The sequence below is a fragment of the Calonectris borealis genome, chromosome 4 (genome assembly GCF_964195595.1).
Source record: "Calonectris borealis chromosome 4, bCalBor7.hap1.2, whole genome shotgun sequence".
Taxonomy (NCBI): Eukaryota; Metazoa; Chordata; class Aves; order Procellariiformes; family Procellariidae; genus Calonectris; species Calonectris borealis.
Window position 1 is genome coordinate 36,580,340 of NC_134315.1, and position 140,368 is coordinate 36,720,707.

Sequence of the window (140,368 nt, forward strand, 5' to 3'; positions counted from 1 at the left end):
TGAACCAATGCATTGAATGATTTCTTTCTCATTTAAGAGCAGTAAGAATAACAAGGGTGAGAATCACATGGTAATGCTTTATTCCGACACTGGAAAATCAGATATTGGAGTAATATGTTCAGATAGGTGCATATAAAAGCATGAACTGAGCAAGGGGTAATGAAATAGCATGGTTAGTGATTAACATATTTAACCAAATGATTTAGTATTTTACCCCACCAATAAGAATAGATTATCTGTAATTCCTGGAGAAAACTGGGAGAGGGGAAATCAATCCTCTGATTACTAAAGTTAAGTCTGGTAATTGTAAATTTGACTCTTACAGAAATGAACACTACTTGCAGGCAGAAAGTACAATTTTTATAAATTCTAATATATAACAGTTATATGGATAACAATTTCTGTAGTAGAAACCATATACTGTATAGGTAGTGGTTAGATGAACTCTTATCTAAAGAATTGTAATAGTAATAATCTTGGGAAATATTAGTTTAAAAAATTGTTTGTAACAGAGTTTTATTTAAATAATATTGGCACAGTTTTGTGGTTGTAGAATTTTGCAGTGATTTTATTATCAACTCGTTAATGTCTTCTCTTAGCAGCTGGTAGCTCTTAGCAGCTGCGATTCAGTGATCAAAAGGGTAAGCACGTATAGTTGATGAAACTTCAGACATTTCCGTTGTATTTGATCAACATTTTTTAAAAAATCTGTCTGTAATTTACTGTCTGTCTTTGTTATTTTCTTGACCGCCATTGCAAATATCTGGAACTCATGTTCTCTGGTTAAGCAATCTCTCTTGGTTTAGCTGATCTTTTGAAATCTCCTAACTTAACATTGTTTGCTATAGTATTTTTCAGTGTGCCTTATTATATATGGTATCACAGTACATAAGGACTTCTAATCAAGGACCAGCATCCCATTACTCTATAAGGCATACAGAGACAGATCTAAATTAGTCTCCTTTCCCAAGAATTTATAATCTAAAATGAAAAAGTAACAGAAATACAAGGAATCAATGTGTCCTGGTTTCGGCACAATGATTTATGTCCTGGTTTTGACACAATGTTTATTGGTATTAGTGCAAAGCAGCCTACAGCCTTTGGGGAAGGGCTACATCTTAGCAGAGACTGGGATCCCATCCTGGTATGTCTGTGGAAACAGCTGAGTGGAGATAGTCCCTCTCCAAAAGTGACAAAGGAAGGTAAGAGAAAGCTAAACTCACAAAGGTGAAGTGATCTGTCAAAAATCAATGGCAGAGCCAGGTGTAGAAACCACATGTTAATGCCCTATTATAGGGGATAATCTGCTATACCATATGGCACCTGGCCTAAAGAAGCCTTGGAGTATGTAAGACTGCTTGAAAAAATAGTTTAGTTCTGTCCTTGAAACGTCACTGAAAAGTTAAAATGACAGGGAAATGGTTAGAATTCATAAAAATAAGCAAGTCCAATTCTGATTCTTTTAGGTATATGAGTAAATTTGTTTGGCATGTGAAGCCATGAGAATGGCTGTAAGTTTAATAGTGCACCCATTTCGTGAAACCCCCTCCCCAAGCAGATCTTAACTTGCAGCAAATGGGAACAAAAATATGCTCTGTTTTCCTGATCTTTTTACTTTGTGGATCATTGGACTGTTCTGAGAAGATGGGACCTTTTCCCATGAGTGGTTTTCAGCAACAGGATTTGATAACCATCAGTCAAGGGCCTGATAGTGTCTCTCCCAGTGTATAGGCAGATTCCATTCCCCTTTCAAAGCCTGATTTTTTTTCAAGGTCCTCAAGTTTTCCAGGTTATCTCAGTGACTCCTGCTCCATGATCAGAACCAAGAATGCTAGAGCAGCCTACCTTTGGAATTAAAATTGCCAGATAACTGACTATCAATAATAGAAATCTCTCCAATATATTTTAATAAAATGCATTGACAATTTAATGTAATTTCAAGGTGCAATTGCATGAAAGGCATATGGAAAAGAACTATTATATTTTTTCCTTCACGTTCTTAAGTGTGTTCTGAGTTGCTTTGTAGTTTACCTTTGAGTCATTTGTCAGCCCCTCAGTTATCAGGCAGTATCATTCAGGTTTCTCGTGTGTTTGCTTGTTCTCTTTCCAGCTGTTTCTGTCAAATACTGCAGGGTTTTCTTCCAATTTAAAAAGTATTTGTTTTCTTCCCACGTTTCTGTGAAGACTGAGCCTTTTTGTATGCCTTCTTTCCTAATTATTCCTGTACCACTCTGCTTAACCTTTGTGAGTTTTTAATGTTACAGCGTTTCTGACTTGCTCTCGGATCAGTAAAGGATGAGCTTAGTAGCAGAAATCTTAAATGTGCTGGTGGATAATTAAGGATTGAGAGGGAGAGAGAAAGATAAGCATCCAATCTTTAAAAATTAACCAAACCTTTAGAACTTTTGAAATTCAGTTAGCAGGTACAGGTAACTAGTATTAATGATTCTTAATTAAGTGAGTTTAACTGTGCTCCCAATTATAATTGTTAGTAGTTCTTTCTTTGGCTATTTATACTAGGAAGATTTGTAGCTTTTTTTGTTGTATATAGCATTGAAGGATGTTGGAATTCATTAAGTATGAAACCAGCTGACAGTACAGTGCGCATACTACTGTTGTAAACAGTAGAATTTGCATTATTTTTATGTGTATTACATGGAGAAGGGGAGGTAAAGCTATTTGAAATGAAAATTGGAGATTGTGCCCCTTGGGAAAGGGCAAAATAAAGTATCAGCCAAACATGCAAATGCAAGCCTGCAAAGCTGATTATTCTGTTTTTCATGTGTTGTACATAAGTTTTCCTTCGTTTTGAGAGCACATAGTATTGCTGCTGCTAAATATCTTCTTTCCTATAAACAGGTAGGTCTCTAATGGGACTACAATTACGCAAAGCAATGCTAAGATTCTTCAGAAATGGCAAAATGTGCTAAGAGTTAATGAGACAAACAGCATGGTATAAGGCAGGCTTGATAGCAGGGATGGAGGAGAGAAGTTTGTAGCATTTGACTTGCTTTGAAGCCTCTGAATGTCGAGTCATTTAGGTATCGAGGTATCGTAGTCTTAACATTAACAGAAGCTGAAAGAACTTACTTTTCCAAAAGGCAGCTGTGACTCTTGATGAGTCTTACTGGTTTGTATTTAAGCAGTGCCATTTAACTGTTACTTGATCGTTCTGTCACTAAAATCTGATACGAAGACTGAAAGGCCACAAGTAGTTCCTTGAGCAGCAGAACTGAAGAAACCTTATGTCTGTTCAGATCAACAGTGAATAAATCTGCTCTAGCTTTTGCTTCTCAACTATGGTCCTTAATCTGAACTAAAATCTTCTGATCATTCCCCATTTTATTGCTCTTTGGTTCACGTCAGTGTGGTTTCACAGAATAGGCTGGATACCCGCCAACAAAGTTAAACTGGAAGGTGCGCTCAAGGAAGGTGCCTGACATGCTTCCTCTGCTGAGAGGCACCTGGTCTGCAGGGCCAGAGTAGAGCTGATGTGAAGTCAAGCCCCTCTGTGGATGTCAGGCTTCAACACCTATTCTTTTGCTGTAGAAAATCACTCCTACTTGCTCATGTTGACAAACCCTTTGAAATTGAATCACACAAAGGCTGTTCTGTGAGTTCAGACTGTATTCATCATTAGAGAATCCATGCAGAGCTTGACATGAATGCTTTCATAATGGGAAAAGCTTGGGTTGAAGTCTGCACCTTTTGAGACAACAGAAATCTTTTCGTTATTTTTGTTGATTGCCTAGTGTCTAACAGGGAGGCAGGGGGGAATTTTTGTGGCTGGGATCATAAGGTATGTGCATTTGTCCACACACAGCTCCTAACTCTTCCTTCCTGTATGAATTCACTTATATCTAATAACGCTAGGGTATATTACCCATTTGGCTTTGATAAGGTCTGTATTCTCCGTGGGAACTCCTCATGGAATTGTAAGCTTTCAATGTTATTGAGACCTCTGCATCTCTGTCAAACTTAACCAAAATTGGCTGAAAGTTTTAAGTACTTACTAGGGGTACTGAAAGTTTCCCTGTGTGATCCCATCAAACTTTTATCTCAGAAAATAATAAGGATTAAAATACTTCAGTTAATTTTTAAGTTATAGGTATTCTTTTTGTCTTTATAAGCATGTTACAAAAAGATCAAAACTAAATCCTGCTGCTTCAGCATACTTACTAAGAATATATTAAGGAGTCTTATATCACCCCACGCATTGGTCTGACTCTGTTAGCTAGATGTAACATTACCTAACTGTAGTTCAGGGAAGCATATTTTTATATTTAAGACAAAACCAATGGAAGGAAACAGAAGAGGATTTTTCTTTCATGAATGAACACTATTCCCACTGATTCTATTGGGAGTGGTATTGACTCATGAAAAAAATACCTATGGGAAGGAATTGTATTTAGGTGGAGATTTATGTATGTTTAGTCTCAGATTGGTACCTATTACATACCTAGTAAAAAGGAGCAGGAATGCATTGCTTGTCATACTGTATAAACATGGAAAATTTGATAATACTTGAAGTATTCAAGTGGCCAGTAATTTGCAAAGTCCTGGAAATGAGTGATGAAACTAAAACTCGCCGATGTTTCTAATGTCTTTGGTAGTTATTGAAGGCTAATGAACCCAAATTTAACCCTCAAATGATGTATTTTTAAACAGGAACATAGTTCTAATGGTACTTGTGGTTCATGTCTTGAGAAAGATGGAGAAATAGTTGGATAATACCTGTTCCGTTTGGATCTTCTGGGAAATAAAATTGTGAGGTAAAATTTTAAAGAATGTCTAAAAGATTGACAGTAAGGTGAATTCTGGGTACCAATGCTAAATATTGTATTTACTAAAAGATAGATACTTTATCATGGTGAAATGATTGGTACTTCCTCATCAGGCTTCTTTTCTGTCACTAGTTTCTACATTTCCAAAGAAGGATCTAGAAAGCTGGTGCATTGCTAATACTACATAGTTCCCCATTCCACTAGGGAGAAAATTGGGCAGGTTGTGTATACCGGAGTACGGAGCTAGGGGCCCAATGAACACCATCTTCTGGGGTTCCAGATGCTGAAATCTCTTCCAGAGCACCTGTGCCTGAGCAGAACTGCCTTGCTACCCATCCCAAAGTGAAGTAATATGTAAATGAATGCCACAGGCATCCAACTGCTGTATAGGCTCTGACTACCTGACAGGGGCTCATTTGTGCACCTGTAACATCTAAGTTTACCTGACAAGGGAACTTTCAGGACTGAGATGATGTGTAATGTGTTTTAGGCACTCTGTCTTGGAGGTGGAGGTTTTTGTAATTATGTCTGTGGACACTAATCTACTGCATGTCTACTTCAGTGCCATGCTCTCGTACAGTAATCTTAAATCATTTCCAGCTACAGAATCAGTTAATTTGAACAAACACAGTTCCTGTAAAACAACAGCAAAGGAGGAAGCCAAAAGCAGGGAACAAAAATAACCACCACTGAAGTCTAGAAATTTACAATTTTATATTATTAAAAACAGTAGTAGATGCCTGGAGAAAAGGGTAAGAAATGTGAATTGCAGTCAGCAGTTAATGGGACTTTTCTTTTTTTTCTTTATATTTAAGCAATAAAAATAATGAAAAAAAAAATCGCAAACACCACAAGCACGACTGGAATTATTAATAAAATTTTCTCTTGTGGTAGAGCTTTAAGGAGATGCAGAATATAAAAGCAGCAGTTTGTCCTCCTCCTTCCTTTTGCAGCTGTAAAAATAACCAATAAAATGTACAGAATGTTGTCAGCTTGAACAGCTTTCTTGGTATCCTCTTATAGTTGCAATTACATTTTAGGAAAATGTTCTGATATTGAAGCGTCTGAGAGGTATTTTGAGATGACAGCAAGTACCTATTTAGAACTCAGTGCAGAATTTTGACTTAGGTTTGTTTTTCAGTACATAGCTAATCAAAAGAATACATATCTAGTAAAAATCATGCTACAACAGGAGAAATTTTAAGCTTCAAGTTTTTTTCTCTAGAGAGAAAGACTTGCTTCAAAGTTAATACCAATTTAAATAACAAGTATTTGAACTTTTTCTACTGGTGCTGTATGCAATAACAAAGATTGCTGTAGGGAACCTTCAGTTTAGAAATATGTAGTCTTTGCTTTTCTCTCTCATCGGATGTTTAGTTAATTTTCTCAGTTTCATGAAGAAACAGAGGGAAAGGAGGAGATAATACCAATTTCTCTTCATCTTACATTTATAGCGTTCTCAGAAAAATGACATTAGGAAAAGAGTCCAAGGTCTAGAAATAAGTTCCTGTGTCATCAGATTTATTCCCCTGCCTTCAGACAGCCACATTTTTCACATACACTTGTCAAGTTCAGGTTCTTAAGTTTGACCACAGCATTCCTGATAAGTGCCTCAGACCTTAATGGCTGTCATGAAAGGAAACTACCTTATGATTTTCAACTTATATTTAAGATAAATGAAATGGTTAATAGTAGTTCTTGTGCCAACATTGTTCCTTTGCTTCCTCCAGTTATGTCCAATCCCTTGATGTGTTTATAGAGAATGATCAGCCATAGACTCCTGTGATGGATTCTCCTGTACCTGATGCTCTTTGAACTCTTGCTTATGGGAACTGTGATTTTTCAAGACAAGATCTTAGCAGTGCCTTGAACAACAATGTTAGTATTGTATTTACTAGGGGAAGTAGGCTTATATGTCTGATATGTCGTAAGTTAGATATCCACCTAAGTTAGTAATACTGTAGGCAGTTAGAACATCTTCAAGTTTTTATTCCTAATTACAACTTGGCAAACACAGCAAAAATCATAAATCCAACTTCCATGTCTGTTCTGCCTTTCCACTGCTCAGAAGTCACCTGTTTTCTACTAAAATATCACTCATAACCAAAATTTCTCGACAGCTGTAGCAGAGTAACTGCCCATTCCCTTCCTGCCTCTGAAAGAATCTTTGCAAACACAGATCTCCTCAGCTTCTCCTGGTCAGTTAAACCAACTCATGCTCTTTGCAGCCCAGACGTGTCTCCTAGTATTTTGCGTCTCCCCAAATGATCCAGTAAACAGAGCTTTTGAATGTACAAATTTTCCTGATCATGCACTTACTGCTGCTGACTACTCATGTGACCTATCTGTTGCGTTCCACTAGAAGTTTATGGTCATGTGCAAATTATTCAGACATCTCAATTGTTTAATGACCTGGTCAGTACATTTGCAGATGATATGCGTAAGTAATGTGTGTACGATGATGCTGCACTTAACATGAGGATGTCTTCACCATCCTGTAAGCAAAATTTAAAAGTTAAAATTACAGAAACTATGATGGCAGTTGTCTGCCTGTGATTTGGTCTTTGATTGTCTATCTGGAAACACTTTAATTAGAACTGGAGTATTCAGCTCCTTATAGGGTGAGGCAATGTGATCTGGAGCAAACAGTATTTATGCTTATGTTTAACATTAAGCATAGAAATAGGTCTGTGGGGCCTACATAAAGCATATGTAAGCATATGCTCAGCATATGCCTTGCTGGGTTGAATCTTAGTACAGGCTCCGTGCCATTTTGTTGTCTTCTTGTTGCGTGTTAATGAAATTGAAACATGGTGGAACCTTCTTCAGTACCTTCTCAATTTTTTATTATAAGAACCATCTACCTATGCTCCATCAAACTTTTTTTTCATATGAACAATACATTTGCATATACGCTTTCTTTCTGCTTAGGGCCTCAGCAGGAGAGACCTCTGCTCCCAAGGAAGCTTCGGGACAGTTGTTTCTTCCTGTGAGTCACTGTTACCACAACCTAAACATTTTGAGGTCTGTAAGCTCTCATTGCATTCTCATGGCCATAGTCGTTCTGCTACAGCTAAACATCTGAAATAATTTGTTTTAAAAATTGAGAGAAGTAAAATAGTCAGCTTCACTATTTTCCAGAACTAAAGCTTCATACTTTTTTTTCCCCTCCTTCACTGAACGTATGAGTTGGCATATAAAGTATATTGGCCTGTTGCAGAGATGAGAACAGGAAAGCTCTGCAGAGTTAAAAGAATTTACTACCACATGCAAATTAGGATATAGAATCCTGCCTGGTAACAAATATGTGTTTGTAGATCACCTGCCATGTTTAAACAGACTGAATAAACAATCCTTGGAGTAAAATCACTGGCTGATTTGGCTCCTTAATTTTGCAGATATTTTCTAAAGTAGATTACTGTCTCTAGCTCAAACTGTGAAACTGGCAAACAACGTTAATGCAAATCTGACACTCCTTCTCACGCAAATCTGGAAAGCTCCTGTCCTTTCCAAATATCTGGGCACTGCTGTCTACACAAGACAATCAAAATCTATCATTTTCCAGCCAGATCACACACACATCTATCCTGTTGTTGATCCATCTGCACTCTGTATTGTAAGCCAGTTGCTCCTCTCACCAAAGGTCCTTGGGGTAGAACTCATTACAAAGGATGGTAACTATAAAGAGCACATACTAGAATTAGCTTTAAAATTAATATAAATACTATATCAGAAAATTACATTTTAAATCTGCTTTTTATAATGTTTTTTGTGAAATGACAAGGAGTAAATAATAGGTAACTTAGAATCTGTTTAAAAAAGTCATTAGTCCATTAACACGGTCTGGGTGATTTCTGTCATCTTATAAAAGTTGTCTTGAATACCTTGGGGGAAAATATTTAGTTGGTTCAGGTCAATCAAACTTACAATTCACCCTACAGTACTCAGCACCAAGAATGCCTGTAATATAACTGTAGGACCTGCTGTTGGTGGGGAGGGGGGGGTTGTAAAAATAAGTATTTTCTCTTTGAGCCTCTCTCATACTCTGACTATATTAAGTAGAATAGGTCAAAAATATTTTCAGACAAAATCTGTGTGGAAACTGCCAGCTTGTTTTGAAACAGCAATAAAGTTTGTATGCTCTGATTCAAAACATACCAGACAAGGTGACTTACCACCGTGTTCTTTAAGGGCCTTTCAAAACCTGTGTAAGCAAGCAGGCAACTAGCATTTTGGAGTTTGGCCCCTGGTTAGCTACGCAGCTGGCAAGCCTGGGATTTCAAAGGGGTCTAGACTCCGTGGATACAGAGCATGTTATCCATGAGCTTGAATGCCTTTGATCTGATACGCCTATGTGGCATTTAGGAATTTGCAATGTATTAAGTTATTAATGAAGCTGCAACGATAATTTTTGGTGTTTCTATATGTGCTTAAAAAAAAAAAAATCTCCTTTCCTTTACCTCCCAGTTCTTTCCAGAATTTTACACGGAAAGGATATTCTAACTTCTGAGGGTCTCTATCCTTAGGTAGTTACGGATTATGGGTATTAACAATGATTAACTAAATTCTTTGAATGAGGTGCAATCGGGTAATAGCATGTTACTACTCACGTAGGCTTTAGGCTTTAGTTCACAAACCTCTTGTTCACATTTATTTAGTTGATGTTTGGTTGGATGTTAGAGCTCCTACCTTATAGCTGTAGGTGCTCTAACATCTGATCAATAATGGAATTAAACCTCTAATAGTAAAGACGTGTCTTGTATTCATGAATAAACTGCGGGCAGGGAAACCTTTCTTGACTTCTCACTAACCCTTTTTATAGCTCCATATAAATGTGGAACAGAAGGGGTGACAGAATGGCTCCCTGCAGCACCCCACACTTCAGAACTTATCAGGAACAGAAGCAGAGATCACAACTAGCTATCAGGGTCTCTTTGAGAAAATAGAGCAGGTGTCAGTGAGATTCCCACAAGTCTTTTCAGTAACCTCTCTCAGTGCAAAGTATTGCTGAGCTGAAGTAATCTTTGTGTGTTATCAAGAAATGTAGGGAGTTATCAAGACATAACACAGCAATATATATTACGCATTTAGTGAAGCTGTAGCAATGGTAACTGCAGCTGTATTCAACCTGACAGACCCATTTTTGTGTATTAGCGCAGTCATTCATTTCCTACTGCGCTGCCTCTGCCAGATGAAGCCAACTATAGAAGAATGCCATGAAGGTTAATCTTGGATCTCTCTCTGCAAAAGTCAGGCATGCTACTGTGGTTAAACTTAGTGTTTTTTACCTCGGCATCTAAGATCAGGTGTGAGCTTAGTAGAAAACCTGCCTGATCTAGGTGACTGAACAGCAGTCTCTGATTTTGCAAACTCATGCGTTCCAGTAGCGCTTTGTGTCTGCACAATAATTACGGGCATTCCTTCCGTTGCAGCATTAAGAGCTATCTAAAAGCTGAGTGTCTTAGATCGTTCATTGGGCATCCTTTTTGGCAGTGAAGAGTGACTGATGCTTCCAGTGGACATTCGTCTCGCCTCTGTCAGGGGTCTATATTAAGAGCTACTTACAAACCCATTCACAAAGAACAACTTACAGGAGGCAATGAAGTAGGAACAGAAGTACAAAGCAAAAAAAGCCCTTTGCTCCCCCTGTCCCCCTCCGCCCTTTCTTGGAGAAAGCATCTTAAAGACTGCTTGAAACAATGCTCAGTAAATGCTTTCAGGCATATGGCTACTAAGTTCATTGCATTTGTTTGGATCCTACTGCCAGTATCATTAAATATCTGAATGCTACTTCAGCTCCTTAGAAGCAGAGAATTCCAAATAATTTTAGTATTAAATGCAAGGCCTACTGTTTGCATGAGTGTGATTTATATTGCCTTATTTACATGCATACTTTTCAGGTACGCAAAACTAATTTCTTCTTCAGCAAAATGAGGTTAATGTGGAAATGTTAGTGATTGTTGTATGCAATCCCTCGCTGAGTGTCAGCAATGCAGCCTAAGCTGTTCAGATAGAAAAACTTTTAGGAGGACAAAGCTGTAGTGCTAAAATTGAGTGTTGTCTGTTAAAACTTGAGTAAGAGTTAAGCACGCTTTATGTAAATATATCGAAGCCACCTGCTAGAAATCATTTTGGCTCTGCAGCGTTCCAAGAGTTCTGTACTTGCTGGGTCTGAAAATAAATATCATGTTGCATTTCATAGCTTGCGTGCGGTACCATCAGTGATTCAGTTCCAAGATAAAAAAAGGCTTGAAAATGGTGTCTCCTCTAGTGGCCTGAAAACACTGCAGGAATTTGAGGCTTTAAGAATATTCTGTAGCTGTTATAGAAATCCAAAATTTCAGTCGAAGACAATTTATCAAAAAATGAATAAAATAGAATTTGCCCTAATTTTTAAAAGATCTTTTAGAAATTCTCAGACGTAGTTTGCTGATAGCTGTACCATAAGAAGAATGTAATAAAACTTTTTTAACTGCCACATATCTGTTTCCATAGTTTTCAAGAAGTTTAACGTGCGTCTTTTTTGTCACAAAACTAACTGAATAATAGCAGCAGAGTTCAGATACTTTCTGAAAAACAGTAAATATTTCAAGCAGTGGAGAATCTGGTCTCATTATGAATACAAGAGAATACAGCAATGTACATGTTACCTCAGAAGTACAGTTAATTCAGGGTTCCTGTTGAGTTGAGCTGGAATTCTGTTTCAATATTTTACTTGTATTAATTAGTATTTTGAGTCTCCCATTATAAAAAGGGTGGTCCCTCATGCATACCTTCGAACTTACTCCAACATGGTCGGCCAGTTTATATTTTTAATTTATTTTTTGAAGCTGTATTACATGAAAAATTCTGATTTTCCCTTTGTTTTATTCTGAGCTTGATGTGGGAACAGTGCAGAGGGAGAATGACTTTTTTTAGCCCTCAGTATTTTGGCCTCCAGTGTGTCTGCCCACTCAGTAAAGTAAATTATTGTGGGCAGCATATATGTAACGATACAGCTGAGATTGCCAGTATGCAGAAGCCATTGGAAACCTTTTCTGCATTTATCTTTTTATCTCTAAAAGAGCCTGAATAGAAGAGATATTAGAGCTCTGATCCTAAAATAAACCTGTGACATAAGCTGGCAGGAGATGGAAAGTATTGTCTAGTTTGTCCTGTGACATACCATCAGTAGGTTAAAGTTACCTGTTAATGTAGGATGTCGTGCTTTTTCTGCAGTTGTAGTTTGGCTTTGTGGGGGTTTACTATTTGTTTGTTTGTAAGTACTGTGTAGAGTTGGGATATCTAAATAAAGAGATTCAACCTTTGCGTGCATTTTACATTATTTTGGTGCAAATTATTACCTTTAAAAAGCCCATTCATGTATAGTGACTTGATTCCCTACCTATTGACTCCATTGGGAGTTTTGAAATGGATTCCTGTGAATGCCAAGGCACATACCCTGATTCTGTGCATAGCAATACAGTGAGCAACAATTAAGAGTGTCAGTGTTTTCTGTAGAGACACATTAAATCACTGGATGAAAACAGCCACATCTCCTGCTTAAAACCATTGAAAAAGACCTGGTAACTTTTGCTGCTTAAAAAATATTCAGAGAGACCTACTCTTTATATCGTTCAATTTGCACAAAGAAGTGAATGAAGCTTATAAGCAGCCTTTAAAAATATTTCCTCATTCCTGTAGGGGAGTAGTTTATAGTTTCAACACCAAAAGTCAATCACTAGTTTTTTATCCCAGAGCAAATGTTTACGACAGAGATACTAAACACTTGAAAATAGAGTAGCTTATAATGGAAGCAACAGCTCATCTTTAACTTTGGAAGGACAAGCAGTACCAATTTAATTAAAGCTGTGTTAAAATAGGACTGTCATTTGTATCACAGTGATTCTCCACCCCTCTGAGAAGTCCTGCTGCCATTTTGTACCATACATTTTTGTCTTGTGCAAATTAATAGATCATTTTATTTTCCGCAGGACATCTGAAGACTTTTATAGCAAATCCTCCAGTGTCAAAATGAACACAGGTATGCTGCTTCTGTGAGATTTTTCTTTACTCTTATGTGTTGTTTAGTAAGCAGATAAGGTCCCAAATTTATTTAAATTTTCATGAACACGTTGTACTTTAGTTGGTGCTGAACTCAAATTAAGCAACATATTCAATAGTGTGTCAGCTTATGTGCATTTGTATTCCATATATAAAATTTACATACATGTTTTTCTATGTATGGATATATATGGATATGTGAAATATACATGCATGTTTAGCTTTCTGTGCTGAAGTTATAAGTGTCAGTTTTGTATGTGAATGTTTTAGGTAAAAATATGTAGTATGAGGACATAGCAGCTGTGGAAAAGGGGTGTTAAAGCATCACGTTTTCCTAAGAAAATGCACATGCTTTAAAAATGCTTTGTTTTCATTCTCTACTGTCATTAAATTAAGCAGCATATAACTCCTACCCTGTATTATTAGCTACGCTTGCATAATCAGATGAGGATAACTATTTTGTGCTTATAGGGATTTGTATTTTCTCTCGAGTTGCTGTGATAGATGTATCGACCAAATGAAGTACTCTATAGGAAGTTATCTTCATGACCTGTGACAACGTACTAATATTTGCTCCTGAATCATTGAAGTCAGTAGATAGTGCTGCTGGTTTTTCTGGAAGTGGGAATAGGCGTCTCGAAAGCAGTCTGGTGAAATCCTGGCCTCACTCGTGTTAGGTGTAAATTTTCAGTTGAAGTCAACTCTTTATACTCCATAGGTGAACTGTCTGGTTTGCAGATTGACTGTGGCACAAGGATAGTCATGTCCGTCCTTTACAAACCAGTTGGTTTTATAATTGACCATAGTGCTGCACCATGACAACTGACATGACAACTTGAAATAAGCAAAATGTGTTACGTGGGACCTGAGGACCTGAGCTACCTTTGAAGCCAGTTTGGGTGTTTCAGCAGCACACTCTAAGTCGAAGGGATTAACTTTTCCATGGTATAGGCTGCCATTATCTAGACCACTGTATTAATCAGGCTTTCTGGCTTCCCGTTGTCTCAGACAATGACTGGAACTCAGTAGGACCAGGTTCTTGGACAGATTTTTTAATACAAAGTTAAAATATATTGGCTTACTTGAAACCACTACCTTTGTAAATATAATAAGCAGGAGGAATGAAATTTCTCAGTTGAGTTTGTGGTTTTTTTCCCAAAGTTTTGGTTGTTCTTAATTATTTTACAGACGCTAACCAGGGTGGTATGTTTTTCATTTATGGAAATACTATTTGAAATTTGTCCTATCCTGTTGCATTTTTAGTGAAGACGTCTTTCCTAAACATGTCAGTCTATATAATTAAGGTAGTACTGAGATACTGCTTGCTTCATAGAACTGTAATTTCAGAAGTAACTCAGCTAATATCATACATTTGACTGTGATTACATTGTGCATTGCAATCATGGGAGTTAAAATCATATGATAGATGTCATTTTATAGCTTCTACTTTGAAAAATGTGGATAGTGTCAGAGCGGTAAATTGCCAGTTTGTGCTCCTGCAGCTCTGAAGTATGACTTTGTTCTATGTTGTACTAAGTTTTTTCACGTAAGCTAGAAATTCTCAAGAGAAATAGATGTAAGATTTAAGTAATCTATGTGACTGAGTGACTTCCATTGGAGATCGGGAGTCTTCTGATCACACAGGAGCCTTGAAAACCAATTTAAAAGACCTGAACACACTGAAATCCTTTTCAATTACCTAAGGATATCATAATTGTAAGCTGAACTTTAATCTACTCTTTCACTGTGTAGTGAAAACATTTTTCATCTTGTGTATGCTTGAAATTAATGTGCATGTTACCAGCTGCACTAAAAGGAGGTATTGACAAAAAATGTGGTATTTCCTATCAGTTCTATTAATGTAGGTTGTTTCCTGACTGTAAAAAAAAATAAAATCCAGTGAGTAGGATGTAAAAGTGAACATCTTGCACCTATCTGTTGATAAAGCATCACTTTACTAAGGAAGAGAGTGACTGAGATGGAAGCTGTTCTATATGGGGTTCTGGTCTAGTTGTTTCTTTTTTCTTTTTTTTTTTTTTTTTACACTATGTTGTCTTTGAACATAAAATGAATGCTGCAGGCTTTTTTTTTTTTAATAGTTCACTGCTTTATAACAGGAATTTGTGCATTGGAGGTTATCAGATACTATTGATTTGCCACTAGTTTGTTTTAAAAATAGGCATTTCATTAATTACTCCTACAGATAAATGAGCACTCTAATTTGATGCCAGTAACTGCTGAAATGGTAAAGCTAGCGTATATGCAGCTTTAAAAAGAAAAAGTAAATCTGCTGCTTAGAGTGGGCTCCTCTAATCCAGTGTTCCCTGTGGCTGCAGACTTGGCAGTCTGTCTCAGCGAACCCTGCGGAAGATATTTTTGTCTACAGAGAAAATGTTTTGAAGAGCTTTGGTTTTCAGTACTCTACCATATATGGGAGGGATTTTTTAGCATTTGATGTTAATTCTGTACCACATGTTAGGAAGGAATATTCAACAGCATAAGGCAATGAAACATGTTTGCAAAAGCAAAGAAGTAGACCTAAGATACAGGGGAGGTTTTCAGAAGGTACTTTGGCTCATAGTTCCTTTTGGTGTTCAAATGCTGTCATAATTTAAAAATAGTAGTCTAATGGAATGTGTGCCTTTTTAAACCCAGACTAGGCAATCATTCACAGAATAATATTTTAAACTATATATAGGGGGTTTCATCAACAAGTCTTCAAGTACTTTGCAGATTTGATGAGCATCATTAACTTGGTGAGACATTTTGAGAAACTAAGTCACAGAAAAACTGAGCTACCCATGAAGCTCGCATCAGATGAAAACAAGGATAAATGTGCTTATTGTTCATACTGTATATATGCATGCATAGCTGATGTTGGGGAAGAGGTAATTGCGTTGAGGAATAATGAATGGATACAAGTTAATATGCTAAAACAGATTCCTAGTGTCCATCCGTAAATATTTTGGCTGAGTTTCACACAGATAATTCTTAATAGATGCATCTAATTTTAAAATTATTAAACAAGTTAGCTGTTTGCAGTAAATGAAGCACATAAAGAACAGCCAAGAGTGGAAAAAGTATGCAGTTCTGGAAGACTGCAAATATTTTGTGTTTGTTAAAATTATTAATGAAAGTCATCACATGCACTAATCTCTTACATTTTGTCTGGGAGACAAGAATAGAAATTCTTGGGTCCCTGCAGAGTTCCTGAATAGATTGTGAAGGCACTTTTAGATCACTAAAGCAAATTAGGTGGGCTTAAGTGTTTCAGGCATTCTACAAAAAATTTACTTTTTTAATCATTATTTGTTGTAATTTAGCAGCATCAAAGAACCAAATAATAGTAAGTTCACCTGTGTAGTCAGCGTTAGGTTATGTGATAAAAGCTCGTCTGCACACCCACAAAGGAGGCTGGAGAAACAGTGTCAGGAGGAAAAGCTCAAATAATAGCCTGCCCTGCCAGGCTACTCCCAGGTCCGTCCCAGGAGCCATCAAAGGCCCATCTCCACAAGCCTAGAGGAGCACAAGGGCAGGCAGGAACCCAAATTAAGGACTCCCAAGGAATGAAGGGAGGCACAAGGGCCTCGCTTGTCCAGGCCCTCCCAGGACTGTCTCAGGAGAGCCTCAGCCCTGGGGTCCAGGCATGGAATGAATGCCAGGCTCAATGTCTGAGCCCAGTTGCTGGAAGAAGGATCCACCCTGTACCTGTGTGCATGTATATTCTCATTAGTGGACCTTTGTCCTCCTCAGCCAGAGGGGAGGGGGTTGAGGCCATTGTGCCGTCTGTGTTAGTGTGAGCGCTCTGAATGTCTGTGATCTGTGTGGCCAGCCATATATGTATGTGGTATATACGTGTGCTCTTGTGTATGGGTCTGCTGGGAACACATCTCCAGACTCACTACTGGTTGGACCTGGGGACATGGAGAGGTAGCAGCTTCGTCTGTCTTGGACTGTTGGATCCAGTGCTATACATTTGCCTCAGAAGGTCAGAATGCAAATAGGGAGTAAGAATTCCTGGTCTAAAGACTTCTAAACTTGAATTCACTGTGAAGACAAGGGGGAAAATAAAACCATTCACAAGTACGGTGGATAGAATAATGATCAGCAAACATTATGTTTGGGTGCCATTTTTCTTTTCTTTGAGCTTTAAGAGCTTATTAAAAATTTCCTGCTCCTGGCTGCTCTCTCTCACCTCTTCACAAGAGGTCTTTCATCTTTGCCAGCTTGTTTTATGCCACTGCTTTTACTGGCTCTGAAACAGTCTTTTCAAAAAAAACCACCCCATGTTCCACCCCAAGCCACCACCTTGCCTGTCTTTTCCAGTCAGTGGGTGGCTCTTTCTTTTTCTCTCTTTAAAGGTAAGTCTGCAACATTGATCCTAGCATTCAGGAGTTCATCCCTATATGGCCCTTGCTCTGCAAGATACTGTCAGAAACGTGTCTCACCAGATAATCCTTACCTCCCCTTTCTCCTTTGTTTTCTGCAGCACCTGCCAAGGATGCTTATTTTTCCTTTCCTGATTTGATGGGAGTATGTAGGGCTTGCAAAAGAATATCTAGGCACCAACCATGCTAAGTCCTGATTTGAGCTGGCCTTGCATTTTAGGCAGCTGTTTTGATTGTGAATTATTGCCCAACTTCATATTCTATTATTGCCTGCAGACCTTAACTGATTCAGGTCTCCTTTGCTTATGTTAAAACAATACTTAGGAAGACAGGACTCCCACTCCTGAAGAATTTGTCATGTTAAAGGCATAGAGAATTGTGCGTGTGTGTATACATACTTGCACACATTTCATTTTTTTATGTATGCATACATTTTGTATAGATTGTTTCACGTATCCTCGTTTGTTCTTGAATAACAGCTGTGCAGTATTAATTGCTTATAGTTCACAAGTCAAATGAGCAGATGATCATTAATTCAGCCTCCCGTACTGTTTTTGAATTCTCTATTCTCTAGACTTTGAGCATTTTTGGTGTTATTTTGACTTCAAGAATCTGGATGAATATAGTTAGGAATTGCTGGAAATTTGCTGGAAACTTGATGGAGCTATGAAAAAGGAATACAGGCTGGAATAAGTCTCTTGAAGTTCAACTGTGTAAGGCCGTGCAGATAAGGGAAGCAGTTTGAAAACCGTGTCTTTTGAGGCATGGTGCAGATTCTTCTGATCCTCATTCAGATATGATGCCCTTGACTTAGTGGGAGCCTGGCCTGAACAAAGATGGGAAGGTGGAGTCCATCATGCATAAATATGTGCTTGCCCACACACATTCGTATTTTATTAGAAATTTTGCACAACTCCATATGGTATATTTGTGCGGTTATGTCTTAATTGAGTGCTAATTGACTCTCATTATTTTGTACAGATACTGAGAATGTTACTGCAGGTACAGACTTGCGTATGGGCTTCTATGTATAGGGGTAAATGTTTTATGCATATATGTATATAGTCCATTACAACATCTATTTTAGCTATCTTGTATGAAGCCATGTCAAACACTTTGCTAGATAATGAGTCCACTAAGTATAAAACTGTGACTTGGTTCAGTTACATTAAAAATTAGTTTAAAGCAGAATTTCTTGAAGTTACAACGATGAAATATTTGTAGTCAGTTTTCTTGTTGTCTTCCTTTTCTCCCACTTCAGTTTCTCTATCCTGAAATTCAGGAAGGTAGCTTTTGAAAAAATGCAAATAAAGCATCACTTTGAGTAAAAGATGTGACCGTATAACAAAATTGTTCGCCTGTTAGCTTGTATTAATCAAATAAAGTACGCTGTCAAAGTCTGCGAATATTCAGATAAGAACAGAACCTCAATATCAGCACATCATCAAATCTCCTTGGAATTACTTCGGGTGTATGTTGGAGAGGATGGGGAATACAGGAATGGAAAATGTGATTTTAGTTACCATTGCCATTCTATACTTATGTAAGCAAACTAAAACAAATGTGCAGATTTGATAGCCATTGTCTTTGTTTCACATGTACACCACCAATAATTAATTGTGGGTAACGTATTGCTTTCGACTGTTGCTGACTGAAATCATTTGGCCTTTTGCCTTGAGACTTGGAATTGGCAATGAGTCTTTGGAACCGCTTACACCTGGGGCAGTGGCTCTGATGTTTGCCAACGTTAACAACTACTTAATGCATGACCTGTGGCCAGAGGGCTCTGCTATTTCGGGGGAATATTGGAATGAGCAAAGAAATACCAGGAGCTCACTTCTCTTGCAGAGGTGGGTTAAAGATGTGGCTCAAATTACTGCTATCATAGGAAATACTTTCTACTAATAGGTTGCAGGTCTTCTTTAAGCATAATTTTATAAAACTCCCTGTCATAGGACACAGATATAAAACTGTTAGGGCCTCTATTGTAGTTCTGGTTCTTGATTTCAGTGGGGCCCTGTATGAAATTTCAGTAATATCAAATATGAAAATTAAAATAATTATTATATTGAAGAGCAGAAAAATATCCCAGTTAAATAAAATCAGGAAGAATATTTATTAACTTGCTTTTACAACTATGACAGAGTTGCTAAAAAGCTAAGTTGTGGGAAAGCTACCTTCTAATAAAAACAAAGTATTTATAAAACAGAATGATGGCTCCAAGTGAGAGAGGAGCACAGAGTAGGGAAAGGAAGGAGTTATGCAAGATCCAGAAGAGAGGTTTTTTCCATTCCTGGTTGTTTGGAGTGATTTTAGATTTCTAGTCATTCCCTCGGGGTGTTATTGGGTTCCAGACATACTTTTTTTATCTTCCATTAGATAAAAGAGTGCAGAGGGAGAACAAGGGTGTTCCACCAAAACAACAAAAAATTATGCCATCCTTAGTAATTTTGTTTCTTGAGCTTAAAGGATCCAAAAGACTGAACAAAAGCACTTTGTCAGCTGATCAAACATAAGCTTAGTTTATGAATGGTGTCTTTCTAATGCATACAATGAGATTATTTTACAGTGCAGATTATTGATTAATATTACTCTGGAATGCTTAATCTGTCATCTTGATTACTTGTTTGTTTTTACTAATTAGCTATAATTAAGCTGACTTTCAGGTAACAGAATGTATATATTTTCCTAGTGGATTAAGTATTAAATATTGCTTTCTTTACTTATTTTCTGTGGGGTTTATTGTTGTTTAAAGCTTGTGAAATTTTATGTATTCTGCTAATCTGCGAAACAGTTTACACAGTTCCCTAACTGCATGCTTATTTTCATGTATGTTTGGCATATCTCACACTGTAATATGTTGCATGTGCTTGCTCCCTTTGTCTGGGGCTGCTGTCTGTATTGTTTTGTGCTTCCAGATAGCGGTGGGTGTGCTCGCAAACGTGCTGCAATGTCTGTCACATTAACAGCTGTGAAGAGAGTTCAGAGTTCTCCAAACCTATTGGCCTCAGGTATAACCGCTAACCAGTGAGATACTACTCCTGAATGGCTTTTCTATAGTGTTATGCATTCCTGCAATATTACTCTGCAAGGAGGAGAAGGGTAACCGTATTTTCTATTCCACTGACATGTCTGTTACTTACTTCTACAGTGCTCTTTAAAAAGTAGTCTTAATTTCTCTCTGCCTATGCTTAGTAGCCATTAATGAAAAAAAATTAGGAAGACTTAGGAAAAATCAGTTATTCATAAATTAATTTTGCCTTTGATACATATTTTGGGTCTCATGTCCCCTGTTTTTTTTCAAGATAACATAGCATGAAAAGTAGGTTTTGTTTATTACGAACTTTGTTTATTGCAACTTGCTTTAAAAACTCTTCTCAAAGGAAAAAGATCTGAATGCTGTTGTAAAATGATTGTCAGAAGCCAGATTAGCTTTTAAAAAATCATTTATCAAGCATGTTTTCGTAAAAATGTTTAAAACAATAAAAACATGCAGAATATTCAGTAGACAGGCAGATCTGCTTCTTAGCAATACTCATGTTTGGGTTTGCAAAATTAAATCTTAATGGGTATCAGCTGCCCAGATTCACTGGAGAATTAAGTAGTTATTGGTATAAATCAGTAAAGAATCTTGAGTGGTGTGGACTAATTTACACCAGTCTGAACATGCAGTGTTCACACCAAACAAGTGTAATACAGGAAGCTGAATAAAGAATGAGCCAGAAAATAATTGCAAGATCAAGTCTTGTGTAGATATTTTCAAATATAAGACTAATCCCCAGGAGTAAGAACTGTTAGAATTTATGAAGCAAATTAAAAATTTGGCTGCTACTCTTTGTAAGGATAGTGGAAGGGTTATTGGGATTACTGTGTGTATGGAAATTTAAGAAAACATTGGGTTCTTATTTCTTAGCAACCCCTCTAACAATTTTTTATCATTTAAGCATGCAATACAAGCCTTTTAAAGTCTTGCTTTGTTGCACTTAAAATTAGTGATAAGGACTGCTCTTAGTACTGTGATTATAGTATATTATAAATATTTTAAATTTGTTTAGAGATGTCGTAATTTTAGTTTCTTTAGGAGAAAAAACACTAATATATCTACAAGTAATCCAAAAAACCAGCAGAATTTCAAATCTGTTCTGTGCTGGCAGTATGTATGTATCAGTTTCTGTGTTTGCTTTGAAGTGATGAAGAAAGCATCACACATTCTGGTGTGAAGGGGGAGGAGAGAAAATCCGGACAGAATCTGTAGACATCTTTCTTGCTTGTGAATTAAACCTTTCCAGCTCATCTTAAAGGAATGATATTTCTTTTGATATCTAGGTTTTAGGTGGTAGTATATCACAGTATTTACTGGGAAAAAAACCCAGCATATGTTTGTTTATTATTGGCTGCCTAAAATAGTAGTGATTAAATAACAGTAACTCTCAGCACACTATAATCTTCTGTAGAACTTGTGCAATAAACATTGCATGGTTACCTGTGGTCTGATGTTCTGAGGTGTGCTCAGGTAATAGGAGGGAATTAGGTAACTGAACAAAAAGACTCCTACATGTTTTTCAGATTGTGTCATCATGTTTTTATTTGTAACACAAATTAATATTGGATGCTTCTTTTTCAGGGTCTGATTCTCAGTCTCCAGATTCAGGTAAATAAAACACTGTGTTATTTATGCATCAGTATAATACCATGTAAGTGGTGAGTTATGACAGTCTTCCATTTATTTGATTTCATTACTCCATACATCCACGTTCTTTAAGGAAAGCACCACTGAAATTGTAATAATAATTGCAAGTGGTTAAGACCTCAAATTCAGGTCTCATTTGAAAGCAGTATTTCCTATAACACAGTATATGTTGTCAGAAAATGAATTGTGTGGGAGAATACAGACTGCTAATTTGCCACCTTTATCGTCAGTGGCACTTGCTGTTTCATTTTTAGTCCCTTACTCAGGATTGCAAGTTCTACCCACCCCACTTAGCAGCCTGCTCACATAATGTGTTACTTTTGCCAGCCTCTTACGATATTTTGTCTTCAAATCTGTAACTTGTTGAGGCAGGATAGTATCTCCCTCTATGTTTGGACAATGCCTTGAGGACTTTTCAGGTCTGAGGATAGAAACAAAACATGGTTGGTTGATTGGAAAATTGAGATGTCATTCAGATTTGGAAATAAGATGCATTATTGGGACAACTAATCGGGTATTGTGGATGAAATTTAGTGAAACTGCCATGACCAACTAACTTTACATGAGCTGGGATGTTTTTCAAAATCCGACACAGCTGTGAAGTTCAAGAACCTAATCTGTGAAAGTACTTCAGCCTGCTTCGTACAGGGGCTGAAGCACCAACATCTCAAAAGGACTCCCAAGGTTAAAATCCGTAGTCTGTGTGAATGTTGTGGGGAGATATCAAACTGCCACCAGCAGTATTAATGCTTCAGTTTTCTAAATTTTTAAGATAAATATTTTGTAAAGTGGCAGCTTTGCCCTGTTCTTACAACTTCCATGGTGATAACAGCAGCAATGTCAGTTGTGTAGTAGCTAAACTTTTCCACAGTTTGTTTAATAGCGGGGTTGCTATGATGATAGCAATATAGAGATCTACAAATCACAAAAAAACCTGTTTGATTGTTTTTTCCTCACAAAAGCTTGGAGATCTTACAATGATGGAAGTAGAGAGACACTGAATGGAGATGCTAGCAGTTCATCTCTTGCAGCAAAAGGTTTTAGGAGCGTGCGGCCGAATCTACAGGATAAAAAATCACCAACTCAGGTAAAACTGAACACACCAAGTTTCATGCTTTGGCATTTGTGTGAGGGTTTGGGGGATAGCATATATAGATGGGATACCTCTATGGAACATTGTCCTGATGTCTTCCAGATAGTGCGAATCACCTGTTCATATGGGTCATTACAAACTGTTTTACTGCGTAGATAAAGTATACTCCACACAGGCTGCATGCCTCCAGGTTAATTACCAGAAATTGCTTTCAATGAACGAGACAGCCAGCTAAATAAAAGTAGGTCATACACAAATAAAAGCTTTCTAGGAGTGTTCCCAGACTTCAAAGAGTATTTATTAATATTTTACACTTGGAGAAATGCATCAGTCATCAAAATAATATCAAAGGATAAAGGTTTATTAATTATAAGGTAGACAATGTCTCTGCCTGTTTTGCAGAACAATATAATTAGGACACACTAAAAAAAAAAACACTTAACTTGGAAACATATTTATCTGTCCAAAAAAGATCAATGTACCAATGTCAATCCTGTCTCTGTTACTATTTTAATTTAAAGGTTTAAGAGGCTCTGTGTTTTATATATGTGTGTTACCTGTGAATAATAGCTTATTACCTATGATCATGGAGTACATTTTGAAAATTACTTACATATCTGAACAATTTCACAGTAATCATTCTTATTCAGGGTAATAATTGGTTTTTTGAAAGAAAATGGACTATTGTGGGTTCCCTTCTGATCCCAGTTTACTCTGTGCAAATGGAACATCTGGCTTTCTAAACACAAGCTGTACAGCCCTGCAAAGCAAAAGGTGGTGGGAACCTGACCAATTCAATTGTCCATTGAATTGAGCAATGTTGGGATGAAGCCCCTTAAGTTGCTAGTTCCTTTATTTAAAGATAAAAGTCAAACTGAGTTATATCTCCTGCTAACCATTTACTTTCTTTCTGTTTCTTCTTCAATGTTATTTTGCTGTGTGTGGATGCTTTTGGCAAATAAGGCACCTCTGCCACCCCCTAGAAAAGAAAGTTTCCGGAAAGCAAGAGTAACTAATCACAAGAATGAAATTAATCTCCAGGCAGTAACAACCGGTCCAGCTAAACACCTTCCCACAGATACTGCCTATTACACTAACGAGAAGTCTGCCCAGGAGACAATGTCTTCTCAAATATCTAACACAAGTGTGTCCTATGCGCAAAAAATCATTAAACCATTGACCTCAATCTCCAGTGCAGGCAAAAGCACAGCAGCTGGTATTAGTACTACTCTCCATCAAGGCCAAAGGCAGCAGTCTCAAAAACGTAGGGTATCTACCCTGAAATTAACCCGGACACGTGACTCAGTGAGTAGCATTCATTGTAATACACAGCAACAGCTCAAGCCTGTTGAAGTGCCAGTATTTCCACAAAGGCCTGTCTCACCTGCCTGTAACCCCGTGCCCGAGATACACACAGCATCTCTTTCCATTCAGATAGCTCCCATCCCTGACAATAAAGCAGAGCCTGAAATCCAAGAACATCCACCTAATATTTCTCCAGACACTTCAAAGATGTCTTCAAAGGATTTGGGACAAAAGTCTACAGTTCTTCCTTCTTCACAGGCTGCAGAATGCCATGTGGTATATTTAATTTTTCCATCTTTTATTTTAGATCATTCATGAATCACTTAATAACCTTCTGTTTAGTTATACTTACATTATCGAAGTTAGACCTTGTGTTTTCTGGGTAAAACTACCTGTCACATGGATAAAAACAGAACTGAACAAACCCTGAAGTTTTTGGAGGGATATTGCAACCAAAAACAAACAAACAAAAAACAAACAAACAAAAAAAAACCCACAAAAAACCAAAACAAACAGCTGAGCTGGAAGGTAAACTTCTTTCTTCTTCTGTGAGCACTTTATGGAGTGCAAATGCACAATAGGAAATTAGTGCATTGTAGGTGATGCATCTGCTTAAGTGGCTCTTCCTAGAGGGGGTTGCTTTAAAGCATTATGCTGCCATAGGTGCTGGAAGGATCAATTATGGATAGAAAAGGGTTGGGTTGGGGGGGTTCTACAAATGCAGTTCTGCCAGTTTGCTAGGGCCACCAAAAATATATTTTCTCAGTCGGTGCTTTCTGCAAGGCTAGTCACTGCAGTCTCCTATGTGTCCTGTGCAATAGCGGTTTTTAAAGAAAATGGGTTGATAAAATCCTTTGTCAACCACTTCTACATGAAGCATCACAAGGCACTGAATTTTTAAGTCCTTCTGTTTCCCCTATACCCTATGCCTACTGAGATGAAAATTCTTTGTTAACTATACTGACCTCGTCTAGGAGAAATGGGAGTATCAAGCAGGATATATAGGACCAGAGGAGTCTGAGCAGGGTTTATCACCATTCAGAAAGTTACTGAGTCAAATAAAATAAGTCTGGGAGCAATAAAGCAGCAGCGAATACATACTAGGCAAAAGGAGAGCTCTGAATAAACTTTGTCATTTCCACTCTGCTTTACCTAGTTATGTTAAGATTTTTCTATTTAAAAAGTTAATTATTCTAGTTTATATACCAATATACCAGCTTACCTGAGTTTGAAAGCCCTTCGGTTGGAGGTAGGGGTTGCTATGGGTCTATCTGCCTCAAAGCTTTGTCTGAGCAAGGATCCCATCATGGCGTATCTGTATTCGTCTAGTTCTGCTGAAATCAAGGGGGCCACTCTGAAGTAAATACGGCATGGTCTTGCAAACTTAAAGTCCGTGGACAGTCTTATTGTCAATAGTAGTAACACATCTGCTCTCTTAGACTGTGGTTCTTTCAGAGGATTACATTCAGCCAGGTCTTTACTCTGGAAGCCACAAGTATCTGAATTAGCTACAGGATAGTTTTACAAGTTGTAATATGTCAATTGCCCCCTTCTGCTCCCAAGTAAAAATTTTGATCAGAACAAAGCTCTGTGAAATTATATGGCAACAATTTGCAATGCTCCTTTTGAATTCACTCCATTAACAAATGGGAGCACAGAAGAATTAATCAGATTTGTCCTTCTCAAGATTAGAGACAAAACTATCCTCTTAAACCCTTCTGTTAGGCTACATAAAATTTAGAACATTTTGAGAAAAACAAGTTGGTTTACCCTTGAGAAGAACCAGTTTGCTACTTAGAGATTTTTGTCAAGTAGAACGAGTCAGTTCAAGGAGGAGTCACAGTAAAGAAGTCATATCAGAAACAATAATGAAAGCTGAGCAAGAGCTTTTTCTGGTAGATAAGGGTAGGTATGAAGATTATAGGAGGCAGGCTTGCAAGCCTTTTAAATACAGGCATCAAGGGATACGGTCAGACAGTAGAACAGGTGTAGGTGTGGCTTATTGGTCTATGTTTTCTTTTCACTTAAAAGTAGTTGTTCAGCCTGTTAGCAATATGATGCATTATATATGCTCAGATAAATCAAAGTGTCTCTCAAACAGAAAGTAGTTTTATGGCTAACAAGAATTAGGGGAAATACCTTTTTTATGATCCAGAATAATACTCAAACTCTAATCAGAATGACTAAAAATAATTTATCTCTGCTACTTTTTTTTTTTTTAAATTTTAAAAGTCAAAACACATTTTGCAATTTCTTTTTATTTTAGAATCTGTTCTAGTTTCACTATGAGCTGACAAAAGTCAGAAAAGTAGCTGTGACTTGTTTGGCAATTCTACACTTATTTTTCTGCCTTCTCCTTGGTTTCAGTGTGTGGGAAGAATGATCAGAAATTTGGCAACTGGGTTTCTTTGAATAAAATGATAAAAATTTCAGTTGATCACAGGGATCATTAAGGAATGTAGCCAGCTTTTCAAACTGCATCCATTTATTGATCTCTTGCCTGCAAAATTCAGCTGACATCCTCCCTGATGTTCAATTTTGAAATAAATTCTAAACATTAGTATGAAGAGGTGTATCTGGCATCACAATCGAGTCATGGAGCCAATGGGTTTTGCTAGAGCTGTATTAAAATACGTACCTAAAACTAGAGTACAAATCAGCATGTGAGGTGGTATAAAATTCTGCATCAGGTGAGGTCCCAAAGCCAAGATGCCATGGGCTACAGTTAGAAATGAAGGCTACAGCTGTATGTCTAAAAAGATTTCTTTTTTGCCTCAGATGTCTGGTTGAAATCTCGGAACTGTTCTAACTAAGGCCAAAAATTACAATCCCCGTTAGCTCTGTATCTCGTGGTGTTTTCAAAGTTCACAATTTCTCTCACATAGACAAATTAACTGTCAGTATACTATGCTTGATAGTACTTTCATTTTTAAAAATGTTTTAGATTTGCAAGCTCTAGAGGACTTTGTACACCAGTTAAAATACTTTTGTATATGCAGATCATCGGTTGTTATGTTAAGCTATATCCTCTAGGCATGCTCTCAGACTGTAGATTAGGCCCACCAGCAATGTTCAGAGCCGCCACAAAAACTCTCAAAACCCAAATGCATTTAGAAAGGAGTTGTAAAAACAAACAACTCTCCCTCTGCATCTGGGTTTATGTATGTGGAGGAGAATGAGGTAAGATTGGCTAATCATCACTTCTTAAGAGGTGGTGAATGAGAAGTACTGTGCATGCGTGGGTATCTATGTGTGTAGGGAACATGTACAACTATATTATGTCACAAAGCATGGAAAAATACAGCGAAGAGTGCGCTTCTATGGTCCGAGTTCATGCACAACAATTTTGCAGTATTTTTTGATGTATCTTGTTATGTTTGTGCTGCTATTTGCACTTCATTTCAGAGCTTATCTGCTGAAACGTTAGGAGCAAGCAGAAGTGTGGTATGACTCACTGAGTAACATTTTGTAAACACTCCTACTCAGAGAAAGGTTAAACCCCTTAAAAGTATATATGAAAAGAGAAGCATTCAAGTTACTCAATATTAGTTTTTTTACATTATTACAATCTTGAGAGATGCTGCTGCTCTGTACCATACTGCAGATAAGGGAGAAATAACCTAATCTGTTTCAACAGAGAAATTAGTATTTGTTAGTATGAGACCGATGGAGGTAAATTCTGTTGTCCAAATTTCTTATAAGAAAAAGATCGAAACTGATGAAGAATTCTGAGCTGCATCTTCTGAAATAAACACCTGGTATTTTTATGTTCATTGCATTCCTCGGTTCATAAGTGTCCTCTTGTTCTACATACTGCTCTCTAAAACTGAGGATGCAAAACATTTGTCCTGTTTGTTTGATTTCCACAGATGAGTGAACACTTGGTTTAGTCCAGGTGTCCTGGAGGAATAAAAACTACTATACTAGATATTTATGAGACACTTTCTTTTGCCAGCCTTATAGCTGTAGACAAGTGAATCAAGGAAAATAAGCCTGGAATTCAAAAAATTGTTTCTGAATTGGTTTATCTAATACATTACTGTTTGTTAGATATTGACAATACATTAAGTGATGTAAAGGGAGAGAAGACAGGTTTCAATGTTTTGGGGACAGATGGCAAGCAAAGAAAATCAAGCACATAATTTTCATTTTAAGTTCTGTATCGTGAGTGTGATTTTGCAAAAGGGCTTGAACTCCATCTCCTTATACTGAGTTTAAAATAAGAGGACTGGGTAGTAAAAATGGGCATAGGAATATAACTTGCAGCATCAGTTTGGAGATTTTGACATCAGCTTTTAACAATTAAAAATAGAGGTATTTTTACCCATTTGTGCAAGAGTATGGGGATAATTTGATTGTTGACTACTAAAATCCGCTATGTATTAACGAAATGAGTTTATTCACTTATCTCTGAGTCTCCTTACCTGTGTCTTGACTGTTGAAGCAAGGCCAGCACTCTGGTGTCATTAGTAATCTCACACCACTCCTCACAGATTTGCATTAAAATGATAGACGACTGGTTTTGAAACCCATACTAGGGTCACATGTGTACTTCATGTGAATTGGGTTGCAACTGCATTCTTCAGACCTGACATTTTCCTGTTTGACGAAAGGTGAAAATTTCTAAGGACCAGCAGAAAGCTGCGCTTGAGACCCTCAGTTCACTTCAAGACCCTGATGATATTTATCTCTCTCAAGCGTTGCTCTACAACTCAAGATAATTATGTAGTCTAACTAGTTTTTCATCATTCTAATTGATTAAGTACTTGTTTGGCATTTAATCTGCCTGATTTCTGCTAGCATTTCTTGTGCTATAACAGTAACAATCATAATCTGAAGCACACTGAATGGAACTGGTATTAAAAGTTTTCTGGAATGCATTCAGCCTTGTCCTTCTCATATTTTTCACAATGATGAAAAATATGGATTAGTAGTAGCCAAACATATCTGTTTAGAGTTTACCAACACTCCCATGTTTTTTAAATGGTGTAATCAGTTTTCGAAAATAATGCTGTTTTAAATCACCATTTCAGCCACTCTGTCCCAGAGTGATGGTTGTACCTATGACAGAATTCTAGAACCGAGCAGAATATTCAAGTTTTACTCCACAAAGCTGAGAAACTTCCTTGTGGGAATCACTACCTAGAATTGCTGCATTCCTTCTACCCATGTTGTAAGAGTGGTAATTTTATGTTCTTTTTAAGAATTTGGCTTAATGAAATCAGCTATTATTTGCCAAACACAATTAATTTGATTCTTTAAGAACTCAATTTCACTAGCACTCTGGATGCACCCTGAATATCTGTTCTTGTGTTGTCCATCCCTTCTTTTCTCAAGCATGCAGGCAATCTTCTAATTTCGAAGCCAGAAGGCTTACTAGGTTTCTCAAGTCTCCAAGTTTTCCTGTTATTTTAACACTTTAGAGATCAATTTACTCAGTCATCAATTTGGCTCAGTCATATGTAACTTTTCTTATGGGGATGCTGAGAGGATATCTGGTCTCAAGAACTTCAGAGCTTCGTATTGGCTCTGCCTCATAATTGCATTATGATCTCCTGGTTCATGTCTGTTGCTGGAGATCTTGAATTATGACATGGATGATGAAATTCATAATGAATGATGGTTCTGTATTCCCTTTATGTATCTGTGAGGTGAAATTACTGTTTCTTGTATGTGTACGTATATGCACACATCTTAAACCCCTGATATACTATGCTGTATAACCAGCTGTTTCACATCTGCATATGATTGCTTTTAATGAAATTATTTTAATAGTATTCCATTGTTCTTTTGAAGTTTCCATTGGCAAATTAGTTATCTCTAAAAGTCATATCTTCTTTTACAGTCATACACTCAATTATTGATTTTCTGATTAAGAAGTAATCTGTTCAGATTTACTCTATGGAAAAAATTATTTTTTTTCATTTGTAGATTTGAAACATTGTTGTGAATAAGATTTAGATTTTAAGCTGTTTGACTAAGTTTCTTCACTGTTTTAACTGCAGATTTTAACAGGAGCTTCTGGCTATTTTTTTGTACTCCAGAGGTCCAGTAATGCCAAACAGTTCTTTTGAACCATTTGGAACAAGTGATGGATATCTGTTCACATGCTTAAGATTCTTTTCTGAAATGCTTATTCATAGGGATGGTCCCATTGACCTCAGTAAGGTTATTTGTGTAAATTCTAGTTGATCTCAGCAAGAATTATGGAATTGGAGCCCCAGTGACCTCTCATAAGTAGCACAATCTGGGTTGTGTTCCAAGTCTTCCATAAGGGCTTTAGAAGATATTTTCAGATTTTGGATTAAAATGCCAAAATGGCATTTTAATCTGATGGCTTGAAACATTTTTTGAATGATTGAAGACATTTGCCTATTCTAAGCATAGGAAATAACCATAATATTATTGGCAACAATGTGATATCTATGACTAAATGTTGCTTTTTAAAGTAGTAATTACTGCATATGGTATCTTACTGTCCTCTATTTTACATAAATTTAAAATCCCAAATACTTTCCCTGCAGCTATTGCAGTTCCTCAGCCCTATCAAAAGTGAAACCATTAGTGCTGAAGTAGGCATTTTGACGTACTTCAAGAATTGGTTGAAGGCTTGTGGCTAATAGGCAGTATAGAAGGATTTGTGCAGCTGTTTAACAAAGATTGGATGCCAACATGCTTTTCATGTATCTTTAATTCAAAAAGAAGTTGCAGAAAAAGCCAGTTTTAGGCTTTAAACCCAGTGTCCTGTGTCTGATTTGAAATAACAGAACATAAAGCTCTCATACATTGTGTGGCAGTTTTCAGAAGCACTCTCATGAGGACATTCTGTTATACTTTTAAGAAATTATGCCGAAGCCAAACAACTAGCGTGTTTTGTTTCAGTACAAAGTCATCTCTGTCCTGTTCTTGTGCTCCCAGTCTTTGTTGGTCCTCAGATTTATACCAGTTACCCTAACAATCCTTGAGTCCTCTAATGTTAAAAAGACTCCTATGCATACACCTTATGCAGTAGGCTGACAGGGTGCTTCCAGGGTGCTTGGAAATTCTAAGATCATCCAACCAGTTTTATTAGAGAGGCAGTGGAGAAGATGTACTCAGTCACAAGAGGCAAAAAAGTCCACAACCTATTGCTTGCAGATCATATAAACATTCAGTATTAGTGTTTCCATTTAGCTTGCAGTCCTGCCCATCTGTGTATTACAGTTAATTTCAAAATTATACCTGTCCTTTGACAAAAAAGAGGGCAACATTTATAGGGATCAAACTTGCAGATCCTTTTTTTCTTTTACAAACAAAGTGTACATGATGTTCTCTAGCCTCATATTTATGTAAAGCATAAAATAGTCTGAACCTTCTTGATGCACAACTGAGATCATTAATGTATGCAGTACATTATGAATATTCATCCCCAGCACACTATGGTTTCTGGCATTGCTTCCACTAGTATTTGATGCATTCATTTCTTTCATGTTTTCCTACTTTAATATAGAGCGTGGTTGATTTATTTCCTAATCCATGTGAATGTGAACTTCCTCGGGCTGCTGAAAAACTTACGCTTTTGTAATTCTCCTACACACAGCAACAGGCAAAGGGAAAAGGTTTTTATTCATTTGGTAATTTGTTTCTTTTCTTATTTTTTTTCCTCAAATCTCAGCTTGGAAACCAGAAAGTAACTGCCCCTGTGATGGAGGTAAATGCTTCACAGACACACAGACAAACAGCAACAGAAGCTTCTCCACTGCCTCTTCCTCCTCCTGTGGTACCAGTTAACAGAGCCTCTTTCTCACCAGGCAGTGGCACCCATCTAGTACCACGTTCTTTGCCAACGCTTGATGATTTTTTGCCTTCACGCTTTTATAAAACCCCAGCCCTTTCACAATTTTCATATAAATGCCCATACTTAGCTTCTGAAAGTATTATCCACAGGAACGAAACAGCCTCTGTAAGCACAGATTCTGCCATGAGTGAGTGCTCCTCCTGCACAGTGAGTGAGTCCTCCACAGCCATCCTAGATGAGCTGCAGACTTGTAGCTATGATACTACTGACTGCTCTGAAACACCTTCCCCAACCTTGAGCCAGATGTCTGCTGTGTCAGATGGCACCACCTTAACCAACACTGCTGCCACTTCTCATGTAATTATGCTTCCTTTTTTCCTCCTCCATTTTGTTCAAACAGGTTGTCAAAGGGGAAAAGAATTCAAAATTGTCTGCTAATCCCGTTACACAGACAAGTGTTCCATTAGTAGTTTTCTGTGTTCGCAGTCTGGCAGTATGTTTTGCAACAGTTGTTTAAAAAAATCATTGGCATAGCAGATTTGGTAATAGGAGAATGATGCTAAGTTGTTGCACAGTTGTATGGTCAGCTAAGGTGTATCAAACACTGCTTAAAATAAATGAAAATAAATTCAATAAATATCTGTTCCAAATGCATTAAAAGCAAGCAGTCTGTAGAGTTTGAAGAGATGTGTTTAAAATATTGTTAGCAACGTACAGGTTTGTGGAGTTTGTAGCATCTGGGCTACCACCATTTTTGGTTTATACTGAGGTACAGATTTCAATAATATAATTTGTAAATTCATAGTAAATGTTGGCAATATTTAACACAGTTTTTTCCCCAGCCGTGACCACTGACTGCACAAAACTGTTTTTCTCTCCTCTAACTAACCTTTTCCTCTCCTAAGCACAGTTTCTTACAGGAGTGAACTTCATAAATAATCTTGTAGTACCCAAGTGTCCTGTTACTTTTCTCTTGGTTAAGTCAAGAAAAAAAACAGCATGCAATTAGGCATTTTATATGTACATTCACTTTTCTGTACCTTAGTACACTCATATATGAGTAGAAAGAAGGTATGGAATTTGGGTTAAATCCAGATCACTTCTGATTTCTTTTGAGATTATCTGCACGATTAAAAAGAGTCAGAAACAAAGCCTTCATTTAAATTGAGCAATTCGTTGCTGAATTACAAAACAGAGATGTTCTGAGACCAAAGTTTCACTGGGTCACAACAGTGTTCAAACTTTGTACAAATGCTTCAGCATGCTATCATTTTCAAGTATGAAAAGAACGAACAGTGTACGTATTTCTAAAGTTTCATGTATATTTTGTAAAAAGTATTTTGAGCCCAAACTTGCACATAGTCACCTGGAAAGTCAACGATCTGTTGTCAGTGCTCAGGAGGCTGTTAAAAAAATACTCATAACAGGCACGTAAAAGCTGTCATTCCTAACTCTTGTAACACAGCTCTGAAACCTTTTTTTTTAATAAAGAATCAGTACTGTGAATCTGCATACATCCCAATAGTTGTAACCAAAGATACCATAATCAATATAGACTGGTATGTGTAAATAAAGCACAATCACTACATGACTATTTACTAGCTATGGGAAGCATGGAACATTTGTATTTTCTTCTAACCTGCTTCTAAAATAATCAGCTAACTGTATTTGTTTTCTTTGAGCACCATTTTTGTAAGCTAAAGTCAACATTCCTTCCTTCTTTCCTTTTTTGGGTAGTCTCCCTGTAGAGGCATATGTTATGGTCAGGTCTGACCACCGCTTTCTCTCTTAGACATGGCAGGGATGAGCATAACAGTTGTTCACCATTAATGGACAAAGAGAAAGGATGAGTTTCCCACCAAAGGGCAAAAATCCCCAAACAGTCCTAAGAGCCCCACAGAAATTAAACTGCTGGTAAGACCCACCTCTGCAGTGTAGAAAAGTCTGCGTCTCCCATCCTCTGTAGAGGAGGGCCAGATGACTATAAATGTATCCATGAAATGAGAAAATGATGGGGAAGCTGGTGGCACACACACGTGTGCTGCTAGTGGCTCTGCTCCTGTAATGATCTTCATTCTCAAAGGAGACCCCTGTTGGTTTTGAGAATGAAAACCGCCGAGAAGACAATAAAAGTAAGATTGTGCCATCCAGCACTGTGCCTGCATAATGTGGAACCTCATTTTCAAAGACATTATGTCCACATTGGGGACGTTTGTTTATTCTTGAGGTTCTTAATGAGAGCTTAGGCAAAAAGGTTTTACAGCGGATCTTCTGAGAAGAAGAAACAGCATCAGGAAGAGCTGAATAAGCAAAATTGTAAAATATTTCAGGCAAAAGGCAGAGCTAAACATAAAACTGTGGTTAATTGGCCATACTTTTAGTCAGATTACAGCCCCTTTGAAAACCTGAAGTATGAGAATTGTAATTCTTATTTGGGCTTATGCTTAGAATTGGAGTTAAAATCGGGGAACAGCTGGTTTTGGAAACTATTTTTTCTGATTCTATTCCAATTATGAACATTTCCCTTATAAAGTAATTTTCATGGGTTCTTTTTGTTTATGTAGTTTAAAATTGTGGAGTCTAATGGAAACTTGGAAAGGGAAGTACACATTAGATTTTGCCTTTTCCCAAGTTCCGGGACTGTCTCGAGCTTCAAGAATTGATCCTGAATATTTCAGCCTAGTTCAATGTCTTGAGGCCAGGGGTGTGCCGTGCAGCATTGTTGCACAAAACTGCTCAGACATCCGTAATAGGACCTCTTTCCCTTTGCTGCCTGCCTCAGCAGAGAGGAAGTTAGAAAGCAGCTCCAATCCCAAATTGATTGCTCTGCTCTGATTCAGAAGTCCAGAGACCTGCTCTTTCTGATGCTCAGGCAAGTTAAAGGAAGTTTAAACCTGGTACCTAGGAGGAATCTTTACAAGAGTTTGATTACCTAGCAGCAGTAGCAGGTGGCTCTGCTAGCAGTGGAGCACAAGTAGAGTATACTGGAGAAAAAATAAATGGAGGAGCCTAGGGAAATGAACAGAATGGGAGAGATGAGGATTATCTTCCCAGTAAGCTGGGAAATAGGTGCATTTTGGTGAAATAGTTATTTTCTGTATCATTTTCCCACAAAGGAGATTACCTAGGAAAGTAAAAGGTCTAATTCATGAATAGGCATCTTAAAGATTTCACTTCCTTCTAAAATCTGGGAACAAACTCTGTCGCCTGGAACTAAATCACATTCTCAGACTGAAATGTCAATAGCTCCCAAATGACTCCAAGGGCAGGAAAAGGCCCTTGGAACTTGAAACTTCGCAAAACTATCTTTTATAGCTAACTCTCTCACCAGTGCAAGATGCATCAGGTAAACACAAGCAATAGCCACCTTCACGGAAACTTTCCTCAAAGAAAAAGTCATTAGGAACTAAGAAATTGTAGCTGAGCTGATACCCTCTCTAAAACCTTTAGAAGCAAACCCAAAAATGTCATGTATGGACATGCCACATATACATTTATGACTGATGTCCGTCAGCTACTTGTGTGGATCCTGTTTTCACAATATTGTGTACTATTTAGTGTAAGAGCCTTACTGTCTAACCCAGCTATTTGGTAAAGCCCATCACAGGAATATCTTAATTTTTTATTACAGAAATTCATAGGAGTAGCTTTCCAGTCTACAAAGAACTCACGCTAGTTCTGCTCCTCTCTTCAGAGAAACAAAAGCCATAGTAAATGAGTAAGAAGGTGTAAGGTTCTGGACATAGTTGCACCCTGCCTTCCCTAGAAACAAGCTTTCCCAAAAAGACAATATGCAGGAAAAGAGAATGGATGAACCCCTGTGGTAGGGTAGAGATGGCTGGCCTCATCTAGGAACCTCATCTGGAAACATGGCTTCATACCTCTTGAAATGCTATCTTTGAGCTCGTGTAGCTTTTATATTCTTAAAGCTCCAAGTTCTTTTGGAGGGGAGAATGGTGTGAGAAAAGCAACTTAGTTTACATTTTGGTTCTTGACTTTATTAAGAGAGAAAACATTTAAACATAAAAGTTTTAATGGAGACATCACCACAACACAAACTTTTCAGTTCAGTTCTGAAAACAGGCATCCTTAAAATGAGAAAACTCCTGAATGCATCTAGAAGTTCACATGATGTCTGCATAGGAGCCAGAATTTGTTTTGCTCTCTTAGCTATTGGAGGCTCAGACGTTAAAAATTTCAAATCAAATCAGTAATCTCCAAAATACAAATGTATATAAGAGGTCATGAACCATTTCATTTTTAAATGTAAAAATAATATGCCTCTTAACAAATTTTTTATTTATGCTTTGCTGCTTCAAATAGTCTCATATACAGCATGTTTTAGTTCTTTTTTGTTATATAAAATTGAGCAAAGTTTGTAGCACTTCTGATTTTGTTCAGATTTAAAGAGTTCTGCATTAAAAGAGATGTTACAGAGAGCTTCCCTCCCTTTTCTACTGAAATACTCACTACCCTCTCATTTCATTCAATGCTTTCTCAATATCTCTGTTTTGATCCTTGCGATACTCCCCATAAAAGTGCTACAGCCAGATGTGGGGATTCAAAACCTGGGGGCAGGGAAGCAGATTGTTTCAGAAGTACCTCTTGTGACTAAAGCCTAAATGGCTTGTGATGCTGCTGTACTGCCAGTTTACTTAGCTTTCCCATTTTATTTATTTGATTTTGTTCTGTTGTTTTATGGTGATGGTTTTTTTTATTGGCGCTATTTATTTTTATTGTGATAGATTACATATTGGCATTCCATAGTCACTATAGCTGGCTTCCATCTTTTAAAGAAGCTTTGGCTCACCCTCTTTAGCTAGTCTTAGTGAGACTTTTCCCTTTGGTCTGCACAGAAGTTCCCATTAATACCAATAGGGCGTGAGCATGTGCATTAAGGGAATATGTCTCTTGGAGTGAGTGATCTGTGGCAGGCAGCCTTTTTCACACAATGAGAGGAACTTTTAATGCCATGTTCATTTTATATTGCTGTCAGACCTCTGCAGACCTTGTTTGTGCCATCTTCATTGCCTTGACCATGGTCTTTCTGTCACCTTCCAATGACTTCAGCATGCTTCACAGACAGCACATACAAGGAGAGAAGGGGGGAGGTGCAAGGTGTATCAGGAACACATTCTGCTCCCCTTGTGATGAGTTTTGTATTTCAGTGAATGCAGATGCCATTATGGCTAGGTACCTGACAACTGGTAATTGTTGTGTGGATGACAGTCTTGCATCACTCTCTGTTTGGGATGGCAGTCGGAGGGCTTTGTGTGTAGTTTAATGGGATATTGTTTTGTTTCTCTCAGGCTCAGATCACAGTGAATGGGAACTCTGGCACTGCTGCCAGCCCAGTGAGTCACTTTCAAAGGCCTTTTTCCCCTTCTTCAGCTTACCCTCCACCAGCTTCGCTCAATTCCAACATTGTTATCATGCAGCATGGCAGGATGATGGGTAAGCCTCACACAGAATGTTTGCTTTATATATTACGCAACTTACTCCAATTCATGTGGCAAAGATTGCAAACAATTGCAGAGTGCTTCACATCCATAATGAAGGTATTGTCTATTCATCTACCTTGGGAAGTAAATGCAAAAAAATAATAGCAGTTGTTGTTAGATACAGTAATGAGTCTGAACTGGAGTTACTATTAAGTTCTATTACTTATGTGTGTGAGAGTGACCTCTTGCCACCTGTCTACTAGCTTTACCGAGGAAAGAGCATATATCAAAATAACTCAGCCTGCGCAGCCCCTTCAAGTTTTGCCTTCTTTAAGAAACCAAGGGCCAACTTTGTACATCGGTTCGCCCCACAACTTTTGTAATCTTCAGTAGAAGTACTGCCAACAAAGGATGGGGCACTGCGCTTTTAAACACCTAAAGCCATGTCAATCTGTAATTTGTTTATGTATTTTTTGTAGGGTATTGTTAATTTTTATTTCAAAAATACATGATCAGCCTTAGAAAGAAGCTTTGCCAGTATAATCCAGTTTTGCCAGAACAATCATTTGCTTGCTGCTTTTTCTACCAGTGTTTTGCATATTCAGATAAGACTATATATGCAAAATAATTTGAAGTGATCTTGGAGTTGTGCATGTGGGGAAATTAGGTGACAGTTCTCGCTCTGAGACCTACGGCTTAGACAAATGCTGCTATCCCTATCATAGTGATACGTACAAAAAACTGTATATATGGGTTTCTCCACATCCCAGAATTCCAGATTCTTTGTTTGCTTCCAGTTTGCTAATCTAAAGGCCTATCAATTCTGTTTTGGATATACCTGAAATAAGTGTTTTCCCATTACTTTTACTCTTGTATGATGCTAAAGTTCTGTATTCCACAATAACAGCCTGATTTAATTCTTCTTGCTCATGTAAAAATCCCACTAATGGCCTCAGTTTGAGGGTTATGAAGAATGAAGGATCAAATCCAAAATGTTTTCTAAATTTAACATCATGCATTTTGGGAAAAAGGCCCAAATATTCAGACGTTTGCCATGCAGAGTTGCCCCTCGCCATATATGTGTAGCGCTGGATTATTTACAGGATTTCAAACTTGAGTAAACAGCTGAAGCAGCCATGCCAAATCCAGCTCTCTGCAGTAGGAGTGTGCAGAAATATTCAAATTAAAATTAGAGCTTTCAGTCACCAGAGCTCCTTTTGCTGATTTATATTACAATTCAAATATTTTGCTTCAGAAGAATCAACGGATGTTAATGTCACACGAAAGGCAATTGTAATCTTCACCAGTAGTGTTAGAATATTTATTTTTACTCCCTACATTCATTTATCCTGCTGTGGAAATGTCTCACAAGCACTGTACCTGTTCTTACAAAAAAAGATGCTTTGTTATAGCAGCCCACTAATTCACTGAAACATGCTGCCTGATGGAGTAAGGCTCTTTTTCCTGCATGCAAGAGAGAAATACATCATCTGCAGCAGTACAAATTTTCATGTGACATATCCCAGCAGTGAGGTGGTTTTTGTTAAATAAATTACTCTGAATTTTAGAGGGAAATGGTAATAGTGACATATTGATTTCATTAATTATAAAGGAAGATTTGGGGGAGAGGGGCAGAAGTATTGCAAGTCACCATAAACCTGTAACAGCCTGCACAGTTCACCTAAAGTATTGTAGGTGGATCCTCAGATTGCTCTACAGATGCCAAGTTACTGAGGTCCATTTTTATGGATTATATATAGAGGCACTTAAACATGCCAACGTAACTTTAAGGGGCAAAAATTATACATCAGAATTTGTTTTTTAAAAATATTCATGCATCAAAACGTAATGTTTCTAAACACATGTCACATAAAGTCTTTGTGGAGAGATGCTTGGAATCTTCTGTGCTTACAGAACAGCACTTTTCTATATTTTGCTAGATTTGGTGGGGAGGAGTAGTTTAGAAATTATATCACTAGCTTCAAAGAATGGATAAGAATGGTGCAAGAGTTTGATTTATAGGAAGAAGGCTGCTGCCATTATTTCTCAATAGATTTTGCTGGGTTTGTGGGGTTTTTTCTTTTTTTTTTTTGTAAGCAAAATGCTGCGAAAAAGTACCTCTAATCTAAGAAGATCTGAGTTGAATAGCCCATCTAGTTCTTAAATAAGTTTATAATTCTGTTAATGTAACATTAAGTAGGTAAAGCCTCAGCTAAGAGGATTTTCTTTAAGTGTTGTATATGTATGTGGTTAAGATTGTTGTCAATCTTTGTACAGCATACTGAAATGGGGAAGCGTGTTATAACTGCCAAGTATGATTATTGTGTCGTTATACAATATTCTGTCATGTTATCTTTACAGAGTCCACAGAGACATACTCACAGCATGTTCAGACTGTTGGCAGCAGCACCACCACCAGTACAATACCAATCTGTAGATCCTCAGAAGAAGAAAAAAAAATTACAGTCATTAAAGCTCCACATTATGCAGGGATTGGCCCGGTAGATGAATCTGGAATCCCTACAGCAATTAGAACGGTAGGAAATTCTGGGGAATCTGTGTATGAACTCATACAATGAATTGATTGTTGGTAATGGGTTTTTCACATTCTTCTAGTCTTATATAATGTGGAATACAGCGTGTGTAATCAGCGAGCTCATGAATATAATATTGTGTGTTGACGGAAAAGGAGAATGCTGATGGGAGCATAATTGGGCAACCTCATGTTTCTAGTTTTAATTAGAAGTAGCCAAAATCTTGTGTCTCTTTCTTGCTTCTCTTGTAGTTCTTCCCTTTTTGAGATATGCAGTAATTGTGTTTGTCTTGTCATTTCTAAAATAAAGTTTATACGTACTATATATATGCAAGTATACATATATGCATGTGTGTGTGTATATATATATAAAAATCTCACCCTTCTGCATTTTTGGGGGACGGTGGTTCTCCTGTCATCAGGGTAGCGTAGAAATGAGTAGTTTTGTTCTGATAATGATCTAAGTGACCGGTATTTTTGTGGAAGTGCAATATATAACCATTGTGCCCTTGAGTGACACGTAAACGAACAGCGTGGAAACCCTTTCATTGTGACTAGCCCAGTTTTGATCATTTGCCACTCGTCGCTGCTTGAGTGATCCCAGGATGTCGAACTGAAGAGTTTTGTTTTCGCTATGCTGAAGCATTCTTTCCACTCTGCTGTCAGGGCAGCCTCTTCTGGCTGGTCCAGAGAGCACAGTGGCAGCTGCACTAGGTCTGTAAAGGAAGCACTTACTGGCCTTCCCAGCCAGAGAAGAAGTGCTGTGCTAGCCGGAGAAAGAGTAAGAAGAGCGGGAGCCAGGATGAAAGCGGCAGAGCCCTTGCAGGTGAAGTCTTTGTGAGGTGCAAGGATGTAGCAGCTGTTGGATGTATGCGCTCTGCCAGTACTGACATATGGGGCTGTGTTGTAATTGCCAAGAACTGCTTCAATGGATTGAAAAATTAGGGGGAAAATCAGGAACTGATGGAGAAAAGCAATAGGAAAAATTCAGAATAAGTGGTAAGATGGGGACGATTTTGATAAGAATGGGGGGAAACTCTGGCATTTCTTGCTTTCTTTTTGACATAAAAAGTGATACAATCAGAATCTTTTAAAAATGAAGAATTTCTTTGCAATAATGCTCTAGCTTCCTACCCCCTTTTTAAGTAAATATGTCCCTATGCTTTATATAGGATAAAGTAATTATTTTTGTTCCTTTTTTAATAGCAGATTGATCTAATAGGGTGCATATCAATTATATAAGATTATAACAGAAATCCCCCTCGAGTGTGCTTAACAGAGTTGGCAATCTGCCAACCTGTATTTAACTTTCGTATTATATGGTCTGAGTCTCTCAGATTTTCTCCTAAAAACATAATGTAATTTGAATTAGGACATTTTTCAGCTGGATTTGCTCTGGTTTTTGGTATGTTTCAATTTCAAAATATCTTACAGCTTGTGAACTTAGTATTATAGAAATCATTCTCACAATGAGATGCGAGTTAAAAGATCATGCTAGCATGTGAGTGTGAGTGTGTGTCTCGTATGCCACTTTGTGTCCGTATTCTGCTTCCTTAGGACTTAGCTGGAAGTGAGATTGTTTTCAAGATACTGATCTGAGATTACATTTTAAATGTGCGCGAGTATATTTGAGCCCCATGTACCCCAGTCATGTAAGAACAAAGATGATATAGTTGTCAGCAAAAAACTCAAATATGCTGCCCCTTGACACCTCTCAGAAGTGCAGTACTATGCAGAAACATGCAAAAGTGCTGTAACTGCATTTCTCATGAACAGTAGAAAGTAGGCTATAACACTCGCTCTGTCCCCAAGGTCAGGGAGCAATCCAAATAGGAATCTTCTCCCAGAAAGTTCAGCCTCACTCCATCTGGAGGGAGAAAGAAGTTTTCAAATTAGTTGAGTTTATCATTGCATGCAAAGTTTAAAAGTTTCTTATTCTTTCATCTTTATGAAAATGGCAACAGTCTATCAAAAAAGCAGTGAATGCAGATTCATGGGTGATAGGTAACATACACCCTGTGTTCCGAAACACTATGCTACTCAGAGGTAGGCTTGTAAATAAGAACTTGGTAGTATCTGTATGCCAGATTTGGAGTACTTTTCAGGAGTAGAGAGATTTTTCAAGCTGTGGTTATCTCCTCCAAGTCTGTCTTTACTCTCAGAACATGGTTTGTGACAGCCGTTTAGCCAGGGAAAGCAGAGTGATGTTCTCTTCTCTTTCTATTCCTGCAAACCCTCTCTGTCCAAAGCCGCTGAGAGGGGCAGGATTCCTCTAAAGCTTTCCCTTCTCTCAGAACCTCCATCCCATGTTAGCATGTTCCCTCCATACCACTTTAGTTCCTGCCAGCTCTGGGAAATGCAGGTCTGAAGCCTGAAAATTCAGATCTTTGTTAAGTTCTGCCACCATGCCAAGCCCTGCCCCAAAGATGGTGAAATTCCAAGGCATTAAAAATGAAGTCTTTGGAAAAGAGAGGGTAAAATGCTGTTCACTCAGAAAAGCATTCAGTCAAATGGCACTACCAGAGTTTACCACCAATAGGGTCCTAGGAAAGGAGAAAACAGATTTATGGAAAGAAGTATGACTGCACTGTTTTAGACTATCCAAAATGATCGCTTCATGACTGACTATCAAAATTAATCTGTAGACTGAAAAGGCCTCTATTTACTGAGAAGGAAAAAAAAATCAAGTCCCACCAGATTTCTTTTCCGTACTTAGTGATGTAATATTTCAGCTAGGAAAAAAAAACTGCAAAAGGTCCACTGAAAGTCATAAATGCCTCCTTTAATTGCATACTTTCTGATGGATTATTAAAATATTGCAGTGATTATGGACTCTCCTAAGTACCAACTGCAGGTACTTCTTATGTCCTCTTCACGCTAGCTGGCTGATCATTCACATATGATGATACTGTGTTCCAACGTTTAATTGCAACAACTATAATATATGCAAAGCAGGATGGCATCTGAATGGCTTGGTGCATTGTGAATACTGCTAATTCTTCAAACAAATGTTGGTGTGTGGGATTACTGAATATAAATTGAGAAAATGTATTTTTAAATGAATTTATTCTGTTCCTTAACTAGTCCTGTCTGGCTAAAGCCAAATTACTGGCTGAGGCTTTAAACCTCAGGGTGGGGGTTGAGGGGGAGATGATGGGAGAAAAACGTTCAAATGTCCAGAAAGATGTTGGGAGACCTTCTTCTCTAGTCACGTGGGAGCTTCTCCATACCTGATCTCTTAAGTGGAAACCTCTTGTGGATTTGTGGAGGACCTGACTGATGAGGAAGATCTGGCAAAGAGATATCTATGCACCTTTGTCCCTTGACACACAGTAGGGTCATAGCAGTAATATTTATGCACTGTTTCCAGTCTATTCACCTGTCACTGATTTGAGCTCTGTTGGAAAACTCTTCTTGGCCCAATACAAATAGAAAGGCAGTTGTGGTATCATGGGACCATTGCAGGTTTGTACTGCTGTGGGAAATGAGGAGTACCATGGAGGTTATATGCATCAACATGAATTCCTTCAGACCTTCTGGACTTTCTTGTAAACTTTTGAACATATACGATCTTGGAGCACCAAACAGCATACTTGTTTCAAATCCGGCTAAATTATTCTTACCAGAGTTCCACTAGTATAGAAGTGTAATACCTTTAGGGAAACAATGTTAAAATGGTCCAAATCTGCATCTGAATATCTTCTCTTTGGCAGAAGTCAGGATTGTTGGTAGGTAGGGGAAGGGACCTGATCTTGATACAAAACTGTATCTCCTTCATTTCTATCTTGCAAGCAGGTCTGGGTAAAAAGCATAACCTGCCATTTAAATTTCTTTCTTCCCCAGCAGATCCCTGAGTTCTTCAGTTGACTGTCAGCTCTTCTTTTAAACAATTTTTTTAAAAATGTCATTTAGTAGCAATCCTATGAGAACTCATATTGATTCCTCAAAATATAGGAGCATTTTCTGCCTAGTCCCTTATAGTAAGAGCTCACCATTGTTAATAAAACAGATTAATTATGTACAGTAACTGTAACAAGTATTTAGGGTAAAATTGTGATTCACTAAAGATGGCATGGGGCCAGGTGAACACACTCAGATCTGTTGGTTATTTTGTAGAGAATTTGTGGATTTTCACTTTCTATGGTAAAGAGGAGTGGGCAGAGTGATTGCAGATTCAGTATTAGCTAGTGCAAGATCATGCACATCAAGAGGAGTCTTTTGAATTATCCCTGTGCACCATGGGGTTTGAAGATAATTTTGTACATCTGCATTAAAACTTTTGCTTTTCTGACTACTGTGGAACAAGTAAAATTTTAAGACCTAAGAAGAATAATATTGAAAACATGTTTGCCTTTGTGTTATCTCCTTTTCTGAAATATTATCATCTTATCGCAAAGAAAATTGCAGCAAAAGAGAAAATGCAGAAGGGTAAGAGGTAAAAATAATTAGAAGCACAAACAAATGTTGATATGAGGAGAGTTTGGGAACTTTGGGATTGCTTCATTTACAAAAGTAAGGATAAGTATAATTTAATGAGTGGTTATTGAAAGGTATATTGTATTCACTTTTCTCAAAATAGAAAAATAAGTTAAAATTAAGTTGCCTGGAAAGGGAGTTTAAAACTGACAAAAGGAAATACTGTTTGTTTACAATCCAAACATTAACTCTTAAATATAGTGTTCTTTTCACGGTAGTATTCCAATTCTTTTCACGGTAGTATTCCAAAGTTTTTCTGCATTATTTAACAATTACATTTTGAAGATAATTTAAGTTGGAAATTGCCAGGAGTTCAAAAAGAAGCTTGTAATTGCTGAGGTGTTTGTATTTTCATGTAAAGTATCTAGCATTCATCGTTGTCAAATATAGGGCACTAAGAAGAGAAACTCTTGCTCTGGCACTAATTCCTATGTTCCTAACCATTGTACCCTCCAAGATCAGAGTCCAAAACTGACTCAGTCTTCAGTGTCTTCCAGAACTTGTTACAGGAATTCCTAGATGAAAAGCATAAATACACCATTTGAAATAGATGGTATGAAAATTATTATATTAAATAGGGGACAAAACATAATAGACCTTGTGTCCAGAATAACATTAAGTGTCTGATCAGATCTGTACACCCAGGTATTTTTATTTTTTTGTTAATTGTTAAAATCTGTATTTTATTTAGACAGTTGACAGGCCGAAGGATTGGTACAAGACAATGTTCAAGCAAATCCATATGGTTCATAAGCCTGGTAAGTATGCTTTTGTCTTGGCTGGGTGGTTCTCAGTAGTATTAAAAAATGCACTTTTCTGCATTTTGATTGTCTACTATGTGAAAATACAAGTGTTCACCAAGTGTCAGATAATGAATCAAATCAGATGGGTAAATTTGAAGATAGATTTTACTGCAGAGAGAGCTATTTTCCTCTGCTAAAGTCTGAGAATTTCTAATGGGTTTATTTTATTACTAAAACTAAATAAAAATTAAAGTGATTAGGATAGGTACACACCTAGTATGATTCGCTGTCACCAGGGAGCTCAGTGAAGTGATCCTCATCTCCAGTTTGAGGGATAAGGAATTGGCCACTGTAAACCTCCTACCATACCAGCTTTCTTTTGGAGAGCTCACGTGTTAGAACAACATGGGCTAATAAACAGGGTGTTTTGAGGATACGTTTTCTGTCTGAATTGCATTTTTTTCATAGAATGTCTTATTTGGTTTTGCTGAAATGGAGCTTTGATGACATTACTAGCTTTAGAGTTAAGGTCCTTTATCATGATTGTTACCAAGGATCTCAAGAAACTGTATAAACGGCAATTATGCTCATTACACCTCCGGAAGGAAGGAGACTTTATTCGTCTGAGGTAGAGCTTGCATTCAGTATGGTCACACAGAATGTTAGTGGGAGAATAAAAAATGTAAGTAGGAAAAGTTCGGCTTGCAAGATCTGTTTTGAACAGTAGTCACATAGTAGGTATTTGAGGTTGCTTTTTGTGAGAGGAACAACAGCTTAATAGTCTCTAGCAGAGGAGAGCTGACAAAAGGAAGAAATTGAGCTTGGGGAAGGGAGAAGAACAAAAGACAAAAAGCCATAATTTGCAATTCTTACTAACGAGTAAGTACACAATATGGGTGACATGACCAGAAGATACCATTTTACAAATAAGATGGTAAAAATAGCCTATGGTAAGTATAATGGGAAGAGAGAGTCTTCAGAAAACACCTATGAGATGAGGAAAAGAAATACAGCTCTTGATTACCTACCAATCTTCTGTTTGTATTTGCAAAAAGAAAGCTGCATTGCTGTGATGAACTGGCGTGAACTGCACTACTGTAACCTATATATTTCTTTTTGTAGATGACGACACAGACATGTATAATACCGCATATGCATACAGTACTGGTAGGAATTATTCCCTCACTTCAAAATGAGTCTTTTGTTAATGTCAGCAAGTAACAGGGCTAGTTAACTCTTCACGCTTGCTGTATAATGCTTATATAAACACCTTCTATTGTCTTGTTTGATCTCAGCTGGTGTTTTTTCATGTCTTTTTTCCCAAATGAAACAAAGTTTAATTTTGGTTTCATTCTTGCCACAGAAATGAATTGCAGCTGTGGGCCTCTTACTGCAGATGGGATACACTGTAATACTGTAGTTTCTTGATTACATTGCATTTATTTTCACTAGTGACTGTGAGTAACGCAGCCTTTCCTTCTCAAAATGAAACGGGAACTACTGTGTGAAAGTACAAATGCTAGTTGCTGACATGATAAGACAAAAAGGTTCTACTGAAAACACCTTTTAAAATATGCAGTAAGAGTGCCTAATAAAGATGATTCTGTTTTATGATCTTGTTCATTTTTGCTATAGGCACTGGTGTTGATGTTATTTAGCTGCAAGAAAGACATATTCATCTAAGATATATAATTGTTGTGTCTTTCAGAAGATTATAACCATGTGGTAAAATTATTTATAAAAACAAAAATGAAACTGTGAATAGACTGTATGTGCAAAAAAAACATAGTGCCTTGTGCAAAAATGCCATTCAAAATTCTTCCATTTCAGTGTTTGTTGCATTTGACATGCTCTCATACTGCCTTTTTCTGTCCTGTTGAGAGCATTTTTGGGGGGGTCAGTTGTTTGAGATCTGTTTGGACTCTCGTGATCCTCTTCAAGATATGCTATTGCCTAGTTGTCCCAGACTAACAGTAATTATTAAAACAATGAAAGAAATGTGCATTTCCTGCCTCTTCTCTTCCTTCTGAACATAGAACAATTGAGAAGCAGGATGAGCCTGGGGATTAATTACAGGTTGTCATTAACAGCTCTGACGGATATATACAGCCATTAACTTCTCCCCTCCTCAAATAAATCATTAATTTATTTTAACTATACTGCACTTTATCTGTGTGTTTGTAGTTTTATATAGAAATGTATAAAAAGTATTCTAATGAGCTATATAGTATACTTTTAAAAATGCGTTTACACATTTTTGTAACCTTGCAGCTTTATTGAGTAACTGTGGGTTCTTGTAGCATTCCGTGTTTTGTTTTATTAAAACTCATTCTCACGCTGTGACTATTTCTGGTTTTGTTTTATATTAGGTAGCTACAGTCCATCCTTCTCTGCTCAGGCACACCCAGCTGCAAAGACGCAGACATACAGACCATTGTCTAAAAGCGCTTCTGACAGTAGCTCCGATGCCTTTAAGGTCTCATCCCCTTTAGCACCTCCACATGTGCCACCTCCAGTACCACCACATCGTCTGAGGGAAAGGTCTACACCAGAAAAGTAAGTTAGCATATTTTCAAAAAGTGTTCTTGGTATGTACAGTAATCCAACTACAGGATATCACAAAGGATAAAATAGCAGCTATAGAATAATATGACTTCAAGGGCTTTATTCAAGGGGCAGTCAGGTGATGAGGGGTAATCTTCATCAATAGTGGGGGCATCGTACGTGATGCTGCCATTGCTTCAACGTGCTAAAGAAGTGCTTATTCTTACAAGTGATACCACCATGAGCATTTAAGATTTTCATTCTCATTAGCAGGATTGTCCTGCTTGTTATGTTTCAGAACAATCCATGCTCTAGCAGCTGTCTTGAATAGTTAGTCTCTGAGTAGGAAAGGCTGTTTATGGTATCTAGTAGCAAAGAGAAAGGATCTAAAAGATACTGTAAATTGAAATTCAAGGAAGAGCAAAACTGTAAGAGTGTGGCAGTCAACCAACGTTTCCCCAGAGCTCAGAAGTGCTTTATATCCCCATTTTTTCAATCTCTTATCTCCATTTTGGTAGACCAAGGTGGTGTTTACAGATTAAAGGGGCATTTCAGAGTTCTCATGGTTTTCCAGCTTCAAACTTGCTGCACAAAACCAGGTCCCAGTGGTTAGAGTCCAGTCTGGAAAAGGTTAATACTTAATAACTCAGGAAAGAAATGCGTATCCTTCTGGTAAAACCATGCAAAGTGTACACAAACTCTATAGACTCCTCAGCATACCTGTAGCTACTAGCTCAAGCAAAAAGCTTTTTCTTTAGTGTTTACATTCATGAACACTACATGTTAGTATAATATTATGTTACACATTTTTATATGTGTGTGTGTGTATGTATGTATATATTTTATATATGAACAGGGTCGGGTTTTGTTCCATTTGTGGCTACAAGCCCACCTCTCTTGGTTACACTCAAGCAACAAAACAGAATTTGCCCATTTTTGTCAGCTTGGACGTTGTAAACGTTTTTGTATGTAGAAATTGAATTATATTAAATGGTTTCAAATAATTTGCAGTTTGAATAAAATATTATGAGAAAAGACCATACTAAGTGTTTAAAGTTAAGGCTAGACTATGGCTTTTTGCAAAATTTGTAGGTAGTGGCAATCCAAAAGCTATTCCAGCAGATACACATATTGCAGAGGAAAATAAGATTGCTCGATGGTTACTGTCTTTGGCTACTCCTGTTGCTGAGGGCAGGTTGTCAAGAGGAAATGCTAGGGGTTAGAGTTGGGTTACCTCCCAAAGGCCATGAGGTTTGAATTTTGTTAGCAAGTCATATACAGAAGTCTAGATTTTGTTAGCAAGGCACCAAAACGTGGATCTGCTTAGCTTTGATCTCTGAAGTTATGTGAGGCATCGTACGGTGGTAGGCCAAATGCATTGGTCACAGAAACTAGGGCCTGTTGCAGTTCCTTTTGTCAAGCTTGAAAATAACTGCTTCAGCACTGAATGTGGATGTTTAGCCTCTCCTTTTAATCTCCTGCATGATAAGACAGGCAATGGAAGTCTATGTTCTCCAGGCCAGGGGATGCCAAACGCGTTAGTTATGCTTTGCCTGCTGCTGACAGCTATAGCTTGTCAATCTTTTCCTGCCATTGGGAGATTCTTTTTTTAATTGCCTATAAAGCCTGAGTATTTAAAATCTCACATAAGAGGCTTAGGTCCACATGTATCACAGTTTCATAGCTGTGAGGCAAGATATGCTTTGCATTAACAGTTGGGCTCAAAAATATAGTCCGTAAGGGATTAGAGGGTAAACGCTGTAAATGAAATGAACTGAATATGAATCAGAATTTCAGTAGCATCCTTTTTTCTTCAGTGACTTGCAGTATAATGCAACTTGATCAGAACATTTCCATTTTCCTTTTCATTCTTAAAAAATACAACCTTTTCGACTCTGAAACTTAATTTTTTCCTCAGTGAAAATAAAGAAGAGAGCCATGTAGAACTGCTTCCCTTGAAATGTAGGGCGTTTTATAAATAGAGGTGGCTGTGTCACAGAAATTGCATTCGCAAACATATGGTAAACAAAAGCTACCCCATAGATTTTTTTAAGGCACATGACATGTGCCTTATGTCAGGTCACATCAAACCCAGTCACGTCAGAAAGGCTGATAGAACTGGTAGAATTTAATCAGTGTATGCTCTTTCTTATTGTAAATACAGACAATAGCTGATAGGATTTCCCCTTTCCCCCATTCTTTGAGTTACTAGTGGGTCATTTTACACAGAGATAAATAAAAAGATGTGTGAGCTACAGTTTTCCAAATGCAACGTAGGCAGTGACTACAAAAACTGCCATGAAAAGGTAGCTCTCACTATGATAGTAACTAGCTAACTATCCCCCAAAAAGGTAGCTATTAATATAACATGGTAAATGACTGAAAAAATATAGGAGTAGGGGTTACTTCTTATTCTTTGCATAGCACTATTAAATTGAAAGCAAATTTATAGTTATAGAGAAAATGGATAAATTTCTGTCCCAAAGTCAACTGCCAAATTCTTGTTCTTGTTTATCTATTCAAATTTGCAAGAAAACAGTATACTGCTTACAAGGATATTCAGGAGCAGTTCTACTACAGATAAAGAGCATCTATTAGGTTTTCACACTGCCTTTTAAAATAATTCCTCATTTTTTGTCTCAGAAAATTTTGTAACTTTTTCAGTATGGACCTACTATCATATTGTGTGATGACAAAAATAGCTACCACTTGCCTATATTATAGTGTATAGTGCATAAAACAAGTATAGTAAATTTGCAATTTGAGAAGGCATGTCATGGTATTTTGACACAGTATGTCAGGGAGGTTTTTAAACTGGTCTACCAGTTATATCAAAAGTATGAGTGATCACATAGGCTGGACACCTCTAGTATTTTTCTTGCTGTACTGAGTACACCTGCTGTAAACAGGTTAAGATGATACGGTGGTTAAAGCATTGGGATGCTAGACCAGACATTTCACAACTGAAATCTGGAAAGAGAAACCATGCTGAAATTAATTTGATTTTCATGTTTCTCTTGCACGGAGCTGTAAAGCAGATGGCGATGACAGTAAATTAACTCAATTGCTCGTATTTGTTATTTAGAAATGACTGGGATCCCCCTGACAGAAAGGTAGATACCCGCAAGTTCCGTTCTGAACCAAGAAGTATTTTTGAGTATGAGCCGGGAAAGTCATCAATCCTTGAACATGAAAGACCGGTAAGACACACAAGTGAAATGGGTAATACAGTAAAGAGGTTTGGTGAGAGGCCATCTTTTTATTATTTACTACTGATTGTAACTACTTAGATGAATATTGAAGGTCCTTTTTCAAATATGATTTTGCACTAATTTGTCTTTGCTCTTTCCTGATGGTTGTGTTGAAAATGTGAGTTTGGCTTATTTGCTAAACTTAGATGTTCTGGTATTTCCAAGAAATCAAACCACTACAAACCTAATGGATAATGAGCAGAACTGTGAATTGATGGAAACTGCTTTTTCTAATTGGCAGGCATCTCCAGGACTCATTTTCAGTAGTATTAACAGCACATATGATATCTGATTAATTAGTGCCTAAAAATGAACTATTTGCATTTTCAGGATGTGCCTAGTTGTACACTTACGGAGATTTTGGTCAAATACTGATCAAGGTTGCCCAGAAAGGCTGTGGAATCTCCATTTCTGGAGGTGTTCAAGACTCACCTTGACACAGCCCTGAGCAACCTGACCTGATTAGACCTGCTTTTAGCAGGAGGTTGGACTAGATAACCCCTGGAGGTCCTTTCCAGCTTCAATTACTCTGTGATTACTGAGTGTACGTTAGCATGTAATTAGAAGTCTTTATTCCTGCTTTCTGAATAACAATTGCAATTGTGGAATTTTTCACAAGCGTGTCTGATAAAGCTATACTTAATGCATGCAAAATGACCATAAACAGAAGTTTTCATGTGGTGTAAGACACGTTCACCTAGACTTTCTAATTTACCTTTGTGCCATCGCAATACTTTCTTATTTTAGGAAAACTGTTATATATCAATAGCAATATTTTCTTTTCTTGGGCTTTTACTTTGAGGTTGGAATGGTTGAGGGAGTCCAGTTTTAAAGAGGGGGTTTATGTAATCAATACTGGACTATTATTTGCTTCTGTATTACATGCTTGTTCACAGAATTTATTTTACTAATTTAAAATAAATTGAGCAAATAATTGAATTCCAGAATATGTAGTATGTGTGAAACCTGTACCAAGCACCTTTCCCTTGTGTTTTCATGGTCTTTGCAGGAATATAATTTTCCTTAGCTAAAAATACTAAGCTGTGTTTCTATGAAATTAAGTTCTTGCAGAACTGATGCATTTTTCAAAGAGGAAATTGGCATTTCTATATGAACTGCTAATTAATCAATGTAATTAAATGGGACTTAGTATTTATAGTGAAGATACATTTAACAAATAATTCTATTTAAAAGGTGATGGCATTTGTTCTGAGCACTTTTTTGATTGCTATGGCTGCATTGTACACACTGAGGTCATTTACCAGCCTTCCTAATGCCAAAGAATAACAGCAGATTCAAGTTAAAAATAAGAAAATTACAGTGATGTTTCGAGAATGGCCTCACTTTTCTAATAAATTACATTTTCTACTAATGTAATGTGAAAAAAAAATTCATATAGGAATTGCAGTGCTGATGAATATCATCATAGATACAATTTTTCAATTTTAGCAAACTAATGAAATGACAAAAAAGTGAGCTTTGCTGACGGTTCCTGAAGCCTTTTTTTTAACTTGCTTATGCATTGTATTTTTGATGTTCTCAATCAAGAGGTTGGATTTTGAGCTTTGTTTGGTCCTTAAAAGAGTTTCATGCAGAAAAGCCTTAGTCACATTGTACTTACTGAGCAGCATCAGTCAAGGGCAAGATCACACTTTATCACTAGAAGTTTAGACTTAGCTGATGTAAATACAAGGAGACATCTCTTGTAGAATAAATTTTAAAAGCTGAGGAAATAATATTCATGGACAGAATGGAGAGATTTTTTGTTTATGTATGAGTCAGAGCTGAAAAAGATTGGAAAACAGGAATTAATGTAGAATACAAGAGATGAAAGTTGTGCTGACACTAGTGTAACATTATTAACAAAAATAAAAATAGTTGAAGTGAACTATCACAGTTTTATCAGTCTGGAATTTCTGCTGTTGATAAAGATGATGTTTAGCTTTATGTATTTTAGACACCTCCTTTGGACCATGTTACAAAAAGAAGAAGATTTGGTTTCACTAAAGCATTTGCTTTCCTTGTTTTCATTGAATGGGATATGGAAAGCAAAACTCATGACTTGTTAAAGGATGATCAGCAGAGTAGGTCAAAAGATTTTTCTGTGTGTCTAGGAAAAGCTGCCATCTGAAAACAAATGTTAGTTCCAAATTCAGATGAAAACTCCAAATTCTCAACTGTGTCAGTATTGCATGAGTTAAGTCTTTCATCTTGATAATCTTAAAAGATTGGATTTTTAATGTCTGAAAAATTGTTCTGATGACACTGAAAGAAAATATTAATCAAAATATGGAATATAAAAATAAATATAGTTCATTAATATTGTAAAAAATGGACATTTATAGCATCTGAACTAGAAATTCTTACTTTATTAGTTTTGCCAAAACCAAAAAAGTCAAAGGGAGTTTCTCCAACACTCCAAATCTTAACATTTTTTGGTGGAATTAAAACATTTCCATGGATCTACAGGATTGCAGTTTTGATGGCAAAATGATCTGAAAAAAAAAACAGAAAAAATATTTACAGCTACCTTATATGATAATAAACAGGGCAGATGAGGTTTGAAAGATCAGCATTTCCTTTATTGACGTAAGTACTACATTGGAACCAGCTGCGATTAATGTGGAAATTAGAAACATGGGAAGAATATAATAAAACGAGATTCAATGTAAAACTAACATTTAGTGGGAAATATTATTCAGGAGAACCTCATTCAGTAGGTCAAAAGAATGTGAGAAATAATAAACCTAAAAAAAATTACCTAAATAATAAACATTAAATGGTTAGATTGGTTAGGGATAGATGATTATCTTTGTTATGGACATAAAAAGATGAGTGTAATTTCAAGCTGCAGTATCATGTAGCATCCTTCTGTCATGAACAGGAAATTAAGGTTTTTCTTCTGTAATTTGAACTTATGAGAGTATAAAACATCAACAAAAAGGAGGGGCTTGAGATTGGTCCTTTGAGATTACAACTAAAAATAAGTGACATTAAGCTGTTGAATAGTCTTCCAAGCAATGATGTGGCAGCTCCTTTTTTCCTCTTTCAATAAGCCCATAAAATGTTACCATTTCTTCTAATAACACAGCACTGGTAAGGTGGTACATAAATTGTTCTGATGTATGTTTCCATCTCCAATGTCTGCAATTCAATAAAACTTCTTTTTCTCTAGTATCATCTAAACCACGGATTTATTTCCTAAAATGGGTGGTTACTTTCCATAAATAAGTAAATTGCAGTGTAATAATGTAATCTTACTCATATGAATATGAAGTTAGATTTTTATTCTTTACTAGTTTCAACCTTGTATATGTGAAGTAATTCCTTCATACATGTGCATTTCTCTATTTCTGCAGTAAAGCAAGTAAGGAAAAATCTTGGTGTTACTGTAAAGAAAGACTTTGTAAAATTGGGACAAGCAATAGATACCTTTATTTTCATTAGGTGTTTTAGTCTAAGCATGAAAATGCAAATGCGCTAGTCAGATAAAACTGTCAGGTTAAATTTTAGTTCTAGATTTTTTTATATGTGTTCAGTATACAAATTTTCTACTGAGTTTATACACAAGAGGATTTCATGATCAGAATACATTAAAAAACATTACTGTTTTGTCAAATACCAGAAATAGACTGGGCTTGCACCATGACGTATATCTGTTGGGTTTTGGGGTTTTTTTACTGTAGTGGAAAATTTGGAATTTTCTTTAGAATATGCAAGTTTGGTTGCCTTTGACATCTCAAGCTGGTTATCAGAATATTCTACTCAGTGTTAGTTGAGTTACTTGAGTAACACTTAGTCAACTAAAAAAATTTTCTCAGCGTGTTTTAAAAAGAAATCAGAAATTCTACATACAGGTATGTGTTGATATGACATTAAAAAAAAAGTCATCCAATAAAGATGTGGAGAGACTAAGTCAATCTGGTAGTGGACTTGGAGCTAAACAGCTATTTTAAAGTAGTCCAAAAAAAGGAAAAAGGAAAAGCAAACGCAAACCTTTTAGAGCTAACAAAATGCCAAAGCCAAATTTCTAACAGACATCTCAGTCCATTGTTCCAAGAGGCTTCAGTACGGTGTCTGAGCTTGCAAATGCAAAATATTAATTTGACCATGCAGGTCGTATAGGAACCATTTAACTCACCAGTTTAAATGCACACTTTTGATTATGACCTGTGAATGTCTACCTGTGTATATCAAATCAAGCACAGGCAAAGCTGCATGCAACACTATAGATGTTTTTTTAAATGATGTCAGTGTTGCTCTATACTTGAGTAGGTTGATGCAGTGCTGTGTTGACCATCTGATGCAAACGGCAAAAAGAGTGAAGTTACTTACTAGTCTTTAGTAGTATATCTTCAACAAGTGATGAAAATGTTACTAAATGACTAGATGAAGGATAGAGTATAGGAACGTGACTTGGTTTGACTGACAAATCATAAAAAGGGAATTTACTTTATTGCTTTTACCTTCTATTCAAGCAGTTTGGGAGATACTTTGTGAGATCAAGCCAAGTTCAGTTTTTTAAGTCAAAATGATTTGTTCGTTTTAAGTCTCTTAAAAGGGGAGATAATAGAAAAAGGTCCATCAGCAAAATTGCATCTGAAAGCCAAGCGAAATCGATTGCCTGTGTATTGATTTTCGTAGCACAGGGAATGCAGTCCTCCCTAGAACTGCCAGGCAGCAATGAACTTGCAGACTCTAGTGCTCAGTTTCTTTTTGTTTGCTGCCCTCTGTGGTTCAAGCTGTGAATAAACGTAGGACTTGCGTGCATGCATATTTTCTTATGCTCTCATTTTATTTGCACGCTGCTGCATGAGGACAACTCAAAAACTTAGAAACTACATAAAATACACTATTTCTAGCTTTTTCTTTATAAGCAGAAATGTGGGGTTTTTTAAACTTTCAACTAATTGCAAGAGTATTTGAAGATAAAAGGGGAGCCAGCTCCCATTCTAATTTTTATCTCCTTGGCTAGCTGGGTGGAAGCCCAGCTTGTCTGACGGCGTGTTCTGGCTCCCTGCAAGAAGGGACACCAGTCCGTCAATGTGTAGGTGTGGGGCTGCTGCTGTCCAAGGGACTTAGAGGCTCACAAGGGTGACGCTGGCTCCCCAAGCAAGTAATGTCAGTAGGCCTGGATTTTAGTGCCAACAGCTCTGCGATTTCCACACCATATGCATTTCAAGGGATTTATTTAGTTATTTTATGTAGATGCACCCAATTGTTGTTCTTAACATTTCTGTCTGTGAAAATTAATTCATTGGTATAATATAAAGGTGAAAACGTGCTATAAATATTTCAACATACTTAGTTTGGTGAAAAGATGAAAAAGTAATTGTTCAGTACTGTCTTCTCAGATTATCCAGATCTAAATTGTGGATTTTTTTTAAGGTAAGCAAAAAACTCTGAATAGGCCAAGCATTCTCTGTAATGGGAATCAAGTTGATATATAACGGAGTTATCTTCCGCATTGTGAATCTGTCGTTTTTTGCCCTCAGGCCTTCATCTCTCTGTAGAAGAGAATCATGTGTTTTTTCTCCAATCAATTATAGTCTCTATTAAGGTCACAAATCTTTACTGGTCAGTTCATGAAACTAATTTCAGTGGTGTTTTTCTACTAAAGATTTGGGTCTGTATAGTTGAGTCAAAACAGTTGTCATTAGTAGTGCTGAATTACGGCTGTGGATGGTGGAGATGTTAAGGGCAAAACTCCAGAGCAGCTTCACTTCCTAACCCTGCTATGGAGCACAGCAAGTTGTTCATCACTGGCATTCACTTCCCACTCTGTTCTCAGGAATAATACTTCCCTTACTTGAAAGGGACATTGTGAAGATAAATCTATGAAACAACAGTTGGTGTCCAGATGCTGCATGAACAGGTCATAGGTATGTGAGCACCAAGGTAGTTCAAAAGGGCTGTTGACCTTTCAATAGAGCAAAATTGGCAGTCTGTTCCAGTAACATCAAAGGCAGCAAGAAAAGTGCTGTGAGATGTTTAATTACCCGAAATGGTCAAGAGCACAGTGTTATCTGTTGCAGAAAACAGCAATAGCTGTATGTGATTGCTCTGGTGTATTGGTGACAGCTTGACTCAGGAGAAGAAAGTGTTACGTACTTAATCACCAGTATCATTCTTTACGCAGGACCCTGTCTTCTTCTTTGAGGATTGCTTTCTAGGTCACACCATAATTAGTGTCTGATTTCTGGTAATTACAGTTATGGAGGACCAAATTTTAAATTCAGAAATATCTTTAACAAGAGGCTTTCTCTGTTTCAGAGATCTTTAAGCCAACAGTTCACTGTGATTCTGTGCTGCATGACAGCTTACATCAGATCCTACAAAGGAACCGGAGCTATTTAGAAAATAATTAATGCAGCCAAGTTCACAGTTGATTAGAGATCCCATTGGGAGCTCTACTGTTTTGCGCTTCATGTTTTCATGCTACTTGAATAAATCTGTCAATTATTCTTCTGTTCATTGAAAAATTTTCTTAATGCCATCTTCAATTGCTACTTTATCCCTTTGCTGTGAGAATTTTCAGATGAAAACAGTGTATTTCACTGTGGAAGAAAATGCTTCATTATGTCAACAAGGCTGTGTGAGATAAAGCATTACAAAATACTGCTAAAACGAATATTATGGAATGCATAATTTTTTGTTCCCTATTTTTTGACCATAGGATTTAAAATATACCAGTTCCATTTCATACGCTGAAGTGGCTTTTTAATATAGTCATGCCTGCATGATGCGTATTGATAATCTCTGCTCAGCACCTGCTTCAAGACAGCAAGATCCAGAATTAACGTCCTTTGTGAGAAGACAAGGAATGACCAAAAGCAATACTGATAAAATTATGTCTTTATTGCTGATCAGATGGGCAATTTCTTGCCTATGCTGAAGATGACAATCATTTAAACCATCTTCTCTAACAAGGAATCTTTAGTAGCATTAAATGCACTTAAATAATACAGTGATGTTTACAGAAGTGGTCAAAGAGCCCACTTTGTTTTAGAAGAGTGATTTTAAAATATTTAGCATCTTCCAGTCATTGGAAGAACAACAACAAAAAGAAAAGTGTTAAAGCTACCAATCAATGACAACTCTCGAACAAGAATATTCTCCATCTTAAATACCATCTTTATTCTTTGATTTTATTCCGTTCCTTTCCCCATATTTGTTTTGTGTTTGTGTGTGTTTGTTGTTAAAGCGACATGGCATTTCTAGCACTTCGCTCAGCGTGTGCCTTTTCCTTCCCTTTTCCTTCACAACTGCTCCAGACTGATCGCATAAACCCAGATGACATAGATTTAGAAAACGAACCCTGGTATAAATTCTTTTCAGAACTGGAGTTTGGACGTCCGGTAAGTGAGGACAGAATATTAATATTTAAACATTAGGAAAAATATTTTTATAATGAGGAATTTACAAATTACCAAATTCAGCAAATACATGCCAGTAAAGTTAATATGATTTTTTTTTTAGAAAGGTCAATAAAGTCATCTCATACATATAACTATTATTTTTCAAGTGGACCCTTAACTTGCCAGAGTAGTGGCTTTAATAGCTTTAATACGGACTACATATTAGACAAATAGTAGCATGTAAATATTCAAGAACAAGACAAATTGCATGTTAAACAGGATATTTACTGGTGTCCCTAAATCTTTTGCATTTGGCTGGATTATTTTTGAACAATCTTTCAGAACAGAAAAACTGTGTCAGTTTGCATTAGGGATGCTAAGTTACAAATCATGTATTTTACTTGAAGGAATGTGTCTAAATTTAAATGCACGCAGCCATATAGAAATTGCTTATGGCAGTAAATTGAGATTTTTTCCTTTTTTTCCTCTCTTATACGCACACATGCAGAATACGTATTTTGTACCTGGACACAGAGATATGGGTTTGCTCCGTTTTCAAGCTGGACACCTGCTTGAACACACAGACTTCAGTTCTGCTCCGATTTTCACAAATAGCTGGGTCCAAAAAAAGGACTCAGGCAAAGAGATGCTACCTTAGTCCTACTGCAAGCATTTACGTTTAAAATTATAAACCTGAAAAGCACCGTTTGGTTGAAACACCTAAACGTCAGAGATACTGCATTTTTTCACCTTTGGTTGCCTAGGCACTCACAATTCTTCTGTAAATGCCACAGGCTTAATTAGATGTAAGCACCAAAAGCTATTTATATATTTTATACAAGGATAAAACAGTAATGTTGTCCTTGAAGCAAGGCTGAGAACTAGGTTTCACTTCCTCCCTGCAGAGTGCCTTAATGCCTCGGTTGGAGATGCACCTGCTCTTGCTTTTGCACCCGAGCCTCTCTGGCTCCGTGGAGCTCAAATTCTTTCCTGTACACTCTAACGTCTTTAGGAGAAAGGGTAACAAATGTCTTTATCCCAGAAGAATGTCTAACACGGTGGTTAGAGTACTTTCCAGACAGGTGGAAGGTGGGAGTTCAAATCCCCTCAGAAAAAGGTGGGAAGTAAACCCAAGCATTCCCTCAGTCCGGTTAAGTATTCTCATAGCTCCCCAGGACCCTGGGCGGCTTGAGGAAAAAAAACAAAAGCACCTGCCCAGAGGCAGGAAATCCCAAATAGACACGGCATTTGAGCTTGGGAGTATCGGGATTTAAAACGTTCCCATTCTTATCTTTCCCTGTTGGCTAGCAATTCTCTGGAGCCCCCCCTCAGGTGCTAATTACGGACATGCCGGGGTACATGAGGGGCCTGAGCACTTGCCACTGTGCCCTGGAGGGCACTCTGGGAACCACGGACCTTAGTCCCTTTTTGTAGCTAGCCATAAGCCACAGTCAGAACTCCCAGCTACTTCAGTGAGAGCAGAAGAGAAAGGAAACCACATGCATTCTTTTAAAGCTTTAATTTTTTAATCATAACATTTAAAAAAATTACCCATTGAATACCACCTGAAAATAAATTTTTAAAAAAAAAGTTAAATATATCTGGGTTTAATTTGTTTTCCACTAGTCTATAATGTATCACATTTTCACTGATTGCCTTTTATCTCCTTTTATCTAGCCATTCAAGCTGTTTTGTCATTCCTCCCTCTAGGTGGGCAGAAACAGTCCAGATACATTCTTCTGATGAACAATATGTCAACAGTATTTTATTGATAATGATAACCTGAGAATAGTGTCTCCTGTAAGATAAAGTATATAGAGATTTCCCCAGCAGAACATAACTGTGATGCTTTGCACACTTCTGTCTCACCAGTATTAAAAGCTGCTAGTATTGATTCAACCATTCCAGTTGTAAATTTTACCACTTAAAGTTACTAATATTTTATTAAGATGCTTATAATTTTAAAAATATTGTAACACATTCTTCCTTCCATTCTACCCGTATGTGTCACTCTTTGTATCTGACGCTGTCAACACTTAGTTTCTAACTGTGTCACCTTCTCCACATGTTTCATTCCTTGCTGCCATTGATTCTACTCCATTTCATCTCTACACTTCTGCTTTTATGATGCAGCCACCTAAAAAGCTTTTGGACTATGTTCAAGACAGTTCTTCCGGTGTTTCCAATGAGGTAAATGAATGATTCTTGTTTAGATGATTCTCTTGGGAAGAAGGGTTGGAGTGCTCGCCATTTATGTCTTAAGATTGTTAAAATTTAGTGGTTTCCTTCTGACAGCTGTGAGACATTTCTAATTCACAATCCTTGTATCTTTGTCTTCATATCTTTCCAGATCACTAGTGCATTTGGATGTTGATCTTATTATCCTAGGAACTGTGAGTCCTTATCCCCAAAACCTCCCAGAGATTAACACTCAGAATTACACAACAGCCCATATGTCTCTAACTCTTTGACAAATTCCCACTTCTTCAGAGTTGGGCAAGTGCATTGCTTTCAGACACAATTAATACACCAGCACAGTAGTATTTTTTAATTAAAATATCTGACTGCAAATTCTGTATGTCAAGTGAAAGCCTTTGTGGCTAAGCTATCGTTTCTCTAATTAAGTATTTATGACTAAGGTTGCTAATCAGGAAATGCAGCAATTAATAATCCTGTTGTAAGTTTATAACTGCAGGATTGACAGTAACTGTCATTACTCCAAATGAAATGCATCAAGATCAGGTGGTGGGCTGTCATTGCCCTACTCTGAGTGGGAGAGATTCAGGCTTTCATTCCTTCTCCCCTCCTCCCCATTTTTAGACTGTTAGGGCAAAAGTCAGTGGATCCTGTAATGACACTTCATATGTTGCCTTTATTTTGTTCATATCTGTGATTCACTCTCATCTTCTGTAGCCTCTCCAAAACTTAAACGCAAATCATGGCCTTAAATTGTTAATTGTTTGCAAGTTACTTTGGTTTGGTTTTAAGCTCTATAAAACTGGAAAAACCTCATGGTGGTGAAATTTGGGCCCAGTTCTCTGAGACAATAAGCTTCTAGGCCTTCACTCGTACTTGAGGGTACTCTATATATCAGAGAAAACAATTTAAAAGCCCTAGCATGATTATTTGAAATATTATCATGTTCAGTAGGTTTGGGTAAAATTACTATTAAGTAATACTGGTTTTCTCTTTGTTTAATTTACAAAGACAGACATTTATCTTTTATTTTGAAACTTTTAAAATATTTGAATATGATAAATCATATTCACAAACTACAGCAAATTAAATATTTTTCCGGGAGGGAGAACATTCCAAATAACTTGTTAAAGTATTAGAGCCATCATGCAAACAAGCCTTTTTGTTGTTTACAGCTTTTGCCTACTTTTCCTAACTTCATTTTCAGTTACCATTAGAGCCTTGATGCATGAAAACGGCTAAAACATTGGCTTAGTTGTAAATATATATCTGTTTTTTTGAGTAGAACCAAATCCAAATATTCAACAAAGTCTGTATTTGGTAGTTTGGGGTGGTTGTTTCTAATATTTAATTATTTTTGTCAGACAGCCTTTATCCGTATAGGGCATCTGGAAGATGCCTAATCAGCTTTGGAGTCGGGGGGTGGGGGAGATGTATTCTGTTGGGCCACCTGGAAGTGACTTGGAGGGATCATGGGTCAATAAATGCCCCAGAGCTGGTAGGACAGCTACAAACAGTGGTACTCACTCTTCGCAGTAAAAAACAACCATATCCACTGTTTGCTTTCACCTTTCCCCTGTGTGCCATATCAGTACGGCCCTACATGTGGGTTAGAAGGTATAAACTCCACACAGCCTATATATAATAACGTATGTCTGTGGTAAAAATTAGTATTGTAGATGTGCAACATACAGTATCTTTCATATAGAAAAAGCTTCAAAGAAGGCATCAAACAAAGAGCAAAAGGGCAAGTTACATTCGAGGTGATAAGAGTATCTTAAAGGACGGAAAGCAAAAGCCATATAGTAATCCAGCAGTCAATTTTGGCATGAGACACACTTCTTGCTGTCTTAGGCTGATCACTAACACGCTATTTATGGCCTGGGGAATGCTGTGGATAAAGGAGTTCTCTGTGGTTTGGTTTCAGTTGTGCGATTTACCCATTGCCTTCCATAGGAGGCAATGAGGATCTACACCGCCCTTGGGATTTACATCATGGTCTGTATAGCCCTGGAGCCATTACAGGTGGTGGAAAGTAATCACTGCCTCATGGCTGTTTGGCCAGTATCACGTGACGGGTGGTCTCGGTCCAGTCTCTAATGGAAAGGGTTGGCACCTTCGCAAGAAACCCCGCAATGACAATTAATCTGCAATGTTTGTATCACTTCATGCAACAGCTCTAACAGAGATCACCTCTGAGCCCGAGTTTCCTTCCTCTGCTCGCACCGGGCCATGGCGGTGACTGAGCAACAAAGATGGGGTTGAGAGTTGTGGCCAGTTTTGAAATAAGACTCTGTTGTTTTCCAGAACAGGCTCGATGTGTGTTTTGTGAGTAGTGTAGGGAAGCACACAGACTTGAGGCTTTTGCTTCACGCTGTTGTGTAGAAATGTGAGAACTGTGGTTACACTAGCTGTTGGTGTGAGCAACTCCGCTGCTGGCTGCTGGCTGCTGCTCACAACTCCGCTGGTGTGAGCAACTCTATTGCAGACAGACCTCATAATGTTAGATATTTATCGTAAAATCATTGAAGTTGGATAGTGATGGGAGAATTGTCATAAAGTAGTTTTCGTCTTTCAGAGGATGTAAAGAAAAACTTGAAAATATGAACTGTATGAACAATAAAGACTCGGGAATAAATACCTTCTTCAGAATATATTTTAAAAAACAAATACCATGATATTTTGTTTAGACAGAATAGGTTAACAGTAATGCAGTCATCATGAGTCCCATACACATTCCGAATATTGAGAAATAAAATAGGGATAATTTCCTAAGTGCTAATAGCAGGTTTATGGTCTGTCTGAGAATATCTGATGATCATCAGCACACCTCTGTAACAGAACTGGCTCCAAAACACAGGCTTCTATTTAATCTGCCAGTGGAAAGGAGGTTTGATTCTTTACTCCTTTCCTAGAGCAGATGGTATGGTTTTGTTTCGCAGTACCTCTTCTTTCTAAGATTTAAGTCCATTGACTTTATGAGCTAGGTTACAGTACTTAAAATACTTCGGTCAACAATTATCTGTTTCTGTTCTTCACATTCGAATCCACAAATCAGTTTTTATTTTAAAGTGTCATACATAGTTTGTTTATCACCTAAGAACAATGCAATGACAGATGATTAAAAAAACCCCGAAACCTTGAAATCTGTGTTTTGCTAGGAAAATGAAACTTGTAAGAAGTAATTTCACATTTGTTTGCAGAAAAATAGGTTTGCTTTAGCAAATTTAGCAAATAAAAATCAGATGCTGTGATAAAACTTGATTGTATTCCACAGTCTTGTGTACTCTCCCATCATGGAAAAAAGTATATGTGGAGCACCACTGCACAGAAAGCCACCTGGGAAAGGGATACATCATTGTATGAGTGAGGCAGACCTTCACTGATGGAAACACCGAACACTGGGAGAAGCTGGGCACATGGTCAGTAATGTTGGTAGTCTTCTTCCAACAGGCCGTTGCTACAGCAGACCTGCCCCACCGAGAGCGCCATCCTCCTGACGTCACTGATGCACACTTCCCTGTTCCTTGAGAACGTGGGCTACGTACCACTACCTTACCTTGCTCCTCTTGGTAACAGCCTAATTCCCAGACTGTGTGAAGATCTATCATACACAGGCTGCAAACTGCAGATCAGTGTTGCTTGAGGACATGTTAATTTACAAAGAATAAACACAATAGCAATTCCTAGCAGGTGGACATATTGCCATTGATAACTTTAGGAATGCCACTTTCTAACTCCTACTGTGGTGCACACACTGTGGGTTGCATGCATGTCATTCTCTACTGTAAATGAGATGCAGATGAATAGAGGAGATCATGTCTCATCTAATGTGTCTGGAGGTTGTATTGGAGCTGAAAATGACTGCATGACAAGTAGCCCTTTTTTTTAGCAGAGCACTAAAGTAATTTTTGGAGCTTTTATTTCTAGCTCCCCTCTTTCGTCCATAGCGTAAGTCACTGGAGCAGAGTTGTATGTTGCCAGAACTTGTGCATCAGTTTCCACAACCTGAAAATCCATGATACAGTTCAGCAGTGGAAGGATAAGGATAAGAAAAAGAGGAAATCTATTGTTTTGGTTTCCCATTTTATTATAAAACAAAATATTTGTCATACAGAACAATGGAGCACATTACAATACAATCACATTTGTCGTTTGGAAGCAGTTTCAGAGGTTTGGGGCTAATTGAGCTCTGACAGGAACAATTTAATGGTTTCCATCAGGTAAGAATTTCAGCAGCAGCAGAGAGATTGCCTCAGCTTTGCCTCTAATGCAGTGACAGAATATTAAAAAAGAGACTTTAAAATTTTGCAAAGACGCATCACTTCTAGAGCAGATGACTGACTTAGAGGTATTACCTGAGTCTTGCATTGCTTCCATTCTGAAGAGCTGCAAAGACTGGCAAGTTTAAACACACAAATTACTAAAACAATGAAATGGTACAATCGTCATGGTTTCATGATTTAGTCCAGTAGTCTATTTCATTTCAAAATAAATTGGAAGAAAAGAAACCAAAACCTTGGTTTTCCTTTTTTCCTAGACGTGCTTGCTTTGAGATTTCCTCCACAATGAAATGTATGTGGGAGTTTGTGGGATGAAAACATGCCATGTTGAACTGTCCAAGATGACCAAGAAGCCTTGAAATAGGCCAGAAACTAAATTCCTTCAGTTACAGGCCAGCTCCTATGCTTTCTCCTGGTGAAACATCGGAGTTGCCATAACCCTGTTTGCCAACGTTACAACCCAATGTTGTTTTCAAAATTTGTTGCCTTCAAAATCTCTGTTGAAATCAAGAGGAACAAGAGCTGTGCACAAACACTACTAATAGGATACAGCTCATATTCATAGTGCTTAATCTAATAGAAATCCATGTTAGAGCTAGTTCTGCCACAGTGTTTTACAAGTTAAGCCAAGTATGACTTGAGAGAAGTATCGGGAACCTAGTTCTGCCATTTCTGGTGGTCAGGTTTATGTTACTGGTTTTTGCAGTGAGCCGTATTCTTTATAGATCACTTATCCCAGATTTGTAATCTCAGATTCTACCTTTGTGTTTATACAGCGAGTGATTCTGATCCAAACTGCAGTTTATGAACATAACAGTATTTAATAGTGAGAATAATAGTAGTAATAAGTAGTAACACAGAAGAAATACTTGGAATACTTGTCCACAAAGCAAAAAAAAATTCTGTTTAGAAAAAATAAACATTTTGAAACCCTATGCAGAGATCACCTTAAATAAGTTATAGAGAACTTATTTTCTGTGGAAAGTAACTTTAAAGTCTTTGAATTATTAACATCTTTTAACTGTTTACATCTCAGCTGCCATTCCTACCAAAAGCCTGAAAGTTTTTTCACCTGGTTTTTAATGTTATTTAAATTAAACTACAGTTAAAAATTACTGAGAAAATCAGAATGACCTTAGCTCAAGTTTTAGATAACATTTGAACCATATTGTATCATCTTTGTGTGGTTCTCCCTGCCTCACAGTATAAAAAATTCCAGTATAATCCAGAAATTAAAACTTCAGTTAGTGTCCTGATGTCACTTGGTATGTAATGCGGTCTTAAATAACGAAGCCTACTGACAAATGAGCTCTAACTGAACAGTTGTATTGTCTTTATAGTGCCTCACCTGTAAAAGTAGTTTCAACAGTTAGTCTAGAATGTCATTTAAAGTATGCAGTCTCATGAAATCTGTTCCTAAATATTCTTAGACTACAGGTGCCTTCTAGAAGTATACATAAGTGTCAGTTTACAAATCTGGGTGAAGTCCTGTTCATGAACTTGCAATTCAAATCACTGGGAAAAAAGAATACCTAACAAAAAAAGCAGTTACACAGGCCATGAGTGTTATTACTTCTGCAGTCCTTCTGTACAGAGTAAAGTCTGTAAAGACTTTTCCATGCAAAGAAAAAGTCTAGAAGGCTTCTATAGAAAGAAAAATAGTTCCTGCAGCTTCTGAAGCTGTATGATAGTTCTATCTCCAGTCCATCAGGTTAGCTCTGAAATGACATGCCAGGAACTTAAAACAAGTTTAACTTTGGAACCCCATTGCTTTGCACCCATGGAGAAATACCCCAGGGACCATGCAGTTCGTTCTAGATTCATACCTTGTTACCGCAAGTGTAGTATTCCTAATTCTGACTGCAGGCTTGAAATGTATTAAATGATTGATTTATAATTTGTGGTCATTTAAGGTTGACTTTGTGTTAGTAATAATATTATGGCACAGTGCTCCATTCCATCTTCCAGGGTTCATGCAGTAGCTACTACCATAACTCCATAAGCAACGACTAATGTTCCGTGATAAGAACTGTTCTTACCAGGAATATAAGGTGGTCAGCAACTGGCCACAAACATTATGGGATTTACAAAAGTTTCTGGCTATAATTGATTGTGGGGTTTTGGTGAGTAACTGGAGGGGGGAAGGAGTAGTTCTGCAGACCTCACTTGCACACGAAGGAATTATTTTCAAATTTTTATTTTTATAGTAGAAGTTCATTTCAGATGTTCTGTATCTATTTTTGAAAAGGGTATAGAGAAGCATGACTTTGGATCATTATTTAGTAGTGCTTTAAAAGAAAAAACATGGAATATGACATGGAATATGAAATGAAATCTGGTGATGCTTTTTAAAAACTGCATAACTATATTCTCATGAAATATTACAGTATCTATGTTGGAGTGCCCAGGATGTTAATCGTCATAGTCTCTTTTTATAGGATTTGTCACAGAGTAACAACGTAATCAAACATGATAAGCAGAAATTGTCACCCTTTTTTCAAATACAGACGTATAACAAATTCATGTATTTGTCTTCACAGACTTCCTTATATCATCACTATTCAACAGACAAAGGCCTGGACAGGCCCTCTAGGTAAGAAATACAATATATGATTTCAGTAGACACAGATTATATAGCCTGAGGGTTTTCTTTGTGACCTGAAGCCAGCAGATATTACAAAGAGTCAGATTTTAACATTCCCCTCGTGAGCTACTGACAAAATAGAGGTATGCATGGAGAGGATGTTCATATTTTGATACTGAAGTGTAAATCTTACTTTTGTGTTACAAGGACTTACTGTTTACATTCAAAATAAGCCATGCTGTCTTCTGGGTCTTTCCACTGACATCCCTGAGCTTCTGTCTCGGCTGCAGCGATCTGTCATTTAACCTTTCTGCCTGCAGCACTTCCAGTGCTGTTTCCCTAAGCATGCTACCTCATCTGTCCTCCGTCTCTGTCTTTTTCCTATCTTTCCGCTGAACTTCTAGTACCAAAAATTAGTCTAAAAAACCTTGATGCATTTATTTCAAAGCCTTCACTATGAAATGACGTAGCAATTTTGTATAAAACTTTAAAACAATCAGGAGAAGAAGAAATTCAGCTTTTCTCTGTGAAATATGCTGTAAGATGTCCGAGACCAGTGCTTCTCCCCTTTACATGTTTTTGATGTATTTGTTCTGGCATTGTTTAATCTATAAACCAATAATATAATTATGAGCTTACTTTTTAAATGCCTAATTCTGATCGCAGAATTGGCCTGCTGCTAATACTGCTTATTTCTGTAGTTCTGCAAGTACCGCGAGTGACTACCGAAAAAGAAGGAAGTCGGAACCTGCTGTAAGTCATCAGAGGGTGCACAGTGATCAGAACGCAAACAGGCCTAGCCTGGGCCGTGCGGATATGCAAGGCCCGTATACCACCCTTAGGAAGCCTTTAACTAGCTCGTCTCCTTCTTCTCCATCCAGAGCGAAAGGTAAGAGGAGAGCATATTTGTTAGCAGAAAACCACTGATGATATGTTATACCATACACTGGGAGTAAATGCAACCGTCTACTGTTGCTCAGTGCACTTTACTGGGAGATTTAGTATATGAAGCAACAGCTTTGAGCCTTTCATGAAAGTTGTTTATTCTTAGGTGTGTAATTTTAAGCTGAAAATCTGGATTTGTAACAAGGATTTTCCAGTGTCAACTGCTTATTCTAGCAAAAGAAAATAGACTAAATGAAGACTACGATTTGTACCACAATATATAAACCCATAAAGTTTTATTAACTCCACTACTCTCTTATTAGATTATTGTGATTTTAAAACTGTTTTCAATATATACAGAGAGTAAATCAAGACAAATAGCGTATAAGATTAAAGGTGTGTTTCCGGAATAGTAGACCTTTCAAATCTATAGCTGATGTCTTAGACATTGTCAGTTATCAGGACCTAATATAATCAAGCAAACATCCATAGTCTGATTTTTGGTTTTGTAAATCCTTGAAGTATTTAGTACAGCATATACAATCTAATTAGCTTCTTTTTCCAAGTAACTCACCTTTCCATTACTGTTCTCCATGTGTCTCCAGAAAAGAGAGAATTGAATCAGTTGTTGGTTTAGGTTTGGGGTTTTGGGTGGGTTTTTTTAGCAAGACAAAAGGTTTCCAGTCAAACATACGATAGAAGTAATATACAGCGTAATATCATATACAATATGTGTCCTTCTGTTTAAGTCATTATTATTCATTTAATTGCTCTGTTTTGTAGCTGTACTTTCTAATCAGCCTATAGCTGTATTAGGGACTATATAAACCTTTGTAAAAGTCAGTTCCCACTGAAATGAATATAATTTCCAGGCTGCAACAGAAAGCGTCAGACAAAGAAAAGCAGTGAGGAATATTAAGAATTAAGTGATGGAAAAGCAAATGTATTTTAAACCCAGTGTTACAGCGGTAATTTAAAAAGTGGGTAACCTCATCCATTTGGTGTACCAGGCCAGGCAGGGAAAATTTGGTAAACTCCATTTACCTGCATTTACCTTTGACGACACCACCGATAATGAGTGCTGACCATGGCTTAAACACTTCCTGTGTTTGAAAATCCTTCCCTTAAGAACATTAACCACAACTAATTAACTTTTGGAAGGTGACCTAGCTGTGTCACTCCATTCTCTCCCAGCATTATGAAACCTACTAGAATGTTACTTTTCCTTGGAATTAACCATTTTGTTAAAGAAGCAGCACATTATAAGCTGTTTGATCAACATGGATTTTGAGCTCAGGTGTTTCAGTTTCTGATTCAGATTCAAGTTGCTCTTCTGGAAAGCAGATTGAGCTCTTTGAAGCATGTGTCCTGAACTGAAAGTTGCCACTTGAGGCCATTTTTGAAAATCCAGTGCAAGTACGAGAGACCACAGTTCCAAATTTCTTTCATAGTGACTTCTAGATCTAGCATGCGCATAAAAATATGTCTTAAAACTTCCTTGAAAACTCAGGCTTTGTTATGGAAGTCGAGCTAAGGGTTATTGTTTCTTCTACATGCTTGTTAGGCTCAGTAAACCTCAGATCTTCCTTTACACCCATATAGCAGCTCCTCAGCCACCTTGTTCTGCCCTCTATAAGCTGTAGAAAACACCACTCCCTTCAGTGCTATCACACGGGGAAAGAGCAGGCTACCTATGCTACCTACGAACAACTGGGAGAAATTTCCCATTTGATCTTATATAAAGATTTATCTTAATTATCTTAGCATATGCAGTTGTTGTGAACTCTCTGAGCATTATCTAGCCAAAAAATTTGGAACAGCTTCTTCCAGAATGCACAGATGGAGAAGTTAATATTTGACTGAGGTCTAGATTTGTCATTTGGCTTCATCTTTAAATCCTTTGCAGCTTTTATTGTCTGTTGACCTGCTTCAAAATCAATATTAGTGCTGTTTACTTACATTGCTTTGGCAGGGGAGTTGCAGAGGGGGTAACATCTCCATAATTCATAAGGAATTCTGTTTGATGTTCAAATTATCATGAGTACATTTTTACAGCTGGAAAATAACTTAATTATTAGCTCTGCTGCCCCAGGCTGTAGCAACCTATGTACTGTCCTAAGTTGATAGATGCATTATTTGCTGTCTCTTTTCTAGTCTTTCTAATACTTACTGATGTTAATTTCAACTTTCTGAATCTTTTAATTTCTGGCAATGTCTCTTTTTTACCATGCTGCTCTATGGATTATAAAGGTGGGGATATTAGCAAAGTATATCCATCCCTTTTAAGTTATTCCGTGCATAACCACAACACCTCAAATGAATTAGATTACTGTAGCACTTACAGACAACATTTAGCTGTTCCAAACGATTCAAGAAGGGCAATCAGCCACAAGAATGGCTGGCAAATGACTCGTCAAAATGCAGAAGTCTGGAGCAGCACAGAAGAAACTGCTTCTCCAAAGAGAAAATCTCGTAGCTGTGATGATCTGTTAACAGATGATCGCGATAGCTTTCCCGATGCACAGGCCAAGTCTGAAAGCATGGGCTCTCTGTTATGTGAGGAGGATTCCAAAGAAGTTTGCTCCATGAACTGGGCCTCCCCGTATGTTCCCGAGGGCCGTGGTAGTAGTAGGTCAAGAGTTCGTCACAGATCTGCACATGATGCCCCAGGTTTCCTAAAAATGTACAGAAAGATGCACCGCATCAATCGCAAGGACTTGATGAATTCTGAGGTTATTTGTTCTGTCAAGTCCAGAATACTGCAGTATGAAAAAGAACAGCACAAAGGTATTCTTCAAGGCTGGAGAGAGTCTTCTACTGAGGAGGTGCCCAGAGACATGGTGCCAACCAGAATATCTGAATTTGAAAAATTAATTCAGAAGTCAAAATCAATGCCAAACCTAGGTGATGAAATGTTGTCAACTGTTACACTAGAGCCTCCTAAAAATGGCTTATGTCCAAAGAGGCGATTTTCTATCGAATCCTTGCTGGAAGAAGAAAATCAAGGCAGACATCCCTCTCAGGTACAACGGAGCTACAAGTCTAAAACCCTGGTGCCAATTCATATTGAAGTGACCAGTGATGAGCCACAACGATCGCATATGGATTTTTCAGACAGTGATCAAGATGGAGTGGTTTCTGACCTCAGTGACTTTATCCAGATAGAGGGTTCATCCTTTTGTAGCGAAAGTGACTTTGACCACTTTTCCTTCACGTCATCTGAAAGCTTTTATGGATCAGGCCATCACCACCACCACCACCACCACCACCACCGGCATCTCATCAGCTCCTGCAAAGGGCGATGCCCAGCATCCTACACCCGCTTCACCACCATGCTAAAACATGAAAGGGCTAAACAAGAAACCACGGAAGATCCAAGGAGACAGGAAGCAGAATCTGGCCTCTCTAAGATAGCATTCCTAGTCAGTCCAGTGCCTTTCCGGAGGAAAAAAAGTGCAGCTCCTAAAAAACAAACGGAAAAGAAAAAATGCAAGTCATCTGTATTTGAAGCACTAGATTCTGCACTTAAAGACATCTGTGACCAAATTAAAGCTGAAAAAAGAAGGGGAAGCTTGCCCGACAACAGTATATTACACAGACTTATTACTGAGCTGCTTCCAGACATTCCAGAAAGGAATTCATCTCTTAAAGCTCTGAAAAAGAGTCCCATGCACCAGCCTTTTCATCCACTGCCTCAAGATGGTGCTATCCATTGCCCACTGTACCAGAATGATTGTGGAAGATTACCTCTTAGTGCCTCTTTTCCAGACATGGACGTGACTAACAACAATGATAGTGCACTGTGTTTCCAAGGTGGATTAACTTTCTTACTCTGTCCTTGTGATTTACTTATCCAACCTTAATCCCTGTGTTTCCCACCCTTTCTCATTCCATTTTTATTTGTGTCGTCTATAAGAAGCTTTCATCCCACAAAATTCTTAATGAAGGATGTCATTTTTGCATAGGTGATGAGGATAGATAAATTTGCTGTCTATTCACAAAATACAGTAATCTGGACAACTGGAGTAATGGTGTATTTCAACTACTGGATTATTAGTGCTATAAATTACAATGGTGTTATTAAGTTAAGCAATGTGGGGTTTTTCCCCAAGAAAAAGACCTTACAGAAAGTGAATGCATGCATCGTAAGATGCCGGTCAAACAGAAAACAATATGCAGATAGCCCTTCCTTTATTATTTAAAAAAAAAAATCTGCATCTAAAATGTATTGTACTGTCTAGTTTTGTTACATGTAAGTGATAAAAATGCTGTTAATTCTGCCAGTATTATAGAAAGATGATTCTGTTTTCTTATGAAAATACACTAATTCTGCTGCTTTATATTACTTTTTGTGAATAGACCCTAAGGTCATTTTAGGAACTTTCCATTTCCACTGTTCAAACAATACAATTTCCAATTTCTGTGGCAGCAAAACTAGTTCTTCTCATAGAATTTTAATATATCTATGAAGTTTTGAGAAATATCCTATCCTCTTAGAAGGGAAATTCTCAATAATCAAAACTTGAATGAAACTGTCAAGGGTGAGTATAACTTTTTAAAAAGTCTGTCTTGACAGTAATCTGGTTTTAAAGTTACTACCCTGAATTGTTCATTGCTCTGCTTCTCTTTTTCTCAAAAAATTTGCTTGAGCTTAAAATGTTTTTAAAGTTTAACCTTGCAATATTAAAAGAAGCAAACTAGATTCATAGCAGGAGTGCACAAAGGTGTATCCCAGATGATTTAGACTAATGTCTTTGGCAAGTCTGTCATTTATTTCTCTTTTTAAATGGTAACATTTTTGTGTTAAAGAATTCTTCTTCTAGACATACAGCCCTCTGTATGTAATTCCTGTAATTCCTTGAGAATTTAATAACATTACAAAGCTATTCTTGAAATCACAAATGGATGTAAGAGAGAATGTCTTTAATATATCAATTATATGTCTTTAATATATCAATTATGCAATATTCGGTCAGACCCATCTTACTTATCTTTAATCTCACATCTTTCTGTAACTTTTGCAAGTACCATACTAGCTGTTACCATCTGCTCTTAACTAGTTAAAATAGACATATTGAGAACAGAGAATTTGGTAAAAAACAGCTATGAAATGCAGTTCAGAATTGAATTAGTCATACTTGAGGTCTGACGGTGGTTAACCCTGGCAGGCAGTACTACACGAAGAGGCTGAAGTTGTGGGAAATTGCAGTGGTCACATATCACAGTTGCTAAATGAGAATTTTCCAGTCCTTGAAAATAAGGAAATTTACAGTGCAGGTTAAACGTGGATTCCTAATAGCTTCTGCAGCCGTGAAGGAGCCTGGCATGAGGGAAAAGGTACACTGTCAACATTAATATCCCTAAAGTAGCGTGGAGAATGAGTACAGCAGAACATTCCATCAGCACCAGTCATGGCTGAGCTCTACTTCTAATGAAGTTTCATGTTTTGTTGGATCTGCGTGTGTCTCTTACAGCCACCATCCACACGGAGACCCCAAGGTCATAGCAAAAAACTACCAATATTGACTGCATAAGGAGCTGTATAGAAATAAAGGAAATTGTTCTTCCTAAAGCTGCTGCATTTTCTCTCCTTCCCTCCCATGTCCTTCTCTTTCTGCTAGAGTTTAAAGAAAAAATTAATAGATGTGTTTGGAGGCATTATATCTTTAGGATTATGCAGTGAGCATAGATCCTCATTCACAGACACATGCCGTATCAAGAAAGCTGTCCAGAACTGGGACTGTGATATACTTGCTGGTGATGACATGCTTGCAACCAATGACATAAATAATACAATTATCTCATTTTTTGCCTCCATTGTATTTATCAATAGCCTCAAGTTTTTGTGGCTTAGCCAACAGCCCACTGGAGACCATTTATATCATTCTTCTGTAAGACCCCAATATAATGGATGAGATGCTTTCAATTCTTTTTTTTTTCCACTTGTACTTCTTTAGAAATGTATGGGCTTGGTAAGATTTGTGAATGAAGTCAAAGGAAGACAAACATCAGTGATACGTCTCCACTAGCAGGTATCACTGTGGCAGTAGGAGACTAAAATAGTAAATCTCAGAAATCGAGAGGCAGTTTATTTCATCCTCTGGTCTGAAATAATTCCGTTATATCTTCATTTCACATTGGCAACTTGCAGAGCTATAAAGAGTGTAAGATTTTGATTTTGTTTTTATTAAAACATGAAAAGATGTATTCACCATCCTGTAATATATCATCCTGTAATAAACATTGGTAAACTGTGCTTTAGAGAAAATCTGCCACATAGATTGGTGAATAATGATTTATACTCCATCTCTTTAAAACAGAGTTGTTTTTGAAATAACATCCTTTTAAATTCCATTGTGTTGCCTAACAAGTGCCCCTGGTAAAGTAGAAATGCATCTTAGATCACTTAGGAAGAAACAATTTTTCTTCGCTATTTTCTCATTGAAGCATGCTGTAATCATGTTTTGTGCATGTAATTATGTGTTGATATTGTTGGCATTCCGAAACAGTTTCTTGCAACCTGATGAAGTCCCGGTACTGCTGTCAGGGGTGCATCCCTTTGTTCAGTGAGGCATAATTTTGCTCTCTCGATCCTCTATAATACATTCTTCTGCTGTGGATCAGAGGACAGCCTTTGCCTTTGCTTGAGAGTCAGTATCTTTTTCTTCTCTAAAGATGCACTTTAGCCATCATATCATGTGCTTTTCTTTCTATTAAAGGTAAAATAATAGATTTCAATATCTCTTCACCCCCCTAAATGAAACCAAGCAGCATCACAGATTTGAATGGTTTTGTTTAATTTACCATAGTTTCACACAATTTCTGTTTTCAGTAGACCAGGAGTCTCCTGGAAGCTATTCTTCTGCTTTCACTGATGTGGGACGATGTACTCCAAGGGAGAGAAGAGGAACTACAGAGAAAGAGGTAGTGAAACAACAATAAATAATGCAGCAATATCCATATGGAAAACTGGGTAAACATATCTGAGGCAAGATTTGTGTTGGTTTTAAGACACCGTAATGATACAGACCAAAGAAACAGTTACTTATCATATCATCAGATGGGACAGCATCCTTCTTTTTCATTAAGGAGATAGGTACTTCAAGAAATTAAAAGAATGTCAAGCTTTGTAAGATAAGCTGTGTCTTCTATTTATGTTTAAATAGATATGGACATAAGTTTCCTAGTCATTGATAGGCTCTGTCAAAGTTGACCGGAGTGGGTGCTTGGGACAGAGAAGAATAGCAGATGTGACTGAGAAAAGGCTCGTTCGAGAACCAGAGCATTACACAAAGAAACTGCCTCAGTAGTTTCAAAACGGATACAAAAAACGTCTGTATTTCACCATTATTTTTGTTTTGAAAAAGCAAAAACATTGCTGTTAGTGTGTTAGACAAAACCACTTATCCGAAGAGCAATCTCTAATTTCTGTAACAGTTGGTGATTGTAATTATGTGCTGATTGTTTATATTAATGCTTTGCAAGAAGAAATGGAAGCAGGCATACAACCTTTAAAATAACATGAAGTATCACTGAAAAGTATACACAAAAAAATGGAGTATATCATTCAGTATCTTAAGAATATCTCTAGATCTAGAACTACAAATGCTCTCCAAACAGTCTTCAGGGATTTTATTCAATCATAGAGTAAGTACATTTATATTAACCAACATCTACGTACCATAGATTGTTAACATTTTCCATCTATTTTTGTTAAGATATTGCACAAAATAATGGCAACGTAAGAGAGTACTGTATTTTAATTGCTAATATTTAAGTTTTTGCTCTGGGCCATCTACCTTGTTAAATGGTGGTAGAGGTTAGAACTGGTTACAGGATCTGAATTCAGATCCACTTACACCCCACTGACATGGTTATATTGCTGCAATTCGATTAAAAGTCTGATTTAAAAAAAAGACTGCTCATTATAAAAGAAAGGTTAAAAAAGTCCCAGGAGCGTTATTGTGTGTTCCTTTTAAAGAATTTTGTGACATTGGAAGTAATCTTTCAGTTTGAAAATACGTAGAGAGATATTTTTTAAAATGTAGCAGTCTCTCTCTGCAGTGCAAGTACTTGCAGAGAAAGGCTAAATCACTTTACCAAATATCTTACATGATACTGCTAATCACTTCTGGCACCTTCCTCTGAAGTGTTAGTGCTGGTTATTCATCAGAGGCAGACACCAGATGAGTGAGGTTCTTGGGTTCGTGTTTTCAGCACAGCTTTGAAAACAGTGGAAGTGTAAGTGTCAGCCACACAGGTGAGGAGAGGTAGGGTTGTTTTACAGGTTTATTTTTGAAACAATATTGAGCTTACAGATACTTGGTGATAGAACTTGATAAATACATGAAAGGAATGATATGATGTGATTGCCTGTGATTGCAAGAGAGCTGCGCAGATGATTCAGGAGATCACTTCCAGTCCTCTGTTTCTCAGACTTTCTTAAAACTATGAATGTGATCATAGAAATGTAAAATATTCCCAACCTTTTCCAGCACGTGAATTTCCATTGTACCTAGAGATCTAGTTCCTTACAAGTCACATTGGCATTTAGTAACTTTTTTTTTTTACTTTTGTAGTTCTCTGAACATAAAATTGCAAAGCAGTCTGTATTAAAATTTAGCTGCTATTTCTATTTTTCAAAATACTAAGTCCCAAACACCTAACTGCCTTAAAAAAGGAAGCTGTGTATTTAATTTCCTATTACTGCAAGAACCACTGTAAAGCACACATCCTTTTCTTTTTGGATCGTGGTCACCTTTTTAAAAGCTGAAACATGTTTACCATATAGTAATACTACCTGAATGTATTAATCGCTTTGACTGCTTTTCAGAAACTGCCAGCTAGAGCTGTCTATGACTTTAAAGCTCAGACTTCTAAGTAAGTACTAGACTTTTGTTCATTTAAGAATTAATAATTCAAGAAAACTCTTTCTAGCACTTGTGGCAGCTAACTGCTGTTCTAGCCAGTTTCAACAACAAATGCCATGGAAGCAGAGGACCCTGCTTGCTGTCACAGTAGGCTCTGCATTAGCAAACTGTGTGAGAAGTTACTTTGTAATAAAAATGTCTTAAATTATTATATTCTCCATTGTATTTGTTTGAACACATGAATGACTGTGCATCTTCAGCCTTCTAGAGCATGGGTCCTGAGGGTCACCCACTGAACGCTCTTCCTTTGTTGTGAATTGTATTTAGGTTACACAAGGTACAGTGCTTAAAATACTGTCAGAGATAGTGTGCTTATCAAAATTCTGTATAATGCTTCAGCATCTTCCTGTCTGTCTTAACACACACAGGCTCTCTGCAGGATGTGACATGTCCCATACAACCCACAGTGCTCCACAAGGAAAACAAAATCAGGATATGAGAGAGTCAAAGTAGAGTGCCTATGTTTCATTCCTGCTGTTGTTCTGACGATACGGGGCATTTAAACGATTTTCAGATATGGCCAAACATTGCCACTAGAATTACATTAGCTGTGTCTGGTAGAAAACTCACAACTTGAATTATCAGAACAGCAGAATAGCTCTTGAAAAACCAAATTAATGATATACCAAAGAACTCCTAGGTCAGGATCCGAAAATCTTCTTAATGATCTGGATAATTCCGTTTTTTGGTATCCAATATTAAGCATATCTCAGGCCCTGAGTATCAGAAATGGTGAGAACATAATCCTGTGTTCTTCATGCTCCTGAACAGCTGTCTTGAAAGAAAAATGTGTAGAGCAGAAGCACGCCAAGCTGTGCTGCTGCAAAAAAGGTAGTAATAGGCCATGGGAGATACTCTATAGTTTTCCCTACTGATTTGATAAAGAACACCAAATACTCCTCAGATGCCTGTCATAAAAGCAGTATCTAAACAGGCGATCCAAAAGACATTATACTTGCATGCAGACCCTATACTAAGTGCTCTGGTAATAACTAGCAATACTTCCTTGAAATCACAGTGTAAAACAGGCCTGTATAACTTACAGATAGTACCTGAGATTCGTAAATGTGAATCATTTCATTTTATGTGGTATAATCAACTGGTAAATGTACCGCAGCTGTGACACTTTTTCTTCAAATGTTTAGTTGCTACATTCTGTTTCAGTTCCAAACTGTAAAGATGTCAGAAACTATGCAGGTAGCGGAGCTAAATGTAAAACTGTAAACATCTCATCTGAATAAATTTGTTACAGAGAGCTGTCTTTTAAGAAAGGAGATACTGTCTATATCCTCAGGAAAATTGATCAAAACTGGTATGAGGGTGAGCACCATGGAAGAGTTGGAATATTCCCAATTTCTTACGTCGAGGTTTGTCCTCTGGTTTAATTCCTTGAATTAGTTTGGGTAATAGGTCCACAAACCATATGGGAATGATGAAAATCTGTGTTTTCTTTTTCCTTAGAAACTTTCTCCCCCAGAAAAAGCACAGCCTGCCAGGCCACCTCCCCCCGCACAGATTGGAGAGATTGGAGAAGCTATTGCCAAATACAATTTCAGTGCAGACACAAATGTGGAGTTATCGCTTAGAAAGGTACAGTTTAGAACTATCTTTATCAAAATACCACTATAGTGTCTACTGCTACACAGAATTAATATTTAGGTAAATACTGTGCTTTGGTGCACTCTGCATTCAATACTTGCTATGCACAAAGCAATGTAATGGTACGAAATTACTAACATAATAGCTTATTGGCTTGCAGTCTTTCACAACTACCTGCAAATAGTTTAAATATGTTGTGCATGTGAACTGGATTGTGGTAGATTAGCATATGCAAGCATCTGCTAACTGCTCACCTAAATTTCTAGTTTTCACTTCAATTATCCATTCCCTTTTTTTAGTAATTACTTGTTGCTGTCACAATTATTGTGGTAAGGTTTTTAATATAGAAGAAATAGAGAAATACAGAAAATAGAAAAATGTAGAAATGTATTTGCAGTCTGTGACTAGCCCCCCGATTTGCTGGAATGGTAGTTGTATACATAGTTATTATAAATGGGAAGAGAAATGTGAAAATGGAGACGATTCTCAAGACTGATGGGAAACAGCACTGCAGGGAAAATAATACTATGTGTTAAAATTATATCTGCTATTCAAAAAATTAACTTACAATGTATCTGCTGATAACTTATTTTCATAATGCCTTTCAGGGAGACAGAGTAATTCTTCTTAAGCGAGTTGATCAAAACTGGTATGAAGGTAAAATACCAGGAACCAACAGACAAGGCATCTTCCCCGTTTCCTATGTAGAAGTCATCAAAAAGAATGCATCAAAAAGTGTTGATGACTACCCTGATCCTCCAATACCCCAAAGCTATTCTAGTGACAGAATACACCATTTAAGTTCAACTAAGGTAAGGATTTTTTTTTCTTTGCTATCACCCCTAGTGTGGGTTTAGAAGGGCTTGTAATTTTTTTGTTAACATAAGATAATGCATAATTCATGCATTAAGTACACTACATTTTCGTTCCTGCATTGGTAGAATTGCATTACTAATTTGTTATTAAAGCATTTTAATAGCCGAGTGTGTCTCTTACATTCTGCCAGGATTTTTGCTCTTTTCTTCATTAGCTATTACAATATTGAGAGTAGGGCCAGGCACAATTTGGGCAGGAGAATCAAGCCAGCAGAACAAAATTTATTTGGGAATCTTAGACAGAATTTGAGCATTAAGGGTAAGCCTAGCAGACTTTTCATAGTGCAACATGAAGACATTCCCATAACACAGCTGTCCTAAAAGCCTGCAGTCCCATAAGCATGCAAAGGGCAAGAGAGGGCAGTTTGTGTGGGGACACAGCTTGCCAAGACCAGTTCTGTGCCTTTCAAAGTAAAGGAGAACAGCTAATGATTCTGTACTATAACCTTCCTCCTTTTGCCATTCACACTCCAGAAGGAGGCTGTTAGTACGACAGAGGTTCTTTGGAGCAGTATGACAACAGTGAGAGTACCGTTTCATTTAGTAGCGAGGCAAATGTCATCGCATTGTCAATGAGCTTGGATTCAGACCTTTATAGTTGTAGTTTTTCACACCAAATGTCTGTCATAGGTTCTGAATTCTTTTCCTTCCTAGTCTATATAACTACCACAAATCATACTACATGATGTTGCAAAAAGACTCCTGTATTCCAATTTATCATTCACTTGTGAGATTTCGCAGTCACCTGTGTGGGGAACATAACCTCTTCGGCAATGATAGAAACTAAGAAAGTTTCTGCATGCAAACTGTGATTAGCATTAATGTATTATCGATGATTTTGAATCTTCCTCTTTTCCTTTGTTTTTTATCTCTTCAGCATGGGCGCTGGGTTTTGTTGTGTAATTATAAACTTCTTATCTTGCTATTAATCTCTATTTGTTTCAGTTGGTTTTGCTCCCTTTTCTGCTTTCATATACTTGCATACTCGTGCTCATTTAGATGCTTCAACTTTGAGATAAGTTCCACATTTATTTGCAGCTTTGGGGACAGCTACCAGAAGATGTCATTTATTGACAACAGTGGCCTCTGAAAATACTGCTTATGACTAAACAATATTAGCTGGTTTTGGATAGTTGCTAGAACAGGTCTTGTCTGGTTTTCCAGAATGTGTCACAACAGAGAACCGGCTCCTCTCTCTTCCATTCCAACAAAACTGTTGAATTGAAGTAGCATCAAATTCTGTAGCTGCAGACTGAGGTATTCATAAGGTAGGGCCCCTTATTATTACAGGAATCCAGAGGTTCCTGAAGGCAAGTCAAGAGTATGAGGCAACTTAGGTGCTCCGTATTATGGAGTTGTCTCTCTGTATTCGGAGATGCCTCTCTCCCCATTTTCTACGGAGCAGGCTTGTCTCTAAGGCATCCTGCAGCTAAAGCTGGTGTTTGTGTAACCCCTATAAGCCTTGTTGAGCATAGGTGATGCTTCAGAGCATTTACATTCAGATTACAAAACTGTCCTGGCACTATTATTAAGTTATTTATTATTAAATTAGTTCTGTAGGGGAGGAAAGGGGAAGCAGCCTTCTTTGTAACATAGGAAACTTATACTAGAACCAGATGATTCCAAGTCAAAAAAAAAAAAAAAAAAAAGCGCCTCTACTGATGCTCTTAAACAGACATCTTGTTCCTTAATTCAACTGCATTCAGAAATGGCAATACCATGTAAGACTACCTAGAAGGACTTCAGCAGTCCTGAGGGTGTTCTGGAGTTTACCACAATTACTGATACCACTTTTCCTGTTTCTTCGGGGTTTTTTAGCCCGTATCACTCCCTGTTGCTAGAGCAATTGCACTAAACTTCTCTGGCCTAATGGCAATAAAAATAAATAGGCAATACAAGTTATGAACGAGCTTTGCTCTCCTTAACTTGTCCTAGACCATCTATATCTTTAGCTCTAGTGCAGCCTATAGCCATGGGAAACTAAAAATGGCAATGTCTCCTCAGCAGTATTATTGACCTTAAAACCACAGGTTAGAGGCCCTTGTTCAAGAGGAAAGATGAGGGAAAGAGACTGAGAATTGTTTCTAACAGCCTAGCTCTGTTTTAGCAGACTACACTGTATCAGTCTGTAGATTGCTTACTTTGGTACAGAAGACTATAACAAAGGTTTGTCTAACTATAAAATAAAACCTTTTGCCTCAAGAAAATTCAAGCAGACGGTAAGTAAATTCATGTCGCAGAATAGGAAGGTTAATTTAGCCTTTTGAAATTACTTTCCTATTCTAGAGTAATACTTAAAGTCTAATGTAGTCCAGATAACTTAAAGAGATGTACATCTAATTATTCTGGATAATTCTAGCAATGAGATAAAAATATTTTTCATTCAATTTTAATTTTGAGGATTAATAGTAACAAAAATGCATTTTCAGTATTTACTGAAGCAATGGATATCTACTGATGCTGTGTACGTATGACTCACCAGTCTCTCATTCTTACAAAAGGACGTTTCTTTTACCAGAAGGATACTTCAATCAATATTATGTAACGGTACTCAAAGTATACTGCTGTGTACTGTGCTGTCACTATTTTAAAAGCGTTGTTGACTGCCTACATTCAATAGAATTGAATGTGCCTTTCACAAATGTTGATGTCTTTTTGAACTAATAGGGTTACTTTTGAAGACAAATGCATTCTGTAGCTGCTCATGCCTTAATAAAAGTATGCAATGTATTAAAGATGTTTCTTAAGCATTTACTCAGAAGCACTAAGAAAAAGTAGAAGTATTAACATTAGGATAATTAGAAATCATCTCAGGTGTTATAGTTTAAAAGAAATACCTAATGACACCTGAAGTGTACTTCTGAAAATACTGTTGTCAAAATAACAGTAATGGTTCGGGGAAAATTATATTAATATTAATTGTATGACTTAATAACCTGTGACATAAGTAACATAACTTTAGCAGACCAAATGCAGGCCTTTATGAGTGTAATGATTCAGATCTGTCTTAATGTTTGACATTTAAGCCCCAAGCCAGAACCTGATACTGTTTCATTTTTCATATGTCTTTCCTGCTGTTCTGATTCATGTAGTAACGATTTCAGACACCCGTGCTCACTGAAATGATACCCTATAATCCAGATGATGGCACAGACATTTTTCTTTTCCAGTCTACTCATATCCTAGTTCTCTATCATGGTTATTTATTTATTTAAATTCCTATGTTTTTCTTATTTTTGAAGTTGCCTTCCCAAGCACTGTCCCCACTTTGCAGACACCTTTCCTCCTCTTGGTCACACATTGATCAAAAGATTCTCCAGGCTGCCACTAGCGACTGGTTTTCAAGGACTATTGGTTTTTCACCTTCAAGCGTGTGCATCTTACCTCCTCCACCATTTCCAGACAGTTTTCTTTGTGACTTAGAAGAACTCAATACTTTGGCATTAACAACATCCCAATCTGTAGCAATCTCCCCAGGTAATAGCATTCACCAAGTTAAAGATGATCACTTTATTCCAAATACAGAGGTCTCTCTCAGCTCTCCTGCAGCTCTTCCTCTGCCCTTTCTTGTACCTGCCTCTGTCTCATCTTCAGCCAGCCCATCTCATGACATAGCATATAAGCATACCAGCAACAATACCAAACCAGGAAAAGATAAAGACTTGAGAGGTGTACTTGACTCTTCAGTTATCGAAGTACCTAGAGACTTGTCAGATACTGCAAGAGAAGGTGAACATGTTGGCGCTATCTGTAACCCCCCTTCGCCACATGAAGGTGGCTCCGTCTCCAGAGCGTTAGCTGCAACTGCTGAAAATGAAGAGGAAATTTGTACGGCAGATCTGTCAGTTAATGTAGGGGATCAGTCAAAGCCTCAAGAATCAGATTTCTACAGAGGAGCACAGGACACAACAGAAGAACTGACAAGACTCTATATAGAGGAGGATCTGGGACATGACAATTTAAAATTCTCAATAGCAAGTGGAGGAGACTCCATAGTATGTTATGAAGGATACTCTTCACCAAATACTGACAAGGTATTTTAATTTCTGAAAAACCCGGCTTCTGTGTTCAGATAGCTTACTCAGTATAATTATTCCCTGCCTTTTCTTGTATTTTACTTGTTTATATTGTGCACAGGCACAGTTTTATACTATTGCATTGGATAAAAATTGTCAGTGTTAGGGGATAGTCCCTTCTCAGAAGCAGGCATGTACACCATTCTAAGTTCTATGGTGTATCAGTTCTGCTGGTCCTTTCCCTTCTGTCCTCGCTAGCTTCCGATGCGAAAAGCCAGTGAACCATTTTCCTCACTGGCCCGTTACGTGCCACCCCGCTTGAGCCAGAGGCCCCAGCAAGCAAATGCTATCAGCAACCTTCAGAGGGAGGGCCATGCCTCCTGCAGAGACTCAGCGGTTCGTACTCCACATGTGTCACTTCACCAGCTGATATATTTATAGTACACTCTGTTAGGAGAATGTGACTAATAGTAACAGATCAGATTATGTTTGGCAGTTAAACAAATGCTTCCCCTAAAGCCCTCCCCAGTTCCTCCTTGGGACAGTACAACACTGAACTATCCCAAATGTCTGCTAGCCATTAAATGCCACAATGTTGCTACACAGTTTGTGTGGTTTCTAGGCAAAGTTTTAGAACAGATCTTTTCTGGCCAGCACTTACTTCTACAGCCTGTTCAGGCAGTTGCTTTGGCTAGCACATGCAAACATGTAAATCAGATACTTAGGACAATATGTTTTAGGCCAAATGTAAAACTAGTTAATTAGAAGGATTTTGCGGGCTGCCTCTGCCCTTACTTGACCTGAAAAACACAGGAGAAAACCGTAAGAATAGAGGTGAAATCCACTGCCACAAATAGCAACTTGTTTTGATTTCTGAGGGAAGAATTTTCTTGCAGAATAGTAGACTGATTAATAATAAAATTAACAACACATTTCTGACTGTTCAGGTTAGTTACATGACTCCTTATTGAGCATTTTATGTCCTTCACAGCTGGTTTTATAGCACAATTACTTCTCATTTTTCTTAAACACTTAAGCCAGCTCTACTTTCTACGGGAACACCAGGAAATTCTGATCTTCCTTTCCACCTTTCTTCTAATCTTCCATTTCACTCTGCCAAGGCACCAACCTCTCACTCTGTTCCTACAACATCCCCGTCTACTGCCTCCCTCTCACCTCCCCTCCTCTCTAAACCGTTACATCAGCAGGAGGGAGACTCACCAAAGGTAAAGGTAACTGCACCTCTTGAGTATGGATTGTTGCAAATCTTCCTGTATATTAAATAACTGCAAGGCTAACACTGAGTTTGATCTTTTCAGATGTACTGTTTCCTTTACTAATATTAAATAACATAGCACATGGAGTATTAAGATAGATAGGGCTTCTTCAAATGAAACACAAGGTAAAACTATAACCATTACAGTACAATGAAATAGTGATGCCAGGGATAGGAAAGCAGAAAGCCTTCAAGTCCATACCAGGACATCAGTAACTCTTATTTAATTGAAAGAAGCAAACTCATATGCAAGTACACAGAAACAAAGTAACATTTATAGTTTAAACGTGTTTTCAATTTCAGTCCAAAGCCTGGGAGAACAGTCATAAATGTCACAATAAAGCACCACTGCAGAGGGTCACGTTCTAAATACCAGTTCTGTTAGCCAAGGGCTGGACAAAGATTATTCCCTCTTCAAGACTACGCTTTGTGTCAGCACTGCAGCTCTGTGGCAGAAAAATGAAATCTGGAGAGCCTACTGCTCTCGATAGACAAAGTCCATTCCCAGTGCAGTTTAGACCCAAAGTCCATTTCCAGTGCTGACTTCCAGAGAGTCCATTTGTTCATGAAAAGGAGAAAAAGTCAGGTAAAAAGTTTGAGAAACTATCCTAGAAAATGTGGTCATTACATCTATGGCAAAAAAAAATCCCATATTTTTTTAAAAATCTACCGTGCCTTACAGTGTGTGTTCATGGAAAACCCAGACATAATGGACTTCAAGAAGTCTTAAGGTCCACCAGATCTGTTGTTTTTTTCCCTGAAGTAGGGAAGAGACATAAGGGTTTTTTCCAGGGCATGAATCTGTCATGTTAGGTATGTTTCACCTCAAAGAAGGGGTAAAACATAGTATTGCATTTGTTTCTGCAACTTTGAATAATTTGTCAGTTGTGCAGTGCTTTTGATGGGTACTTTTTGCTTAGTCTAACCAACAAAATTCAGAAAATTCCTCATCTACACTGAAATTCTTTCTGGGTGACCCTGATATTCCTTGCTTTTGTTTGAGCAAGGCATGTTCATCTCAGCTGAAAATAAATAGAGGAAATGTATGTTTTGAGTGTTAAAAGATCTGTTCCTGGGAACCTCCCGGACAGTGCAGTGCTCTTCATTGGGCATGGCAGGAAGCAAGACACTAAGTAACCAAGGGAGATGACTTCATCTTGCAGACACAACAGCCTGAGTACTGAGAAGAACTAGAGGTCTGGGGGGTTGTTACGGAGTTCTAGCTCTTAATCATTGTTTTCAAACCATTTTAAATCTGGATTATTTTTAAAGTCTAGGGAACAAATGCCTTTACAAACTTAATCAGTGTAGACATACTTATTTGAAAATTGTTGAAATTATTAGATACACTCCTGATGACAGATTTTTTGCACATTTCCAAAATGAGATAAAGATTTATTTTCTCCCAAGGGTAAGCAAACTTTTTTCAGCAGTCAACACTGACTACATTGTCAGGCTAGAGAGTTGCATTAAAATAAGTATAGCCAGGTTTTGGCTGTCATCATTTCTTGCTACTTAGTCTACAGGCTGGACTTGAGAAGGAAGGACAGTTCCTGTCCTCTTCTGTTTATGCATGTTGTCCATCATTAAAGGCTCCTCTCAACTGCTACAGCAGAAAGAACATGAGACGTTTCTGGGACTCAGATATCACAAGTGAAGGGAGGTTCTTCAGAGAGTTCTTGAAACTGTATCCCGATACCTTGGTAATTTTTGTTAATGTAAAAATACATACATACGTATGTGTGTATATATATTTGGAAAGTGGCTCAAATCTAAAGCATGACCCAGGATTTGGGCAGTAGAATACAAGGAGCTACTCACTTCAGTCCATGTTGGTGGGAGGGATGTGTCCTCCAAAGGAAGAACTCTGAAGACACTTCCCAAGGAGAAATGCTGATGTTTTCTTGCCACCTGGGCCTCCCTTGGCATCCTTTTTTTTTGTTACTCACCCTCTCAGATCCTAAGAGGGGGCTGTTCTGTCTTGCCGTATTCTACTGGCAAACAGTCACAAATACCGATGAAGAGGTTTCCAATGTCAGCGCTCCACCCCTCCCACATTCCCCCCGACTCACCCCTGCCCCTGAGAATTCACATTTGCTGCACAGGCACCCTTAGGAGCTGCATTCTGACAAATATTTAGCTGATTTATAGTGATGTTAACAAAACGAGGATTTTTCTTTGAAGTGCTTTCCATCAAGTATTTACTTGCTTTCTAAATGCAAATTTAAGGTGTGTTTCTGTTTAACAGCAAGGAGTTACAACATTTGTCAGTGGTATTTCTAAGATAGTATTTATGGTCTTGAGCTTTTCTGTATTATTGACTGAGCTACTTCAGTGGGTACACTTGCAATAACTGTTCTTACTGCAACTGCATACACTGTGCATGATTAATCTTTTAACTGTAATGTGTAAGGGCATGTGCCAGAGCAGCAAACCCTTGGAAAAAAGATACAGTGGCAACAGTGAAAATACCATATACTAATAGTACCATTATTTGCACCTGTATCACACTTGCTTTTTGTTATCAAGAAAAGCATGTCCAGTTTGCATGTATGAATGAAGCAACAAAAAGCCTATGATGCTTCATTCTTAAACTCTCACTTGACACAGTTTTTGTGGTTTTTCTAGGCTAATTTAAAGAGAGAGATATTTGTTATGGGTAAACCTCCTCGTAGCCCACTGATGACTAAGAGATCCTGCAGCTCACCTGTCAGAGGTCACAGCTATTCACACAGGGTATGGTACTGGATGCCCAGTGTGCAATAACAGCATTTCCATAGAAAAGGAGCTCAGTGTCTAGTCTTTCAGTATTGTGCTTTTGCCCAAGTGTCTCAACACTATCACTATGCCGTGTTTTCTTCCTGTTGTGCTTCTGTGCTATGTCTGAGTAAAGCCAACAGGTCTGTGTGTGCCAAAACTGATTTTATAAATCCATTAGTGTATTGTAATAATTAGTGTATCTCTGCAGTACTGCATAGTATTTCCAGTGCTACAAGATGTAAGAGGTCAAAGTTCTTTAGATTTAGCCTGCTTTTTTTCTAAATTACTCCTCTTGTTTCAAAGCATTTCTAGTCTATTGAAATTACGGCTTCTAAGAATCAAAAATTTATACTTCATTGCATGTATACAGGCTTTTGTATACGGGCTGAATTCTTGTTTTTGAATCCATCTCCTCCTTTTCAAAACGTTTTGTTGCTGCTATGTTATGTTCACACAACACTGTGCTCTTTATCCAAGCACTGTTATTCCAAATTGTCGTATTCTTTAGCCTTTCCCTTCATATCTGTAATATAACAGTAACATAATTGTAACAATTTTACCCAGTCAGAAAGTCAGATTGTTTAGAGTTCGCATGTGTTTGGCTCAGAAGGGTGATCTAAACTATGAAAAAAAAACCCAAACTAAACTACATGAGAGTAAGAATTTATGGGTTATGTTTTACTTTCAGTTTAGGACTAAATTATTCTCTGCATCGGTTTCTTAACATTTGGCTCTTAAAACTCATAACAAGATAAACTGTTTTCCATGCTGTTGCTGCTGACTTTAGGTTATCGTCTTTCTGGTGGTTCCCTTTTTAAAATTTTAATTTTAATTTAAGATTTGCAGGTTTGTGTAACTTCCAAAGTCTTGGCTTTTTGGCAGGCCTCTCTTTACTACCAGATACAAGGGGACAGTGCTTTCTTCATCACTGAAGAGAGACAGTTCAATCATAGGAAGGCCAGGATTCTTGTAGTAGTGGACCAACACCATCCCAAAGAAAGTCCAACTGGGAATAAGATCCATAAAAAAGGGATTAAGCCCTATTCTAATTTTGCATGTTACTCCAAATGAATGGCATGTAATCAATATATTAAGAGGACTGTATTGGTCAATGTTTAGTGCATTTATGACTTTAATTCCAAACTACAAGAGCACAAATTGCACACCTAATTTGCATGTTCAGAACTATACATAGAATCATAGAATCATTAAGGTTGGAAAAGACCTCTAAGATCATCAAGTCCAACTGTCAACCCTACACTACCACACCCACTAAACCATGTCCCTAAGCGCCACAACTACACATCTTTTAAATACTTCCAGGGATGGTGACTCCACCACTTCCCTGGGCAGCCTGTTCCAAGGCCTGACCACTCTTTCAGTAAAGAAATTTTTCCTAATGTCCTGTGTAAACCTGCCCTGGTGCAACTTGAGGCCATTTCCTCCCGTCCTATCGCTAGTTACTTGGGAGAAGAGACCAACACCCACCTCACTACAACCTCCTTTCAGGTAGTTGTAGAGCGCAATGAGGTCTCCCCTCAGCCTCCTCTTCTCCAGACTAAACAACCCCAGTTCCCTCAGCCGCTCCCCATAAGACTTGTGCTCCAGGCCCTTCACCAGCTTCGTTGCCCTTCTCTGGACACGCTCCAGCACCTCCATGTCCTTCTTGTAGTGAGGGACCCAGAACTGAACACAGTATTCGAGGTGCAGCCTCACCAGTGCCAAGTACAGGGGCACAATCATTTCCCTACTCCTGCTGGCCACACTATTTCTGATACAGGCCAGGATGAACTATTATATGCAAGCGCATATCAATCATGCACGAAAATCAGGTGTACAACTGGGGCTATTGACTTGACTGCACATTTTTTTAATGGTTTTGGGATTAGATCCTACAATTTTTCCCAGGAAACAGGGTAGTGTAGTGAACTGAGTTGTAGTTGGAAACTAGAAATCCTAAGCACCAAGAGCTACCCATAGGGTGATGCATTTCATGATACCTCTTGAGCACAATTAGCCAGACCTTGCAACAGTCCCCATTCTAGCCAATGCCACTGTATGTGGGAATGAGAGCTTAGGGAAAGAAAACGGGGAGAAAGCTGCTGGGGTACTATTGAGGAATGCATTCAGATAGAGAGAGAACTCCAAGGTCCCCCTGTTCAGACATAGCACAGATTATTTCACCCTAGTTTTCCCAGATTCTGATTCCATCAAAGTTTTCTCTGTAGCAATAACATAGAGTTGAAAATCTTCACTCACCTTGATTTTCTATCATCTGTTTCTACAGTAGTTAACTAGCAATAAAATGTTTTAAAGCGTTGAAGCATATGCAGAAAAAGAAGATAATACCGACTTACCTAATTTCTTCCTAGCTTGGTATATGTTCAAAGCATTAAATGATTTGTAGTATTGTTTAGGACATCATTGACTTTTATTGTTTGCAAGAAAAATCCTTAACCTCAGTTGAGTTCTCTTGCATCTCTGACTATCTTTGGCATTCAGCTCAGTTACAGACTTGATGAAAGATTAGCAGAGAATAAGGTCAGATTCCAATCCAAATACCAAGCAATTTGCCCAGTGGAATATTCTCTTCTTGCTTGACAAGCCAACTGTTCAAGAGGGTTTACTGAGAACTGAAATGTCTAATTTGCAATCTTTATTGTTGGATTCTTCAGTAAAAATTATCCATTTTTCTTGTACACTGGCAGAGGAGAGACAAAGAGTATAAACAATTTTTTTTTGGACTTTGAAAACCTTTTTCCCAGCTAGCTGTCATTAATATAAATAAAAGTTCTGTAATCTACCTGCTTGCATCTTTAGGCACCTTTTTAAAATTATACTTTACAGACTGTAAAGATGAAGTGGAGAATGTTCACAATACTTCCTGCAGATTTTGGGAGGGAGGAGGAAAAAAAAAAGAAAAAACCCATAGTGCATTTTAACATTCAATTGATATCATCAGGCTGCGGGTTGTTTACCACAACCTTCTGTCATGGAAGACTGTGTCATCTTCAAGAGTAAACTGAAGCAAGATGAACTGAAATAGTCAAACCTGGAGAGAGAGAACCATGGAGCAATAAGATAAATCCCATGGCTTCAAGATCAGGTTGCAGTTTACTCAATTCATGAAAGAAAGTGCTACGAGATGTGTTTGATACCCACACTCCCAAAACAGATACTGTTCCCAGACTGCTATCAGACTGTCAGTCTCTACAGCACGACCATAGGGCATCCTCAGTCAACAGAGAATATGATCACTGCTCACATCAAGAGCTCTCCCAAGCAGCTGCTCCTGTGCTGTTTCTGGCCCCAGCCAGATTCTAATCAGTATAAGTCAATGTCTTTCTAAGCAGGATATTGTTTCTGTAGGAGGTTAATATTTTTCGTTCCCATTATGTCCAGATTTATTGGATATTAGTGGTGGGTAATGCTCCATTAAAAAGGAAAGTAGTTCCTTTCATAAAGCTTTGCACTGGAAATACAGACTACTTTTTCCTCTGAAGTAAAAATGTTAGTTGTTATTTTCACACAATTACATGCACTCTTTCAAAAATTCTTTCTGCTCTTTGCCTCCCAGCAGCCTGCATGGCTTTGTGCTCCCCCTTGAGATGCAATGGAATTAATTAAAGCATAGCATGTTATGCCTGCCAAGTTAGTACTCTGTGTGTGTAATGTAAATTGGTATGTTGTTTGTCTATGAATATTCTAAATTCTGCCATTACGTATAGGAGATTTTATTTCTGCTTATCTAAAAATATACTTCACCCAAGGAATGTATAATGTTCATCAGTTGCATCTGATTTTTCTAATGCTATTTCTGTTTCACAGTGAACAGGCAGCAGTGTTCTATTCCAACTTTGTACTCTACTATAAATAGAATGGACTGATAAAGTTCGCAGTTTTGTTTTAGTTTTCATTATATCCTCCAGAAATCAGATCTGCCAAGATTCTGTTGCTTGCCATGTCTCTTAAGAATTTATTGTGAGTTGGGGGGGGGAGGGGCAGGAGGGTGTTGTTTTACAGAAGGTAGAATATGAACTCTCAAGCAACCATGTATCATGCCCCTATCCAACTATTTGGCCCTTAGACTATAAATCTTTATTACATTTCAAACCATTTCATTTCAGCCACAGCGCCCTGTGCTTGCTCATGAAAACATACACAGTGGGGGGGAACCGTAAGTATACTTCTTGTCTATTAAACCAAAACCTAACATTTAAGCAATAGCCAGCACATCGTCAAATAATTTGTTAACCTGCCAAGTACAATTATGAAGAGATTTCAGAAATTTACAGATAACCGCATGATGTAGGAAGATATCCAAGAAAGTCCCAGAGGGCAAAGCCTTAGTTGTTGAATTTACATCAAACTCAGACAGACATGCCAACTTACAGTTTCCCATCGTTTAGACTTAAAAGGGATAATAATTTTGTAAAAATAAAGTTTGACTTTTTCTATTCTCTCCATTTTTACATCTCAGCAGAATGCCAATTAAAGATTTAACATTGATTCAACTCATCTGCTTTACTGACTTGACACAAATTATTCCAAAACAGTTCTGGATGTGAATAGAGAGAAAAAAATAACTTGATAATATTGGCCACAGGAACACAGGCTCACACTTTTTGGTGTAATTTACATGTGCGATTTAAAACTTAGATACAAGAAAGCCTTCAGGAAAACAGAAGAACCACCTAGATCTCAAGTCTTATTTTCACAAACTATGTAAGCACTTGGGATAAAACATGTAAGGTTATTTCAGTGCTGACTACTAAAATGCAAGTTCGGTGCAGGATTGTTTCGATTTTTTTTTTTTTTTTTTTTTGCTTTTAAGTCTTGATCTTGGGTCTTGCTTCAGTGATTATTGAAACCAGTAGCCATTCTAGCATCAAGGCACTTTGGGGTATGCCCTATTAGATGAATTCTCCTAAATGTAACTAAGGCTTAGCATCTAATAATATTTAAAAGTTTACCTGTTAGTCACTTGAAGAAATGGCAAGAGAGAAGAGAGGGGCAAAAAGTTACCAAATAACTATACGATAGATAATATATAACGAAAATTGGACATTTTGGTTTCAATCTTACTAAAATCATTTTTCTCAAGCTCCTGTTGGTTTTGTTGAGCATACTGAAGCACCTAACTCTGTTTTGTAAGCAATAATTATCTAATTAATTTTGTTCAGTATAGTTTAAGTAGTTCATGACTAAAGTTACTTATTCCTAAAATTAAAAATAGAAATATATTTAAATTGCCAACCAACCATTCTTTGTCTTGAACATGTATTCTCTTAGTGTTGTAAACGGTAGTAGAGTTTTCATATTTAAGAAATTCCTAGATTAGCAAAGAGAGAATTAAATGACTACAAAGGAGTTATTAAAATGGGTTATTTAGAAATAACTAAGATTAGATTTCTCAAGTACAGAGAGGGCTAATTGGGAAGTTCTTGTTAGTGTATTTGAGTAAGTAATTGGCTTGAATCCTATTCATGACACATTACATCTGCAACTCCTGTATCTTTGGAAGCTGCATTTAATCAGTTTTGGAATACCATCATAGCCCTGTTTTCCTGTAGTAACGATAAGCATGACAGAAGATGTTATTGCCATTTAATTTTTTGCACAAATTGTTCTTACTCCTGCTACAGAAATTACCAGAGGTAATTGCTTAAATAACCAGTCCCGTTCCATTTTGTTAGTATGATTAAAATATAAAGTTAAACTTTTCAGATTTGGGGAGATAACTGCGAGTCAGGAGAAATTAAGCTAAAATCTTTTTTTTCTTGGAACAGTGTCTTTTTTTTCTCCATACCAGCAATGTGAAAAATAAATGTGGTTTATTCAAAAAGACCATCATTACACTAAGCCTAGCACCAGTCTGTATATAGGATTTTCAAACGGGACTTGCAGGAGCAGGAATTTTTTACTGAAATAAACATCTCATTTAAACCATGGAAACTTTGCCTGAATGATACAGAGCTAATGGAAACATCAAAGGGGGAGTTATTTTGTTCTTATTGGGGGAAGTGTAATGGCATTAAGATTTTGAAGTCAATGAACTGTTGTTAAGGGGGAAAAATGGACGTGATTATGTTTTGTTTCAATATTTTGAAATTAAAACTATTTCCTTTGTACAATTTCTACAGTTGTACCCTGCTCCTTTACACGCAGTCAGTCATAGCTGGGCCACAGATGGTTAGAAAAAAAGGCAGATTCTGACTCTGCAGGACTCATGGGCTTTTGCAGCAATTTTCCCATGGCCTGTCAGCCCAAGCACCTTCAGTTCCCCCTATTAAGAGTTTATTGCCATTCTTTCAATTCCAGGAAACTCAATTAAAAGCTGACAAGGAATGAAAGATAATAAATTTAGTAATCTCATACCTCTTTTCCATTTATCCACCTCAGATCCTTCAATCTGCAGCCCCTGGCCGGGGTGGAGGTACAAGTCAGTCATGTCCCCTGATTTGACTCAAGCCTCTCCCTCACTCTCAGAGACTTTTTTTTTAATATAAACACAGCAGGGGCAGTTTTAACCAGGGAAGGGGTTACTGCTGGATGTTTCCAACTAGCAATTACTGTCCACCTTCCCCCCAGAGGCAGGCACCTCTTTTACATGCAGGGCTCCTCTAGCGCCAAGGCTCACCTCAGCAGTTGCTACGGAGGAGCCCAGGGAGGTCCCCTCGTCACAGCCGTAGTGTGTGCCAGCCACTCTCCTGGGCACCCTCCTCCACCCACTGCGGAAGGACGCCAGGCACTTGCTTATGCGGTGCGGCTCTTTGCTCTGCTGGGGCAGAGAACGCGTACGCTAGGTTCAGCTTACGGAGCATAAAGGCAGAGCCAGTTTTAGGTGCTGACCATGGCGGGTTAAGGGGCTAGCGCGTCTACAGACTCCTTCTAGAAGTCCTCTGTTTAGGTGAATCAACTATAGAATAATGCTAAAAAAAAAAAAAGAAAAAAACCCCTAGAATTCTGTGTTCAGAGCAACTGATAAAATAAACTGGTTGAGGAGCTATCAGGCTTGCCTTGAGTCCCCAGTCTTTAGTGTCTGATGAGTCACCTTTCCGATAAAGTTTTATTTATTTGCTATAATACATACCTAGCCCTGAAGTCCACCATTTTCCTCTGTATTTACAAGAAGTATTACTTACTAGTTAATGTTTAAACCAGGTCCTTTACTTCAGCAAAGGTGCAAAGAACTCTTACTTCTTTTTAAAATGCATCATTTGTCCTATTTAAGGTTTCAGGCTCTATATAACTATACTCCTAGGAACGAAGATGAATTGGAGCTCAGAGAGGGAGATGTCATTGATGTGATGGAAAAATGTGATGATGGATGGTTTGTGGGTATGTTTTAATTCGGTTGCTTTTTCTTTCTTTTTTTCCCTGACCTTTGCTGCCCTCTCTGCTTGGTGGCTTTTAAACAAATTAATTTTTGGTATTCGGTGTAATAAACCTGAACCTGGCTTTATCAGGAGAAATCCCAAACAAAATCCACTGAAATTAGGGGCAATTTTTCCCTTGTGTCTTTTGGAATTGATGGACAGAAATTGACATGTTTGTTGTACAGCACTGTTGTCATTCTCATGGGACACAAAATGGACTATATATTACTGTTCTCTTCATAAAGACCAGGTAATGTAAAACTTACTCGCATGAATACATCTACAGCACTGACTGCTTGTGAGAACCAAGTATTACTGAACAGAAATTTCATAACTAGGCCTAGATAAGGTGGCTTAATCATTCCATAAACCCTCATGCACACAGCGGCTAATTTAATCATCTAACTAGTCCTCAGCATTTCAAAAATTCAAATTATTTAAATAGACCTGATGTTGTTGAAATTAAATTATTTCTATGTGCCAAGTCAAAATTTTAACACAGATTTTAATCAGGCCTAACAATTTAATCAAATATGCCTCTTTATTTGCTTTTTCCTTCCTGCAGTTATAATTTATTAAAACTCACAACTCACAAATTAAATTCAAAATAACTTTTTGAAGTTATATTATAAAGAACTGTAGATACATCTGTTTGTGCAATATTAAACATAAAAATTTAAAGGCCATGCTTACATGGTGATTTCCTGTTGTTATCCCATCTTTCATCTATTGCTTCTAATTTCAGGAACCTCGAGAAGAACCAAATTCTTTGGTACTTTCCCTGGAAACTATGTCAAGAGGCTGTGAATTTTTTTTTCTACTTATTTATGCTGCATCTCTGCAACACATCTGCATAAAGCTGCTAGAAAACATGCTACGCTGGCCTTCTGTTTTCTTGCTTGCAGTCTCAAATAGAGGCCATCTAGCTCATCCTCATCCCATCCCATCCGCCAAACGTTCCAGCAGTATTACAGCAACGACCACGGTGTGGATAACTAAGCTTTTCTGAATCAAGAGGAATCGTTTCAACGTTTAAATGCTCCCTGCTTTAAATCTTTTCATTTGAAACACAATAGGAAAAGCCTGATGACAGGTACACAAATGAATTGCCATGGGGGCTGGGGAGGGGGAGAAACTGTTCTTGGTTTGGACATTGGTGGTACTATCAGGTGGCCCGATGGGATTTTTTCGGCCTGCATGTAATACAGGGGGAAGTTGCTGTTTACTATTTTTTAAAAAATTGTTTGAGTTTCCACATTCTTATTAGCTTGGCAGCATTTGTTGCTTTCACTTTGCTGTATCACAGGTTTGCCTATTGTACTGGTTTACAATGTATGACAAATTATAATATAGGTTTTTTGCCTGCACTTGTATGTTGTAACATATGCACAGTGATTGTAAAATCTTAAGCAAGCGTAGTGAAAAATGGAAGAACTGCAAGTGTTCTGAACAGGTGCAATGGTATTGGCTAAACCTTTTTTTCCTCTTTTCCCCTAACAAAGCTATAGTGTTTTCTGTTAAAAGTTAAGAAGTGCAAGAGGCATAAAAACTCTGGAAAGAGGATTTAGTGAAGAGACAGACAATGATATAAGCATAGACAATAATAACTGGCTACTGATGTCTGGCATTAAATGGTTGTAATCAAAATGTTGTAACAGTAAGCAACATGAAATTTGAGAGGTTAGTGTTTTTATGTATCGCAGTAATTTTAAGAAGCAGGAAGTAAACAGTGTTAGTGCAAAGGGTTGTTGGGTTGGGTTTTTTTCCTAACATAGCCACCTGAAAAATATTCACAAGTATCATGTGTTGATTTATTTCACTATATATATATATATATATATGTATGTTAACAAAACCTGAGTTACACATTCTTTTTTAGAAATTTAGTACAGAAAAAAAGAGTCACAAGTATTAAAACTGATACATTTTAGAAGTGGTTTTTTTTTTCCTGAATTAAACAAGTATTTGAAAACATACATTTTCCATAAGCAAACGTAAGCATAAATAGCAAATGAAATTAAGGCACAGAATGACAATGACTATGGCTTTATGAAAATAAAAATTCAGATTTGGTTTATTCAGCACCTTATAGATGGCAAAAGCTTCTACTGCATTTCTAATGGGTAAAGGATTGAAATTATCAAAATGTATGTAGTCTCTGTAGTATTTTGTACATATGTTTGCTTTTTTGTACAGAGCCATTTGGTTGTTGATTTTAAAAAAATTAAGTTCCTTATTTGATCTTTGCCCTCTTCACATACAGACCATTTCAATGCATTTTTCTTTTCTTGCTCTATTTACCATAAGCACATCTGGATAGTGCAATTCTGTAAGATAGCATTTTATGCAAAATTTTATTAATTAAAATATGGTTTACCAGCCAAATCTAAATGTACATATGTCTTTATTACTCAGAATTGTCATTAAGACAAAGGTAAAGAAACATCTTTGTGCAGCATACCTTTATTATTGCAGATTTCATGGCAAAAGCTTTATATTCAAAGGCTTTCAATTTTAAACTAGATCTGCATGCAGCTTTGCTGTGAGGTTAATACCTATCTTTGATGCCATTTATGACTGAAGACTTAAATATCTGTTGCCTGTGATATTTAAAAAGTACTGTTTCTATTCTGTATCTGATTTTAGAAAAATACAGGTTTTTCATACCTGGCTTTCAGGTAACTGACTTCGAATTCCTACAAGCAAAAGGTCTCTGTGGTTTTTTTTCTTGAATAGACTTCTAATAAATTTTGCTTGGAGTACACAACTGTTTCCCCCAATCATTTCTCAAAATACTTGTAACATATTACTTAAGTGTTGCAAAGTGCTTAACTCTTCGAGCTTGTATGCAAATAGTCAGTTTTGCCTTGTACAGAGATTTTTTTTTCCACCAGCAAGCATACACCGGTTTTTTTTATATATATATCTGGGCGACTAGCATTGCCCACACAGTTCTCAGTTGGTCCACTCCAGTGTCATCCCTAAACCACTTGAATCCAAAAACAATGTTACAGACTTTCTGCACTGACTGTGCTAATTTGTGCTAATAGTTTTTCTGTTGCTAGAGCCACCCTTCACTCCAGAAGCACAAAGGTAAAATACACAACGGTAAGCCCTTTATAGCTGGCAAAAGTTCCCATGCTCTAATCCTTTCCTTTAACAAAAGCAAAACAAGAACTCCTCTGTAAAGTGACACCATAGGAGCAAGATTTAAGGAAAATACAGATATTTGGTGAGCATCTTACACTTGGGATTCTGCCTGCAAAACTGAATTATCCTATATTAAAACTGAATTATCCTATATTAATGTCTGGCAAGGAACAACTGTTCAAACAAAAAAACACCTGCAACAAGAAGCAAGGAGCAGCCTTTTTGGTTTTTTTTCCCCACTGGCTGGTAACACAGTTACTGCTAGTGCCTCGGAGTAGCTCTTTGGTCCTGCTTCTCCAAGCCACGCTGGCCGCCATTGCCAGGCTGCCTCCTCCCAAACGCTGTGCGTGCTGTCCTTCTACCACTGAAGAATGCAGCACAACTGCAACCTGCATTTGGACAGGAATAATCTATTTCTTCAAGTCTGAGTCATGCTCAGTTTTGTCTTTACAATAGCTGGAAAATGGAAAACCAGTGACACGTCTAAATAAATACACAAGTATGTAGCTTAAAGCATTGACTTTGTCTACAGGAAGGTTAAGACCAGGGACTGCTGGTAAAACTCCAGCAGATAAACTCCTGTGTCAGTATAAACACTGTCAGTGCTGGGCGTGCTTTCCATTTGGAGAAGGCCTAATTTAGTCAGTACTATTACCACTGAGGTAAATGTGCCCTTCCAGTGCTAAGTTAGCTTAAATCTACCGCATGCATCTCTTCCTACAGCCCTATAACCAGATACTGCAATATACTATCAAATGTCATGTAGTTTGCCCTTTCTGTTTGCTGGGTGACCCACTGTGGGATCTGGGACATCACTGGAGCACTGCTTTGTGCCACATACCTGTAAAAACTGTAAGAAGTACTGTACGTTAATAGTCTTTTTCTATAGAAGCTAGCCTAATAACATCAACTGGGTGGTGTAGTCTCACTAATATAAAAAAATTCTGGATGGTTAAGGGTCTGAGTGGTTAAGGGGTGAAATAGCATTCTCTTGGCTAATTGCAAAGGGGATGAAAAAAGGGAAAAGATTTTTTTGTAATTGTAATAAGAATAGCAAGTCATTGACACTTCAGGAAAAACTGTAGTGTTTCAGTCAAAAAGTAGAGAAATATTAAAGTTATAATCAGGTAAACCAAATATATTCAAGTCTGCTGAAATCCCACCTACACTATTGAAGAAACAGACTGAAGGATTTTTTGAGCTGCCTTGTATAATCCTTGTATACTCCCCTATAAATTCATGAAGGAGACCCCACAGGACTAGGCAGTGCTTTGTCCTTAAGGCCAGAGGAAAAGACCTGGGGAATTAGAAGCCAGCCAGTTCAATATCTAGGAAGAGATCAATTAAAAGCCTCAGATATTCACAGATTTTTCTAGAAAATTATGTATTAAACCAACTTCCCTTTACCTTGTCAGGATATGTAGCATGCATCTTGATTTCTGTTAGGATTTTCTTTTAATGCTATGACATGTCAGCTGTGTTACCAGACTAAGAAAGGTCTGTGTCAGTCCACATGGAATCAAGTTTGTTGCAGAGTTGTGCTGCATTACAGATGATAGATAAATAGGTAACAGATTCCACTGCCTACCCTGCAGCGAGCCGTGCATTTGCTATTGAGGCAAAGGCCTCTTAAAACAAGAAAGCCCACAAGATGCCAACAAGCCAGGGAGACCAATGCATGAGCAGTTTAGGGTAATTAATGGTCTGTATCCCAAACTAAGCGAAAGGTCACCCCAGCAGGTTTAACGTTCTGTCACCCGCACCAAAGCAAAGCATGTTGTCATTCTGCCATGCCTGGTATTTACTAGTTGCCTTTTAAATGCTGATGCACAGAAGCCAGACAGGAACACGAGGTGCTTCCTGTGCATTCGAAAAAGCAGTGCACGAGCCAATGGGAAGCCAGAAACATGAAGTCAGTAGCTCTAGAAGGACCTTAGGTCATTGCTAAGAGTATTCCCTTACAGCATTTATAGCTACATGGTGAAACCCTGCCTTTGCTCCAGTTAACAACAAACACTGTTGAAGTCAACAGATCCCACAGTATTGGTCATACAGCTTCTATGTTAGCTTGAAAAGAAAATTGCACGAGAGAGAAGCACTGAAGCAACTGAATGTCCGGTTCGGGTCGGTTTTATTATACTGAAAAGTATGAGTGCAGGCAGAGGCCAGAAACTGCTTCTTTAACTGCTCCCACTGCACAGCAGATAGTTCCCTTCTCTAGTACCTGACTGGCAAGTTAACTTGAAGTCAAATTATATGTGGCTCCAAAGTTGCAAAAGCATATTGAAAGGGCCAATAATTCAATTTTTAAACACGTTTATACTGCAGAACCCCTTGTTACATCCAGCAATTATCAATCAGACTGAGATCTGAATCCACCCATTTTACAGAGCAGGGAACTTGCCAGACCAACATGTAGAAATTGGTATCTCATCCATACACAATAAGCAGGGAAGATGAATTTAATAAGGCTTTCTTCTGCAACTCTACAGGTCATCAATCAACATAATACTATTTATTTGACTGGATGCAAAAAATGCCATTTTACTTTTATCCTCCCTGCCCAATGGCCAGATAGTTAAGTTCCTAAGTCCTAGTTAAAAATTGCCCATAGAATCTATTATTCTCATATATATAGTGAAGTCACATTCCTTTGAAAATTAAATATATGTATATATGTTTATGCAGAATATGACAGAAATCCACTGAAAGGGAAACAAAAGAATGAATTAATTCCTGCTTGCACTACCCTCAGTCAGATACTATTTAGGCCAAAGAAAGTGATACTGGTGACATATCAGCTCCTGTTCATGTATTTTTTGTCACCTCTGAAACACAAAAAGAATAACAGAGGTTTCTAGGTTAATATGCAGTGGTGAAACCAGGGAAGAGCCTGAACAATCCTGCAGGTACAATTTTTAGTGTGATCCTGCTGGTTGGTTACACTGAGCACCGTAGTTCTTTAGCAGCTCTGCACCCAAAACTCCCAGCTCCTGTTTCATTTGCATCAACGCGAATCCCATATATAAAGCATTACGGAATTGTGCCTTCTAGTATTTAACTTCCCTTTCTTCAAGAGTCATAGAGAAGGAGCAAAGTTCTGTGTCAACAGACTATTTAACATTACCAGAAAGTAGAAAGCATTCTTACTAAAATAGCTCTAATGCCTATAACAACTGTCCCATAGCAATTTTTTGAGCAGCCTTTGTATAGTGACGTCACATCTAATCACACATCGGGTGCACAGAGGGTTCCGCTTCAGCAGAATGGCATTACATCACAAGTGACACCGTGGCAGGGGCAGGGGGAAGTGTTGACTGACAACCAGAAATGCGTTGCTAGGTTTATCCTCAGTACAGATACTCACATCTCAACAATTTATGTTTCGTGCTGCCAAAACAAATAACAAACTTGGAAGCCATTATTTCATCACCCACATACATGCATAGCAAAGTGATCCTCCTACATTTTCCATCCATCAGAGAAATCAGTAAATCACTTTAAAAAATACCCCAAGAATAACGTAATTATTTATTTCTACCAGTGAAGATATACCAATACACACAATGACTCTAGATACTTCCCTCCAAAAAGGAGGAGATAGACTTCTCTGTCGCAAGCCACTGTTTCCCTTGGCAAAAGCGAGGGTCCTGCATTCACATGAGTCCGCTTTGGGTGCCTAGCTCTAACTCCAACTGATTTGAACAGTAGTTTGCTATTTAAATATCTTAAAGGATCTGGTCCTTTAAGACTTTTTTGGCTGTCTTTTACATTAAAATAAAATGGAGGCATTTTATTTCAAGACTTCCTACAAGTGCCACTTAAGAACCAAGGAAATGGATTGTCGTATTAAAATAACAATCAAACCTTCAGTCATTTGCACCAAGATTTTTTTTCTCGACACAGAGTTAAGCATACAACTGAAACCAGCACTGCAAATCAGGGAACATTGAAGAGAGGGAACATGTCGTTCTAAGCGGGTCATCGCACTGCTTCTGTCGCTGTGATTTGCTAGATAAACCCCAAGCATGCAACAACCCAACTCATGCTTCCCCAGGTTAATGCTCCAAATTGTAACGTGAAACATGTACAAATACTGGCTGGCTCAAGACCTGCTAAAGGCTTTTCTTACACTATCACTGATTCATATGTTATAGATAGGGTTTTTTTTCACATGTAACTGGAAATATTTGAACAGCTGAGAATCAGCTCCTCCATCCTTAAACCATAAAAGAGAACAAATGAATGTGTCCAGTACGTCTGAGGTAGTAGAGGGCAATACTTATATGCCACTGAAGAACTCTAGGAACTATTTATAGATTCATTTCATCTGCTCCTGCAGCCAACTCCGAGGTACAAGGCACAAAGCAGCACTACACACAGTCTGAAGCAGAAAGTATGAAAGCCATATGCCATCAAAACCACAGGGAAACATCTAGGACACACAAAAAAACCTCCTGTGCTAGCCACCAATCCATACCTATGTTCTGAAGCAAGCAGACTGCTATGGAGGAGTGCAAAATTTTTGAACCTACCATTTAAGTCAAAAGGAGCTCTAAAGAAGAGTGGTCAGAGAAAGAAATTGGCCCAACCTACATCAGCATCAGATAATAATTTCTGATCATCACAGTTTTAATTACAAAACTGCTGGGTTTTAAGCTGTTACAGAAAGCTGACTTTTCAGTAGCACACATCACTGATAAATGGTAGCATTTCGAAACTCCTGCTTACTATCCAAGCTACTTCATTGTGTGGTCATAAACAGTTCAGGCTTTGAGACAGGAATCAGCCTCCTGCAGCTTATTTGTACAACACTCATCCTAAGAGGACCTTGGTCCTTTAAGGTCTTAACCATTGCTTTAATACAGGAGAAAAAAATCACTAGATTAAAACAATTGTGTCACTTACTTATAGACATGTATTCACAGGCACATTCTGTACCTTAGATACGGAAACAGCAGGTGTTTCAGAAACATAGGTTAAGTTAGTCTTCTAACCCACCCCCCACCCAAAAAAAAAAAAAAAAAAAAAAACACCAAAAAAACCCAGAGAGGCAAGGTGATTACTAGTGGAGAAAGAGCAGTCCATTTGGGACATCAGAGGCAGACAAGACCAGGGAGAGCTGTTTCAGGCCCTGGAAACGGATACTTAGCCTATTTCATGGAGCCAGCCTTGCCAACCTTCTTCCTTCACCACACACACCCTGTGCTTCCACGAATGCTATGACTCCAGGAAAGCCTTAGCAAGGCAACTGTTCAAGTCAGGCCAGGCTAGGAAGAGAAAAGAGTGAGATCAACAGGGGAAGACACAAACCGCTATGGCAAGCTCGTCGGAAGTCAAGCCATTTCTGAAATTCTCCAGGCTCTACGAGTCTCTTCCTGCCTGCCCTGAAAGGCAGCCTGTCCTACTTTTCCCTCCTGTTCTACCACTCCTTCTCCTCCTGTCAGCCCCAGAGGCAAGAGGACTATTGAAGGAAAGGCAGCCTGCCATGGAAGTATGAAACATTTTACAACTGAAAAATACTGCAATTCCATTTTAACCTACACTTGCACTCTGCTTGCACTCTGGCTCTTGCCTTACCTTATCCAGATGTCTACTAAAAGCATTACCTGCAGCATCTTGGTCATCATTTCTGAAAATCCAGAACTTCCAAAGAAGAGGTCTCCTGCATCAGGCCATAAAATGTATGCTGGCTAACAGCTCCCACAGCACATGACCAGTGTTGGTTAGAAGGTCCTGACTTTAAACATCCTGACATTCCCTCACCTGAGAAGACTTTGGCAAGTTACCTTTAAGCTCTGGGAAGTGCAAAACAGAAATTGATAAAACGCAATGGACAGGCAAGAGAAACACTCAACCTTCAGGAAGACTTTTTTTGCATTTCTGAATTTTTTTTTGTTTTCAGGTTTCTTGGTGGGTTTTTTTCTTTTTTTTTTTGGGGGGGGGTGGTGTGGTTGGTGGTAGTGGTGGTGGTAAGGATTGTAAGCAAGACAGTTTCCAGATCTTTATTTCCAGAGAGATTTTTGTGAGGAGAGGTTTACTCACATTTCAAAGCACTAGCCGTATATACCATGATTTACTTGTCTTCACGTTGTAGAGAGAGGATTATCCTTTGAAAAGCTGTGGAGAGATTACACTCAAATTCTGGCCTGTATTTCTACAGTACTAGAAAACTTCAAGAGCAAGAGTTCCCAGCTATGGTAGGAATTATATTAACTCCCCACATGCTGGACTATAGCAATAGTGGATGTATGAATATCAGTTTTAAAACTGTATATGCATATCTGACAGTTCTCACATTGACCATTTCAAAACCAGTAATTACATGTCAATAAAACTGAGAAGTTTGTCCTAGTTAAGTTTCTGCTGGCTTTGTCCCTGCTGCTATTGTATCCTTTCTCATGATACAGCCAGCTTTTGCAAATGTTTTCTCAAACCTGTGCACTTACTCCTACATTCACTGAACAAAAGCAAGCAAAAAGTCCAATCGGCACAAGGTGTGAAATGCATAACTATTTACTTCCATTCAGTATTTTCTTTTGCTGTTAAGAAACTAATTCATGGGCGTGGACAAGCTGACAGTGTCCTTTTAACAAGCAGAAAGAAATCAAAATTGTAATGAGGAAAATACTTCAAGTATAAGCTAAATTTAAGCATTACGTCTGAGTAACTACAGTGTGCGTCAGGACCCTAGGATCCAGCTTTGTGGTTAGCTACATTCTGAAGCTGCTGATCTCTGGCTCAGGGCCCACCTTATACTTAAAACAGAATACCATATTTGTCTTTCAGCTGTTGCCATTTGTCATGACCCAATAAACATGGCTAACTCTTCCATAGCAACTGCTGTTAAAATGCTAAACCCACGCCACAAGGTGAAAGAAAAATAGATATTGAATACAGTACTTTATGGAACGTAAGACGACGATTGTATATTAAAAGAAATTCTGATGCCTGTTCCCTAGAGAAAAATACTCAGAAGGTGTGGCACTTGGACTACAAATGACTGTGGCCTTGCATGTGATCTCATCATTTGTTTGTGTATGAAGTCTCATCTCTTCGGAGACCACAAAACAGATCAAGGTATTGATCTGAAAGTTTGACACATGCTTTGGAGAAACCCTGGACTGCTCTGTACTTAGAAAAATCCATGTATTCTTTCAGGCTTAAGGCATAATAAACTTTTTTTTTCCTTCTTTCTTCTAAGCTTCCTAGATGGAGGTTTTGGGTCAGTAGACTAATACAAAACAATTGTAAATATCTATTACTAAAGATATCTTTCTCTCATACACACAAATGCACACAAACACACAGAGAGCAGTCGATGGAAAAACCTGTCAACTTCAGTGATACAGAACAAGCCACCATGGACGACACTTCAAGTTCTTATGGTCTCCCATTGCCTACATGCCCCCAAAACCTGCAGCAAGCGCAAGGGAAACACCAGGGACACACTCTCAATGGCACTCCTGCTGTTGGAGTACAGTTGTCTATAAGCACTTTGCCCCGCTCTGCTAAATCTGAAGGGCCCTATCAAAGAGCACTATTTTACAGCTGAGAATAAAGACATGGACTAAAAAGAACTGCTTAGAGTGAAAACTGGGAGAAACTACAGAAGAAGCCCCAGACAGGACGGGCAGCTTTACCTCCTGCCTTACCTCCTGTCTTCCATAAAGGTACTTTGTAGATAGTAGTAGCATCCCCAAACTTTTATTATCTGTTATTTACAATGGAAGGCATTCTCAATAAGTCAGAAGTAGGATAATAATTTTAAAATTATAAACAGGAAAAGAAAAAAAAAAATCTGCTTTAAAGGTCATCTAGAGGAAGGCTAAAGCTTAGACCAGGAATAAACTACAAATCACAACCATACAAGCATGAGACTTTTCTTCTTTACCAAGAGGTCGCTGCTCTTTTCTTGACACTTCAATTCAGATCTTTTCACTGACAAAAATAAACTAGAAGAGGGGAGAAAACATACACACACACACACACACAAGTGTTTCCATGGAGAGAGACATACTTGCCACTACACACAGGATCTTGAGCTAACAGTTTTACCGCTCCAGGAAGGACAAACTTTCTCTTATCATCCAGTAATGACGAGAAGAAACGTTAATGTCCTCAAAAAGCAGTTTCTCCTAAAGCAGCACTGCTACTACCTCCTGCTTGACAGGTTTCTCTAGTCACACAGATTATACTATGGACCTGTTCTTAAAGTCTTGAACTTTGCAAATTTTTGCCACATCAAGTGCTACTGAATAAAATCAGCTCCTTCTCCAGTCGCAGCATAGGTAATCTCCACACAAACATTCCTTTTCCTGTAATTTACCGTTTATCTTTATTAGTTAAGGAGTAGAAGAAGGCTAACTCCGCAGGGTTTGTAGTCACTCCACGTTAAAAATCACACTTTTACAATTACAGCGTATATTCCTATATACCACCTACATACCACAGCATTCTGTACCAGTTCTAGTCTCTGAATAGTGTGGATACAGTAATTCACATCCCATGGCCAAGGCTTGGATAGCAATGACAAAATGCATGTCCAAAAAGAAAGGATGCAATGTCTAAGCAAGATGTACACAGCAGAAGTTGACTGGGTCACATACAAAACAGTCAGCCAACAGCTTCTAAGGATCTAAAATTACTGCTATTTTCTGAATTGCAAGTTAACATACCCCCTCAGAAGAGCTGATGTTACCTTCATCTGCCGTTTCCTGCCCGCTTCCCTGATCCTCATCATCTTACTTCCTCCAGAAGAGCTGTCAGATAGCCTCTTCTCTTCTGTGCATTGCCAATACTTGACTTGTACCACGTAACCCAGCACAAGAAAAGATGTATACCACTGGCATACTAAAAGCACTCGTACATTTATTTTGGCCTACACAGACACGGGCACCTCTCCTGTTTTCAACCCCAGGAAAAGCATAATGATAGTTGATGCTCTACAGTCTCTGCCCTCCCAAGATGTCTGAGGTGGAGAAACTACCCCAACTACTGCAAAGTGTCTCAGATAAACAGTAATAAAGCCAATGAAAAGCACTCCCATGCACTTCTACCAGGGCCCACAGGCAAGGCAGCAACGTCTGCTTGTTAGTGGTACATGGGGCAATAAGCTGTCAGAACACACATTCATGCCTGTTCATAGCCACTACCAGAGAAAAGCTCATTTGTAAGAATCACCACCAGCCATTGAGAATAATCTAGCAGTAATGTTCACATTTTACCCGTATGGTTTGGAAAGAACAGGAGATAAGTTTCTTGATCCCACTTGATCTCTTCAACATCCCTTTAATAAACATTATAAGCTTTTCTCCAGAAAAGACAAGGAGGTTAAAGTTTCCATGTAGCAAAAAAAGATTAAATGATAGCTAAATGCATACAATCACAGGTGAAATCAAGAAATAGGACTAATTACTGTAGAAATACAAAAATGAGACTTTGCTTTTATTAGAGGCAACGCTGGATGTCTGAAGAGTTATGTTATGGTTCTTGTTAGATACGTGAAATTACACACCTAATGAAGTGTTTTAACTGTTTCCTGAATGCAGCTCTATAATATGTATCATGAAAGAGATTTCATAAATCTAACAATTTCTATGCATTATTTGTTCAGGTATTGTTGAATGGCAAGCACATCAGAGAGCTGTTTAACAGCTACCTTACATTTTTTAAAAAATTATGTAACTGTCAGCATGTTAATTTTTGAAGCATACTGGACTTATCTGCTGGCACAGAGCCTTGCTAACTTCATTCCAACTTTACTTTTTTGGAATTAGCTTATTCAGTTTCCAGTGCCAAAATGGGCTTTAACTTTAAACCAAATAAGGCATCAGCTTGTCAGATTTGGAGGTGACATTTGACTGTAGCTATTAAAGGGAGCAGAACCACTGGTGAGTGAATGAGATGAAAAGAAAAGCAACTCTTTCCTCACAATCAGCTTTAAGATTCTCCATCAGAACTTCTTCAGGCTGTCAGAACAGAAGGGCAAACCCTTTTCCGTACACAACAGGAAAACACATCCTCTCAGAAAATATTCAACTCTCATAAAAGTAATTAAGCATGAAATTTGAGAAGTGCAGTAATTAAGCAAGGAATTTGAGAAGTGCTTTGGAACTTACTTTTTGGCTAGGAACCATAATTAAAATATGAGCTGACATTATATCAGGCTCACAAAGAAACTAACAAAGGATAACAAATTCCTTCCCTAGTCACAACAATATCTAACCCCTGTAAAATAGGCAACGACACAGTAGAAATACTGTGACAGAAGCAACACTTCAGGTAATCAATGCACTAGTCAGAATCTTAGCAACACAGATGGGAAGTCAATACATGCATATGTCAGTTTGCAAACAAATTATAGACATGAGTTTTCAAAATGAAGGTGAACAGTACTTCAATGCCTTAATGTGACTTAAGCATCTCATTCCATTCAAAATGCTCTTTAGATTTTTTTGAAACATCAGTCATTATTTTACATAGGTCCCCAACTCCTCCTTTACATTTTTTGAAAATTAAAAGGAAAACAAGAAAAATCAGTGCACAAATTTTAGATAAGGTGAAAACTCAAAAGAAAACAAGCACATCTGTAGTTAGTGAAACAAGTTTTTTTAAAATAGATTACAGTTTCTACTTTCATCTTGCTTAAAAGTTTATGAAACAGTTCTGAACTATACCATTTCTGTAAAAAAATTACTTTTCACTTATTTGCTTGTTGATTTAGATCAGGTCCTCAGCATAAGCTTTGAAAGGCTCTAAGACACCTACTCCCCACTTGCTAAGTAGGAAACTTCTTGGAGAAGGTGAGTAGGCTTAATCCTTCAGTTTCTGCAGTATTTTCAGAACAAATTTATCACCCTTGAAAGATTAATGAGAAGAAGGAAAAAAAAAAAAAAACCAAAAAAAAAACACAAGGCAGGACATTCCTGGCTTCCTGAGCCTGCAGACAGAAAATTTAAGATGCTTTTCAGTTGCATTTTGCTACTCAGAACATAAACAGCAGGGAAAAGTACCAGAGCTATGTGGAAATGATAACTGAAAGTTTAAAAAGAGAGGACAGTTGAGCCATATCACTGTTTCAAAACAACCACGAAGCTGGGTAGGTGGGGAAAACTTGTAGGAATGTCTTTCTCCACTTCACATGTATTTCCAGCCTAGAAATTTCTAACACCTGGGAGGGGGGTACAGTACCAGAGCCTCACTCCTCCTCTCTCTGCCAGGTGCATGAGAAAAATACCAGAGCTGCTTATCCTACCAGCTAGGAAAAGGAAAAAGGATTTCTCCTTTGCCAGGAAAATCTAAGGGTACTGCTAATTTATCGGACATCCACTAAGCAAAAGCTGATATGAAAAGTTCACTGGGATCCAAGTTATTAACCATTCCTGCTCCCTGACTGTGCAATTAGGAAAAACTTCAAACTGTACATAAACAGTCATATCTTATTGCTTTGGGAAATTGTTTTAAAATAAGTAGCATTTATTGTAAGAAGTTTTCCCATATACCCATGTGTTTTGAAATAGAAAACAGGCTGTGCAGTAGGGAATACTCTGGCCTTTCACCTCTGGAGAGCCAGTTTAAGTACATGCTGTTCCACATGTGCAAGTGATTTTCAAGCTCCATTTAGTATCCTAAGCTGTTACAGTCTAAACTTCACAAACACTGGCCTAGTCCAGTACAGTTTATTATGACAGAGACTAAGCTCTGAAATAGGACAGCAATTTATGGCTTAAAATGCACACTCTGAAGAGGTTTTTTCATTTCTGCCTCTACCAGGGTTTATTCTAGTTCTGCAGCCTGCAATAGAGAGCTCTATGAGTCTACAGAAGGATGAATTGGTGTTAAATATTTGCTACTTATAACTTATTTTTCAACTCTCAGTCTGCCAAATTGTCAGGAAAACAACATTTCCTTCCATCAAGGGAGAGAAAATAGAAAACTGACATCCAAAATATTCTGATGTGAATTAGGAAGTGCGCCTTTCGGTAACGCCAGGGGAAAACGATGCCGTGCCATGGGCACAGGGGCTTGATTGTCCAAAGCTAGTGAGGTGGCAATGATGAATTTGTACACCACGCTACTACTCTGATACCTAATTTGTGCCCCCGTCCCCCAAATCTCAAAAACTTGAGTGATATGAAGAAAGTCCACACAGCTTACCCCTCCCCCACCCCGGTTCAGTAAGGCGGGGGGGGGAAGGTAGTTGTACTCTTTCAGATTACATTGGGTAGAAAAATAACATTTGGCACAAAAATCAAAGGAAACACCAGTCTAGAGAGCAAAAGCCTGCTTCAAACGTTATGTTTAGTCATACTACAAACCAAAAGACTATATTATGATTCTGAGAAGGCTACTTTATGTATAAATTCATAGCACAGCCATTAAATCAGAGGATGTATATCTGCAGGTGAGAAAAGTTGTAACACCAATGATCCTATAGTATGACAAAACAAGAAAAGCTATTAAAAGTAATTGTTTTTTTATATGGAAGCTTCAATGGAACAAGAAAAAAAAACACACTACTTAAAATGTCATACGTATTTACAAAAAAATCCATTTTCATAGCTAGAACTATTATGAAAGCTAAAATGATGAGCAGAGAGAACTACAGCTAGATATGTAGTTTGAAATCTGTACTATCATTATCTTAGAAGACTCATCTTACTCAGTTTTATATTGTTTCATTACAATGAATCTTTAATTTCAAGACTTGTATATTTAGAAGCTGCTCAGTATGTCTAGCAAAGCCTGTCCCAGGATGATATTCTTATATGTAAGTTGCCTTAAAACCAGACAGAGGAAAAGAAAATATCCTTTACTTCACTAACGGGGAATATACTCTTATTAAGTGAATAAAAGGCTCTAGCCTCAATCCAGCTCAGCTGGTCATCTTGGTCTGGTGTGAAAAAAGAGAAGGGCTTTAGGGAGACAAAAAAATGTATACGTACTCTGTAAATGGATGAAGTACTTTCTTAAAGGCAGTCACTGAAAAGAAACCAGGAAACAGTCTTATGTCACAAGCATCAATTCAGTATCGCCTTTTAAAGAGAGAGAGAGAGAGAGAGAGAGAGAGAGAGAGAGAGAGATTTGGGGGGGGCGGGAAGTGTAAATAGACTTAAAGCTCAACCTGTGATACATCAATAAAACAGGATCTAGCAAGTGGTGTCTGGAACAACAGCACCTTGGAGAGCAAGTCACCCTTCCAGTAAACCAGGCAGAAAAAAAAATCTTTGATCCAGAGTTCAGTCTCATATAAGCATATGACTTCCACTGAAATTAAGAGCAATCACCTGCCTAGAAAAAGGTTAAGCCTTTTAAGTCCTCCTCCTACATGTATCTAACAAGATTAGAAGGGACACATGAGCAGATCTCAGTATAATAAAGAGACATGAACAAACTTTATAGACACTTAAACAATCCCAAACAATTTTCACCACCTAACAGCTGTCCCCAAATGATCACCCTATTGTTACTTCACCAGCAGTCAAAACACTTAGGAGGATTGGAAATTAACAGGATTTCTAAAATAAATAAATAAATAAATAAATTGAAGCCTACACATTAAGATATAAGCCAATAACTTACTGACAGGAATTTTGAAGAAGCCTCCCAAGTGAGCAAGCTATTATACAAGTATCTGATTTTTGACACTGGAAACTCAGAGTCTGACCATAGGTTTGGCCCAATACAGAAATTCTTACCTTTTTCTATTGAAGCGTACTGAAGGATTCACTATTTGAGATTGCCAGTACTCAATGAAAAAGAAAATACAAGTTGCACATGAAGGAACTCTTTAAATGAATACATCTAATATGCTATGTGTTCTGAGCTACAAATCAGAAGACATCACAGGATTCACTAGGAAAAAAGGGTACCAAACACAAGAGTGTTTTCACTCAAAATAGATATCAGGGAGGAAGAGAAAAGGTAAGAAACTGAAGTACTACTTAGTGATAAATTATGACCTTGAATACACAATGTAATCTGGCAGGATGAACCACACAGAGCGTCAATATGTTGAAGGCATATGTTGAATCAACCGCAAAACATGTCAGAACATATCAGAGTATATACTCTGCTCACAATCAACAAGGGTTTTTTTTCCTCAGCTTCAAAATATACAAAATATTTAAGCTACCAAGATTGATATACCCCTGAACTACATATCTGCCTTACCTTATTTCTTTAAATGTGCCTATCTTCCTTCACATCCTTAATGTAAGCTGTGCCCCTACAAGCTCATGACAACTGTCACACTGCAAGCTCTTTGTCACACGTTTTATACAGATATGTTTTCTGATAGTTTTCTTTGAAACAGTTACTACCAATTATTTTATTCCAATCAGGATATCAAACATACTCTAATGACAGAGAAGGTCTTTGAAATATTCTGGATAAGACACAACTACAAAAAAACCAGGATGAACACTACTATCTACTAGCAAGCCACAAATAAAGGAAAAACACCAGAAAAAAAAATCTGAGGCTAACCTTCATAGTGCTAACAAACCAACCAAACAACAAAAAAACCCCCACACCACTAAAAACCCACTACGACTCCCACCACAACTCGGGATATCTTACTGAGAAGGACTTCAATTATATAGACATTAGTAGCAGACACAGATAAGGATATTCAACAAGTCAGAGTAAGAGGTGGAAGCCAATTTCATATTGAAATCTACAGATAAACAAATTACCCATATCAGAAATCATATGAATGGCATGAATCTGGATTTTATTCTTCTCTCTCACTTACTGTTCATTCTTGTTCATCAGAGACTCTTCTAAGCAGGCTACAAATAGTAAGAAAGGAAAGCATATGGAGTAAACACTCTGGTTATTACACGAAAAATATGTATCCTCATGAGTTTTTGTTTTTGCAAGCTCTCACTGACTTGCTGTTGACTCATTCCAGGGGTAGGGCAGGGCGGAATAGAAATAAAAGAAAAAAAAAGAACAATTAAAAAATAATAGTAAAAAAAAGTCCTGCCTGATCAGAGCTATAGATACTATCCTAGAATAGGCCAAACTTTGGGCAAAGAAATGCTTGAAGAACATTACCTATGTGCATATATTCACTTTGCTAATATCACATATAAGAAATCTGTAACAACATGATAAGCAAGTGAGTGAACATGCATACCATCACTGAAAAATTCTCACTCTCTTTTTGAAGAAAATATAAGGGATACGGAAATCAGAATAAAGCTGATCAAGCTGATGCAAGAAAACCAAAAGGAATGCAAAGTATTTATTCAGTAACACCAACAACCAACAGAAGGTATCTGTAACTACCTTAAAAAAAGCTAAGATTTCTACAAAGAGAAGAGACATCATCAACTCATACTGCATTTCTCTTCCTCAGTATGAGAAATATGCATGACATCAGTCCAGATTTTTCAAGCCATTAGAGTTGGTGCATGCCACTGTCTCAAGTGACTGTAGCCAAAAAACTCAGCTGAAGGGTTGGAAGGACTTTGTAGTGCAATAAACTATTACATTACAAATAAGACAAGATGTAAAACAAGAGCTTGAGAGGGAAATCTCCTTATCGATATTTCTGTTTACATAAAACAGAATTGTGTACAAAGTCAGAGCAGTGCATTGCATAGTTGAAACAAGCACCAGCACGGTAATCAGCATGATATCAAATGAGCAACAGGGTTGCTTTAAGAAACCAGAAGGACACTGCATCCTGAAGCTTACTTATTGTCAGGCTGCGGGGGGACGCTGAAGCAGCAGATAAAGCTGATGTATTTGTTGTAAACTTTCCAGCATTCAGGCTTTATTTGTCCGAGTTTGATACTCCCCTCTGTGGGTGGAGAAGCTGAGGGACTGGCTGACGTCACCCAAAGAGCACAGATAAAGTGCAGTGCCCACAGCTGTGGGATGAGTAAAACTTCCTAAGAGGTATACAAGGTCGGCTGCTCTGTCCGGCAGGTGCTCTGCTGACAGCACCCTTCCTCCTACAGCTCGGCTCCTGACACAGACCTAAGGAAAAAAAAAACAGTAACCAAGAAAAACCTGTCCAGAATGCCACAAAACGTTATCCTCCAAGGACCGGCACCCTGGGGATTCAGGCTTTCAGGAGGAATGGATTTTAACCAACCCTTAATTGTAACCAGGGTATGTACACTTTCCATTTCCTTTCTATTTATTACATTTATTAGTTATTGCAGATTTTTGCCCTTTCCTTTTCTGGAGTTCAGAGATGCAGATGAAGCTGTGAGGAGATTAGCAAGTAGCTGCTGGTTCTGAGGAGAGCCAGCTCAATCCTAATGGTTTTTACAAGTTTTGTGTGACATGTTTTGGGGATTGCTTTATTGGTCTAAGAGACTTTAACTGCACTTCTACTTACGCCAAAAATTGAATTCAAGTGCCTTGGCAGCAGAAAAAATCTGGCATGATTTCCCCAGGCATTCAGATGAGAAAAGTAGTTCTGAGCCCACTAAAGGCCAGACCCCACTTTTATCATTTTCACAACTAGCCTCTGTGATCACTGGGGGACAAGACTACTTGGCAGCAGCTCCTCATGTCTGGAAGTTTGTGCTTTGCAAAGTTTGCTCTGTGTGAACTTTACAATATTAATCTGATGCTCATTTAATTAAACCAAGTTCTGATTATTGCCAGCAAAGGCAACAGCACCTGTTTTTACACATGTAAAAGTTTTCACTTTCATGAATGTTAAATCAGTGAATTATTAGAAAGTTATCCAGTCCTGAATATGAAGGAGAGAGTTCTTTGGTGCTTTCTGCCATATTTAGAAACAATTTACCTTACCCCCCAAATAAATGGCAAGAATCTGAGCCTTCATTTTTTCATGGATTTTGAGCTATTAATTAAGATTTAAGAAACCAGTTACTCGATGAATGGAGCATACAAAACACTGTCAGCTGCCCTGCATCTACAGGCATAGATCTACTCAGAAGACAGAATATGTATTTTGATAATTTGTATATTTTGAAAATTGTGTTCAATGCACATCAGTCTAGAATTAGTTCTCCTTACATTTTTGCTGCTTTTCAGAACCTCAGACACACTGAGTGCGTGTTCCATGAGCCTCCAAATCACCAATGCTTTTTTTTTTTTTTTTTTTAAAAAGCCCTGCACTATGACTCAATATATACACTATGCCTGGTATTAAATAAACATCAAGAGCCTTGAAGGATGGATACCATGTTGATTCCTTGCAGTAAATATGCTTCTAAACAAGAGTCTGTAGAAAGTTTAAGGACCAACCTTTCATGTATTATACTAGTAAAAATTAATTTCATTTAATCACTTATTGCAGATTTATATAAGCATAAAAGATTTTACTTATTTTAAACAGAAGTAAACCAGAATGCTATTATTTGACTGTATGTAGCTTCATAACAAATACTCATAGTACACAGCAAAACCTTTAGAGAAAGAGGAGACAAAAACATTTAATAAAAAAGAAAAAAAATCTCTAAATGTTTTTGGGCCTTCATTGCCTTTTATGGGCCTCCAAAAGAAAAATAGTTTCCATTATCTCTAATGAAAAATATTTTAACGGTGTCTGGTTTGTATTTTCTTTGTGTTTAGATTAAGTGCAATGAAGTTTAAAACTGCAATAACAAAGGATGTTACTATAAATGTAACTTTCTAAAGAATAAATGATTTTGCAATTAACTCATACCTAACAAATGCCTCACAAGACATAAGCCATTGATTTCTAGCATATTACAGAAATGCTCAAAATCACATTTTAAGTAGAACTATGAAATAAAATATATATAGGGAAAAATGACATGTTTAAGTTTGCTTAGCTCAAGTTCAAGAATATTAATGGTAGATTTGTTCAAAATTAATATTTTTGTTGCCGCAGCATACATTTAGAAGACTCCCTAAATAAGTATTCGTGCAGTACCCCTTAAGTAGTAGTGAATATTTTGCAAGATTCATATGCCTTGCTTTTTAGGGCCTAGGTGTTCCTTTCATAAAACGTATCACCAGCAGCCCATTAACATTTGGCTTAACTGTCCAGACAAGAAAAAAAATTATTAGCCATTAAAACATTAAATAGAAATTATTTTTAAACACGTTTTAAATAAAATATTTGGACAGGTGTTAAGTTTGGTTGGACATAGTCCTTGTTCAACAGGAGAAAGCTTTCACCAGGACTTGTTAAGAGAGACAGACAGTATAAAGAGATCATCATCCACCTGTCTAAAGAACAGATGTGATCTCAAAAGCCCATCTGCAATTTCCCAAGCAAGGCAATTCTCTTGGCTGTTTCAAGCAAATGCAAAAACCACAGATCATGATCACTGGTAGGGTAGGAAGAACAGGAGGGGACTAAAAATAGACATATTCAGATTCTGTTAGGGTCAGAAACAACGAATTAATTAGAAATAATGAAAACGTTTCTTGAAATCCTTGGAACTTTACACAGATGCAAAGAAATTACATCAATGAAACTGATCAAAACCCTAGTCTTAACAAAACTGAACAACTTCAGTTTATTCTAACCAGAAGATAAGATTTCAGGTTAAGTGTTTAGACGAATGCAATCCTAGAATTTAAGTCATATTGGATAAAGCATTACAGAAACAATTAAAACTTGTCAAGGTTGGAGGGAATGGCGAAATATTACCAACTCTAGATTTAAGTTCTATTCTAATATAAACCTTTACAGATCACAATGCAAGTATTTGTATTAACTCAAACTTATATTTAGCCACTCTGTCTGCAGACATTCATTATTCTCTTCAGAAAACACAGAGCCTGAAATATTTATGGAGTGCCATGATGAGCTTCACAAGTCTGTTAACAGAATGCAGAGACTTTTTCTTCAAAGTTTCATAGGAGACATTGCCCCTCATGTGGTTAAATAGTTATCTAGTCCCTGACAACTTCTGAATGCTCAACATATATCCTTGCATTTATCCAAATCTGAGATACCTAGGATACAGGAGCAACAGGCGTGCCATACAGACATGTCCTGAAGAGCAAGGCAAAAATTTTCCCAAAGCACCAGTAGAATCTACCTCATGCAGCAGGGGTGAGCAAGCAACAAACACTACAGTCATAATACAATTTTAAGTGTTCACAATACACACTTAATGCATGACTAATAAGTTCCTTAAGAAACAGTATCACCTACATTATTGAGATACCCACAATATCAATATTATACCCATGATATGGTGTGATCTTGCAATGCACAACCTGGTCCGTTTCTAGAAAATATAGGCTGCAGTACTTTTGTCTGCCCCAATTCCCCACAAGCAACAGTCAAGATTTCCCCCTGAAATACTGAGGAGAGGGAAGAGCTGGCACCCGGCCGTATTCCTCCTACCCATCCTAGTAGCAGATCTCCATCTCTTTCCATCAAACCAAGGAAGAGCAGATGAGGCAAAGGATTATACGAGGGCAGGTAGTTCTGCACCCCAGAAGGCCTGGGCAAGTAGAACTCAGCACTCCCGTCAAGGCATTAAGGCCCAACAGACACGTCCCAAAAGCCTGGCAATAATCAATTTAGCTAAAGAATAGGAAATACAGACTCCTGTCCCTTTCCCTCCTTGCTCCCACCAAACGATGGTAATCCCATCCAATCGTATAATGGTATCACTGCAGCTGGTGACATTATGTTAAGAAAATCCAAGGGATTGCACATCATTACCAGCAACACAGAGTGAGTTAGGTCTGTTAGCAGCACAGCTGCAGGGGAACATGCCATGCTAGACTACTTTATAAGGCAGGATCATTATCTCAGTACATTACTGAGGTATGCCACAGATACACGCTACGACAAATCATCTGCATAATCTACCGAGTAACCTATATAACAGTTATTCAAGCAAGCTTACTCTTGAGAGGGAACCAACAATGGCTGGTTTTGCCCATTTTGGGTATTAAAACATTAACAGTCACACTTGAACACTAGGACTTCTGCTGCAGTTTGTCATCCCACGCATGTTCACAACACGCTAAGCAAAGTAAGGAGCCATTCCAGGTTAAAGGGAGAAGCATTATGATACCTTTATCCCTGTCTTATTACAACAATGTAAGTGATCTCAGTGTAGTTCTTTTACACTTACAGCTATTGAAGTTTGAGAAACAGACAATTTTGGAGACTCCAGACTTAGAATTTATGAGCAACTTCCTCGATTCATACTCAAATAGATTATTCAGGCACCTTAATACTTTGTTAAGCACACAATACATGAGTCCATTCTTTTGGAGGGTGAGGGGATAAAAGCCTCCAGCTGGCCACAGGTACCCACTTGGAAAGTTTGACTGACTCGATAATAGTACATGCATTGCAGTTTGTTACCATGAAATCAAAAATAAGTTTACATGCTGGAATGCAGAAAAAAAACCCACAACACAAACTCTAAGTTCTTTGAGCATTTAGACCCCCCTAACAGAGATGGACTTGAAAGAAGAGAGATGACTCTATTTGGCTGATTTTTGCCATTGTTTCAATACTAATACAGTGCAACACATATCAGAAAGAATATTTCTATTTGACTTTTATGCTGACAGTACTGTCACCTTCAGAGGCAACAAGTCTGCCAGGTTCACAAAAGCTGGGGTCCAGAACATGCTGGAGGTATACTGGGCAGCTTAATCTCTTCCTCTGCTGGGAAACATCAGAATTGAAGAACATCTCCATAGCATGTTTTCCAGTCCTCCATAATGCTTAATTACTTTTCATAATTGAGATGGCACTTGCTTTCGCCGTAGCAGAATCCATGGTGAGATAAATTCTCTCCAATAGCTTTTTTACTTCATACATGGCACAGATCAGAGAACTGCTGTTGTAAGAAAGACTATATTAATATTTTTGTTCTTCACAGTGGGATTCATTTACTTAAAAATAAGCAGCTAGTGTTGTTTTAGATGAATCAAACTGTCCCCCTTGTTCTGCTGTTCCAGAAGAGCTGAATTCCAGAAGCTTATGTGCTACATCCATCAATTTCATGTTGCTGTCTTGGTTATCAAAGGTCATCTAAAATGGCAGTACACACCTAAGGGACCTAAATTCCACTCAGTGACCAAAGACCTGTTTAAATGGTGTAGTGGTATGAGAAGTCACCCGTTTGCAAATAAAGGCCTGCAATTCTAGAACAAGCTTTAGTAACATCTAAGGTCATGGCCTCTCTACAATAGTTATTTTAAAACGGAATTATGTTGCATTTCAATTATTTAACAATGATGTAGAAGATTACCAACAAGACCAAAAAAAAGCAAGCATAAAAAGATAAGCTCAGGGCTTTTTCTATGAACGTCACTGACATTGGTACATTTCCGTGAGGTATGAATTGCACCACACAGATCACTTTAAAGGATCAGGGCCACTGTTAGTCAAATGCAATGGGAATTAAAGCTAAGCACTTTTAAGGAGTTCAGGATCTGGATTAGACATGAATAAAGAGAAAAATGTCATTTCAGTGTTATTAACATATTTATGATTACTTAGCGATACGACATGAGAGGCCAGGCCAACAGAAGACACAATAACTACTGTATTTGTCCTTAAATGTGGTAAGACCACAAGTGGCTTTCTATGTTATCCAGTCAATGGCACATCATACACATGAACATTAAGTAGCACAATTTCTTAACAGTTCTAGTCTTCTGCTATTGCCTGGAGTTGTAAGGGAAAAACTTAACTGTTTTTTTCAAGCAAATTACACAATGGCAGTTGAAACAGAAGATTCAGAGACAGGTTAAAGTAACTACAGAAATCAGAGTGGAAACTACTTAACGCAGAAGTGCAAAGATAATTTCCATCTAATTTGAAGTTATGATGAATAAAGCATTTATATGGTGATCTGACAATAGAATTACAGAGGGTCTGGCAGAATTAAGAACTCACTTTTTTTGTAAGCAATCATATAGTTGTTTACAGGCCCACACCTATCCTCTCTCCCCAGCCCAATAGGAAGTAGGGAAGCATGGTGAAGTTTATTTTCTCTATCAATTTTCAGGTATGCATGGTGCTTAAGCAGTTAAATTATGTTTTTTTCAGATTACACCTGGAAGCAAGGCTTCAGCTGCAAACCTGTGCCCTGGTGATGTTATTGTAGCTATTGATGGGCTAAGCACAGAGACCATGACACATAACGATGCCCAGGAGAGAATTAAAGCAGCTGCACATCAGCTTTGTTTGAAAATAGAGAGGTATGTGTACGTGTCTGCTTATTTCTGAAAGAAGATACTACCCAACCAACTGATTATACAGTACAACTATTATATAGTGTAACTATTTTAAATAGTTTTAAGAATTTCACAAAACCTTTAAAATTACAAGAACCCAGACCTACCTCACCAACTCCAGATCAGGCAAGACTCCCCAGAAGATGTCTTCATGGGCCCAAGAATAATAGCTTCCCTGAGGCTACTCACCACATTTATTGAGCTGTACCACCTACTGCCTCTGCTGACTCCACAAGTTCCACATTTGCTGTCAGTAAACAAGCTGTTCTTCATATTTTTGGGAAATAATAAAACCCTCAGCTGGCTGTCACTTGTCTAGTTGCCCCTCTGCTCTAACACTCCCTCAGCCACAGGTGTTTATCATTGCCTCCTGCTCCCAATCACAGACCAGCCTGCTAGTATATCCTCCCAGTTAAGGAAAGCAATGTCATGTCAGACTTTCATACGGGGTTACAAAGGAGGGGGTTTAAAGCTCAACTCTTCAGTCACAATGTATTAAACCAAATACAGGATTCTCAGAGCAACATTAAAACCAACATAAAACGAGAAAACCCTCTCTTACTGAAACTGCAGGAGTCCAGAAACTTTTTGCATTTGTTTCTCTCACCTAAAGCCAGCAAGAGAAACAACCCGCATCTTCACATCTCCTAACTGAGGTTGCTCAGCCTTTAATCAGAATCACCTGGCCCACTCTTTCAGCTGTCCCCAAGAATCAGACAGCTCTGACTGACATGAGACCCGCAAGGAGGCACAGCACTTTATTACAGCTGTCCATAATATTCCTTTCCAAATAGAGAAGGGTTTTTTTTTTTGGAAGGAGCATTGTCTAATTACTAGAGCACATGCCACGGTTAAAAAATTTCTGCAGTTAATTCCAGGTTCTGTTACAGAATAATATATGCCATTTAGCAACTCTCTTAGGAAGTAATTTTCAAAATATGATAAGTGTAATTGTGCCTATGAAATATGTGTATATTTTTAAAATGCTAAATATTTGTATTTATATAACAAACAGTACTAGATTAATATTTAACGTTAATGTTACACTACTTTAAAATTAGCTGCCAAATTTCGCTTTGTCAATGAAGACAGAATCGTAACTGGTATTTGCATGTTTGTTATCTCTGCTTCAGTGACTGAAAGAATCATCTGTGCAACTTCTATTTACAATTACACATATACTTTGCATACTAGATTGCACTCCTCCTACATTGAAAAGCAGGCTTTGCATGGATATTGTGGTCATAAAAAAAAGAAATTTATTTTGTTCTGGTTAAGGATTATTACTAATATATTCACTTATTTGTGCAAAATATTCTGAAGATCCAACATTCCTTCTATCAACAATTAAAAAAACAAAACCGTAAAAAGTTTGGTCAGCTCAGGTCAGAAAGGCACTAATTTCCTTTTGCCTTTGCATTTGGTAACTATTAACAAGTTATTTCCCATTGTTAATAGTATATGTAATTTTTAAAAAAGTAAATACACTTTTATATATTCTTTACATATAGTACACTTTATATATCATTGAAGCATTTTTATGTCAAAACATTAAAAAAGGATAGAACAAACTGAAAATTTTCAAGCTGCATTATATTTTATAGGGACATATACAATTCTATAGGAATTCGAGTTATCTAAATTCTGCCTTTTTTTCTTTCTAGGACAGGAACTAAATTATGGTCCCCACAAGTTTCAGAAGATGGCAAAGCACATCCCTTCAAGATAAATTTGGAAGCTGAACCACAGGTATGAATTCTTAAAAGTTACCTAACTATTTCCATTTGCCTTTTTACACTCTAAATGATCTCCCTTGTGGTCATTGAAAGTCTTTGAATAGCACTTCATCCATTATCTGCCAGTTCAAGCTAAAACGAACCATCACAATTGTGATATGTATGAACACCATTTTATCTGACTGGATGGTTTTGATTCTTCAGCTATAACTGAAACAAAACAAGTTACAACACATTCTCATTGTTCTTTAAAACTGTACGTATCACTATAGTTTTATTACGGAAAGAAAAATCTCCTTGTATTCTGATACAGTTTAAGTTGCTTTAACTCTTTTAGAGATTCTTCATCATATGAGGAAGTTCTTCAATTGGGAATAAACGTCAAGTACCAAAGCAATACACTCATCACATCACAAAAGTCATTGTGATGTAACAGTCAGTTAAACAGAGAGATTCATTAATACTGAGTCTCTTTACTTCTATGTATTTTTATACTACACCACAGAACAGAAAGTTACAAATTTGTACAAAGCCATGTACTGATCAATAAGCAAACCATTCGCCACTTCTGGCCAGCACAGTCTTGATCCTTGTGTATCAGCAAAGCAAATCCAATCAATTAAAATCTTCCTCTCCAAAATTGCACCCAGTCCCTTGTGCAAAGCTATGAGCCGAAGTCTCTGCGTTGTTAATAGTTAATAGCTCGCTACTGTCTACAACTAGTGCTTTATTCCTTTGTCATTCCTCTTTAACCTACATGAACATTTGCTGTTCTCTCAAGAGGTGGGAGGAAAGAGCATTCTGCTGATCCTGGCCTTCCAGGATCAAAGCAAGTATGTCAAAGTATTTATTCTGTGCTATCCTAGAAAAATGTAAGTGCAGATTCCATTTCAGTAAATCCTATGCAATAAATATTTTCACCAATTCTGTTTTCATGGAGACACTCCCAAACATGAATATGGTATTTCAATGCTCCAGTTCTCTCTCTTCTTTCCAATGTAAAAACTTGCATTAAGTGATACAGCAAACTTCATCTGAAATAACATAGCCTCTTCAGCAGTAGGAGGTAGTATAATGAAGAAACAAAACTATTTTAAATTGCATATTTTTGTGGAATAGCTAGGATGTACATAAAATAAATAGCAATGGAACAAATTCACTGAAAAAACTATAGAGAAAATCATGTAGGCATGTATGACGGGAGAGTAATCCCTTTGCACGAAAGCTGCGTTCCTAAAAAGGATAGTTACTTAAAAATAAATCAGAAGATTTCACTAAGTGCTATTTGGCAGACTATCAAAAAGCAGTCTTCATTGGGCAATCAGAAAAACTGTTTCTCCTAGATTAAATAGCCAACCTCTTCTAGAAAAATCAGGAGTACTGAGTATAATAAATAATAGGCCCCAGAAATGTAGCAATGCTTGTAAACAAATATGTTAAACCATTCTAGGAATTATTTATATTTTAGATTAAATTATTCCATCCAAGAACATCCATCACTCTGATCTCTCTGTGGAAAAAAATAGCCTTTTTTTCTACAATTGTTGAAATTTTAAATTAAATTAAATTAAATTAAATTTTACTGCATATTTAGTCACAATACACAAGACCCAGCAGTGTGTATACCAGTAGTGAAAACAGTACAACATCAAAGTTTATTTAACCTCAGATGACAAATTATTGCACAAATATAACCTGTGCTGTTTAGGTCATATTAGAGTTTGCTAAGTCCAACAATAAATAAAGGCATTGAAGCCCAGACGAATAGAGAAAAATCCAAAAGCAGTATAGTATTCCTTCACATGTAAACCACTTTTATCCCAAAGTATTGTACATATTGACTGGTGTGCAGAAATGGAAAATCATTGAGTTCTATAAAAAGCATTCCCTCCATTCATGTAATAATTAAAATTACTCAAAAGGTCATAGATGTTATGAATGTTGTCAGATTTTTTTCACTTTTGCCGGATAGACATTTTAAAGTTCACTAAGGAAGTTTGACAAAGGGAAGTCAATAATTTAAAATACGTTATAAGCCAACTAAATAACAATAATATATGCAGACTTACACAGTCATCTTAGTAAGTATCTAATACTTATTTGCAAGCTAATAAAAGATAGTTATAAATGAAAGTAAAACATATTTTAAATTGTTCAGCAATTTGGCCAAATATTTGGCCAAAGAATGCTTACTTTAGCTTGAATTAATGAAAATTATTCTACAGATGCTTGGAGATGGTTATGTGAAAACTAATAAAACTAAATACTGTGCCTACTTGCAGCTGTGGAACAAGGAACCTTTACGCTGTAGCAAACTTTTGCCTTAGGCTGAGCATCCCCAAAGAGTCATTTGGAGACCGATACAGGCAATTCTTATAGCACAATGAAAGCTCTCACTATTTTTTCCTCTGGGAAGAGGAAACTGAGGCAACAATTCTAGTAAATAACTTACAGCAATAAGTGGCTGACTGAGAGCCACTCTTGAAAGCTACACATTCCCACATAAAAACCAGCCCCCTAATTTCGTTAGTCTGGAGGAACCTATAGCGTGATGGATAAATAATAGGAAATAATAGACTACTTGAAGTATTGCTAATACAATCACATTGTATTCTGTATAAAATCGACTTAGAACATAAGGTTCTCAAAGAATATAATTAGGAAGAGAAAATAAAACAACCTAAATGGCAAACTGTATCTTATAAAATTATTTTTTAAATGCTTTCTGCTGTATTGTCAATGTAAAACAATACTATGACCTGTAATTTTTTTCTCGGTTACCATCCCTTTAACCTCATCTAAAATGAATTTGTTTCCATTACGACAATTTCTTGAACTGTTTTTATTTGGGCTTTTCTTTTTTGCTTCTATCTTTGCCTTTGAACATTTTGTTCAGTGTGACTAGGCTTTTGGCCGTGAAAGACATTATACATTCCTGGGAGACATAAATATACTATACACATAGATAAGTATCAAAACCTAAAAAAAAAAAAAAAACCACCAACAAAACCACTATTCTAAAAAGTAAGTTTATAGCCTATTACCACTTATAATCAAGTTTTGAAAGAATATAGTTGTGCTAGTCTAGTTTTGAGGACCTACTCCCTTTTCCGTAACAGCATTCACAGATAAAGATTTTAGTCACATGATACCTCTAAAATGTAAACATCTGTGTACTGTCATAGCAATGATCCCCAAGGAATGCCATCATATGGTCTCTGTCGTATGCATTTTGACAGACTTTGGGGGCTCCATTCATTCTATTCGTGATACCTGTATCAATGCAAAATGTAGTTAGCCCTGCAAAAAGGACAAAAGTCAGCTAGAAAAAAATTAAGAAATTAAATACTGTAATTCTCAAATATTCCTGATTAGGAATTTCAACAACCTCCAGTTCTCATTTAGCTTTTGAACTAAAGGAGGACTTTTCACAGATTCAATGAGATCCAATAAACACAAGAGCTGGACTATTTTTGCTGCTGTATGTTCTGTCACTGACATTTTATATGAATAGATGAGTTAAAAAGAAAATGGAATTGAAGTCTAACTAACTGCAAATACTTGTTTCACAACTGTTATGTTGTAAACATGCTATTATGGTGCCACGTCTTCTGTGCTGTTCATTTGTCAACAAGAAATAAAAAAAAGGGGATGAAATTACAATGTTCATGGTTGTTTTTGTTCGTTTTGTATCATACATGGATTTAAATCAATTTTAAATACTTTGACATTAATATCTTTCATTAAGTAAACATGATCCTAAACACTAGTAGACTATTTCCGTTTACTAATACATTTTGTTAATTGCAACCCAGTTCTATCAGACAGAAACAAGGAATTGCAAGTAAAATCTTTGTGCTCATTTATCTGATTGCTGCTTTCGGTAGCCTCTTATAGTGCAATGCTGCTAAACATTTTCATTTAATAAAACTGCTTTTTACTGTTTGCCTTTTCTGGTTGCACATTCTATATAACCATGACTTTTCTTTAGGTCTGCCCCTAAGTATATTTCTGAGATTGTTTTAAATGAAAACAAAAGGGCCAATTCACATTCAGGTTTTCATAATTTTTATAAATTATTCACCAAAGCTTTGAACAGAGACTTGATATTGTCTGAGAAAAGAAACGATGCTCTGAGGAATGAATAAAAATCTACAGATGTCAAAAACGTGTCCATGCTTACCTAATCTGCTCTTATTATCTTGGTTTATTCTGTGGATTTGAGTACTCAAATATCTATTTTGGTTTTTGGTAATAGGTTGTATTTGTTCTAACTGGAAATTTTTTCTAGCATTCCTGAAGGCTAATGTGATCTAAAAAAGGCATTTCTGCATCAAAAAACCACTTTGTTTAGAGTTTTATTTAGCAGAATAGGGAGACTAGTTTGTACAGCTTGCAAGACATAAGTGAAAGACCACAACTGCACCTGAATAATTTTAAAGCTGAAGATGTTGGGTGTGTCATCATTAAAAATATGTGATAGCAAATACCAGAGAGTGTAAACTGTACACAGTGATTAAGCCAAAACCTCTGATGCCTAAGATACAAGCTTCAACAATTTGAAATAAAACTCATTCAGCAGTATCAGAACTTAGACTGTCTACAGGTCATATGACACAGTCAGATAGCAACATAAATACAGAAATGGTCTATAGTATTGTAGATGTATTCCTAGTACACCTATCACACTCAAAACCAAAGCCAAATCAGACAATTGGCAAAGATTTCTATGAAAATTGAAGTATTAATGACCTGTGCTATCCTAACATTGCAAGTTCCAGTCTCTAAAGAAGAGACCAATTCAGACTGTAGAAACCTATTTGTTAGGAACAAGAGCTTTTTACTGCATGTGGATGGAAGTTCAAGTGCTCTCACAGTACTGTCTCCAAAGAGCACTGCAGGACATCAGGAAAAGGTGATGGACTACAGCAGCAAATGCTCTTCACCCACTAGGGCAGAAGGGGAAAAAAAACCTTCAGCAGATGACAGCACTATTTTTTCCAAAGTCTGTATTTCTGTGGATTAGGGATGGACCTGAGCTGACAGGGACTCCAAGGAGACTGTACTAAATATACATAATACAAATAAGCGAATTTTCACACAGTCAACAGTCTTTATCGTTCCTGGCCAATCACTACAGAATAACATTGTAAGTTACCTGAAAGATCATCAAAGATTTTGTTTCCAGATCTTATCCCTATGAATTCCACGACTGGAGGAAATTATCTGGGCCAACGATAAACAAAATCGCATTCCAGAAATAAACAAACATAGGCAGAATGATTTCCAATTTACCCATTTCTGGGTTTTACTTATGTATGATGATTTCATATTATCTTTAAATTATACAGCATCACAATTTTTGACACACAGGTATGCTTCAAAGAAGAATGTCCTCAATCTGATGTGCATTCCAGACTATTTCAGTTAGAAGAAGTGTTAAAAATTGTGTGTTTTCTAGGCAAGACATTTACAATAAAACCTTCATACTTTTGCGAGTCCCTCCATCAGTATGTGACAAAAAAACAGAATCCAGAGATTAGCACTAAAGCAAAGCAATTAAGCTAACTATACACTAAATGTTTCTAAAAGAAGAATGTAAACAGTGCAAAATCTAGAGAACAATACAACATGTTACTATAATATTCATCCCTCCCAATTCTTCTTAAAGTTGCACACTATTTACAAATGTGGAATGCCTTCTGTTTGCCCTGAGGCAGGAAAATAATAGTCTCTTAATTTGTATGGCTTAAGTAGCATATAGAAAATTCATGGAAAAATATAGTATGCTTGCACCAGTTAAAAAAATAACAGTCGCAAAAGTAAAAAATGCAGATTAACAATACTGATGTTGTCAGATTTACTCATTACTAGCTTTGGTGTGCATTGTAGCTTTGTGTATTTTGTCTGCCTATCACGTACAGGAATTCAAGCCTATTGGTACAGCTCACAACAGAAGGGCCCAGCCTTTTGTTGCAGCAGCAAATATTGATGACAAAAGACAGGTAGTGAGCTCCTCCTATAATTCTCCAATTGGGCTGTATTCATCTGGCAATATTCAAGACGCGCTTCATGGACAACTGAGGGGTCTCATTCCTAACTCATCGCAAAAGTGAGTACTGGTATTTACTTACAATACATGGTCATTTGTGGTATATCACTATATGTTCTGTTTTCAATTAAAAAGTCCAGCTCTTGCTGTTTTTTCTGATAATCAGGAGTTTATTGATTATCCAAAAAAATGGTGATACATGAAGCAATTTTTCCAACACAGAAAAACTATCCATTCAGCTCTGTAGTAGCAACGCTGCAGGTAGCTAAAATTTGCCCTCTATGTTGGGCTGCAACACTACCTACCATCCTTCTCTCTCATCACTGCACTTTACTCTGAATGTTTCTGAACACTAAAGTGATTGTATTTTGAGCACCAGGAATGTACAAACTAAATACGGTTACTTTATGGTTACAATTTTAAAAGTTTGTAAGCTATTTTTTAACTAGAAATAAACATTTATACATGAAAGAAAGTTATTTTAACCCTCTTTTCTTTACAGGATATGAACTACTTTGAACACAAGCATAATATTCGGCCCAAACCTTTCATAGTCTCAGGCCGAAGCAGGTTATAAACTCTGAGTGCTGTGCTGGATTTGGATGCATGGTGTTATTTTTTAATGGATACTCACCATTCACATTAATAAAGCATACTGATGCATTTGAAATTTACTTATAGTAGTATATAGCCTAACACTGAAATTAAAAAAAAAAAAAAAGAAATGGTTGACTTACAGAGATCAGGCTTGAAATTCAAATTTCTATTTCCAAAAGAAGGCAGGTCCACACTCCCATCTCAGTTATATTGATATGAGTCTGAAGTAACTGTATTCATGAACCTGATTCAGTTTACAGTGTAGCACCAGATATTGTATACTTATAAATCTATTGCACTCTGAAATTCTCCTGTCCGAATGCAAATACATGTAATTTGTTAACTTGCTAAATAAAAGATAACTAGTTATATAAATTATCATCTAGGTCATTCAGAGATTTTAAGTTTGCTTTTCAGCAGACCTCTATTCAGAAGGCAACCTAATGCAGAGCTAAAATAGGAGAACTATCTGATGCCACAGACATGTAAAGCTCTAAAATGCGGAAAAGCTTATATATTTACATCCATCATTTTAATGTAATATTCCTCTATCATAACTGGGGGTGGAACACCTCACTTACTATTATTTACATTATTAAATACAGAGAGGAAAAAACAATGCAAATTCTGTGGCTAGAAATGCAAGAAAGCTTAAAAGCGCATGAGTGATGCAATATATTGTGATGCTACCCTTTACCCTTTCTAGCAGTAGCAGTTTTTACCAGTGAACTTAGTGTTCTGCATTTCATTCTGAAAGTTTAAAATGCCTGCATTACAATTATAACCAATTTAAGTCTGACAAACTAGACCAGAAAAACAGGATGATAATTGATTCCTGTGTACAAAGGACAATCTCATATGGATTATCAGTTTTGTGAGGTGTTAAATTTTTCAACCACCTGAGTAATAAAGAGGAGTCTGTAGAAGATGGATAGAGTCCCATCCTTCTGTGAACAAGAACTATCAATGTAGAACACCCCCATAGTGAAGAAAAGGTGCCCATCTCTCCTTGCAGTCTGATGCTGTTACAGGATAAATGACAAAACAGTCCTTAGCCAACATGCATGGCCTCTAATCATAAGCAGCACTTGCACACTGTACCTAAACTGACTTTTGGACCACTAGGTACCATTTACAGGTACCTAATCGGATTTATGGAGATTCAAATGAGTGTATCAAGAGCCTAATCTCCTAATTCAGAAACCTCAATTACACATTTTCTGTGAAAATACTGAAGTAAATGGCCATTTTCCAGCATGTCAGACGGGGAAAAAACCTGCAAAAATTAACCTGACAGCAATGCAACAAGTTTCAGAACTTTAGTTGGGCAAGGCCTGTCAGGTGTTCTAGCACTGGAGAAGTCCGTGTTTACACACTGCAGAATCTCTCACGGAAGGTGTTACACCTACAAAACCTTGGTTGTCACACTGTTTGTCTGCTACTTCTTCATCAGTTTGGCTCAATAGAAATCCTCTGCTAAATACAGCAAAAACCAAACCGCCACCTTGACTTTAGGACAGAGACCTGAGGCTAAATAAGACTTCGACTAAAAGAAGAGCTGATTCTGGTCTGTAGGTTTGAGCTAACGGATTTGACATTAGCCACAATTTCGGACTTTACTCAGGCAAAACTAACTGGAAATTATATTTAATACATTATTATATTTTATTTATAATTTACTTATAATTTATTCTGTTTTAACATTACTTTGGCTGCTCATAGCAAGAGTTGTGCTTTTTCTAGCCTTTTCCTGCTACTTTCCATTTACTAACACTATCAGCACTGACAAAACTTATTCTACTGCGCGATCTAAAGGTGGTCTTGACTCTTCTAAAAGAAAAGACTGCAAATTCATAAATTGCCTCCATGTGAATTTTTTGGCTGGCTCATGCTAGGTGATGATGCAGAACTGTACTTTTGCTTTAAGGCTTGCCTACCATTTCTGGAATTAGCTTTCTTTTGATATGTTTTTGATGGTAGAGTATATATTTCCCTTTGCATTTTTGAGAAAGTGGTCCTACACAAATTCCCCTCTGAATCAAAGGGAGAATTTTGGGTTGTCTTCTCCACCCAAGAGTAGCTACTGAGCAGAGTACTGTACTATCAAACTGGGAAATAGAGTATTCTCCCAGGTTTATACAGAATCATTCAGCTTGGAAAGAACTAACCACAACCCTGACATGCAGATTGGAGGAAAGAGATTAAGCATTTATCATCTCATAGCTCTGAATATCACATAAATGGTAACCAATGACTGTGGAAAGCCTGGGTTATGTGCTGTTACACAGCAACAGCAAAGAAATATCCCACAACAAAGAAAGCCTCTGAGGTGCTATGGAGAAAAAGACTTTGGCCTTAATAGTCACGTTATTTTACTAATGCTTTTCCGGAGATGACTAATTGGTGTGCAGTAACTTTACTTCAGTAATGTCGAGCAACATTAATATTTCTAAAAAACTGTACATCTTTTTTATTACGTATAAATTATATGTAAAATCTACTTCAAAAGCAGTAAAATTAATTCTCTGAATACACATCCATTGTTCTTGTGAAGGACCACTTTACATTCTACTGGAAACACTGTAATTTAGAAATGCAAAAGTATGCCTAGCTGGTTTAGAATCTTTTCTTCTTTGAAATTTTCAACAAATATTAAAAAAATGAAATATATTAGTAAACTAATTTTAAAAGATTAATAAATATCTTATTGTAGAATTTCAGGAAATCTAGGAAATGTCACGTTCATTATTTCACACTACTTTGTAGCAGTCTCTTCAACTGTGGACTAAGATGGTTGTGAGGTACAGGACCAGAATGATGTGTCTAGGATTCCGGTACTGCACGTGTTTATTCTGTCACTGACATGGACAACTCAGATAACCTTTGTATGCTACCCTTTTGTAGGTGTTAAGAATTACTCAACTAGAACAAAGAATTTTAGGGAGGCTTAATTAATCCTCAATAAAATCTAGCCTTAAAAATGTAAAGTAACATTATGTTCTGAATTATTCAATCTATCAAAGAATTTTTACTATCTTTAAAGAAAATGCATGCCAGAATTTTAAGGACTGCTTTATAACTGGCATTGATACCTTTTACAGGAAAATACTTTTCAATGAATACACATACTTTTGCTTTTCTCTACTTTCTACACTTTTGCTTTTCTGTATCTGTTCTATTTACGCTTTTTAGCCCTGTTAACATCACCGTATTCCTGTACTTTTGTCTTTATTCTCTATAATCCGATATGCATTGCACACTCTTCTGTAATCTGGCTATTAACACAGCGGATGCAGCACTCCTTCGGGGATTGACTGTGGCAGTGGACGCAGTACCCCCTCTTCAGTTAGCACGGTTAGCTCTATCTGCCCTACCGAGCTGAAAGCAGTGTCTAAGATGGCCCCTAACATTCCCTTGGAAATGGAGCTTCCCGGTGTCAAGATCGTACACGCTCAGTTTAACACACCTATGCAGTTGTACTCAGATGACAATATCATGGAAACACTGCAAGGCCAAGTTTCTACAGCTCTGGGGGAAACACCCGTAATAAGGTAATTAGAGCAAATATTTATGAATATACAAATTTAGAACATACCAAAAATCATGAGCTTTAATAATATCAGTCTGTTTCTACAAAAATGGGTAAAAGGGTTAGAGAGAACCTAAGTCAATTAAAGCCATTCGATATTTTCATTAAAATATTAGTCATTTACAATTTTTAACCCAAAGTATTAAAGGAGTCTTTCAGAATTTACAAATAAATATTTCATAGGAAATACTTTTATATTTGTAGCTAATAAATAAAAACTGGTGATACTACCTGGACTATTCGCTGACTGACCACTCCAAATCAAGATTCTGATTCCCTCCAGAATTCAAAACTATTTATTATTGTTATCATAATTATTTATTTAATAACCATTTAATAACTTATTCTTATTAATAATTAATAAAATATTAACTCAAATTTATTTCAACTGTTGAAATTCAGGTTATGAAGCTTAGGAAATCTTGTAGATGTATATAGTGTCCTAGATATTTAACTCCCATTCAGGACAACTCATTCAGTACTATTCAGTCCAAAAAGAGCCAGAACTGACTTTTTAGGCCTACTAATCCATCTCTGACTTATAAATTTTATCCATTGCAATGACTAAAAGTCAGGTAGGAACCTGATGTATCTGGAGAAAAATTATGATTATACAATAAAAATTCTTAAAGCACTATTAATTTTTTTCAAGGGACAATTCATCATTCACATTGCTTTAGCTTTACTTTTGCATAATAGTAACTTATTTTTCTGTTTTACAACAGTACTTAAGTTAATAATTCATAGTATGTATGGTGTAAACTAAAGCTAATTACTAATACTTTAAATTAGCAATAATCATTGGCATCAATGAGCCGCCTTCAGCACCTTGCAGAACTGGGCTGTTACTAACCATAAAAATCATATTTATATAGAAGTATTTAATTTCACCCTATCTGATAAAGAAAACGGTAGTTCATGAAGTCTTTGCAGAGTGGTGTTACTCTACTGCATGAATATTTATCCTCAATCACAACAATTAGAGAGCAATAAAATAAAAATTTGCTTTTTCTTTATTCTGAAATCATGGATTAAGCCCAGAGTAATCAGATTTCACAAATGCCTGTGGCATTCCCAGTTTGAGAACTGACTCTCTACACAGGTTTGAAATGTCTCTTTTGTTGTGGGATTGGTTTTCACTATGTATGCATTTAGAAATTTTCTCTCACACCTTTGTGTCTGTTTTTTTGCCTTCTGTATGTAATTGTATTATCACTTGTTTGATGTTTAGAAATATTTTAGTAAAGAGGAGAGAATCAAAGGTTTAATTAGCCATTGCTGCGAATTGTAAAAACTAAGCTCCTTCTATTCATTAAAAGCTTGTGACAAGAAGAAAGTGGTAGTTTCTTCACTAACTTAAAGGCAGCTCACAGAAATGTTGACTGATGAAGATGCAATTAACATAAGCAACAGGGGTCACTGCCCAACTGCCACTGCTCTTACGGTGCCATTTGACAGCTTAGATGCTATCCTGGGAAACAAACCAAACCATATAAAGCAAAACCCAGTCTAATTCCTTGTGGAATTAGTTGCTTATTTCCAGTGGAAACTTACCTAAGGTTTAACAGACAGTAGGAGGCCAGTTGTAATAGGAAATTTAAACCAGACATTTATATATGTATCAGTGAGATAACAGACTTCATCAAAGTAAATTTGGACATTTCTAATTAGTACCAGTAGCAGTTTGAAATTTACAGATGCCACACATTCAGCCTAATTCCTGCCAGTAGTCATCTACTCTTCCCCTCAACTACTTAGGATGTTAGTTATCATGATGAATTTAAAACATTCAGCACAGTTTAAAATACCATGAAATATTCTTGGTAAAATCTTCAGCTCATAGTCATTCTAAATTCAACCATCAACTGTTGTTTGGACAATAATTTACTTTATATTTTTATCATAGAATTGGCATTACAAAAAGTAAGCCATGTACCATTCTAATTAAATTAAGAAATAGAATTTCCATTCATCAGTGTTCACCTTACAGTGCTTCCTACTATGCAATACCTACTTCACTCTTTTTTGTCATCTCCATAAGTTAAATAAGTAACAATTATCTTAGCCAAACAATCACTGTATTAACTAGTGATTGAGCCAACTTAGAAAAGGAAGAACACCTTCACGTCATGATACTCTCCCAAAAGATTTGTTTGCTTAGGTTTTGGCTGACCTTATGTAAAGATATGAGCTGTGATTTTAACAACATTCTTGAGGCCAGCTGCTGTGAAGATGGAACTTCTGGATACCATACCAAAGAGCACCTGGTAATACAGCAGTTGATTACAGGAATGCAACTGCTTTGAGGTTAAACATTTCCAAATGCTATTAGAGCTAGAACAGTAATTATGGAAATGCTTTCATGAGTTTGTAGATTTATTTTTGTAACAATTGCATAGATTCTTTTTTTCAGCATTTTTTAGATCAAGAGGAGACTATATAAAGCAACACTACTTGGAAGAAAGAATCTTTCAGGAATTGTAGAAACACATTGTCTTTATGTTTGTTTCCTGAATCATATTCCATGCCTGGTATTGCTTTGTTAAACTGCTTTATCTGCTCTTCCTCCCTGTGATACAGTGACCCATCTCCCAGCTCAGTGCCTCAGTCTGATGTGTACAAGATGCTGCATGCCAACCAGGAGGAGCCCAGTCAACCACGCCAGTCTGGCTCCTTTAAGGTGCTCCAGAATTTAGTCTCCGAGGAAGGTGGTTAATAATGACATATTCTACCTGTTCAAAGCATTTTTAAATGTTTGTGGGAAGGGGGAATCTGAGAAGAAAATAGGAGAGATCAGAGCTATAAGAATTTCTGAAAGCCCAAGTCATTCTGAATCTTATAGATAGCACACCAGCCTCCTAACATTTTCCCCCTTGCTTTGATAGCTAGCAATCTCCTGTGTGAATAAAATGGGGGTGTTAATCACATTTTTCAGAATCTCTTCTCAGATTTTAAGATTGTTAATGTACAAAGTTGACTTTACCTGAATGATAAAAAGTTTTATGTGAGAGAACTTTTGGGACAAGCTGCATATACTCAAGACACCAAGAAAGCAAACACTCTCTTCCACATCCAGGAAAAGAGAAATTTAAACCATCTCCTAAAATAAGTTTCACCCATCCCCTCTTCATTCTAAATAAAAATTGAAGAGGACAATGTAATTTACAGTCATATTTCCTTCAAATGAGTAAGTTTTGAAAATAACATTACTAAAGGCTGAAGTTTGTTATATTTACAGTAAGTATAAAGAATAAAATACAACCAAAATTAACCTAACAGGTAAATAGTTAAGATTTTAATTTTTATATCTCAATATTTATCAGAGAAGGGATAAGTACACCTAACTGTCTATATATGTCATTGTGGGATTTTGGTTGGCATTTTCTTGTATTTTGCTATAATTTTGTATTCATATCATGTTACTAATCTTTCCGAATTTGTTGTATGGTTAGTTATACAAATAAGAAGCTTTCTAACAATAGGTCTTGACTATGTTATGTTGCTATGTTAAAGCCAAATCCTCCTCCCTCTCCTGCTATGCCCAAGACCTACTATCAGAGAATTAGATGATGTCTATGAGACAGAGAGCACTATCTATGTAATCACTTTGGTACTTGCTTTTTGGCTAAAGCGACACAATATTTTTCCCGATTCCAAAGAGGTGGAATCTGGCCCACTAAACTTGTATAGAGAAACATCATTGTTTGTTGATATAAGCGAAAGCCTGTAAATACATCCAGAAGTCTATTTACAGGAAAAGTGTTTAACTGCATCAGATGCTTTGATATTAGTCTGTACATAACAGGATTGTTTTGGTTCTCAGATGGACGCCCCGTGGGTACAAGAAGTGTGAAAGCACCTGTAACAAAGATACCTACTGCCATGCCTGGTGTCCAGAAAGTGCCACTGTGTGACAAGTGTGGGAATGGGATTCTGTAAGTTGTCTCTTTTTAGTTTTAGAAATCTCTAGCACATGTCCTCAAACACCACTGCAGACTACAGGAATGCTTTCCAAGTGATGGTCTTGGTCTCCATCTGCACTAGCAGAAAAATGCTTCTAGACAACAGAGATGTAAAAATACGTTGTTCTAAATCCCAAATTATTAACCTGTACCTTAGATACTTTCGATACTGGTGATTTCAGTTTTGACAATGTACTGTTAAGGCTTTAATTAAGATTTCTCAGGATCTTTTGCAAGTCAATCATTAACACACACATAATGAAACCAGCAGTTACCTGTGCTGCATTGTCTCAGGCTGTGAATTCTCAAAACTTTCTTGGTAGTGTAAAGCATCCTTCTCCCATCCTCAACCCAGAGGAAGTATCCAGAAAGCTCTGTGGGCTATTTTAAAACTATCAGATTTCTATCTGAATGACATCACTAACTTCAGCAAAGAACACAGATAATGATGAGCTCAGAGAACACAGTCACTGAGGAAAAGGAATGTGGTTTTTAAACTGATTTTGTCACCATTTTGATAGGTTAGACTGTACTTTCTGTGTTGGAGCCAAACTAGCATGTTTCTTCAAACTCTAGTTTTCCAATGAACTATTGAACTATGTGATCAACTCTACTTCATTTTATGTCACTTACTTAAACTCAGCTTCCAACCTTAAATCATATAGTAGTTGGCAAAACCACCAGATGAACAACCTAAAAGCCTTGAGATAAATACCTTGAACTTACTTTGTGTCATACTGTAGTTTCTTCTCACTTTAAATTCATATGAATTAATTATTTTTTTCTTTTCATTGTTTCCATATAGAGGAACAGTGGTGAAGGCACGTGATAAATACCGGCACCCAGAATGTTTTGTGTGCTCTGACTGCAATCTCAACCTGAAACAAAAAGGCTACTTCTTTGTGGAGGGCCAACTATACTGTGAAGCTCATGCACGAGCTCGCATGAGACCACCAGAGGGATATGAAGCAGTTACCGTTTATCCAAAATGCTAGTCTTATGTTAACACACAAATATATGCATGTACACAAAAAGCCATTAACAGCTTAGAACTGCAGTACAAGTGTCAGGACTTCTGCCTGATTCCGAAGTAGCAGCTTTTAAACCTTTTCTTGTGGGATTCTGAGGGAGGTGGAAGTCCCTATTAGCCAGCAGTAGCATATTATACCAGTAAAATTCCGCTAAAATATTATTTTTGAAGTTGCCAATATAACTCAATGAAGTATAAACTAAAAAAGCTATACTGGAATAAAAAAAGTGAAACAGCTGAGGTATTTACATGATTACTATAGCATATACACAAGTGCTCTAATCAAGACATTATTTTTAACATAAATTAAGTATCTGTGCAAACACCAAAGCCATCAAAATGTTACAGGCTGGGCCCTAACAAATGTAGAAACTTGACAGATCATTAGAAAAGCAGCTATTTTACATGGATAGTACAAAACAAGCAGTTGTTCATGTCTGCTTCCACCATCCATTATTCAACTACCATTAACGTATGCCAAAAATAGTTTTTGCTTACTTTGCTTTGCATTTGGGGTTATATTGTCTTAATTTTCTGATGCAGCAACTGTGATAAGGAATAAATATCAAGTCATACAATAAAATGGCTAGTCTAATAAAGACTGTCAAGTAAGAAGCAAAACAGAAGTTCTACATTCTTTTAATGATTTGCAATGAAATCAGCTTTCACATCACGTAGCAGAAAATTGTTCTGAGGCATGCATACACATACATTGTTTTGGGGAAAAAAAACCTCACCACATTCTAATAGGAACTCACTGCAAATTGAGAATGAAAGTAAATTTAAAAACCTTTCTGCAGAAAATGGTACTGGTTTTTTGCATCTCCATCTTTCAATTTCCATAATAGAAACAATGGTGAAATATCATCATAATATCTTTATTGCTGGTAAATTAAAACTTGGACAACTTTAAAAATAAATGTTAATTAAAATATGCAGAGGAAAAATCTTTTATTAAAAGCCTGGTGAAGCCCTAAGGGAAAAAAAGGCTGAAAGAATACAGGTTTTAAATCAATTTCTGAAACTTTTTGAGGGCTACATTGCTTTCAGGTAGGTGCCAGCTACATATACACACCTGACTGACAAACTGAACCTTAGCATTTTCAAAAAATATCAACACGATTCATAAATGATTTATTGGGGTATTTTGAACCCACTTTAAAGTAGAAAAATCTACAAAATATCAAGTCTACAAAACTAGCAGAAATTAACAACTCAGTGGCAAACAATCTTATATACTTTTCTCATTCTACAATATAAGAAGAACACGGAATCAAAATAAGAAGCTGCACATACTTTAAATTTATTTTAAAAATTCAGATGAGTCCCAAAGCTTGAAATCTAATGTCCACATATTCAAAGACTTTTCAAAATGTCTTCAAATATTATTTCAGAATTTAAATGTCTTAAAAATATGTGTGTCACTGCATTTATAATTTATGCCTGCATATCAAAAGCAGACATTAAAAAAGTGTTGCAACAACCTTGTTCTTTAAAGGTTAGTTCCTGAATTATTTTGGGGCACAAAACATAATTCTGCTCCTCATGTATCATGGAGGCTATGTGTAGCATTTATATTTTTCCACTGATAAAGCCCATAAAATAAATCTGAAAATCCTTTTGAAAGTGAGAGTGCACATAATGGCTATTTTTACAAACCTAAAATGTCATTGGTGTTTTAAAATATTTGCTTAATGTTCATTTCTTTGTGGAGCAACTGAAGGTAAAAATAAATCTACTACATATGATAAAGATTCTGTATTTCCTTTCAACTGGTATGAAAAATGAGAAAATGTGAGTGTCAAGTGACTTGACAATAACAGATGTTTGGCATTTTCAGCCTGGCAGAGGAGTATGCTTTGGATTTATCAAACCACTGGCAAGAATGGAACACAATTTTGTGTTAGGCATTTGAGTATATAATCTATGTAAAATTAGCTTTCTAAAACTGAATGAGATCATGTCCTTTCAAAACTGAAGGCCCAAGATTGCTCTCTCTTTAACAGGTCAAACATAGCAATTGTAGATGTGGGGAAACTCTCAGAAATGTAGATACAAGAACTGTTAAGTTAAAAGCAAGTCATAGAACATGACCTGATGCCAAAACTTTGGGGAAAGTTCAGTAGTATTGCATCATCACATGGTGCTGTTTTGAGAGGTTTGAGATTGGACATGACTTTGACAGAATTAGAAGGTAAGCCTATCTAATTGCAAGTACCGACCTATGTGAAAACCTTTACACCAATATAGCATAAAGGAAACAAAGATTTTCAGTTAATGCAGATTCTAAAATCCCTGATCCTGATAGAGGAGAAAAATAGGAAATCTCATCCTACAATCACTTCAGTCTGGGGTAATTGAATATAGAGATTTAAAAGTGAGAGAAAGTATAGCAATTCTCTCTATCGTGTGCTCAAGGCCAAATTGTTTATCTCAGTATGGTGTCAGTGGTTCCTGGCACAAATCCTTTACAAAGTGTGCAGCTAAAGAACTATCTACTTTATCTTCTGGCTTAAGAATGGCATAGCCAGTAAATCATGATAGCTTAATGCTACTGTGCCTCTCAGCTGTGTCCAGACTTTTTTATATATATATTACAAGCCAAAGGGAGCCATGGCATTTATTTTTAGATGGACAGAAAGATAGTAAGTGTGATTTCACATGCTTGTTATCTCGACTCTTCAGATGTTGATCAACAGGTGTGAAAAGCTTTCCTCAGCTACGCTACTGCTGCATAAACAGCAGGGCTGCTCTGGGAGGTGTTAAAATCTTGTATGAAACTGAAATTCTCCAAATGAGTAAGCCAAGAGTTGCATCTGAAAATACACAGATTAATTTATATGGTACTTTTG

General features: G+C 37.3%; 3 protein-coding genes across 8 annotated transcripts; all 3 read left to right on the forward strand.

The window, feature by feature from the left end:
• The first annotated feature begins 12,763 nt into the window (after positions 1 to 12,763).
• On the forward strand, positions 12,764 to 97,976 carry SORBS2 (sorbin and SH3 domain containing 2). 5 transcript variants are annotated; one of them, XM_075149217.1, is made up of 23 exons: positions 12,768 to 12,807; positions 20,134 to 20,226; positions 21,840 to 21,866; positions 22,868 to 22,992; positions 23,962 to 24,579; positions 31,958 to 32,437; positions 37,390 to 37,534; positions 39,883 to 40,058; positions 45,222 to 45,288; positions 46,396 to 46,440; positions 47,643 to 47,829; positions 50,903 to 51,017; positions 67,446 to 67,498; positions 68,191 to 68,378; positions 70,625 to 72,187; positions 75,207 to 75,298; positions 77,208 to 77,254; positions 78,557 to 78,671; positions 78,766 to 78,894; positions 79,512 to 79,715; positions 91,958 to 92,007; positions 95,065 to 95,171; positions 95,955 to 97,976. In XM_075149217.1, the coding sequence occupies exons 1-23, from the start codon at positions 12,798 to 12,800 to the stop codon at positions 96,014 to 96,016; spliced, it is 4,698 nt and encodes a 1,565-aa protein (XP_075005318.1). In that variant the 5' UTR covers positions 12,768 to 12,797; the 3' UTR covers positions 96,017 to 97,976. The 5 variants fall into 5 exon arrangements, with proteins under 5 accessions (XP_075005319.1, XP_075005320.1, XP_075005318.1 ...); XM_075149218.1 differs by lacking the exons at positions 23,962 to 24,579; positions 31,958 to 32,437 and having other exon boundaries at positions 12,764 to 12,807; positions 75,210 to 75,298; XM_075149219.1 differs by lacking the exons at positions 23,962 to 24,579; positions 31,958 to 32,437; positions 46,396 to 46,440 and having other exon boundaries at positions 12,764 to 12,807; positions 75,210 to 75,298.
• LOC142081542 (uncharacterized) lies at positions 82,010 to 84,235 on the forward strand. Its single transcript, XM_075148210.1, has 3 exons — positions 82,010 to 82,027; positions 83,021 to 83,812; positions 84,053 to 84,235. Exons 1-3 carry the CDS (start codon positions 82,010 to 82,012, stop codon positions 84,233 to 84,235), a joined length of 993 nt encoding a protein of 330 aa, XP_075004311.1.
• A 16,276-nt stretch (positions 97,977 to 114,252) lies between the features above and the next one.
• On the forward strand, positions 114,253 to 139,268 carry PDLIM3 (PDZ and LIM domain 3). Of its 2 annotated transcripts, XM_075149222.1 has the most exons (8): positions 114,275 to 114,487; positions 120,363 to 120,514; positions 122,215 to 122,299; positions 128,841 to 128,908; positions 132,223 to 132,486; positions 135,105 to 135,232; positions 136,348 to 136,459; positions 137,292 to 139,268. In XM_075149222.1, the coding sequence occupies exons 1-8, from the start codon at positions 114,395 to 114,397 to the stop codon at positions 137,479 to 137,481; spliced, it is 1,092 nt and encodes a 363-aa protein (XP_075005323.1). In that variant the 5' UTR covers positions 114,275 to 114,394; the 3' UTR covers positions 137,482 to 139,268. The 2 variants fall into 2 exon arrangements, with proteins under 2 accessions (XP_075005324.1, XP_075005323.1); XM_075149223.1 differs by lacking the exons at positions 128,841 to 128,908; positions 132,223 to 132,486 and adding an exon at positions 128,211 to 128,398 and having other exon boundaries at positions 114,253 to 114,487.
• The last annotated feature ends 1,100 nt before the right edge of the window (positions 139,269 to 140,368 follow it).

Excerpts from the sequence above, each read along its gene's own strand:
- PDLIM3 (XM_075149222.1), top strand. The coding sequence starts at position 114,395 with ATGCCACAAAACGTTATCCTCCAAGGACCGGCACCCTGGGGATTCAGG. Across the intron at positions 132,487-135,104 it reads GGGGAAACACCCGTAATAAG|TGACCCATCTCCCAGCTCAG; the intron begins GTAATTAGAGCA and ends CCTGTGATACAG. Across the intron at positions 136,460-137,291 it reads AAGTGTGGGAATGGGATTCT|AGGAACAGTGGTGAAGGCAC; the intron begins GTAAGTTGTCTC and ends GTTTCCATATAG.
- SORBS2 (XM_075149217.1), top strand. Across the intron at positions 67,499-68,190 it reads GGCCTGGACAGGCCCTCTAG|TTCTGCAAGTACCGCGAGTG; the intron begins GTAAGAAATACA and ends TTATTTCTGTAG. Across the intron at positions 79,716-91,957 it reads ACCATTTAAGTTCAACTAAG|CCACAGCGCCCTGTGCTTGC; the intron begins GTAAGGATTTTT and ends ATTTCATTTCAG.
- LOC142081542 (XM_075148210.1), top strand. Across the intron at positions 83,813-84,052 it reads CTTCACCAAATACTGACAAG|CTTCCGATGCGAAAAGCCAG; the intron begins GTATTTTAATTT and ends TGTCCTCGCTAG.